At 49.0% G+C, this 141,249-nt stretch overlaps 5 protein-coding genes across 7 annotated transcripts; 1 reads left to right on the top strand and 4 right to left on the bottom strand.

Moving 5' to 3' along the window:
* Positions 1–25,015: 25,015 nt before the first annotated feature.
* Positions 25,016–30,122, bottom strand: ELF3 (E74 like ETS transcription factor 3). Of its 2 annotated transcripts, none has more exons than XM_007086457.3 (9): positions 29,972–30,122; positions 29,361–29,623; positions 28,794–29,015; positions 28,502–28,588; positions 28,184–28,303; positions 27,902–27,991; positions 27,616–27,732; positions 26,516–26,711; positions 25,016–25,828 (listed from the first exon to the last, which is right to left on the bottom strand). In XM_007086457.3, exons 2-9 carry the CDS (start codon positions 29,521–29,523, stop codon positions 25,714–25,716), a joined length of 1,110 nt encoding a protein of 369 aa, XP_007086519.2. In that variant the 5' UTR covers positions 29,524–29,623; positions 29,972–30,122; the 3' UTR covers positions 25,016–25,713. The 2 variants fall into 2 exon arrangements, with proteins under 2 accessions (XP_007086519.2, XP_015394895.2); XM_015539409.2 differs by having other exon boundaries at positions 29,361–29,527.
* A 3,435-nt stretch (positions 30,123–33,557) lies between these two features.
* LOC102952170 (arginyl aminopeptidase) lies at positions 33,558–52,477 on the bottom strand. The gene is made up of 11 exons (XM_042975748.1): positions 51,973–52,477; positions 47,490–47,630; positions 47,025–47,173; positions 42,419–42,535; positions 41,488–41,723; positions 38,777–38,890; positions 37,773–37,885; positions 37,481–37,589; positions 36,092–36,316; positions 35,141–35,283; positions 33,558–34,145 (listed from the first exon to the last, which is right to left on the bottom strand). Exons 1-11 carry the CDS (start codon positions 52,417–52,419, stop codon positions 33,987–33,989), a joined length of 1,953 nt encoding a protein of 650 aa, XP_042831682.1. The 5' UTR covers positions 52,420–52,477; the 3' UTR covers positions 33,558–33,986.
* Positions 52,478–66,615: 14,138 nt separating this feature from the next.
* Positions 66,616–80,913, bottom strand: TIMM17A (translocase of inner mitochondrial membrane 17A; the record flags this gene model as incomplete). The annotated part of the gene is given in 6 exon segments (NM_001290588.1): positions 66,616–67,090; positions 69,903–70,013; positions 70,804–70,932; positions 75,917–75,980; positions 76,099–76,198; positions 80,888–80,913. Coding segments are annotated over 6 exon segments (516 nt in total).
* A 261-nt stretch (positions 80,914–81,174) lies between these two features.
* On the top strand, positions 81,175–131,288 carry LMOD1 (leiomodin 1). 2 transcript variants are annotated; one of them, XM_042975734.1, is made up of 4 exons: positions 81,175–81,835; positions 82,316–82,586; positions 128,068–129,531; positions 130,514–131,288. In XM_042975734.1, exons 2-4 carry the CDS (start codon positions 82,554–82,556, stop codon positions 130,538–130,540), a joined length of 1,524 nt encoding a protein of 507 aa, XP_042831668.1. In that variant the 5' UTR covers positions 81,175–81,835; positions 82,316–82,553; the 3' UTR covers positions 130,541–131,288. The 2 variants fall into 2 exon arrangements, with proteins under 2 accessions (XP_042831668.1, XP_007086517.2); XM_007086455.3 differs by lacking the exons at positions 81,175–81,835; positions 82,316–82,586 and adding an exon at positions 89,029–89,511.
* A 4,838-nt stretch (positions 131,289–136,126) lies between these two features.
* SHISA4 (shisa family member 4) lies at positions 136,127–139,405 on the bottom strand. The gene is made up of 5 exons (XM_042976079.1): positions 139,242–139,405; positions 138,782–138,950; positions 137,839–137,972; positions 136,849–137,013; positions 136,127–136,624 (listed from the first exon to the last, which is right to left on the bottom strand). The coding sequence occupies exons 1-5, from the start codon at positions 139,312–139,314 to the stop codon at positions 136,578–136,580; spliced, it is 588 nt and encodes a 195-aa protein (XP_042832013.1). The 5' UTR covers positions 139,315–139,405; the 3' UTR covers positions 136,127–136,577.
* Positions 139,406–141,249: the final 1,844 nt, after the last annotated feature.

Below are 141,249 nucleotides of genomic sequence, written 5' to 3'. Positions count from 1 at the left end.
GTCGGTACGTATTTGGTGACTGAGTGTTCGGTCATCGCCACCCAGAGACAGAAGAGACCATGGGGAAAACACATCTTACATGAACTTGGTCAGCTAATCATTCCCTGTGAGGAGGAAACTTCTCCCCACTGAGTCACCCCCACCCAAGGCCCTGGCCTTACCTAGACCTGGAGGATATAAACCCGGGGGCTGGCCATCCATTGTCTCTCTTCCTTTGGGACAGAGGTTCCACCTCCTAAGTCTCCACCAGATGGGCCTCACCTGACACCTTTGGTCCTCCCCCTACACCCCTTCCCCAAGCCTGCCTTCTCCCCTCGCTCCTTCCACAGGTGTGAACTCCAGGTTCACCCTCACGGGCTCAACTGACCTGACAAAGCCCAGAGAGGAGCAGAGCCTCCCCTGGTTCCAAGGCAGGACTGAGACCAGCCCCAGTGCAGCCACCTCACCCAGGGCACAGAAGCGGGGCGGGGTGGGGGGTGGGGGTCTCTCACCAAGTTGTGGAGTGGCCCAAGCAGGGATCTTATTGCCAACTCTACTCTCTCCCTCCCTCGACCTCAGTTTCCCTCTAGGAAATGCCCACTGAGTTGTTGGTCCTCCGGCCTCTGGGGACTTGGCCGTAACTTCCTGGTACTCCCTGGGCAAAGGGAGCCCCCCTGGAGGCATCTCATCCCTTGGAGTTGGTGAAGAATCTCTGGCCCAAGGCGGCAAGAGCCTGACACCACGGAAAGGAGCAGAGCTTGCTCCCCAAGGGCCTGAGTCACCTGCCAGCACTGCTGTCTGCTCTCCACCCCCAGAGCTCTGCCCAACCTGTCCTACAGGTGTGTCTGGCTCAGAGCCAGTGAGGCCCAGTGCCTAACTCATTTACGGGAAGGAAGGATGTAAACAGAGGACAAGGGGCGGGTAGAGGACAAAGGCAACCCGGGTCTTTTGTTTGAGTCTCTCTCAGCCCAGAGGCTGCTCACAGCACACCCCAGGGGGGCCTGGCACCAGAGACCTGGGGCCCTGCCCACCAAGGGGCAGCACACAGTGCCAGGAGCTGTCCTCACTCACCCTCCCCCTGCCCCTCTCCTGGGGCTGCCCTTGGCCCACCGGTCCTCGGTCCTCCCGTGGTCTCAGCCTCAGCCTCAGCCGAGGCCCTACCGCACAGCCTATGGCCAGGACACGGCTAGACAGGCGCTGAGTCACTGGTTTGCCACGTGGCCTGCCCCGAGGCAAGAAGGCCCTTTTGATTTCAGTTCCCCACTCCAAGGAGTTGAGAGGAGGAGGAAGACAGAAGGCTGAGGACCTCCTGAAGGGCCTCAGCAATAATCAGCCAGGAGCCCAGACAGAGAGAGGTTAATAGTGCTACCTACCTCCCAAGGTGAATCCATCTCAGATGCTTGTGAGCACTGGGGCCGTAGGAAATTCAGAAAAATTCCATGCATTCAACAGACATTGATTGACTACGTGCCATGGTCAGGCTCTCTTCTAGGTGCCAGGATACATCAGCGGACAGAACACAGACCCTACCTGTCCACGTTCGTCTCCACTCTCATGGGACGATAGACATCAAAGAGGAACACATCAATATATTGTACATTCGAAAATCGTAAGCGCTGTGGAGAGCGACGTAGCAGAGAGGTGTGGGGACAGGGTGCCAGGGCGGCCTCCCGAAGAGGTTGAGTAAAGACTTGAAGACAGTGAGGGAACCATCCTGGTGAATCCTGCGGGGACAGCACGGGGACATAGCAAAGAGGGTACACAAGGCCTCAAAGGGTGAGCTTGCGTGGCAATATGTTAGTATAATAATAACATGCATATTATTATTAAATGTTAGCCATTTAAAATTTTTTCAAATTGCACAATATACGTAGCATACAATTTACCATTTTATTTTTTTAATGTGTATTTATTTATTTTTGAAAGGGGCAGAGAAAGGGAGACAGAGGATCCCAAGCAGGCTCCACGCTGTCAACCCGGAGCCTGACGTGGGGCTCGAACTCATGAACCATGAGGCGATGACCTGAGCCGAGATCAGGAGTGGGACACTTAACTGACTGAGCCACCCAGGCACACACCCCCGCCCCCATTTTAACCATTTTAAAACACACAGTTCAAGGGCATTAAGTACATTTGCACTGTCATGCAGCCATTGCCACCATCCGTCTGCAGAACCCTCCCATCTTCCTGAACTGAAACTCTGTGTCCGTTAAACACTAACACCCCACTCTCCCGCCCCCGGGCCCCAGGAACGACCTTTCTACTTTCTCTCTCTCCTGATTTGACTACTCCGGGTAACTGATGTGCATGGAATCATCGAGTACTTGTCCTGCATCTGGCTTATTTCACTTAGCTGTTGGGTTTTTATTCTTTCATGATAAAGTGGGGATAATGACAGTTGCTTTGACTACCTGAGAACTGTCGCGTGAAGACCTAGGTAGGTGATGAACATGAAGCTGTTTCGTAAATGGTAAAACCCAACTCCGATGCTAGGATTTGTTGTTCTTGTTCTTCCCTAGGCAGGTCTGCCCAGCTGGAGGTGAGCTAGGACATGGTGTACTGGAAAGATCTCTGAGCTTCCTTCCAGATGTTGAAGGGATACTGAGGGCTCACCCTGCACTGGGAAAATGGGAAACTGCTATCTCTGAGCCAACAGTCTGGGGCTTGTTGGAAAGGCCCTCGGGTTGCGGTTTGCCAGGTCCTCTCTCTCTGCTGCCCTTGGCTGGGGGTGGGGGCCTGCTGTGCTGACCCCAATGAGTGACCGGAAGTGAACTTCTCCTACAGCCCCCGATGCTAAAGATCCCTCACCTGTTGGATCTGTGTTGCTCACTGTACGTACACACCTGCCACCCTGCACTAGTGACAGAGACACCCATTGCACATTTCCCCAAGGCCACTGGTCACCCTAGTGTCACCCCAGTGTAGACATCCCTCTGAGCAACCATACCAATAACTTCCCCCTAACTGCTACTGGATACCGATGTTATGATGGAGACATTCCCAAAGAATTTAGGGAGCACAGGGGTGCCTGGGTGGCTCCGTCGGTTAAGCGGCCGACTTCGGCTCGGGTCACGATCTCGCGGTCCGTGAGTTCGAGCCCCGCGTCGGGCTCTGTGTTGACAGCTCGGAGCCTGGAGCCTGTTTCAGATTCTGTGTCTCCCTCTCTCTCTGACCCTCCCCCGTTCATGCTCTGTCTCTGTCTCAAAAATAAATAAACGTTAAAAAAAAAAAAGATTTAAAAAAAGAGTTTAGGGAGCACAGAGGAGTACCTAACCCAGTCAGGGCCGTCCGTGGTGGAGGGTGTCAGTGAAGGTTTCCTGTAAAAGGTGACCAAATATTGTTCCTTCTTCTGTTCAGTTATAACAGTAGTAGAAGCTTAGGAGAGATGCCCCGTCCTGCACTGCCTGCTTTACCTGTATTACATCAGCGAATCTTCTCACTGATCGCACGAGGTACGAACTCTTAGCCTCCCCATTTGACAGGTAAGGAAATTAAGGCTCAGAGAAGTTCAGCCACTTGCTCAAGACTACATACATAGCTCATCCATGGCAATGTCAGAAGGGGATCCAAGGGTCTGCAAGACCTCCACAGTGAGCACTGTCTTGTACCCCAGGTTGCCTTCCGAAAGGCAAGATATCCCGAGGTGTGGGCAAGCATACTGCTGCTGATTCACTGTCATTCGCAAGGTCACCCTGGGTGGTACAAGGACAAGCATTTCTAAAAATTCAGTAGATGTGAACTCATTTTACGGTATGCTAGGAAAATGGTAACTAGCCCGTCAAGCCTTTGATGAGACACAGAAGTGTAACATTTCCTTCTGAATTAGATTCATTTAGATAAAAGTGGGAGCCTGTTTTCAAGGTCTCAATCCACCCCCCTTTCTAAAAAATGTTATTTTTGAGACACAGAGCATGAGTTGGAGAGGGGCAGAGAGAGAGGGAGGCACAGAATCCGAAGCAGGCTCCAGGCTCTGAGCTGTCAGCACAGAGCCCTACACGGGGCTCGAACTCACGAACCGCGAGATCATGACTTGAGCTGACGTGGGATGCCTAACAGACTGAGACATCTAGGTGCCCTTCAATCCCCTTTTAATTAAACTCTTCCAGGTATCACATAAAAGTGTTATGTCTATCAACTGGGTTTTTTTTCTTAATTTTGGTAAGATATACAAACAAAATTGACCATTCTACCAGTTTCAAGTGTAGAGTTCAGTGGTATTAAGTACATTCACATAATTTTGTAACCATCAAACTGTCCCTCTGTAGAACTTCTTCAACCCAACTGAAACTCTGTCCCCATTAAACAGTGACTCCCATCCTCCCTCCCCTCAGCCCCTGGTTACTATCATTCTACCTTCTGTCTCTATACATTTGACTATTCTAGGTACCTCATATCATGGAGTCATTCAGTACTTTTCCTTTTCTGTCTGGCTTCTTTCAATTATATTGTCAAGGGGAGCTTATTTAAAGTAGAGGAAAATATCAGAATAAATCATACATAGTTTAGTTGGTCTGCAGATGTGGCAATGGCATGGGGGTGAGTCAGTTGGGAAATTGTCAGGCTGGGAGGGTAGAGGACTTCTCACTCCTCCTGTCTTCTGGGAAGAAGCCAGAACTACATCTGCTATGCCCAGATGTGCAGGAAACATGTCGGGGACATGAGGAAGAGGAGGCAGTGAAGGAAGCAGAAAAGGAGTCAAGTGTAAACTCCTCATCCAAAGAATCAGCCAGGTATCACTTGGATATTCTGGGGGACTTTTTAATCCCATGGCCTTGGGATTGGCTGTCCACTCTGAATGTCTGCCGGGCAGCTGCTAGATGGCCCCGTCTACAGGTTACATCTGGCTCCACTCTAGGCTTTCTGGTACCATTTTTTTCCCACCTATCTAACTGGGCAGGACCCAAGCAACGGCACCCAAGAGACCTCGAACTGCTGCTAACCCACGAATGTCCAAGAAACCAAGTGGAAACCAACGACTGGATGACACATATCTCAAGGATCTGAGTTAGTAGAGGAGAGAATACTTAGGGCAGAACCCGAGCAGAAAGAAGACAGGCTGGGAAATTCCCAGGCACTAGACTTCTGAGATTAAAACAAATGAAAGCATTTTCAGAATGGAGAGAGAGGCTAATTCTTCCCTGAGGATTGGGGTCCCAGCAGAGTCCAGACCCAAGGTCAGAGTGGGCAAACTCCTAGCACCATGGCCCGATGAACCAGAAACCTCAGGGAGTGTGATTTCTTTCGGAAAAACACATCCACCGCCTGGAATTTTCTGAATAAATTATAATGTGTATGCTATAAGGTGTTTTGTGCTGAGTAGGTATGTGCACTCACATCTATGGGAGGTACGACTGCTTCGTCTGTGGTTTGGGTACCTCTGTGCAAGCTGATTAGTTTCTGACTCACATTAGCTCTAACTAGCAGCCAGGCCTCGCCCAGCTGTGCGGTTTATAGGATATTATTCCTTATTCCACAGGCTATAAACCCTTGAGAGAAGGGATAACCTCTGTTCTCTTCCTTCATTGTACCCTCTGTCTAGCACAGGACTCAATATATATAGATAGATAGATAATGGTAGCTCATTAAACACCTGCGGGATACATGATCATCAGCTCTGATATCTTTTATTGAATTTCCGTCTTTCTCCAGTGTTCTTTAAAAGATATATCCTATATTGACATATATTATCTATAAAGATATAAAAGTATGTATGCAACACATATGTGTGTATATATGTAAAGTGTGTATGTTTGTGTAAACATATAACTTGTTAGCTTTATATATCTGGCTTTGTAAGCATCCAGAACCTTGTGATATTTCTTGAGGAAAAAAATTAGCTTTCTAAAATATAATTTGCGTCTACATTGCCAGAGGACCACGTACCGATTCCTACAGTCAGTACATCCACCTCTGAAAACAGAGGCCACTTAACAACCACAGGATAGTTTCTTTTTAAAATTTACAAGAATCCTAAGAAATCTTCTTTTGAAAAAGGACACAATTCAAATGCGAATGGAGTCATCACGGTGGGGGGCGGGGGGAGGAGAGGGGGGTGGAGATCCTGCCAAATGCCAAATTCCTTTCTATGCAACCTTCCTCTTGTGGGAATGGTATTTCTTCATGAAAGAAATTGCATTTTTCCCCCCCAGTCAAGAACTTTCTGCTCCAGGTTGCTAATCCTATTTCAATATTTTATTTCAATGCCTGGGTCTACTTGTGGGGTGGGAGTATTTTTGGTGTCATGGAAAATCTAAAGAATGACAAGCCGAAGACGGTGTTGAGATCTTAGGTGGTAAAAAGTATTTTTTAAATGATATATCCTACACGGAGTAGATGCAGATATATACTGTTTGAACAATGCTAGATGTATAAAAAGCTACCTCAGCTTAGGCAAAACGTAAAGTGTGGTTTGCCATCAGGAAACCTTCCGTATCATATGTATATTTATAGGTACCGTGGTCAAATGTTTATAATACTCAGAAGCAGCCATGCAGTTAATAAAGCAGGGCTGTCACATACCCAGCTCTGGCCGAGGGGTCTCCTCTGTCCCCTGTCCTATGGACGTGCCGCCCAGGCCAGTCTTTCAGGCTGTGCGTGTCCTGGCCGCTGGCCCTCTGTTTCCAACTGACTCTGGTTAACAATTTGCTCTGCTCCGGATGAGGTAATCCGAGCTCACTCAGGAGAGCTGAGTACCTGCCCGCAGACCAGCCCAGCCTGCATGACAGGGCTGATGTCACCCTGACCCTTACTGAGGCCGCTGCCCTGGCCAGGATTCTAGTGGGTGGGGAACAAGGGGCGCTTTCTTGAACTAAGGGCACATTCCAGACTCAAGTCACCCCTTCCCCCCACCCCGGCTGTCTCGTGAAACCCCCTCCCGTAAACCCAGCCCCAGGTCTGGGTGCAGCAAGAGGAACCGTGGACTAAGGGAAAGAGAATCTAGAAGAGCCCTCCCACCTACTGTGAGGGGTCTCGGTGGTGGGGGGCAGGCTGGGTGGCAGGGCAAGAGACTTTACAGCTGGAGACAACACAGGAAATGTGGAGAAAGGCCTGCATTCGGAGTCTGCAGATGCTTAGTCCCGGCTCCCCCATACCACACCCCATGCCCCACTGGATAACTCCATATCCTTGTTCCCCAGTGAGGACAGACCCTAAATTCCTCCGCCTCCTGTCTCTGCTTGTAAGTCCCTGGCATGTGCCAGGTGATTTACACTGATGATCCTATTTAATCTTCAGAACAACCCCAGGAGGTGGGTATGAGTCTTAGCCATATTTTTAAGGCCAGAAAGTTGAGACATGGAGCCAGCAGCACGGACACCAGGACCGCACAGCAACAAGACTGACTGAGGACTCCGACACAGCCAGGCTGGCTCTAGGGCTCTGAATCCCGCTGCCATCTTGCCTGGTACCCCCAGTGGTCCTCCCCCTCTGTCTGCTCCCCTAGCCTGGCTTCCATGCCCTCCCCTCCCACTCCCTCTGCCTTTTCATACTTTGCTGATCCCTGGCAAACCCCAACCCCTGTCAGTTCCGAGAGGAAGGCCTGTGATGAGCTGATTCACACGGTTTCCCCATCCCTCCCGAGGGCGCAACAAAAGTCCATCAACAGCAAAGACGCCAACCTTCTGCTCACTGGTTAAAGCTAAAGGTCCTCAGCCTTGCCAGAGGTCACCAGTAAGGGGGAAAGGTCAAAGGTGATAACTAATGTTCATTAATTTCTTTATGAAGTATGAAGTGGGTCCATTCATTTATTCAATGAATTATCTATTGGATGTCTTCTATGTGATGGGCATTGTGACGCCACACCCAAACATACAAGTTCACTGGGGAGCATGCAAGTTCACTGGGGAAGGACAATTAACAAAAATAAATAAATAAACACATTGGTGAGTCTCGTCATGATTAATACAATGGAGAAAAATAAAGCAAGGAGAGCGGATGAGGAGTGCTGGCAAGGCTGAAGTAGGGAAGGGGTTGCAATTTTAATTTGGGAGATGGGGGGACTTCACAGAGGAGGTAATATTTAAACAAAGACAGGATGGGAGAGATGAAAGCATTTAGCTACGGAAAGGACTCTAGGCAGAAAGAAGTGGTAGTTCAAAAGCTCTGAGGGTGCAGGATGTTCCAGAGTAGTGAGGTCGGTGTCTCGAGCGGAGCAGAAAGCAGTAAGTACAGCCAGAGAGGGGAGGGAACAGAGGGAGTCAGGCCTGACGTACCACTGGGAAGACCTCAGCTTCTCCTCTGAATGGGAGGGAAGCTTTAGACACCTCTGAGCAAAGGACTGACGTGATCCCAAGGGCAGAAGAACAATTAGGAGACTTGTGTTAAGATAAGAGACCTGGGGGCACCTGGGTGGCTCAGTCGGTTAAGCCTCCGACTTCAGCTCAGGTCATGATCTCGCGGTCCGTGAGTTCGAGCCCCGCGTCGGGCTCTGTGCTGACTGCTCAGAGCCTGGAGCCTGTTTCAGATTCTGTGTCTCCCTCTCTCTGACCCTCCCCCGTTCATGCTCTGTCTCTCTCTGTCTCAAAAATAAATAAACGTTAAAAAAAATTAAAAAAAAAAATAAGAGACCTGGTTGGTAGCAGAGGAGATGGGTGGCATGGGGGTATTCTCGGTATATGTTGAATGTAAAGACAACAGGATTGAGTCCAGATAGGATAGGAAGCATGAGAGAAAGAGAGGAGTCAAAGATAACTGCAAGGTATTTGGCTTGAACAACTAGAAGAAACAAGTTTCCATTTATTATGGGAGGGAGAAGGGTGTAGAGGGAGGTTGGGAGTTGGGTTGGAGCATATCTTGTTGGAGTTGCAATTAGAGACATCATGGAGGCAGTTGGAACTGCGAGTCTGGAGGCCAGGGGAGCCATCAGTGCATGGACGGCAATGTGATGCTATGGAGCTAAGGAAGATCATTGGACAGGAAGTGAAGATAGAAAAGAGCAAGCACTGAGCTCTGGGCACTCCAGCACTGAGGTCAGGGAGATAAGGAAGCACTGGGAAAGGAGTCTGAGAAGGGTGGTCCCTGAGGTGGCGTCCAAGTGAAGACAGTGTCTCGAGGAGGACATGATCAGGGACATCACGTCCACTACTAGATCGAAGGAATCAGGATTGAGACTTGGATTTAATATGACGAAGGTCACTGCTAACATTGGTAAGAGCATTGTCAGTGGGTGTTCCCAAAGCCTGAGTTGAGACCACAAATGTAGATAGCTCTTTGCCGTGAAGGGGAGCAAGGAAATAGGCAGTAGCTGGATGAGAATGTGGGTCAAGAGAGAATGTTGTGTCGTTGTTGTTGTTGTTTTATGATGGAAGAAATTCAAGCACATTTATATGCCAGTGGGGATAATCAAGTAACAAGGAAATTTTGAGGAGGGTAGAGGGATTTGCTGGAGCATGTCTTTGAGTAGGTGAGATGAGAGGGGATTGAGTGCACGAGTGGAGGGATTGTCCTCAACCAGGAGCCCAGACAGTTCATCTGACGTAACGGGAGAGAAGGCAGAGGGTGTAGGCATGGATGGTGGTTCGTGGTGGATGTGGTGAGAGGTGGAAGGGCAGGGGGTTCTCTTCTGATTGTTTTCCTTCTCTCGCTGACACAGGAGACAGGGTCCTCAGATGAGAGTGAGGAGTGGGAAAGGAGGTGGAGGTTTGACGTGACTGAAGGTGTGAGCTGAACCTCTAAGAGAACAGGAGGATGAGCCAACTCAGGAAAGGCAGTATGATTGTCCGGTAACCCCAAGGCCCACTTGAGATGCATGATCAGGAATTGAGGCTAGAGTTTCTACGTCAGCATTATTGACATTTTAGGCTTGCTAAGTTGGCTGTGGGAAGCAGTCTTGGATATTACTGGATAGGGTACTTAGCATACTTGGCTTCTACCCATTAGATGCCAGCACACCTCTCTCCAGTTGTGACAATCAGTATGTCTCCAGACATTGCCAAATGACCCCAGGGTGGGAGTGGGGGTGGGGGAAGTAAAATTGGCTCCGATGAAGAACCACAGACAGAGACTGAGAACAGTGAGGGTGTTAATCAGCATAAATGCTGACTTGGAGTGGCTGAGAGCTGAATTAAATGAAGATTGTGTTTTTGCCAAGTAAGGAGAATAAATAAGTAAAAGGAGGGGAGAGAGTCAAGGGTCTCTGAAGGAGAGTGATGTTAATGACCGATCGTGGAATTTCATCTGGGTAAAGAGGGGAGAGAGAACAGAGAGGACCATTGGGCTACTACTAACAGTGTCTTTACCACCTTTTAGATGCTCATTAAGAGTCTCCTCACTATTCTTGGGGCACCTGGGTGAATCACTCGGTTAGGTGACTGTCTCTTGATTTAGGCTCAGGTCATGATATCGCGGTTTATAGAGTTGAGCCCCATGTCGGGCTCTTCGCTGACAGCATGGAGCCTGCTTGGAATTCTCTCTCCCTCTCTCTCTCACTGCCCCGCCCTCTCTCTCTTTTTCTCTCTCAAAAAAGTCTCCTCAGTGTTCTTTTAGCTTCGACCCACAACCTGGTCCTAGAGCCAATGGCTTGTGGTTTAAGGCTGTTGTTTTTACAATAGCTCCATACCTCCAATTCTGTTCTGGTTATCTGATAACCACCACCCCAACTTAGTGACTTAAAACAACAACAACCACTTTATTATTAGTACCTTTCATCGTTCTTGGGGTTGACTGAACTCAGCCAGGTGGTTCTCACTTAGCGTTTCTCATACAGTTGCAATTACATGGTGGCTGTGGCCGGAGCCATCTTGAACTCTTCCCTTACTCATATGTCTGGCCTTTGATGTCAGTTGTTGTCTGGGACCTCAGATGGGGCTTTTGGACAGAACACCTACTTGTGGCCACCCCATGTGACTTGGGCTTTCTCACAGCATGGTGGCTGGGTCCTAGGAGCAAGTGTCCAAGCAAATGAACCAGCCCGGAACTCTATTGCCTTTTATGATCCAGCTTCAGAAGACACAGAGTCTCTTCCACTGCATTCTCTTCAGTAGAATTACTAAGATCTGATTGTTACCGGAACAACACATGTTTTCGAACAATTGCACCCAGCCTCTCACTTAGCTGAGAAACAAGCCATCAAAAGAGAAGGCCCTCCAATTCCTCCATCTGTACCCTCCCCTCCTGCCTCAGTCAGTGAGGGGGTGCCTGAGTCCTGCCCCACAGCTACACCTCCATCAGTCCTCTAACTCCATACTCTTTCCTTCTCATACAGTCCTGATCTATCAGCCATTCTTTACCCTCTCTATCCCCTGAAAGACCAAGGCGCCATGACATTAATGCTTAGGAGCTAAGACTCAGGTTTCTGGAGTTCAGGATACTTGGGTCCAGAGCCTGGTCCTGTCACCTACTTGGCTCTGGATACCAGGCAGTTAACCTACCTAGGCTTCATTTTCCCATTTGTAAAATGTGGATGATGGTAATCCCAGCTTCATAGGGTTGTAGAGGTTTAAATCAGATTATCCATGAGTAGAGTACCTGGACTTAAGGGGAATACCTATTCCCTATCCCTGCTGTTTCTTTTGGAGGGTAACATTCTTGACCTTTCTGTGCCTCTCATTCACTTTTCCTGGCAGGATGGAGTGTTTGGTAAATTGGGGAGCATGAACAGAATACACGTAGCCCAGACCCTTCCTCCCTCTTTCCCTCTGGAGTGAGAGAGTACAAGCCTTGTTTTGCTTTTATATGTCTAATTTTTATGGGGCAAGGCCTCAACATGGTTGGGGTGTGGAGGAGAGAGTGTCTGCTGCCTCCAGGATTGCATGCATGGGTCTGTCTAATTGTGAGCTCAGTATTTCTGCCTACAGAAAAAATGCATATTCTCCAATGTCAGACTTATCAGGAATACATATGATATTTTGCCCTTCCATCTGCCTTGCTCTTGTAAAATGTGAATTTTATTTCTCAGAATTTGGTTGGGAAAACCCAATCTCTCATACATATGGAAATGCTCCATATTATTATCCTCTGAGTTTTTCTTTTTAATCTATAGACATGTCCAATGTCCCTATCTTAAAAATTAAAACCTATCTATATTCTCATGCATAGTGACATTCAACTTCTCTAAGAGCAGTCCATGTTCTTGTTTTTATGCTTAAAAAAATTCCAGTATAATTAACGTACAGTGTCATATGAGTTTCAGGTGTATAAGGTAGTGATTGAACAATTCTAGACATTACTCAGTGTTCATCACCATAAGTGTACTAGAGAAGTCCACATCCTTGAAGAGCTTGAAGAAACAGACTGTGCACTGTATGAGTACAGTAGCCTTCTTCTCTGTCTTGTTCACAGCCTACATATTCCCAGTACCCAGAACAGTGTCCAACTCCTAGAAGATGCCCAATAAACCTTCGTTGAATGAACAAACACTCCCCGATTTCATTTCCTCATGTTGTTTCCTTCTTAACTACTGTAATCGCAACAGCTCCAATGAAACCACTCTTCACCCATATTTCCAAACCAGAAGCACTTTTCTGATAAAATGTTACTTAAGCTTCCTTTGACATTTGATACAGTTGACCATTTCTACCTTGACGTTTCTACTCCTGGGGCTCCTGTGACACTATCCTCTCCTGGTTTTTTTTCTTCCTACCTTGCTGATCGCACCTCTTCAGTCAAGCAGCCCTTCTTCCTCCATCTGGTCTTTTCTTTTTTTTTTTTTTTTAATGTTTATTTATTTTTGAAAGAGAGAGAGAGTGCACACTCGTGTGCAGGAGGGGCAGAGAGAGAGAGGGAGACAGGATCCTAAGTGGGCTCTGTGCTGACAGCAGTGAGCCCAATGTGGGGCTTGAACTCACAAACTGTAAAATCATGACCTGAGCCGAAGTCAGACACTTAACTGAATGACCCAGGTGCCTCTCCTCCATTTCCATCTGGACTTTAAGTATCCAGAAACTCTATCCTTGGACTTTTTTCTTCTCTATTTTCTACACATTTTCCCTGAGTGATACCCAAACCCTTAGCTTTAACTATCATGTGTATGTTTGATGACCCTAAAACCTGTATTCTTGGCTCAAATGTTTCGCCTGCCCATCTGCCCGTTGAACATCTCAAGTCGCTCAAACTAACAAGTGCAGGGGTCAGATCAGTGTCTTCCCCAGCCCATCGGCTCTTTGTGCTGAAGAATGGCAGCCCCATCCACCCATCCTTTAAGTCAGATCCTTTGTGTTATCTCAACTCTGCTCTCCTATATTCATCACTCATGGTCCTGCACAGTAGACGTCCATGGATCTCCTGATCCCATGCACCTGGTGTCCTTGTCTTCAATACTACCCCATCAATCTACCCCTTACACCACTCTTGCTGGGATGTTTTCATAAAGCAATTATGACTCCGTCACCCTTTACAAATCCCTCAACCCCCTCAGTAACTACCATTACCCTCAGGATCTAACAAAGGATTTCATCATCTACAAACCTCTGCACCTCATTTTTTGGCCAAGCCTGCCTGGAATACTCTGCTCCAATCCTACCTAATTTCTTACCAGTCTCTGTATAAATGGGACCATGTCGTGCACCTTTACCTTTGCACACGATGTTCTTTTAGCCTGGATGAGCCCCATGTCTGTGCCCTGGCAAATTCCCACTCTTCTTCCCACTCACACCTAGTTCCAGATTCTGTGCTCTGCTCTGTGGTTTCAATATCACTTGGTGAGTACTTTCATCACACTAGGAATCCCAATGTGTGGTAAACACCTGCTTACTCATATGACTTCGTGACGGGAGGAGAGTGCTGACCTCGTCCTTGCTTCCTTTATATCATCAATGTCTGGCACACAGCAGATTCTTCAATGAATCATCATTTTTAATGGAGGCATAGTATTTTAGATTGTAAATAGATGAGTCATACTTCAGTGAACTTATCCCGTATATTAGATGTGTTGTTTTACTTTTTTTTTTTTTAATTACTAATGTTTATTTTTCGAAATGGAAAAGGCATTTGTCTCCTATTTTATTTTTGGAGCAATGCAGGCTTATTGGAAAAGAAAATCCAACCAGTTCAGGAAAGTGTAAAAACAAAAGGAAAAGTCATGCCTAATCTAACCATCCAAAGGTAGCCTTTGTTATCAAGCAGATGTACGTACTTCCAAGCTGTTTTCTATGCAGGCATACCCTAGACTTATCTCTACATTTAAAAAACAAAATTGAGATACATTGTCCATATTATTTTATAACAAATTACTTAACAGTAAAACATGAACAAGATGAACAAAATTCCATATTATTAAATATTCATATATCAGGCTTTCGTGACTGCATAGTGCTTCATTGTATGTATATGACAATTTATTTTTTTTTTAATTTTAATGTTTATTTATCTTTGAGAGAGAGAGAGAGACAGAGACAGAGTACAAGTGGGGGAGGGGTGGGGGGGGTGGGGACACAGAATCCAAAGCAGGCTTCAGTCTCTGAGCTGTCAGCACAGAGCGCAATGCAGGGCTCGAACTCACGAACCGTGAGATCATGACCTGAGCTGGATTCGGACACTTAACCGACTGAGCCACCCAGGTGCCCCCACATATGACCATTTATTTAACAAATTCCCTGTCTATGGGCATTTTGGTTGTTATCAAGATACCATGAACCTCCTTACAGATACATCTTTGTATACTTATCTGATTATTTGTTTAAAATATATTCTTTGGGTTGCCTGGGTGGCTCAGTTGGTTTAGCATCCGATTTTGGCTCCAGTCATGATCTTGCAGTTCGTGAGTTCAAGCCCTGCATCGTGCTTTCTACTGTCAGCACAGAGCCCACTATGCATCTTCTGTCCACCGCCTCTCCTCTGCCCGCCTCTCTCTTTGCCCCTCCTGTGTGTACACTCTCTCGCTCTCTCAAAAATAAACATTAAAAAAAAATAATAAAATATATTCCTTGAAGTTGAATAGTTGGGGTGAGTCTTGTATATTTTTAGTGCTTTGGCCCAATTGTTCTTTGGGAGGATTGGACAATGTTGTACTTCAACAGCAATGTACGATACTGCCAATCTCCCCATATTCTGGCCAATATTGTGCATTATGGTAAGTTTCCTCTTTGCTAACTTGGGATGGAGGGAGCAATGTTTTTTTCTCTTTGAGAGAATATTAATCAGGCTGAAGCCAGGAACTCCCCAGATAATCACATTGTAGGTGCTTAATAAATATTTTAGGAATAAAAGAATAGGTGAGTGAATGGGGCGCCTGGGTGGCTCAGTTGGTTGAGCGGCCGACTTTGGCTCAGGTCATGATCTCACAGCTTGTGAGTTTGAGCCCCGCGTTGGGCTCTGTGCTGATGGCTCAGAGCCTGGAACCTGCTTCGGATTCTGTGTCTCCCTCTCTCTCCACCCCTAACCCACCTGCATTCTGTCTCTGTCTCTCTCTCAAAAAAAAATAAACATTAAAAAAAAATTAAAAAGGAATAGGTGAGTGAAGATAGACGCATGGAGATAACCCCATACAGGATAAGCTGTGGACTTGGGTCTGACACACTGGGTTCAAATCTTGGTTCCATTACCTAATGTTTGTACAATCAGAGACTAGTCACTTAGCTTTATTAAATCTTGGTTTACTCAATTGTGAATTGGAAATCATAATTCCTAAGTCATATGACTATTGTGAGGTTAATGAGATATTGTGCTTTAAACAAAGGGCGGCACCCGGCTGGCTCAAGTCAGAAGAGGATGTGACTCTTGATCTTGGGGTCATGAGTTCGAGCTCCATGTTGGGTGTAGAGATTACTAAAACAAAATAAACAAACAAAAACAGTGTTAAAAACATTTTAAAAGGGATACTTATATACAGTTAAATATTCAAATAGTGCAATAAGTAATATAAAAAGTCTCCTTAGGGCACCTGGGTGGCTCAGTCGGTTAAGTGTTTGACTCTTGGTTTCAGTCCAGGTAATGATATCATAGTTCATGAGTTCCAGCCCAGAGGATTGGATTCTCTCTCTCCCTCTCTCTCTCTATCCCTCCCTCTCACGCTCTCTCTCTCTCTCTCTCAAAATAAATAAATAAATATTTTAAAAAAATAAAATAAAGTCTCCTTCCCATCCACACTGACCCCCATCCCTATTCCAAAAGTAACGCAAGTTACCGGCTCATTTTGTGTCCTTCCAGAGATTCTTTCCCTCATTCTCTTTCTTCCACACACGCGTGCGTGCACACACAAGCACACACACACCCAAACGCACGATAACAAATTGTACACATGATTATCTGCTTTTATCTGCTTTTTCCACTTAATCTGTTTTGGAAATTGGTCCACATAAATGTCTGTATTCTTTTTAATTCAGTTTGATCTATCTAACCGGTACACTCCTACCAGACACCTAGATATGCTTAAGAGCTTAAGCTCTGGAATCCATTGTTGAGTTTGAGTACTGCTTTCAAAATGGCCGAGAAACCTTGAGTAATTGGCCTTAGTTCTCTGCACCTTAGTTTTCTCATCAATAAAGTGGGGATGATATAGACCCACCCCAAAAGGTGGTTGGGAAGATTTAGAGAGTTTGCACATGTAAAACACTGAGAACATCTGACATGTGATAGCCGCTCCGTAAAATGACTTATTTTTTTGTTTCCAGTATTTTATTATTTTCCCCCCAATTCTGCAGCGATTATCCTTGGATCAACATGGGAGTTTACCTGGAAGATGAGTCACTAGAAATGAAATAAAGATGTTCATGGGGGGCACCTGGCTAGCTCAGTTGGTTAAGCGTCTGACCCTTAATTTCGGCTCAGGTCCTGATCTCACGGTTTGTGAGTTCGAGCCCCACATCGGGCTCCATGCTGATAGTGTGGAGCCTGCTTGAGATTTTCTCTCTCCCTCTCTCTCTGCCCCTTTCCCACTTGCACTCTCTCTCTCTCAAACATAAATAAGTAAACATTTAAAAAACAACAGTAACAACAAAGATGCTCGGGAGTCCGTTGGGGAGGATTCACCGGTAGGCAAGACTACATGAACGTGTGCATTTTGGGGTGGGGGTGGGAAAAGGATTTTTCTTCTTAACGCTATCAAAGAAGTCTAAAACCCCCCTCAAAGAACCAATACGCACAGCATATGATACAGGGCCACCTCAATATGGATAAAGAATGAGTGGGGAGGTTGTGTTTCCATCCAGGATTTAGAAAGCTGAAAAGGGCATTGCTCCCACCCTAAAGACAAACAGATCAGCTACAAAATCAGAACTTTTCTTGAACGTACCAGAGAGCTAGGGGCACAGGGCCACCAAGTAACATAGAACCCAAGGAGGGATGGGCCCGTCCAAGGAGAGATGGGATGTGAGAACAGACTAGTCTGAGGCACAGCGAGTGGGAACACACACCAGTTCACACTGGTGGGGAAGAACATTGCTGATCTTTTTAACAAATTGTTGAGGGCCGAGTGAGGGCTGAGTGAGGGACATGATAGTGTCCCTGGGAGCTGCACATCCACAAGTGTTAGCTCTCTCTGTGGGCTCTTCACAGACCTCCCCAGGGGCTCAGGGGAGAGAGTGGGGGCAGGCAAGAGACTGGAGAGAGCCTCCCTCAGTGGTGGGAAGGAGGCCTGCCACTAAGGGAAGGCAGGAAGCCCCACCCAGACCCTTCCCCAAGAAGAAGCAGAAAAAGGAGAAGAGGAGATGGGGGAGGGAGGAAGGGAAATAAGAGGAAGTGGAAAAGAACCTTCGGCTATTGAGGAAGCGGCAGCAATTCTGTTGCCCCCAGGGCACAGGAAGGGAAGGGTAAAAGAAACAACTATTCATCTTGTGAAAAGGCATGATATTGATAAGGAACAGAATCCTGTTAAAGCAGCCATTCTGGGGGAGGGAATTTTGCCCCTTGCCCCAAGGGGACATTTGGCTATCTAGAGACAGTTTGGGTTGTCACAACTTGGGGAGAAGGGATGGGTATTTGGTAGGAAGAGGTCAGAGACACTGCTGAACTTCCTACAATGCCCAGGACAGCCCCCCAAAACAAAGAGTTATCTAGCTCACAATGTAGATAGTGTCAAGGTTAAGAAGCCCTGTATTACAGTCTCCCACCGCGGAAGGAGAGGCAGAAAATTCCTCCCCATACGAGATCTGCCACAGACACAAGGCAGAGTTTGGCTGCCACAGGAAGGAGAGACAGGATGGTTGAAAAATTCCCACCTATGAGACTCAGACACACACAGCCTGCTTAACATGGAGACTAGGCTAGGACAACAAAACCCTCCTGCCCCTTCCCGTCTCCATGCCACCAGGCTAACAGGTCTGCAGTAACAAACAATAGCAGTCTACTATTGGGGATGGTAGGAGAGTACGGAGAGAGAGCCCTCCTGGGCACAGGTGCATAGGGAAGGCTGAAAGTTGAGGGTTGGGCAGAAATATTGAGAAAACCCAGCACCCAGAACAAGGTAATGCTGGAGGAACATGAAGCCGGTGGTTCATGGAAGACAACCAACCGGAGCAACAGCAGAGCTCAAGCTAAACTAAGCCCCTGACCAGGTTGACTCAATGCCTCCATGTAGACAGACACACACACGCCAGTCGCCTAGCAGAGGAGGAGGCCTACCCACTCCCAGCGATATGGAGAGACTATTTATCTCAGTCTCTCCTGTTCTACACAGATGCCCAGCATTTAAGAAAAAATTACGAAACATACAAAAGTATCAAAGAAAAAAAATCCCACTCTCAAGAAACAATGTAACCAATAGGACCAGATTCATAGATAACCCAAATGTTAAATTAAAGGCTCTAGTAGAGAAGGTGGGCGACACGCAGGAAGAGATAGGGAATTTCATCAGAGAGAGGAAAGTTGTAAGAGTCAAAGAGGAATGGTAGAAATTAAGAAATGGACACAGCGCGGCGCCTGGGTGGCTCAGTCGGCTGGGCGTCGGACTCTTGATTTCAGTTCAGGTCATGATCTCACAGTTTGTGAGACTGAGCTTGGGATTCTCTCTCTCCCTCTCTCTGCCCCTCCCTCGCTCATACTCTCTCTCTCTCTCAAAATAAATAAATAAGCTTAAAAAAAAAAAAAGAAAGTGTCTCCTAATTCACACCTAGACCGACGGTTTATGGCAAGCTTGGGTTTCCTTACATCCTCACCAGCTCTAGACATCAGGAACGTTCTTATTATTCTTTGCCAGTTTGACATATGAAAGGGAGTATCTTCCATGTTCTTAAGCTGCTCTCATATCAAACAATGATAGAGAAGGGTATAAATGCTTCTGTCTCCATAGATTCCAGTTTCCCGAACCCCACTATTGGCCTTGCCTGGAGCATTTCATCTTGGCTAGAAATCAGCCAGGAAACCACGCTTGTGTTACAAAGACTAAATCCCAGTGTGCCTCGCAAACACCTAGCGTAAGGGAGGGATGGACCGAAGGATGCCGGGACTTTCCCCCCAGTGTCATAGCCTGGGTCACTGAGGCTGGCGCAGGTGTGGAGGTGGGCAGGTGAGGCTGAGTCATGCAGGACACTGGGCATGGTTTCCTGGATGGGCTCCAGAGTTGACACAAAGCTTCCAGTAACGGGCAGCCGAGCTGGGCTAATTGCTGTTGCCTGAGCCCGGCCCTGCACGGAGCAGGAGGAGGGTGAGGAGGAGCAGGGGGAGGAGGGCCCAAGAATGAGGATTGCAACACTCCCAAGAGGGGGCCCCATGAGGATCTCAGAAACTGAAAACTTGGGGCGCCTGGCTGGCTCAGTCGGTTAAGCGTCTGATTCTTGATTTCAGCTCAGGTGGTAACCCCATGGATCTCGGGTTTGAGCCCGTCAGGCTCTGCGCTGGGGGCGTGGAGCCTGCTTCGGATTTTCTCTCCCTCTGTCTCTGCTCCTCCCTTGCTCACACACACTCTTCTCTCTCGCTAAATAAATAAAATAAACGTTAAAAAAATGTTTTGGAAAACCTGAAAACTCACGCTCCATCCTTCCCACGGGATCAAGCAGTTCCTGAAAAGCAACCCTAACTGAATCCACACCCCACCCCACCCCCACGGCGTGTTTGTGTGTCAGTAGAGCACTTCTGGAAGTGTGCGTCTGATGGTAGGATTTCAGGCTCGGGTGAGCAGTGAGACATTTGCATCGCTCAGCACCTCTCAAAACAGAGTCACTTGTGGGATTGAGAGAAGAGGGTCAGGAAGTCAGGGTTCAAATCCTGATACCCTAAACTTACTGGCTCTGAAGACTTGACTTCTTTCTCTAGAGCCTCAGTTTCTCATCTGTGAAACGAGGGGCTCGTCCTGCCTTGCAGACTTGTTGGGAGGCTTATGTACACGACTTTGGGATTTCTGAGGCTGCAGCCCAGGCTTCCCGTTCCCTGGGTGACCTCTTCCCAGCTGGGTGTCTCAGCATGCAGCCAGGCACACAGCACTCAGTGAGCACTCACCGGGAGAATGAATGAATGTGGTATGCTAAGCACGAACGTGACCCACTGCTTGGCGCCTGGTAGGTAACTCATAAGGGGTCAGCTGTCGACCTTGATCTCAGGTTCTGCACCAGCAGGCTGTGTGGCTTTGAGCAAGCCACCTTCCTTCTTTGAGCCTCAGTTTCCTCACCTATAAGATGGGGCTTTGTCCATCTGGATCTTATGCTCTACTCTACAAATCACTGGTACATGGTTATGATGTGGGGACTGATATAGGGCATGTTCTTCCTGAATAGAGATGGAAGGAAAAGAAAAGGAAGCTTTGCCAGGTCTCCTTCTCTCTCAGCAGGGAGAAGGATACCTGGATGGGTCAAGGCTGCTGGGCAGTCCTGGCATTTGGGGGCACTCTGGATGAAGCAGCCATGCCCAGCCCAGAGGGTCAGGCGCTGATATTCCAGTGTGCACAAGTGCCCATTATATGCCATGCACTGGACTGGACTGAAAATGTTCTTGGAGGTGAGAAAATGGGATACCTCCTAGCAAGTCTCGGAGGGCTCTTGTCCCCACCCCAGGCTCTCATAGTAGGAGCTGGCTGGCTTTCCAAACTTGTGAGGATGACTACTCTCCCCGTCCACACCCACTGCCATCATCCATTTACTTACCGACATCTGCAAGAAGCCATCATTTTGCCAGGTAGAAGGGGTACAGAATGAGCTCCTAGAATGAGCTCCTAGTCTGGGACCAATAAGGGGGGGGGGGGCAGGCATAGATATTTTCTTTCTTCCTTTTTTTTTTCTTTTGAGAGAGAGAGGGCTCGAGTGAGCTAGAGGCACAGAGAGAGAGAGAGAGAGAGAGAGAGAGAGAGAGAAGCGGGGCTTACCTGAAGCAGGGCTCAAGCTTACCAAAGCGAGGCTTGAACTCCTGAACCATGAGATCATGACCTGAGCCAAAGTCAGATGCTTAACCAACTGAGCCACCCAGGCACTCTAGATATTTTCAACCAGGGGTTATAAACTCCTTGCCTCTGGGTCCACATGGGTACTTTGCGGTGGCAATAGTGGTGAACTTGAGAACATATAGGGGAAGGCATGATTTGCTTCTGCAGACTGTGGTCCAGTGGGGGAGCTGTCTTAGCTCTGCCAGATGCTCTGATCTCTTTTTTTTTTTTAACGTTTATTTATTTTTGAGATAGAGACAGAGCATGAACGGGGGAGGGTCAGAGAGAGGGAGACACAGAATCTGAAACAGGCGCCAGGCTCTGAGCTGTCAGCATAGAGCCTGACACAGGGCTCGAACTCACGGACCGCGAGATCATGACCTGAGCCGAAGTCGGCCGCTTAACCAATTGAGCCACCCAGGCGTCCCCAGATGCTCTGATCTCTTAAGAGAAGCCAGAAATCCGAGTTATTCTGTGAGAACTTTCCCGATGGCAAAAACTTGGCCACTTATTCCTGTGTTTCTGATTGCTGCACAGCTGGTAATTCAGTGGAGCGCTGAAAGACCAGTGGGGCACAGAGGCATGGGCGGGGGACCTGTGCGGTGGTTCAGAGGGCCTCGCTAGGAAAGGCCCCACGCCTGCTTCCACGCCCTGCTCTGGCTGTTTCGGGATTGGTACTAATTTTTAACAAGGGTCCAAGTTTTCATTTTGCGCTGGGCCCTGCAAATTTTGCAACTGGTCCTGACTGGTGGGAAGATCGGAGCCCACCTGGTGGGGAGAGAGGGCAGAAAGGAGGGCAGGAAATGCTCCCCAAAGGGGTTCAGTTGTCCGTGAGGGAAGAGATGAGCAGTGTAAACACAGGCCTCGGCAGGGTGAGCCTGGGGGTTTGGAGAACGTGTGTGGGGCGTGGGGTGTGAGTGTTCAGCGTATGCCAGCTTGGGCGAGTGTGTATGTGTGTGTGCGCCCGTGTTCCGTGTATGTGACAGTGTGTGCATAGGGGGAGGTGGTGGCCAGGGCAGGGAGAGGCAGGGAGAGTCACCGGGCAGTTTAACAAATATTTATCGAGCACCTTCTGTGTGCCAGGCGCTGTGCACGGTGCTGAGATGAGTAAGCCCGGTCCCTGCCCACAGGCCCTCACAACCCAGTAGGGGAGAGAGACTTAGAAACCGGTAACTGGAAGGAAAGAGCAGACTGAAATAAACCCTTCACGCAAATACAACCACTTTTTCGGCTTCACCCAGGAGGGCAGGTGAAGTCAGACTTCCCCTGAACTGGGGGAGGGGGTGGCGGTGGGGAGAATCCGAGAACTCTCCCAGGGAGGCTCAGGGCCAAGGCCCAGCACCTCCACCCCCGCCCCCAGCAGACACACCCAAACATGGGAGGGGTGACCTCCCTCCGACCTGCCCGGCAGCACACCCGATCCCACAGACGCAGATAAGAGGTGACCAGCAGCCCGGGGCAGGACCTAAACAGCCGGGCCCCACCCCAGGAGACCCAAAGCCCTGGGCAGAGACGGGGCCCATCTCTGGGGGAGGGGGTAGTCTGGAGCTGGTGAGAGTTGGGAGCGAGGGTGGTTGACCCCTGACAGAGAGGACACCAAGGAGGGGGGAACGAGAGAGGCCAGGCTTGGGGCCTATGCCTGGGCTCTGCGTGTCCTGAGGGGAAAGAAGGTGGAGAGCAATTTTGGGGCCAAGACCTCTTGAATAAGAAACATGTCCCTTGGGGCGCCTGGGTGGCTTGGTCAGTTAAGTGCCTGGCTTCCACTCAAATCATGATCTCGCAGTTCGTGGGTTCGAATCCCATGTGCTGACAGCTCAGAGCCTGGAACCTGCTTCGGATTCGGCGTCTCCCTCTCTTTGCCACTCCCCCGCTCGAGTAAATACACACACATTAAAAAAAGAAAAAGAAGAAGAAGAAGAAAGAAACATGTCCCTCATGTGGAGCAGAGGAACTCTCCCTGCCTCTCCTGGGTTCCCCAGGAGTGCTGCCTGGAGGCAGGGACCCTGGGTTCTGGTCTCTGCTCACCAGGCGGGGTGACCTTGGACCAGCTTCTAGCCTCATCAGGCACATGGGGACGCCCAGTCTCCTCAAAGGGCTGTGGCTGCGGATCAAATGAGATAATGGGGTGAGGAAAGCACCTCATAAACCGAAAACAGCAGGACAAAGGTCAGAGTGTAGTGCTGGGCCCATAGCCGCCTCCCAGCCCTTTGGCAGAGGATGAAGGGGCTTGGCCTCATAGTCCCAGCTCCATCCCAGCTCCCCTCCTCCAAACAGCCCCCCCCCCAATAGTTCCAAGCTCCCCTCCCCAACTCAGACCCACCCACGGGTGAGCACCCACCATCAGTGTTTCCTTTTTTAGAGCTGAAGAAACTGAGGATCGGGGCCGTGTGCTCTAGGTTCCTAAAGGTCATCTTCCACTCTGGGCTAGGTGGCTTTAGGCAACCAGAGTCACCTCTCTTTAGGGCGTGAGGACCCTCAAGATAACACGGGTGAAGTTAGCACGATGAGCATCGTTCTCTCCAAGAAATGAGATTATTAAGCGACATTGCCAAAGGCTCCCCGGCTGAGAAGTGGCCTGGCCAGCACGGAAGCCAGGTCGGTTTCAGGCTAATCCTTCCCCTTACTCTCTTCGACTAACTTGCTGGCACAGCAAAAGGAAAATTTTTGTCCAAAATGGCTCCAGAAGAGTCCAGCTTCTTTAAGGACCCCACTACTTTCTCCAGCCAACTTCTCCACTTTCCTTTCTACTATTCCTTGTTCCTCCAGAGCAAGCCCCACTCACACACACACATACACACGCACACACACGTCCGGTTTTCTAAGTTCCCTTCCTTACCCGCATCCTTCAGCTAATAACCGGTTATTTCGAAGGCAACTAAACAGCATTTCAAACTTACAAAATGCCTTTTTGTTGTGCTCTGTGGAATTTGAAGCCTCAGACTTAAGGAAATTTCCACTGGAAGATAATCTTTATAAGGAACCATACATACACCTATCAGTAAAACATCCTCTCTAAAACCTGCTGCAATATCACTGTGGAGACAGAGTAACACAGTTCTGGAATCTACTGAGGATTACGTCAGCAGAGCCCGAACCCTGACGATGCTCCCAAGGACAGGCTACTACTATGGCACCAAAGTACTGTCCTAGTGACCTTGGCCGAGACACTGGCCCTATTGGACCTCACCTTCTGCATCTGTAAAATGGGAATGACAAATCTCATTTGGGGCGGGGGGGGGGCAAGATTAGGTGCGATAAAGTGCTGTCTGGCTCAGTGCCTGGCATACACGAGGCTGGCAAATGTCTATTCCTTCCCCCATTCTTCCTCATCAAGGATTCATTTTGTTTTCCCAGTTTGTGGCCAACTTGCCCAGAATGCTGAAGCATCTATCCCACAAGGCTGGATATGCAATTTTAGACTTCTTAGAGAGCACCGGGGGCCAAACCCCAGATTTATAGCAAGCAAGTGAGCCCAGGGGGCTGACATGGCCAAGGTCACTGGGGGAACGAGTCACTGCAGTACGACTGGCCCAGTGTTCAGCAGGCTGAGCTCACGCCCTAGCTTGCAGAAATCCTGCGAAGCTTTCTCAGCCCTCAACGGCCTGGCCTGCTTCCCTTGCTTTCCTCCCAGCCCCCAGGCAGCTGGTCTGTAAACCCAACCCTCCCGATCTAGGAAATCCATCCCTATCTTGCAAGTCTGCTTCTGCCTTCACCTCTAGCCCTGTAGACCTTCTGTCCTGGCTCCTCTCCTTCAACCCCATGACCTTATCCAATCCAGAGGCCCAAATTTCAGTACACAGGCAGCTAAAACAAAGGTTAGAAAAAGCCCAGAAGACACTTTATTGGAGGTCTCTACCTCCATTCACAGGAAAAAGGAGCCAGGAGCCCCATCCTCAGGGGCCCGGCATCTCCCTGCCCCTCATCGGCCCGGCCAAGGGCCGAAACAGTCAGTCAGTCTGGCCACTAACACGTGGTGGGAGAGGAGCGGGGAGGGGAATGTCTTAGAAAAAATAGATCTCTATGTACATCTGACGTATTTATAGCACATAAATTAGGGAGTGCTCTGACCCCTGCCTGCAGAGTCCAAGCACGGAGGTGGAAGGCAGTCCAGAAAGCAGGTTCAGGAGGACCCCGTCCTGTCCCCTCTCACAGCACTCCTGGTGCTTCCCTTGGCCTCCTCGGCTCAGTCCGGGCATCTGGAGGAGGAAGGTGCTGTCCGTAGCCGGTGTCTGGGTTGGGTCTGAGGAGGCACCAGGTAAAAGAAGCTACACTTGCGGACAAGTCAGCAAGACGAGTCACCTCAAACCCCAGGGCTTGTAATTCCAAGAAGAGGGCAGAGAGGAGAGGCCACAAGCCCCGGATCCGAGGACGGTGGCTGACAGGATACCAGAGCCTCACAGCTTCTCTCCGCAGCACAGCCGGAGCATTGCCCAGATGCTGGGACCTGCTGGTCTTCCCAGGAGGGGCCGCAGGCCTCGAGTCCTTGCGTTTGGTCCTGGGTCTCGTTCCGACCCTCAGTTCCGACTCCCGGCAACTTCTTCCTCCTTCCAGCCGCTAGAGTTTTTGCCAAACTTGTAGACCAGCCGCCGGCCATCCACCCGCTCTAGGATTTCCCGTTTGTAGTAGTACCTGGGCGGGAAGAAGGGTGGTCAGAGGTACCCGGGTGGGGAGCCGTCTTGGACTGCGGATACCTTCCTCCACCTGGCCCAGCTATCCTCAAGTGACCTGTCCCCCTGGGCTCCAGCCCCAGCAACAGGAGTCTGATCCACTTCCTGTAGCTTTTCTTTCCTTCCCTCCTGCAAGAAGGAGCCGTTCTGCTCCATCGTGGCACTCTGGCCTAGAATGGTGTCCGAAGCACCTGGCCTTACCCTTGCTCGTTTAGGTCTTATGGCTGGGTCCCAGGGCTGATCATGGAACCACATGGTTTTAGGGCTGGAAGCGCCCTTAGTGACAATTCAGGGGGAAACCGAGGTCTAGACAGGCAACTTAAGGAGAGCCAGGTCTTGGTGTGGGCCTCAGCTCACGCTCTTTTCACCACGGAGAGCTTTTCTCAGGACAAGCTTGCAGAGAGCGCAAAGAAATGTTGTCGCAGAGAGTTTCTGGTGTTTGCTGCACCAGCCTACTTTCTCCATGCCCTCCTTTAGTCCGTGACAGCGGCGGACACTGTTCTTATCCTCATTCTACAGGACGCAAACCTGCCAGACTATGGCAGTGGTCGGAGAGCGGGCCGTGGGAGCACAGGTTAGCTGTCCCCGGCAGCCTCAGCAGGTCCCCCAGGGTCTGGCTGGGTCACGAGGACCCCGGCCACCTGCTCACCTCATGGCTCTGCTCAGCTTCTCGTAAGTCATGCTGTTGTTCCTCTTCTTCTGGCCCCAAAGCTGGGCCACGGCCTCTGATCGCAGGAACTTGAAGACACCCTCTTGCCGGTTCTCCCACTTCATGAGGCCTTCATTGAGTTCCGGGTGGAGGAGGATGTCCCGGATAAACTCCCACAGGTGGGTGCCTCTGGGGGCTACAAGGCCAGACGCATCCGTCAGTCAGCAGTCCAGGGGGTGACCCCTCTCCTCCGAGGCCGGGGGGCCCTGTCTGTCCCGGCACACAGCCTCCTGATGCCTGTGTGGTGTAAGGGCTGGTTCTCTCCCGCCTCCCCCCCCCCCCCCCCACCAGACGGGGAGCACGTCTCACACAGCACAGATGTGTTACTCGCTCAAATATTGATCAAACATCTGGCTGGGATGGGAGAGTGACTGAGACGCACTACTGCCCTCGAGGAGCCCACGGTTCAGTGGAGGCCGCCGTTAAAAAGCAAACACGCCAACAGGTGGTGAGAACTTGGTGAGGACAGGACCGGGGAGCCGGCCCCAGCCCGGGGGACAAGGGGACAGCTTCCCGGGAAAAAATAGCTCCCTGAAGACAAGAAGCAAGCCAGGCCTAGCGCATAGGGGGAGGGAGACTGCATGCGCGAAAGCACAGAGGCAAGAAGGAGCTCGGGGCCATCACCCAGTGGTGCCTGAGGTCCACGCGTCCAGCCTGCAGACGGGGCACAGTCCTCTGCTTGAGCCCCCTGGGGCCCTTTGGGCCCTCCCAACACCCACCAGCTGCCTCACACCACCAAGGGTGTCCCAGCAGGCAGGACAGAGCCAAGTGCAGAGAGAACTGGAGTGGGTGGGCAGGTGACCTGGGCTCTGGTCCTATGGGCCTTCCTCCAGGAGCCTCAGTTTCCCCCTCCTATCCAGGACCACCAACCTAGGCCCTGCCATTAGGTGCCACACAGCCCTGGGCCTGCGCACAGCCATGACGGCGGGAGGGAGGAGCAGCGTGGACGGCCAGCCATCACGGGAGAAAAAAGCACCAGCAGCGCCCCCCCACCCTGCCCCCCAGGCCTCACCACAAAGGGGGTGACCCCAGAAGCTCACCGTGCTTGCTCCTCTTGCCCTCCAGACACTCCCGAGACTCTTTGCTCAGCTTTCGGGGCCGACCCCGTTTCCGCTTCCCGTGCTTAGGATCCCCTTTCTTATAGTCAGGAAAGCCGTCTAAGAGAGGGGAGGTGGAAGGTCAGAGGGCAGGGAACTGGGGCTCTCAGGGGCAGCTCTTCTGCGGAGGAAAACCCTACAGGAGAGCAGGGAAGAGGGCAAGGACGGGCCCCGTGGGCACTGCCCATTGGGACACTCTCCCGGGGACCAGGAGGCTCCCTCCACTCACCCCTGGAGAAGAGTTTGCTGTCGGTGAGATCCAGATCCACATCACTTCCACCGGAGTCTGAGGAGTGGGGGCTCTGGGAAGTACCAGTCCCTAGGGGAGGCGGGGTCACAGTGAGTCCCCTTGCCAGCCCACGCCTGCCGGGGATGGGCCACTGAGGGTCTCAGGACACGCTACCCAGCCAGCTCCTACTTGCCCCAGAAAGCCTGGGCTCTAGTGGCGGGAACCAAGGGCTCAGGAGCGTTTGGGGGAAAGGGAGGCTGTGGCCCAGACGAGGGTGCTTACCTGCAGTGGAGACATCGGAGCTGCCGGGGGAGGGGGCCCCGGTGCCGTAGCTGCCGGGGAAGTAGGGGCTGGCCTGCCGGCCCTCCTCAAGCACCTCTTGGCTGAAGGGGCTTCCCTGGTCTGGGAAGAGGTCAGGGTTCAGACAGAGCTCGGAGGAACAGGCAGGGACACTGAGCTCCCCAGAGGTCTAATGACCTGCTGCTTTTCTAGCCAGGGGAGACAGAGGTCTGGTGACAGAGGGTCAGCTCCAGTGCTCTAGGGAGAGGCAGAGACGGGATGGGACAAGCTAGGGGAAGGAGTGAGAAAATGGCTTCTCACCGAAGGGGCCCAGCGTCTCCTGGAAGGCCATGCTGTCCTTCTCCAGCAACTCAATGATCCAGCTGAGTTCATCGGGAAAGCTGGAAGCTGATGAGGAAGGGAGGAGGGGTCAGAGCCCAGGCTGGCATCGCACGGTCCCCTCGCCCCTCAGCGGTTCTTTATCTGTGCCCGCTGGCCTGGGGCTCCGGGTCCTTCCCACAGCCATGCTGACCTCAGCCTAGGGTGTGGGCCGGTCCCTAGAGCAGCCTCCCAACCGAGAGGGAGGCAAGGGCAGGAGGAGGCCTGGACTCACTGAGGTCCCACAGCTGGGAGTAGAGTTGGTCCCCCAGAGGCCCAAAGACCAGACGCAGCTCCTCGGGGGCACAGTTGCAGAGCGTGGCCCCGTCCATGTCGCACCGTGAGAAGTCAATGGAACTGGCGTCGTATTTGTTCTTCTCCACTTGGTAGCTGATCCAGTCCAGAACCTGGGCCTTTGACCAGAACTGGGGCTGCTTCCCCGACCAGCTGGCCTTCTCTGCAAGAGGCCGGGCACAGCGTCAGGTCAGCTCGAGCCACCCGGCCCCTCACAGCCCATTTCTGGTGCCCATCTGGGTTTCTATGTGGACCCCCCCCCCCACCTCTCAGAGGAGCCTCCCAGGAGGAGGGGCGGGAGATGGGGTTCGCAGCACCCTCGCCCAGCACCTCACTTAGCCGGGCACTGCCCCTCAACCCCAACACCTCGGCCTCTTACAAGCCAGCCCATGCCCCTAGCGCTGGAATTTGCTGGGGGGACCCTCCTCCCCGCCTGAAGTCTCCATTTATCTAACAGGTTCTTAGAGGGATGGCTCTGTCTCTCCCCATCCCACCTGCTGAGACCCACCTGGGCCCTCCAGTGGCATCTGGGGGTTGCTCAGGGTCAGCACCAGGTCCTCAGCCCCAAAGGTGGCCGCAGCGGGAACAGAAGCCAGGGCGGGTTCCTCCGGGCTGTACATAGTACTGAAGTAGTTGCTGAAGACGTTGCTAATCTCACAGGTTGCAGCCATGAGGCTACCCGGGGAGAGAGGCCGAGGCTGGTGAGGACAAGGGTCCTCCCTTTCCCCTCTAGCTCTTCTGTTCTAGCCAAGCCTGGGGCAGAAGGAGCCCCTAGGGGCGCGGGGGACGTGAGGGTCAGTATCTCTTTGGACACCATCTCTTCAAGAGGGCTTCAAGATTTCATAGCACGGTGTGGGCACTGGGCCGCCTGCTGGGCAACCCCCCCACCCCCGCCTCGTCCCGGCCCACCTGGGTCCCTGAGTGGGACTGGCAGAGTCAGGGCCACTCTGTCCCTCCCAGAGACGGTGCCTCGGCGACCTTCAGGACACCCCCACTGCCCTACACTCCTGCTCAGGGGGGCTCTATAATGCGGAGCTGCAGTGGGTGGGTTTAGAACTAACCATCCACTTGACCTCTCAGGACCCAGGCTGGGGAATACGACAGGTGGGGGGGTCCTACCTGAGTGGCGGGGTGTGGGTGTGGCAGGCAGGCAGGATTAAGGGACAGCGGGCCGGCGAGAAATCCAGGAGGCTAAAAGCTGCACCAGGTAGGTCTGGCCCGCACTCCCCCACCCGCCCTAAATAGAGGCGAGTGGGAGCTCCTCCCCGAGCCGGGCCCTTATAGCTCGCCTGGCGGTAACCTGAGCTGGTGGCTCATTGGACGGAGGGGATTTCCTGGCCTTTAGACTGGGCTTCTGGCCCCAGGTGATTTGCATATTTTGTGCCACTTGGCCCGGATCCTAGCAGGCGGTGCTGGGAAATCAGGCCCGGCTGGTTTAATGATTGTCAGAGTCTGTCATGTCGCACCCTCTGGGGTTGGGCACAGGGCACTGGCCTGGGCGGGTGGCAGGAGAGTTGCTGGGGTGGGCATCTGTACTTTCGGCCATCCTCTGGCGCAGGAAATTCCTCAGGGGGGCCAGGCCAGGGATGGGCTATGAGGGGAAGGGGGAGGGGAACCTGGTAGAACTGGGTCGGAAGGCTGCTGGTCCCCCAAATGGGTGGAGAGCTGTGGACAAGGGTGCCTAGCAGGGAGAGCAAATTGTGTGGTTTAGGGAATTTTCCTACAACACACAGGATTAGGGCAGGAAGCCTCTCCAGGCCTAGGCAATATTCATGGGCTCATACCGGGTGGGGGCCGCGACTGCCAGCCCAGCCTCAGGGCCCCATTGTCCCCAAAGTTCCCGTCGGACCCACCCTACGGGCATCTCCTTTGGTGGTAAAGTCTTGGCTTGCTTTGCCTACCTGGGCCCCATGCAATCATCAGGGTCGCTGCAGCCACTTCTGGAGAGGCCTGGCTGTCCCTAAGCCCCTGCCGGAGTCAGTCCCTGGAGCCTCGGGGCTGCTGCAGGTGCTGGAATCCTCGTGGCCCTGTTTATTATTCCTCCGTCCAGTCTCCTGGGCTCCACACCCTCGGTCCAGTTGACTAGTACCTGTCTGCTACCCTCTAGTGGCCAGAGGTCTGGCTCCCTGGGTCACGGCATTCCATGAAGGGAACGCTCAGTATTTACCATTTGCGAGGCACTTGTAACATAGTCTCCACTTATTCCTCACAGAAACGCTGTAGGGAATGTATGATCGTTCCCATTTTGTGGATGAGCAAATCGTAGCTCACAGGGGTTTCATGACTTGCCCAGGCCACACAGAGCTGGTTAAGTGGTGGGGCTGAGTCAGTCACCCACCGGCTGGGGCTCTTTCCAGATACCATGTGTATCCTGGCTTCAGGGTCCTCCCGCTCAGCTGCTCGGCCAGACCCTTGCCCTCCCTACGGGCACAGTGAGTCCTTCATGTCTATGGTCCCGTCTGTGAATGCAAACCCCACTGGAGAGCCTGAGCACGGGCAGTATAGGATGGGCAGGAAGCAGGAGACTTGTGTTCAGGTGACTCCCCAGCTGTGCGACTCTGCTGGTCTCCCCACGTGTAAAGACAAGGCTTTTTGGACTTCATAATCCCTAAGATTTCTTCCAGCTCTAGTTTTTTATGCATCTAAAGTGTAGGGATAGGAGTATCTCTTTCCCCACTTCCTTTGTTAATGCCACAACCCTGGGTGGTTGGTGACCAAGCTCGGCCTCAGTGGGTGAAATGGTTACTCAAACAAATGGTGGCTCCACCTCCAGAGCTGCCCCTTCTTTGACTCTACAGCCAGAGGACTCGGAAGTCCATCTCCAGGAATCTTCTCCTCTTTGTCCGAAACTGCTGGGCACCTAGGAGAGGGGCTCAGGGTCCAGGGCCCCCTCCAGTAGGCCAGGGGTGGCAGGAAAGCCTGGGGCTCTGGTGGTAGGATTTTTCCCCCGGCCCTTCAGGGGGCCTCCCCCAAGGAGCCGGAGGCGGGCACACCCTCCACCCAGTCACTCACCCTGGAATGTGGGAGAACCGGCTTCTAGCCCCAGGACTGCTCACATGCTCCCCTGCCCTGGAGGACACCTGGCTAAGGCTCCAGAGGGTGGGATGAGAAGGATGTGGAGAGAATAAGAAAGGATATCAGCTCCTTTGCCTTCCCAGGGCTTCACAAAAGAAATGGGGCTGAGATAAGGAACCTCTATAGGCTAGCGCCTTATCTCCAAGTACGAATGCCTTCAATAGCCCAATAGCAGGTGATGTTATTGCGGATGGTAGGGGGAAAAGACTGCAGTTTGAGGTCAGTGCCTTGGAGGTGGAGTGGGAGAAGGTTCTAGGATAGTGGTCAGAGGAGCCCTGGAGTAGGAGGCAGAGGCCTTCCCTGCCAATGGCAAGAAGACCCCTCCCCGTGAGCTTGCAGGGACAATGGCACTGCCTCATCTCTCGGACACGGGATGGCCAGAGCATTGCCTCGCAGCCCTATAAAAGGACAGGCACATCCGGCAGGACCGCTGAGTGGCAAAGGTGGTGAGCAGGGCAGGCGACACAAGTCAGGATCCCCATGCTGTGCAATGTGAGGGCTCACAAAGTTAGTGGGGTCAAAGAGCAGCCATCAGAGGAAGACCTTTCCAGCCTTCTGCTTCCACGGAGACTCTTCGCCATTACTATCATGCCATACGTTCTTGTGCAAACAAGGGAAGACAGCCACTGGTCTCAGAGCTGGTAAAGCAGACTCCGAGCTGGGGGGTAAGGGGGGCATCTGGATGGCCCTAAAATCATCCTTGCCGATAGCATAGCACCAGGAACAGCCTCGAAAGAACCATGGAGACAGTCTGCCATCAAAGTGTCAGGGCCTACCAGAGCTCTGACAGTCCTGGGCCTCCAAATCCCTCTCCTCAGACCCAAAGTTCTCTCTCTGCTGGTGAAGCTCTGGGTGTGCCAGGGGACAGAGGCCTCACTGGCCCGCCACCTGGTCACCACCATTCCCTCACTCTGGTTAAGAGCAAGAACAAATCTATTTCAGTGGCTACGCTGTGTTTTCTTTCCCAACCCCTGTGCAGGGAAGGGAGGCCCGAATGGACAACCTCAAAGCCAAGGACACAGCCACAATGGTCAGGAGTGCCTTGTATTCCTGTGCCTGAAAGGCAGCTTCAATATATTTAAATATTTTTTCACGCCTCTCCCCTCATCCCACACCCCAAATCCAAGCTGCTAACTGCTTAGATCCCCATGTTGAAACCAGGAAAGCAGAACTTAGTGCCAAAGTTCTGGGCAGACTCTATTTATTACCACATCATTAAAATACTTATCCAGGATCAAAAGCAGGGGAGTCCCGGTGAAGCCCCAGGGACTGTGAGAAGGCCGGAGAAAAATCACTAAAATACACATTTTTTAAGCAATGGAATGGATGAACAGGAATGGCGCCACGGGTAGAGAATTTAGCTGCCTTAGAGAGAACTGGAATGAAGTTCATTTGCTATAGGTGTGCTTCAGCCATACAGCTGTGTATGTTTTCATCTCTGTGTGTGTGGGACCCCTACCTCTTGACCCTGGGGGTTCCCTACGGGCAGGAAAGTGCTGTCAGCTTCTGGGGGGGTCCCCAGTGACCTGCTCAGACTACTTGCCCACAGAGGGCGTGCATGGAAGCAGAAATTTCAATCACTCAGGTTGTAACTCTGACTCAAATACTTTTCACTTAAAAATATTTATTAAAATAAAGATTAAACCTGGAAAAAAAAAAAAAGAATTCCCAGAATGCAGCCCTTTGCACAGTACTTCAAGAATCAGAAAAGGAAAGGAAAGGAAAGAAAAGAAAAGGAGAGGGAAGAGAAGGGAAGAGAAAGGACCAGAAAATCCTCTCTGCTCTTCCCAAAGAGTGGGGAGGGGGAGAAAATTGCCTGCCGTCACCACAGCCAGCAGCCTGCACTAGAGAGCTGTGGAAGGTTCTCTGGTCTCAGGACTTCCCGGTCCAGAGAAGTTCCCACCAAAGCAGAGGCCCAAGAGTCGCAGCCCCCAAGCCAGAGAACAGATTTTTCCGAGGGTGTGTAAACTTCAGGAATTTGACTGGAGAATTGGAATTTGGGAACAGTATTCTGAAAGCCTGCGAAGGCTGAAGAGGCAGAGGCCATGCCCACGAGCCTCTAACTGCCCTTGGGCGCCACGATCTGCTGGACGTAGTTGACAACGTTGCTGTGGAGTTGGGGGGCGGTGGCCTTGAAGGTCTCCTTGGCAAGGGTCTGGGCCACCTCGCTGCCACCCATCATCGCGTGGTACAGCGGAAGAGTGTACTTCTGTTTTCCCTGCAAGAAACACACGCACACGCGTGGCCTAAGCAGGCTGCTCCGTGCGTGCGTCTGCACGGCCCCCGGCCCCGCTCTAGCGGCACGCCTCATCAGGTGCCAAAAGGGATGTGGGTATCAGTGTTGGAATGAGGAGTGTCCTGGCAGGCGTGCCCTTATTCTGGCATCTTCTTGGGGGCCAAAGATCCACGTGGGTAGATCTTAAGTCTTCACAGTCCATGACAGCACAGGGGCGTCTACACTCAACAGAGCAAATGAGGAGGGCAGGCACAATGGGGCTCCGAACCTAGGAGGCTGTAAGTGCTTAGCCGCCAAGCTAAGAGCCGGTAGCAAAGGCTGCAGCACGTAAAACTGAGGGCCACGTGAGGCCCAGCTGCAGTCAAGTGCAAGAAAACCCACAAGTCAAATCCACATCAACGTGAGATTGCCACATCACAAAGTTCCTCAACTCCAGAGGCTCGGAGAAGCCCTCCGAGGGCTCAGAACACCTGCAGACAGGTACAGAGCTCCCGTCGCAAACAGATGTAGGCATCAGGGCGCCACTTCCTACCGAGCCCCACCTTGCCCGGCAGGGCAGGCTCCTGCTGCCGCCTGAGCCCTCCCAGGTCACGAGCTTCCCCCCAGGAAGCAGGAACCTATGATCTCACCCTTTGCTGTCTCTCTGGTCCTTGGGCCCCTCCCCTCAAGACCGGCCCTCCAGTCCCACTTTACCTTTGTTCCCAGGTGGGGGGTAGCTCTGACTGGCTTTTACCGGGGGATCTGGAAAAGGCTCCCCAACCCTGGAGGCTTCTTCCCCAGGCAACACCTCCACCAGCCACACTCAGGAAGGAGACTGTTGATCAGGGTCCTCCCGAGGTCCTTTCCCTCCCGCCCTCCCTCCCTCCTCTGCTCCAGAGAAGGGCAGAGAATGAGGCTCTACCTGCAGGACTACTGCCAATAAGGCTGAGCGGCCCACCGCGTGCCTTGAGGGGGACAAGGAGGTGGGGCTCACCCACCTGGCTCTGCAGGAATTCCTTCACTTTCCAGAAATCCTCCTGGTGGTCATTCTTAATGACGATCTGGCCCCATCGGAGCCGGAGCTCCGCATTCCGGGAGTTGGAGATCTTTGGGTAAGTCTCTCCCAGTTTCTTCACATTCCCTGAAAAGAGGAAATGGGTTTTTAACGGCTGTTTCATCAGAGCCACGAGCCAGAGGCCAAACTCCAGTCTCAGCAGTCTGTCCATAGGCACGCCGGGGACTCCGGGAATGACGTCAAGGAGGTTCCCACCCACCCATTTTATGCTCGTTCTGGTCATCTTCTGCTCTGAAAGGGTAATGTCCTATTTCCGAATTTACCTTAATTTCTAAGGCTCTTCCATCAAATTACACACTTTCTGCCGTCCTCCGTTTGCCCTCCAGGAATAAAGCACAGGTATCCTCCTCAAATACCCTGTGTCCCATTTTTCCTCCCACCACCACCACCAGCTAAAAGTTAGTTCGGTGTTCACTTTTTCTCTTTACAACACCCCTGGATGACTGTTATTTCTGGCTGAGCAGCAATTTAGCATTAGTGGTTGACAGCTTCCAAATCCCAGCCCCAGCGTTTATGGGCCATGTGACCTAATTGTGCTCAAGTTCATTCTCCATCACCTGGGGGTTACAATCACAGCAGCTAGGCACAGAGTAGTTAGGAGGGCTCAATGACCTCAGACGTAGAGTTTAAAAGAATTACCTGCTGACCCAGAGGGCTCAGCGAATGCTAGGCTTTATTATTCTGTTCCCCAGGGCATTTGCATGTATGACTTACATCATCTGTTGACGTGTTTCTTGTGAAGTGCTTGCATCCACCTGCTAACACCTGGCAATGGCCTAGGGGCAGGCATTGCAAGGGCTTCCCTCCCAGTCTCCCTCTAGCTCCTGATATAAAGCTCTGTACACAAGGAACCTGGATTTACCCGCTTTCTTACCGGGAGGGAGAGGGGATTTCTGGAGGATCTTATCTAGGAAGTAAACCAGCTGGTAGGTCTTCCAGGTAGAAATGGCCACAGCTTCAATGGCCTTCATGTCCAGCTCCCTGGTCACCCACAGCTGGGCCAGCTCTTCAGCAGGCTTCATAAGCGAGTCCCCAGGGGAGAGGTCAGGGAGGTAGGGGGGCCAGCCAGGGGTGTTCAACCACCGATCAAACTCAAAACCTGTTTGGTAGAAGGAGAGAAGGTACTGTCGGAATGCTCTGGTAGCATCGAGGTCAATTTGCTCCAGCAACACCGAGACCTCAAGCTCCTGTCTGCCTCCATCCATCCCTAACGCTTAATATCACTACCCCACGCAACCAGCTGCTTCAGTCAGGTCCACTTATATTGAGACCTAGACTGTTACAGTCAGACTAGACTGCCCCCCTTTCTACTGTGACAGTGGTTTTTGCTCCAAATAAACACTGTGCTGTCAGAACCAGGTGGATGAATGCTTTCCTAGTGTCAATCACGTTCACGTTCTCCTTCAGATGACCTGAACGGCTTGGTGCAGAACATCCTGGGCTCTAAGACCAGGCTGCCCGGGCTCCTATCTCCGCTCTGCTCTGCCATTAACTAGCTGGAAGGCCATGGGCATGTAACTTCACCTCTCTGTGCCTTTTATCTGTAAAACAATAAAAGGCAGGGTAGGAGGCCCTTGGTTGGCAGTGGTGAGAATTAAATAAGCAAATACACATTACGAGTTTAGCATCCTGCCTGGTGCATAGTAAGCACTCAGTAATTATTAACTTTCGTTAGCCACAGAGTCTCATGACCTTGAAGTGTGGGCCTCCAAGCAGAGAGTAGGTGCTCCAGGCCTGACCAGTCCCGGCTGTCAGCAGGGAGTTGACTTTGCCAGCCCGATGACGGACAGACTCAGGGTCAGTACAGCATGAAGTGGGTTGCCTCATCTGTGACAGGCCACCGTCTACTCTCTCTTAGGAAGCAGTGCCTCCCCAGCTGAAATCAGGGCTGCCGCTGGGATTTTCCTTCACTCGGAAGGCTGAACGAGGTGACTCCACACTCACAAGGCGGGGCTGCTGCCGGGACCAATGCCCTAGGTCACAGCCTGGGCTGTGGCAGCTCTCTGGGGCAGAGTTGGGGGTTTGGTTGAGTGTGTGCAGATGTGAGGAAAATGAGGACAGAGAAGAGAGACTGAAGAGACAAAGTGGAGAAAATGAGGCCAGGAGGAGCAGAGAGAGTCATTCTCGTGGGACAAGGCTGTTTGCCACTTGCTACGTGACTCCAGTTCAACGTTTTCCTGCCCCAGCTTAGTCTTCCCAGATGTGCATTAGCCATAATTCTCTACTGTCTTCTAGAAGCCTGTAGGCCGGCTCCTCTGCTCACCTGGAATGGAATCCACTCTCTTCTTCTTCAGCTCAGGGAAGTATTCCAAGTAGAATTCTAGAAAGTCATCAGCTAAGATACTTTGGAATTTGAATTCATTAACATAGGCCTGCAGGGAGGGAGGTACTTTTCAGTCCTTCTGGATCCCCTGGGGAGCAGAGTCCCTCTGTTCCTTGGATTCTCCTCCAACCCCTTGTCCCTTCAGCCCCTGCCTCTACCCCCCCCCCTCCTCTGGCCCAGCTGGTTTCTCTGCACGTTCTCCTTTCACCCCTCCTCTCTGAGTTGACTATACCTTGAGAAAATTGTCAAACTCATCCTGATCACCCACCAAGTGGGCCAGGTATGAGACAAAGCAGAAGCCTTTCTCATAGGGGGTCTCGTTGTAGGTATCATCTGGGTCCACACCTAGCAGAGAAAGCAGACACTTGTAACCTGTCGCCTTCATTGTTCTTCTCCGGCTCCAGATTCAGAGAGTAGTTATGGAAGAGATCAGAATTCAGCTTCCCCAGGTTCAGCAAGGCCAGGAATGTTTCCAGATCCATCTCAGCCTCTCTCAAACCACTTCAAAGTTGATCTTAAAGGGTCACGGATTATGGACACAATAAGAGGACAAAGAAGCAACCTTGCAGGGGAACTGACAAATTTCCTTTTTCCTGGGATTGCTTTGCTCCACTGGGTTCCATTGAGTCTCAGGACTGAGCACAGGGCTCAGTGCCTTTTCTATTGGTCACCACCTACATGCACAACCTCCCCTCCCAGAACAACTGGTTGTTTCCATGAATGTTCTAGACCAAAATAAACTAATTACCAGTCTACAAGAAGTTCATTTTCATGGTCATTGGCATCAAGGAACGTGAGCTTAAACTGCACGAAAAAGTTTTAGATTAGTCACACAGGGGACTAAGGAAAAACGTTAGAAAAGAACACATGACCTTGGACAAGTCATTTGACTTGTTGGGTGCTCACTCATATCCTCCATAAAATAAGGCTAACACTTAATCTACAAAACCACAGGTCTGACTTGATAGAAAAAGAAGGGTATGGGCCTGCACAAATGGACGGCAATGGTATAGTCATTAAAAACTGCACAAAACTGGAAAGAACTCCCATCTGGCTGGAATGGCTTGGGTTGAGTCTGTCTAGAGGCCAGGGAACAGCTACAAAGAGCTCTGGAGGGCTCTTCCTTCCCAAGGAGAGTATTCAAGGTGTGCACTGATCAATATGAGGTTCAAAATAATTTGGGGCTCCAAGCCCAATTTAGGGGAGGGGAGAGTCAGACAGAGGAGCCTCCTGGACCTGGTTCAATCTTCACTCGGAGCTTGTTGAGTGGGTTTTCCTCGCCAGTGATGTCCATGTGCTGTCGAAGCAGAGCCCGCCCGGTTGCAGCTTCTAAGCAGGTGTAAGCAGAGCCTAGGACAAAAAGAAACCCTAGGTCTCAACAAAGTGTAACATCACGTCCAAGTATACTTTCTGGACGGAAGACCGTTGCTGCCCCCTTGTGGCCACAGAACAATGACAGATAACTGAGGCTTAGTATCTTTACCCTCCTGGGGATCCCAGGGCAAGAAGGGTCAATGACAGAGAACCTGACTCAGCTCCTAGCTCCCTGTTGCTCTGGCCTAAGAAAGCACTTGGTTAAGCTCAGGCTGTCAGTCTCACCCGCACACAAGGATGAGGGAAATCTCACGCCTTTTCCTGTTACCTTTCCTTATCAATAGATTTTTATTTTTAGAGATATTAATTTGATTTTCTATAAAAACAGATTATAGAGGGGACGCTTGGATGGCTCAGTCAGTTAAGCGTCTGACTGCCTCAGGTCATGATCTCAAGGTTCGTGGGTTCGAGTCCCGCATCAGGCTCTCTGCCATCCGCATGGAGCCCACTTTCAATCCTCTGTCCCCCTCTCTTTCTGCCCATCCCCCGCTCACACTCAAAAATAAATAAAATTTTTTAAAAAGAACAGATTATAGGGGGGTCTGAGTGGCTCAGTCAGTTAAGTGTCCAACTCTTGATACTGACTCAGGTCGAGCCCTGTGTTGGGCTCTCCACTAAGCGTGGAACTTGCTTGGGATTCTCTCTCTTTCTCTCTCCCTCTCTGCCCCCCCCCCCCGCCGCCGCTCATTCTCTCTCTCTCTCCCTCTCTCTGAAATAAACTTAAAAAAAAAGATGTGAGCCACTAAAAAAAAATAAAAATAGAAAGATTATATATTCATTTGACCGTTCCTGTCAGACAAGACAAACAGTCACCCATAATTTTTCTAAGGGTCTCTACATCTCCTCTGGTTCTAAAAAGGACTGAGAGAATGGTTGAGGGGAAGGGGACCAGGTTTTGAACCAACCACCTCTGCCACTCACAAGGTGTTCTGACTCTGGGCAAGGTATTTAATGTCTCTAAGCCTCAATTTCTTCATCTGTGTGGCGGGATGATAATATTTGGTAGCAGGATTCTTAGCGGCTGATTAAGATATTTACACATAGGCTTTTGCTCTACATACTCTGGATGAAAGTGTAGATCTGCACAAACTTTCTGGGAGGCAATGGACAATGTGTGCTAAAAAGCCTTGAAAATGTTCAGATCCAGAAATTATGTCTCTAGGAATCTATCTTTGTTGAGACCATCTGAGACATGTGTGAACATTTCGATATAAAAATATTTGTCAAAATATTCTTTCATTAGGAAAACTGAAAATATTGGAGACTGATTGAATAAATTAAGAAATGGCCATACCACGCAGCTATAGAAAATTTAATGACTTGGGAAAATGTTTAACTTTATTAAGTTAAAAAAAAAAGGCAGTTTTAAGGTCTGATGGTTCACACACACGCATAGAAAAATGTTTGAAAGGATATATTACATTCTCTCTGAACAGTGAGATTATGGATAAATGCATTGTATGTGTTTTCCCATGTACATCAAAAGAGATTTTGATGACAGAAATAATAAAAATAATAAACATTATCTTTTTTTATAGTATCTGATCTATAGCAGGTTTTCAATAATGAGACAATGTTGAGAAAAGATTTTAAAAGCCCACCTGGGCTCAATTTGGGGTTCTGTCCTCAGCTGCTAAGTGGCTTGGGCACATTTCTTATACTTTTTGAGTCACAGTGGACTCATATATAAAATGAAAATAATATCTCTTTTATCAGGCTACGGTAAAATTGTTAAGTGATGTATTTGTTTTAAATTTTTTTAATGTTTATTTATTTTTGAGAGAGAGAGAGACAGAGAGTGAGCAGGGGAGGGACAGAGAGAGAGGGAGACACAGAATCTGAAACAGGCTCCAGGCTCCGAGCTGTCAGCACAGAGCCCAACATAGGGCTCAAACCCACAAACTGCGAGATCATGACCTGAGCCAAAGTCAGACGCTTAGCCAACTGAGCCCCCCAGGCGCCCCTTAAATGATGTATTATTTTTAATAACATGCCTAGGACAAAGCTGGTATGTAAGTGTTCAATAGAAGGTATCATTATAATTGTCTTATTCTCTATTTATTTTTAATATTTTAAAGTAATCTCTACACCAAATGTGGGGCTCAAACACACAACCCCAAGATCAACAGTTGCATGCTCTACCGATTGAGGCAGCCAGACGCCCCTGATTCATTCATAAAAGTAACTAGCTATCTGGGTGAACAGCCCTGGGCAACTCTACCCAGCGGCTGCCCGGCTGTTCGGAGAACAGAGCATCAAGTGTGTCCTCAGCTTTGATGAGGGGGTCCTTTCGCTGTTAGGTCCCCTATCAGTCAACACGCAATTTGTGAGATTCCCTTCCCCTAAGTCTGCTGACTTAACGACATGGAACGAAGTAGAGATCACGTGCTTAGAAGGAACGTTTGTCTAGAGTTGGCCCTCCATGGCCTCTCACCAGAACTTTCTGCACTACTGCTCCTCCCTTCACACCCGCTTGTGTCCCGAAACTTCAAAGGAGACCACATTGGCCTCACTGGCTAAGGAACTGGGGACAGGGCCCCTAGGAGAAGGAGGGGACCTGAGGGCTGGCTTACCAAAGAGGACAGTAGAGATTCTCCTCTGGGCATACATGGTGAAACCTTCATTGAGCCAGAATTCACCCCAGTTGGCATTGGTGACCAGGTTCCCAAACCAACTGTGGGAGATCTCATGGATGATGACATCAGCCAAGGAGCGGTCCCCTGCTAGCAGGCAGGGGGTGACAAAGGTCAGGCAAGGGTTCTCCATTCCTCCAAATGGAAAGGATGGGGGCATGAAGAGCAGGTCATACCTGCCGAGAAAACGGGAGGTCACAGACAGGCCTCGGCTCCCCAGGGCTGACCCTGCCTCGCCTCCCCAGCCCCGACCCTCAGTCCTGAGAGATGCAGCCACTGAACAGGCGGTGTTCAACACCGGGTGCCGTGCTGAGATGACGCCCAGGCTCCTCAGTCCCCCGGCCAGCTCGCTGGGACTTCCCTTTCCCCAGGTTTTGCTCTCGTGGAGGCGCCTCTCTGAGACTTGCTCTCCATTCTCCTTCGCACCAGGGGATGGGCATATGGTCAGCTCTATCAACAGTTAGCTCACTGGTGGCCCACTTGGGGTCACAAAGACCTAACAGAGCCTTTTATCTGAGGAGGCTGAAGTCTGGAGATGTCAAAGGGAAAAATGAGAGTATGTGGCTGCTTTTAGCAGCCAGGAAAGTAAGTCGACAAAGGTCCCCTGACAGTGTTTCCTGATCTCCACGCTTAGCGGCTGGAAGGCACATTTTGGTCCCTTCAATAACCCTTTCTGTCAGGGTCCCCTCCTCAGCAATAATGAACAAGGCCTGGCTTATCCCTTCCTCATTCTTTCCCTCCTTTCCTTTACTTCTGGATTGGGGAACTCTGCTCTAGGAACCAGAGGGAGAAGAGGCAGCACCAGCAGTAAGAGGGGGAAACCAGGGACTCAAGTTTAACAAAAGACATCAGAGTCAATGTGATACCGCACCTTCCCCAAACGTAGGGTCCAAAAAGTTTCTCTCCTGTTGCCAGAAAATCTTCTACCACCCCGTTGTACTCCTCCTTGGCAGCCTTGATCAGGCAGGGCTCAGCCCACACCCGGCTCCTAAAGACAGAAGCACAGAAAAAGAAGAATGGTGTTTGGAGACCTATTGTGGAGACCCGATCCCGAAAGCACCTGTAGAAAACTGGCAGTCTTCTACTGGAGCCAAAGGAATGTGACAATGTGGCCACAGAGACAGGAGATGCAAGGTCAAATCACCTGCATGGGTTCAAGGGACGGATAAATGAGATCGCGACAGAGCACTGTGGAGGCAGCAGCCTCCCGTGTGCAACAGGCTCAAACTCACACTGCTACAATTTTACGTGTCCAACACTGAATGTGACCTTGCAAAAGTCACTGACTTCTCTGAGCCTGTTTCCTCATCTGGAAAACGAGTGGTAAAAATGAAATAAAGACAGCATATAAAAACCCCTTATACAATGCCTCATGTACTAAATGTTGGTTTCCTTTCCCCCACTTTCCGGAGACCCAGAGCGGGGCTTGAACTCATGAACCAGGAGATTGTGACCTGAGCCCAAGTTGGACCCTTAACTGACCGAGCCACCCATGAGGCGCCCCCATGAGAGCATTTTACACCAGTAAGTGGTATTATCGGATTGAGTCTTGACGGATCGCTCTAGCTGCAGTACCCAGAAAATTCCTTAAATTACAACAGTGAGTATCCCTAAGTGACGTATGTAGGATAATGGGTCAAAACCAGAATCTTGGGTGACACCAGCACACGTGGGGTTGGGCAGAGAAGAGCCCACAAAGGAGACCAGAAGGGGCGAACCAGGAGATCCTGGAACCAGGACAGAATTGTGTCATGGAGGCCAGAGGAGGGTCAACAGAGGCAAAAGAAAAAGAGGGGAACATCAAGACAAGCACTGAAGAGCAGCTAATGTGCGGTACATGTTGAGGCCAGTGGCCTCTCTTACTACAGGAGTTTCTGCGGTGTGACCCGGAGAGGTGTTGGATTCCAATGGGTCCAGGCAGTAAATGGGGGCAAGGGAGTGTATACACTACTGTTCTAAGCAACTTGGCTAAGAAAGGAAGCAGAAACAGTGTGCCAGAAGGGAGTGTGGAGTCCATGAGTTTGTTTTTTGCTTTGTTTTTAAACTAGGGGAAACAGGAACATGGTTAGGGGTCGGAAGGAAAGAGCCAGTGGGGGGCGGGGAGGCTACCCATTTGAAGAGTGAGGGGTGAGCAATAAAGCAAGGCCCCATGGGATTTGGGGGAGGGACTGAGTCAATGATGGCTCAGATGAAGAGATTTGGCTTTAAACAGAAGGAGGGACCCCTCTTCAGAGTCCAGGGGGAAAAAGGGGACAAATGAAGGCAGATGAAGATGATTTTTTACATGGAAAACAGGAAGTGGACATAACCATATCTGACAAATTAAATATACTCAATAAAGGAGGAGACAAGATCATTGCTTGGAGTGAGGGTAGGGTGTCCGAATAGGAAAACTGAAGAGACAAGTCTTCCTTTAAATCCTTCCATCCTCCTTCCCTCCCCCTTCGCTTCCCCCTTCGTCCGTTCCTTCCTTCCTTCCTTCCTTCTTCCTTCCTTCCTTCCTTCCTTCCTTCCTTCCTTCCTTCCAGGAGAGTGAGCCAGAAAGGTAAATCAAAGGTCTGCTGAGCAATATTGAAAGCCTATCTATAGTTGAAGACTACATCTGTTATATTTTCCTTGAAAACCACATAAATGTCTATTTCAACTTAAAAAAAAATTTTAATGTTTACTTATTTTTGAAAGAGAGAGAGAGAGAGAGACAGAACATGAACGGGGGAAGGGCAGAGAGAGGGAGACAGAATCCGAAACAGACTCAGAGCCTGCTCAGAGCCTGACACGGGGCTTGAACCCACAAACCATGAGATCATGACCTGAGCCGAAGTCAGACGCTTAACCAACTGAGCCACCCAGGTGCCCCGTCTATTTCAACTTTTAATTCCAACTTTTCACCAAAAAACCAGAAATGGGTAGCAGAATCAGTATGCACAGCTGTGTACTTCTCTCAGACACCCAGGTACAGAAGAAAGAGAAAAGGGGACGGTCGGAGCCGGGGCTAGAAGTTACAGCAGCAGGACAGTGCGCAAGGCAGCCTGGGATGTTGGTAGGAGATCATCAACCCCACACCTGGGCCACGGAGAGAAGATGGGCCAGGTCACAAGAGGCTGGTGCCCGGGAGGAAATGTATAGCTTGCAGGAAGAAAGGCCTCTGGGAGCTTGAGAAGCAGATATAGTGGGAGTGAGGCCACCACAGAGCTGGAAGGTTAGGAGGGTGGGGTCAGAGAATGAATGAGGTGAAGGTATTTAAAATTTCTGCCACAGCACAGCTCATGATAATGCCCACGGCCAGGACTTACACCGTAGTGTGCCCTTGAGTGCGGGGGCCTGAATCAGGTGGAGAAGGCTCCCCGGAGAGAGGAGCTCGAGAAACCCTGAAGCCACCCTCAACCCTGGGTGTTGGACAGGTAATCCAGATGGAGAAAAAAGTCACCAAAAATGATGTGACAGGGCACGAGGTTGAGAAAAGACAGTGACATGAGAGTCAGAAATCTGCAAGGAATTGCTTTGCGATCAGCTTGGATATCACAACTGGCAAAGTCCTTAAACCCAGGCTGCTCCCGTGTGCTGCACCTAGAAGGTGAAGGTCAGGGTAGGTAGGGGACATCCAAGATACCTCCACCAGTCCGCTGATTTCTGTCAGAAGACACTGGAGTGTTCTCGGTCAAGCTGGAATTTCATCACCAGTGGTCTGGCGCAACAAGCACCGGATGTGCAATGGAAACGCATGTGACTTTGCACAAGCAATTCCACCTGAGGCCTCGGTTTGCGTATCGGGAAGATGGAGACAATCATATCTCCCTCAGTGAGGTTATAGAAGGATCAGAAGAGATCATACATAAAAGCGATGACTGGGATATGTCCACGGTCTCTTCTGACCAGGATCTCCCTCCTCTGCTAACGGGGACTGGTCACAAAGTTTGCCAGAAGAGCCTGCTATCCTGCATACCTACACAAGAGCCTCAGATGTGGGGCAGAGACCGACTACCTGACTGGCTACCCCACTGCCTGACAGGGGAAGGAATGAGTCATCGTGACCGGTTATACAGGTTCTATCCCCTGGATTGATGTACTCCATCGTCATTTTATTACAGAGGGCTCAAAAAAAAAAAAAAAAAAAAATCATTCTCCAGTGTGTTTGGAATACATTCCCTCATTTCTCATTAGCAGCTCATAGTCGTACTAACAGAACCCTAGTAAGAGAAAATTCTCTAAAATGACATTCCCTTCCGGGGCGCCTGAGAGGTTCAGTCAATTGACATCAACTGACTCTCGATTTTGGCTCAGGACGTGATCTTGCGGTTCGTGAGATGGAGCCTTGAGTCGGGCTCTGTGTTGACAGTGCAGAGTCTGCTTGGGATTCTCTCTCCCTCTCCCTCTGTCCCTCCCCTGCTTTCTCTCTCTCTCAAAATAAGTAAATAAATAAGCATTAAAAAAATAAACATATTAAAAATAATAAAAATAAAAATAAAATGACATCACTTTACTTAACTATTTCCCTGTCAATGCAAAGCTGACATTCCTTTGGTTACCTACTACCCTATCTGTCAGAAACACAGCCCTTCATGAAAAAAGAGCACTTAACCTTTCAAGACCGGTGTTGTTTTGAGTGTGTGTCCTTGAAGCAGAGGCCAATGGCATCCCATTTATCATTCTCTCTGAAACCCAGGAACTAAGATTCACGACTGAGCCCAGCTACAAAGTCTGAGGCTGTAACCAATCCCGGCAAGGACACCAGCACCTCCAAGAACTGAGCAAGGAGCCACGGCGACAGAGGCAGGAAACGCACCACAGCTTTACCGTCCAACCTTTAACATTTTACATCAGGATTACGCTGTGCTGGCAGATTGTATGAGGGCCGGGAAAAACCTATACTCCTGGGCAAGTTTCTTTTCGCAGGAAACCTTACAAAATCCTTATTTATCTCCATGAAACCCTTCTAACTTCGTGGAGGTCTCTCTGTCACCATGGGTTCAGGTTTATGCATCTGGAGCAGACAAAAAAAAGGAGCTTCCGCTTTCTTCTCCAGAGGGAAACAATGACATCAACGTTGTATATTTCCAGGAATTAACTGCTAGAGAAAACGGGGAGATTTGGTACAAAGATTACAAAGCAAAAACAATTGCTAGCAGGGAACTCAGAACTTAAAGACACTAATAAAGATCAATCTGACACTGCTGTCTCAGCGCCAACCGTACTCCACGAGGTGGCCCAGGACAGCAGCTACCGCTAGTAGGACTGATGAGCTCATTCTAGACAGCAGGATTATAGAACTGCAGGGAGGGAGGGAAGGAGGAAGGGACGGGACAAAAAGAGTACTTCCTCCCGCTGTATTCATACCACACACTTCTCGCTGCAGAGAGGCTGTGGATTCAGAGAGGATGTGAGACTGTCCCAAAGACCATCACACTGGGGCCACTGGTCAGAGGCCTCCTCGGCTCGAGGTCAGTCCAACCTTGCCTGTGGGGGTCTTTGTCTCCTACCTGGGTCCAACTTCCGCCGAAACCAGATCTCCGATGGCCAAAGCTATCAGATAGGAGGGGATGGGCTGACACATCTGGAAGAAGAACTTATTTGGACCTCTCTTCTCCCAGGTGTTAGCACTCATCACAGCTGTGAAGCCATCTGGGACCTGACAACAGAGAAAGCTTAGGAGATTTTACCTGGACAGAGTCTCCTTTTGATTAGCTTAAAGGACAGCACGGCCGGCAACCTGCATGGTGACAGCAATGACCTGGAGCCCATCTTGGGGAACACAAAGCTTTCAAGACACTAAACTTGTGCTAAGCTGATGAGATTTAGCACAAATAAAACTTCTGTACATGAAGGAATTCTGCAGAGGGGCCACTGGACAGACGTAACAATTTACCAGCTGAAATGTGGCCAGACAGATCTGGAATTATATTTTCAACCCCAAGGGCAAGTACACTTAACCTTAGCCCTCTTACCTCAATAAGAGCTGAATATCTGCATTTCACTGCAGGAGTGTCGAAGCAAGGGAAGAAGGCCCTGTTTAGGACAGCCTGGCCCTGGGTATAGACAAAAGGCTTCTTCTTTCCTGCTGTCTGCTCAGGAGCCAGCCAGCAAACCTAAGAGAATAAAAGAACATTTCAAAACTGACACCCCCTACATGAGCTCAGTCCAGCCAGGGAAAAGGAGTTGGCTGGCATGGGAGACTTTTAGGGAATCCTTACAATCCTTATGCCAGCAATTTGGCCCTAACTGTGAAGTTCTCTTCTACTGTGAATTTAATCTACCTTGGAATCCATGCCAAGGTATGACATCCGCTTCACATGGAAGAAACACCACAAAGGGTCTATTCCTCACTGTATCCCATCAGGCATCTCAAGAATTCTAGAAATGGCCTCGGGCACCTGGGTGGCTCAGATGGTTAAGAATTCCAGACATAACCTCTGACCCTGGCATACTGTCTTCCTCCTCTGAGTCCTTCACACTGTAGTTGTTTCTCATCAAAAAGACAAAACGGGCACCTGGTGGCTCAATCGGTTAAGCGTCCGACTTCGGCTCAGATCATGGTCTCACGGTTTGTAGGTTTGAGCCCCACATCGGGCTCTATGCTGACAGCTTGGAGCCTGGAGCCTGCTTTGGATTCTGTCTGTCTGTCTCTCTCTCTGCCCCTCCCCTGCCCCTCCCCTGCTCATGCTCTTTCTCTCTCTCTCTCTCTCTCTCTCTCTCAATTAAATAAACATTACAAAAAAATAAGGAAGCAGCTGTATTTGAACTTGTGATAGAACACACAAAAAAGGAGAAGTGAAGTGGGAGGAGTCTGTGATTAACATGTGTTCTCCAGGGGTGCCTGGGTGGTTCAGTCCATTAAGCGGCCGACTCTTGGTTTCGGCTCAGGTCATGATCTCATGGTCTGTGAGTTCGAGCCCTGTGTTGGGTTCTGTGCCGACAGCACCAAGCCTACATGAGATTCTCTGTCTCCTTCTCTCTGACCCTCCCCCACTCACATTTTCTCTCTCGAAATAAACAAAAAATTTTTCTAAAAAAAAAATTCCTGAAACTAAATTCTCTATTCCTGAAACTAAAACTTACCCTTTCAGAATAAATGTATTTTACATTATAGGCATTGGCTATATATAATTCTTTAAAGAAATTTTTTTTAAGATGTTTAAGTAATCTCTACACCCAATGTGGGGCTCAAACTTACAACCCCAAGATCAAGAGTCGCACATTCCACTGACTGAGCCAGTGAGGCACCCTGGCTATATACAATTCTTAATTTGTTTTCTGTTAGCCTTTAACCAAGGGCAAATCTGAATGGTTATTACAAACCCAATTTTTGCCTATAGCAAAAAGTTTACTTACCACATAGATCTAACTGTAGGGCTGGGGGGTGGGGGAGGATATGTCAGCACTAAGTGCCATTTAGAATTTAGAAAAGGATTAGGTAAATCCAGGAAGCAAAACTTTCTGGTTTAAAGGTGAGTCGGACTGAGATGGTTGGAAAGGAGAGGAGAAGACATTCTCAAGCAGGTGGATAGAACATGAAGAAAGGCATGGATGGACGGTCTCTGGGAGCTGGTGGTAGGTTTCAGATACAGGGGTGGGCGGCATGCCTCGGCAGGTGCACTTTGAAAGGCTTTGAACACAGGTATTTGAGACCTACTTTTAAGAGGCATAAGGACGCCACATGGAGATGCTGACTTTTTCTTTGAGATTTGTGTGTTATGTGTGTGAAGATTTTAATGAGTCTCTTTCCAAAGAGTATAGTACAGATGGAAAGAAGGAGAAAGAAATACCACATGGTATTTCTGTGGACTGGAGAAAGTGGCACTACCTTAGCCAGGTGAGTGAGATCACCCCAGACAGTCAGAGATCATGTTGATATTATGGATTCTCATTATCATGTGATGAAAACAGCACTTCACTTTTGTGACATTCCACTAAATGTTGCTCTGAACCTAAAACTGCCGTAAAAAAATAAACTCTTACTTTTTTTAATTTTTAATAACCACAGTCTGATCATGGGAAAAACAGACAAATTCCAATAGAGAAGCATCCTACAACATATCTGCCCAATACTCCTCAAAACAGTCAAGGTCATCAAAAACAAGGAAAGTCTGTTGAACTGTCATAGCCAAGGGGAGCCCAAGGATACATGAAAGCTAATATACTGTGGTATTCTGGATGGGATCCTGGGACAGAAAAAGATATTAAGTAAAAACTAAGAAAATCTGAAAAAGACTCCGAACTTTAGTTATCAGTATCGGTTCGTTAATTGTAACAAAGGCATCATATTTGCAAAATGCTAAGAGGGGAAACTGTGTGTGGAGGGCTATATGGAAACTCTACTAGGGGCTCACTGGCCTTGCTAAACTTTTTTAATCCTATTAATGAAAGAAATTTAATGAGATGACAGGAAGAGCTAACATACGGTGTTCGCCAGGCACTGTATTAGGCACTTGTATAAAGACAATGCATTTAACTTCTGTCAAACTCATAGACTAGTCCCTGGCACATCTTTTTTTTTTTTTTTTTTTTTTTTTATAATTTTTTTTTTTTAACGCTTTATTTATTTTTGAGACAGAGAGAGACAGAGCATGAATGGGGGAGGGTCAGAGAGAGGGAGGCACAGAATCTGAAACAGGCTCCAGGCTCTGAGCTGTCAGCACAGAGCCCAACGCGGGGCTCGAACTCACGGACCGTGAAATCATGACCTGAGCTGAAGTCGGCGGCTTAACTGACCGAGCCACCCAGGCGCCCCCTGGCACATCTTAATAAGTACTGGTCATCCCCTCCGTCACTTCTTATTCATCATCTTTGGTTGAGGTTTTTTGTTGTTTGTTTAGAACAACACAGAAAACAGAATGAAGAAGCCTGCAGTACAAGTATTCTTGTACTTGTCTCAAGAGTCTAAAGTCAGGGAGAGGCTGCTACCTACAGTGATTAAGGTGAGTTGAGAGTCCTCACTTGGGATGGTGGCAATGAGACGGAATACATACAAGTGCCTTTAATGCAGACCTTCACGGGGCAAAGGGCAGTTCTTTGTAAAGTGTGGGTCTCTGTTGTTCTGTCTCTATGAAAGCTATTTCGTTTTGATTTTTTTTAAGTTCACTTATTTATTTTGGGGGGGAGGGGGAGAGAGGGCAAGTGCAAGCACCCAGATTGGGGAGGGACAGAGAGAGGGAGAGAATCCCAAGCAGGCTCTGCTCTCTCCTCACGGAGCAGGAAGCAGGGCTCCATTTCACCAACCCATGAGAACATGACCTGAGCAGAAATCAAGAGTCGGCTGCTCAACCGAGTCACCCGGGAACCCCTCCTTTTGTTCAATCCGAGGTGCCCCTTTCAGTAGGCAATTTCAGAGAGGGCTTAATTTTTCCAGTTATCCTGTTGAATTCCAAGTTCCTGCCCCAAACCAGAAACTAGAATATAACAACCAAACACAGCAACCAAACACATTTACAGATATTCCGTTACCCTTGGAGGGTTTTCCCTTTGCCTTGGAAGTCAATTTGCATTGCTTTGGACTTTTCCTTTTTTAAGCAAGTTCTACCCCAGGTTCATTTACTCCCTGAATAGCGGAAGCTGGAAACAGAACTGCCCTTTGAGCTGCCTCTAAGAGTGAAAGGGAACTGCTAGCTAGATAAGTAAACTGTAGCCTACCCTGAAACTTGCAAGCCACCCCACCCGACGAATGACTAGCAACCACAGCCTCAGAACTCCCTGTGAAGGAGCTTCTGACTTTCACAAATGTAAGCCACAGAACCATCCATCCTTTCATACCAATATTTGTCCTCCCATCAAGAGCGAGAGGGCCTACTACACCCTCATTCCATTTCTCGCTCGTACTCAAATTCTTCCGTTCATCAAATCTAGAACTTGGCAAAAGAAAACTTAAATAACTACGGGGGTTCAGGATTAGTTCAGCCTGGGGCACTACAAGAACGCGTAGGGCAAAGGGCTGAGTCAGCATCCAGGGCTCATGGGCCGGCATCGTCCAGGGCTGCCATAAAGGAAAAACTAGGTAGCTCGTTATCAGGGACCTAGGTCCCAAGGCCCCGTGAAACATTAAATTCGGTTTATAAATAGCTCGTTATCCAGAAAGCCGCATCGGCTAAGGTTTCCTCTGCAGGCAGAAATGGCAGCCCGCCAGCGTGATGAGGGGTTAACAACGCAGACAGGCCACCAGAGTCGCCAGGGAGGGGAGGCAGGAAGGGTGGAAAGGACGAAGGGTGCACAGCACGGAAGCTGGCCTGAAGCCAGAAGAGGGAAAGCGGGCAGCCTGGGAAGAAGGCGGGGAGCTCAGGGCGGGAGGCGTGCCCAGGGGTGCCCCGAGGCCCCTCTCCGCCAGGGCAGAAGCATCTTCTTTCTCCTGGGGGTGGGGTGGAGTGAGTGCTGGCCGGCGGCCAGCTCGGAGGGCTGGAAGGGCGGGCAGGAAGTGGCTGGGTGAGGGGGCGAACTCACCCCGGGTCCCTCCCCGACGCGGTAGGTGAGGAGAACCTGGAAGCGCTCGCCGGCCGGGAAGGGCTGCGGAAGGGCCACGCACAGGGCCTGGCCGTAGTGCGAGAACGGCTGCGTGCGGAAGTGCACGGGCTCCGCGGGCTGCTCCTTCGAGTCGGGCCGCTGCCGCCGCAGCGACGCCGCCGTCACCTCGAGGCACGGGTGCGAGTCGAGCCGCAGCTCGGTGGCGCCCTCGGGCACCAGGCAGCGCAGCTCCAGGACCGCGGTGCCGCTCAAATTCCTGCTGCCCGGGCCCGGCCCCGGAGGCCCGAACTCGGCCCGCAGGTCCAGGTGCAAGTGCAGTATCTCGAAAGCCCGGAAATTGGAGGCCGAGGCCACGTCCACGGCCTGCGCCGAGTGCAGCGGTCGCGGGGCCGCGCTACAGCCGCTCGGAGGCCCGTCGCTCGCCATGGCCTCACCGTGCCTTTGAGCAAACGCGGGGAAATCCGCCGGCTCGGTCTGCTGCGGCGGGAAGCCCCGCCTCGAGCGCCCTGCCCCGCTGCGGGCCACGCCCCTCGGGCCACGCCCCCAGGGAGACCAGGGCTGGGTCACGCCCCTCTCCGAAAACCTGAGACCTGACCACACCACCTCTCCCCTGTTCACCAAGGCTCCACTCTTCCAGCTTTATACGAGGTACCTCTGGACTTTGGAGAAAAGGTACAGTGGGATAATTTGGTCCACATTTGCCCAAATTCATCGTACCGCGATGTTACAGTAGTCCGAGTGGCGACACCTTTCTCTGCTGACGTTTCACTCTCCTAATCTCCCAGGAAGGTAGCAGGATGTAGATTGAGCCCTGGATCCAAGATCTCAAGCTCTGAGCTCGACCAATTATTAGGATTGTGTGTCACCTTGGGCAAATCACTGCCAACAAAGGTGAATCTCTGTAAGCCCCTTTCTGCACCTGTAAGATAGGAGTAATATCTATCTCACAAGTTAATCGTGAGAACTCAGTGGGGTAATTTGCCTAAACACACTTGGTAAACACAGAATTCCACACCAGATCAAGGTTCATCCCAGGAGATCCCAAGCACATCTATCTTTCCATCCTTCCGCCAAGGAATAGTGAATCAGCAACGTACAATTTAATGGCTTGGCTGTGCATAGTGTGTAGTTTTATTTCCCTGATTGTGTTGAGCCAGGGTTACTTCTACTTTATACTTTGTTTCTCTTCTGTATGAATGGGGTTGCAATAGCCCTTCTGTAAATAGCCCATCAGTGATGATATTTTCACAGATCAGGTAGGAAATGAGATTTTTAAAGACAATGGAGGGAGTTTTTCATAAAACGCATAATTTTTTTTCATAAAAAATATTGTTTCCTACTTTTACAGTGTTAAACTTTTATTTTATGAAATGTTTATGGTAGTCTTTAAAAATCCCATATTAGGTCAATGTTTTAACTTACTTGTCAGTGAAATCCAAAAACTTTGGAAAAGCACTTTTCTGTGGCTTTAAGCACAGTACTTGGTAACTATTAGATGTTCAATACATCTGCCTCCAAATTATTCATTCTCTGATGCAGTGCGTTTTTGTTGAGCGTTTACTATATACCAGCCATTAGGCTGGGTGCTAGGGATACAATTTTTTTTTAACATTTTATTTGTTTTTGAGACAGGGAGAGACAGAGCATGAACAGGGGAGGGTCAGAGAGAGGGAGACACAGAATCTGAAACAGGCTCCAGGCTCTGAGCTGTCAGCACAGAGCCCGACACGGGGCTCGAACTCATGGACTGTGAGATCATGACCTGAGCCGAAGTCGGCCACTTAACCGACTGAGCCACCCAGGTGCCCCAGGGATACAATTTTACCAAATCTGTCACAGACCTTGTCCTTGTGGTGCTCACAGTCTACCTCACATTTTAACTGACCAAAAAAAAAAGTCATGCAATTCCATGTGCTGGGCTGTTCTCTGGGAAGAAAAATATGCTATGGGAACACAAGGGAGAGACACACAGCCTGATCTTTACAGTTAAATATTGCTGGAGCAAGAGGATCTATTATCTGTGGCTGTGGGAGAAAACATTTATGGACTTATGCTTCTCCTTTTAGCGTTAAAAATTTTCTGTAAATATTCCCATCGTTCCCATTTCTGCTTCCCTGCATGGCTCCCAGGGTCTGATTTACCTCTAGATGGTACTTGTAACAACTCACAGCAGATTCAGGAAGGCCTTCTTCTCTATAGAGAGATACTAAAGATACTTTACAAAGATACGGAGTGGCTCCGTTGGTTAAGCCTCGGACTCTTGATTTCAGCTCAGGTCATGATCTCACGGTTGGTGGCATCAAGCCCTGTATCGGTAGAGCCTGCTTGGGATTCCCTCTCTTCCTGTCTCTCTGCCCCTCCCCTACTCCCTTTCTCTCTCTCTCAAAATAAATAAATAAACTTAAAAAAAAAAAAAAAAAAGACACTACAGACACAACCCACCTCTTCCCCAAATTGCTTTCGTTATTTATCTATTTACTTTTCAGTGTTTAGAATGCAACACAGCTTGCATATTTCAAAATAAAATCTTCTAGAATAGATGAAAATCATGATTCAGTAGGTTTAAAAGTCACAACAAATTCCAAACAACAAAAGAAAAATCTACATATAGGCATGTTTTAGTAAAGTTGAGCAAGTCCAAGACATAAATAAGATCTTAAGAACGGCCAAAGAAAGAAGATTACTTCTAAAAGAATGACAATTGTAAATGAGATTAGTCGCAGAGCTCTCGTTAATAATGAAAGCCAGAGATATTATCTTCAAAATACTGAGGGGAAAGAAAAGACTGTCAACTGAGAATTGTATACACTACTAAAATATTATTCAGGAGTGAAGGCAAACAAATATTTAGATAACAAAAATTGAGAGTGTTTACCTTTTTTAAAAGTTTATTTATTTTGAGATAGAGACAGAGGTTGAGTGGGGGAGGGTCAGAGAGAGGGAGACACAGAATCTGAAACAGGCTCCAGGCTCTGAGCTGTCAGCACAGAGCCCAACGCGGGGCTCGAACTCATGGACTGTGAGATCATGACCTGAGCCGAAGTCGGACGCCCAACCAACTGAGCCACCAGGTGCCCCAGGCTCAAAATATATTTGAAAAAAACAACAGAATGACAAGGGAAAATGGACAAATTCACGAACAGAATGAGAGGCCTTTCACATCTCTGTCAGTAATTAGCAGCTCAAACAGACAAAAGTTATATAGACATAAAAGATCTGTACAAAAATGTCATGATCTTGACCTGATCAACACATAGCAAACTTTGCACCTAGTAATTAGAGGAAACACTGTTTTCAAGCACACTTGAGACAATTACAAAAACTAACCACCGTAGGTGGGCCATAAACAAGTCTCAACAAATCAAAAAACCAATGGCATACAGAACATTCCTCTAACCACAATGCAATTAAATTAAAACCCACATTGGGAGTCAATGCTCCATGGATCACATGCATTTCTGTACATCTTGCAGAAGGAGGCACTGACTACCTTTTGTTCTAAGACCATCTTTTCACAAATGTTTGTATAGCAAACTTTGCAAGACAGTGACTCCCTCTAGAGCCAAGGGTAAGTTTGCTTACCGTGGTGGTTCTCAACTAGGGGCAGTTTTGCCCACTAGAAGATATTTCACAATGTTTAGAGATATATTTAGCGGTCACAACTGGGAGAGGAGGTACTACTGGCATCCAGTAGGCAGAAGCCAGGGATGGTACCAAACACTCTACACGCACAAGGCCGGTCCCCACAAGTGAGAATTGTTCAACCCCAAATGTCCACAGTGGCAAGGCTCATCAACTCTGGCTTATAACCTTGGAAGTTATAGTGTCTCCTTCTGGAACAAAGGGAATAAAGGTAACTCCTCCCTAAAAGCAAAGAGCAGGGATGCTATCGCCCACTATAACAGTTCCAGGTTTCCTGAACTCAGGGTCCCTCTTCTATAATGCAACTCCTTCTACATGCAGGCATCCATCTGGATCCACCCATGGGACTTGGGGGCAGAGGGAAACAGTACAAATGCTGATCCTCTGGATATTGCTATTACTGTAATAATCTATCCTTTGTTTGTGAGCCCCACAAATATAATGAGTGGAAGGCAAAATTGCATGAGAATGCATGTGGTTTAATAATAGCTGCAAATATAGTAAAAATACGAAGACATGTGCCTTCCACTAGGGGATGGAGGGAAGTATAAAAAATAATACAAGCACCCTTTCAAAGAGAAGACTAGGTAAACTACAATCCACAATATTTCTAACCCAGTCAGAGAACTGGGTTAGAAACAGGACAGCCTACTGGCCAAGAATCTAAGGAGAGACAGACACCAGAAGGATAAGCAGAGTAGGGTCTCCTATCTGGGGTAAATGCAACCAGACATCAGTAATTAATTCAGTTAAGTAGTTAATGAATTGGTGAAGGCCAGAAGTGGGCTAGTGAGCTACTAGAGGACCAAAGAAATTGGAGTTTGTGCCCTCTTATAGGTTTTTCTCTACGGGCTCATAGAAGAGGTCAGAAAGAGGCCCAAGAGGGGCACCTGAGTGGCTCAGTCAGTTAAGTGCCCCACTCCTTGATTTCCGCTTGGGTCGTTATCTCATGGTTTGTGAGTTTGAGCCCCACATCGGGCTCTGCACTGACAGCTTGGGGCCTGCTTGAGATTCTCTCTCTCCCCCTCTCTCTGTTCCTCCCCCACGTGTGTTCTTTCACTCTCTCTCAAGATAAATAAATAAACTTTAAAAAAAAAAAAAAAAGAAAGAAAGAAAAAAAAGCCCCAAGAAAGTGTTTGTTATGGTGCAGACCTGGGAGAGGGTACAACAGCCAGAGCTGGAAAGGCATGAATCCACTGGGATGCTTTTCCCCTGAAGAGCATAAACTTTAATCTGTAGGGGAAGGGCAGTAAAACTGGTCATCCTTAGGGTGCTGGTAAAAACTCACAGCAGTTGGGGGAAGGGAACAGGAAAAAAATCTATCACACGGGGGTGGACAGAAATTTTTGCTGGGTCCAGAATGACAAGGGAGGAGGAACAAGAAAATAAGCCTACCCTCCTTAGGTAGGGACATGATACCTACCTAGACCTGGGGCCTAACCAGAACAAGGAACACTCCACCACCCCCTTGCCAAGCTAACAAACTTCCAGAAGCAAGTAAAAGTGGAATATTGGTGGGAGAGGAACAGGAGAACAAAAGCATGCAAAGAGATGTCCTCTTGTGTGCAGTGCAAAGAGAAGTCCTAAAACTGAGGGCAGACACTGCTCTGGCAACTAACTACCGTAAAACCCAGATATCACTATAGGAATTAAAAAAATTTTTTTAATGTTTATTTTTGAGAGAGAGAGAGAGAGAGAAGCAGAGAAGGACACAGAATCCAAAGCAGGCTCCAGGCTCTGAGCCGTCAGCACAGAGCACAACGTGGGGCTCGAACTCACGAAACATGAGATCAGGACCTGAGCTGAAGTTGGATGCTTAGCTGACTGAACCACCCAGGCGTCCCTATAGGAATTTGGTGCCTGTGGTGCTCTGAAGGTGACCTTAGCAACAAACCTCAAACTCAGACCAAACCCCAATTAGACTAACTCATCACTTACCCTCATTAAAGGCCTAGGAAAGGTATTTCCATTTCCAGATATAAGTTTTATATACCTCAGTGTCTGCTGAATCCTACACTAGGTCTGGTTTAAAAAAAAAAAAATTGAATTACATGAAAACATCAGAACTAGATATAAATGTGAAAACATCAGAACTAGATATAAATATAGATGTTTGGACAGAGAACTTAAAAAATAATTAATATGTTAGGGGCGCCTGGGTGGCTCAGTCAGTTAAGCAGCTGACTTCGGCTCAGGTCATGATTTCGCGGTCCGTGAGTTCGAGCCCTGCATTGGGCTCTGTGCTGACAGCTCAGAGCCTGGAGCCTGTTTCAGATTCTGTGTCTCCCTCTCTCTGACCCTCCCCCGTTCATGCTCTGTCTCTTTCTGTCTCAAAAATAAATAAACGTTAAAAAAAAATTAAAAAAAAATATGTTAAAGAATCTGATGGAAAAGATGAATAATATGCAAGATGGGTAATCTCTGCAAAGAGATGGAAACTATTAAAAAAAAAATCAAGTGAGAGGCACCTGGGTGGCTCAGTTGGTTAGGTGTGCGACTTCGGCTCAGGTTGTGATCTCGCAGTTTGTGAGTTTAAGCCCCTCGTAGGGCTCTGTGCTGACAGCTTAGAGCCTGGAGCCTGCTTCAGATTCTGTGTCTCCTTCTCTCTCTGACCTTCCCCCGCTCTCACTCTGTCTCTCTCTCTCTAAATATATAAACATTAAAAAAATTTTTTTTTAAATCAAGTGAAAATGTCAGAAATGCAAAACACAATACCAGAGATGAGAAATGCCTTTACCAAGCTCATCGACAGACTCAACACAGCCAAAGAAGAAATTTGGGTAAGTCAGTAGAAATTACCCAACTTAAATACAAAGGAAAAACATTATGACATCCAAGAGCTGCTGGACAATATCAGTCTAACCATCCATAATTGGAATCCCAGAAAGAGAGTGGAATATGAAGAAAAAAACCCCAAGAATTTTCCAAAAGTAACAACAGACATGAAACCACAAAGAAGCTGAGAAACCACCAAGAAGGATACATGCCAGACAAATAAAGAACACTTTAGCATATCATATTTTTAAAAACACAAAGAAAAAATCTTGAAGACAGCCAGAGAATAAAAAACATACAGGGGTGGGGTGCCTGGGTGGCTCAGTCGGTTGAGCATCTGACTTCGGCTCAGGTCATGATCTCACGACTTGTGCGTTGGAGCCCCGCATCCGGCTCTGTGCTGACAGCTCAGAGCCTGGAGCCTGCTTCAGATTCTGTGTTTCCCTCTCTCTCTCTGCCCCTCTCCCCTGCTTGTGCACTCGCGCTCTCTCTCTCCCTAAAAAAAAAAATTTAAAAAAAAAAACCATTAAAAAAATAAATAAATGTTAAAAAAATGAAGAGGAAATAAAGACTTTCTTAGACAAAAACCAGAGAATTAAGTACTAGCAGACCTAATCTACAAAAAAAGCTAAAGTTCTTTTTTAATGTTTTTTACATATTTTGAGAGAGAGAGGGAGCACACGTGCCTGTGACTAGGGGAGGGACACAGAGAGGAGAAGTCCCAAGCAGGCTCTGCGCTGTCAGCCCAGAGCTCCACTCGAGGCTGGTTTGTGAGATGTCACAAACCGTGAGATCATGACCTGAGCGGAAACTGAGTCAGACGCTTAACCAACTGAGCCACCAGGCACCCCTAAGGGAAGTTCTTCAGACAGAAGGAATATGGAATCAGACGGAAACTTGGGTTCACACAAAGAGTGCTAGAAATAGAATAAATGTAGATAAGATAAAGTTAGTCTTTTTCTTATGTCTAATTGGTCTAAAAAAGAGGTTGGCAATTTGTTTTTCTCTACAAGGCAAATATTTTAGGCTTTGTGGGCCTTATGGTCTTCGTTGCAACGATGTAACTTTGCCTTAGAGTATGAAAGCAGCCATTGGCAAAACATAAAGAAATGATGGTAGCTACATGCCAATAAAACTTTATTTATGGGCATGGAAATTTTAGTTTCATTTAATTCTCATGTATCAGGAAATTTTTTTCTTTTGATATTTTCCTACCATTAAGAAATTTAAAAACCATTCCTACTTTGCAGGCCATACAAAAGAGGTGGCAGGGTACGTTTGGCCCATGGGCCTTGCTTTGCTGACCTCTGCTCCGACCAACAGCCTACTGTACAGAGCAAAAGCAGCAGCAATGTGTTGTTTGTCTACAGGATGTAGAAAAGTAAACTGTAGTAATTTATAATCTGAAACGTCCTGTATCTATTAAAGAAATTGAATCTGTAGTTTAAAAACCTTCCAACAAAGAAAACTCCAGGCCCAGATGGTTTCTATCAAATGTCTGAATTTTATCAAACATTTAAGGAAGAAATAATACTAATCCTACACAATCGCTTTCAAAAAACAAAAAAGGTAAAAACAATTCTGAACTCATTTTCAAATCAGCATTACTCTAATGCCAAAACCAGACAAAAGCATCAAAAGAAAATAGCAGACCAACATTCTTCATGAACATAGATGCAAAAATCATCACCAAAACATTAACAAATCAAATCCAGAAATATATAAAAAGCATAATACATCACAGCTTAGTGGGGTATATCTTGGTAGTGTAAGCCTGGTTCACATTTGAAAATTAATCAATGTAAGTCACTATAATGACAGACTAAAGAAAAGCCATGTGATGATCTCGGTAAATGCAGAAAAAACATTTGACAAAACCCACTCATGACCAAAACAAGCAAGCAAACAAAAGCTCTCAGCAAACTAGGAATAGAAGGGAACTTCCTTAACCTTATAGGGAGAATCTACAAAAATTGTACAGATAACATACTTTATGGTGAAGACTGAAAACTTCCCTTTCAGGATAGGGAACAAGGAAAGGATGCCCTCTCTTACTCCTATTGGATTTCCAGTGCAGTAAGGCAAGAAAAAGAGAAAAAAGCCACACAGATTGGAAATACAGAACTATTTCTACTCCAGACAACATAATTGTTTACAGAGAAAATCCCAAAGTATCTCCAAAAACCTCCTAGAACTAGTAACAGTTCATCATGCTTATAGGATACAAGATCAATACATGAAAACCACTGTATTTCTATCTCCTAGTAATGAACAATGAAGTTTGAAATTTTAAAATTCCATATTTTTCATTCCCAAAATGAGTTAGGAAAATGAATTAGGTTTAAATCTAACAAAATATATGCAAGATCTATACACTTAAAACAGTAGAACACTGATGAAACTCAATCCCTTCCAGCAGGCTTTTTGGTAGATATCAACAAGTTCATTGTAAAATTTACAGGAATATGCAAAACAACTAGAATAGCCAAAGCAATTTTGAGAAAGATGAAGAAAGTTGGACTTACACTACCCAATTTCAAAACCTAACATAAAGCTGTAGTGTGATACCAGTGAAAGGTAGACACACAGAGCAATGGAACAGAATAGAGAGCCCAGAAACAGATCCATACAACTAATTTTGGCAAATGTGCAAAAAATACAAATACAGGGTGACTGGGTGGCTTAGTCATTAAACATTTGACTTCAGCTCAGGTCATGATCTCACAGTTTGTGAGTTCAGGTCCCACATCGGATGAGCTTGAGCCCTGTTTTGGGTGAGCATGAGCCCCACTTCAGGTGAACACGAGCCCTGGGTGAGTCCCACACTTCTCTCTCTTCCCCTCACTCACTTGTGCCCTCTCTCTCTCTCAAAAAAAAAAAAAAATATATATATATATCAAAAATATATAAATATAATATATATAGAGTGAATACTATGAATGTAAATTAAAAATATATAAATATAATATATATTAAAATATATATATAAATATAATATTATAATATATATATATATATATATATATATATATATATATATATATATATATATCAGGGTACCTGGGTGGCTCAGTTGGTTAAGCAGTTAAGTGTCTGACTTTGGATCAGGTCACGATCTCACGGATCATGGGTTCGAGCCCCGTGTCGGGCTTTGTGCTGACAGCTCAGAGCCTGGAGCCTGCTTCAGATTCTGTGACTCCCTTTCTCTCTGCCCCTCCCCTGCTCACACTCTGTCTCTCCTTGTCTCAAAAATAAATAAACATTTAAAAAAATGTTTTAATACAATGTCTGACAAAGGACTTGTATCCATAATATATAACAAATTCTCAAAAACAAGAAAAATAATAGGTGAAGATTTGAGTCACTTTCCAAAAAGATACAGATTGCAAATAAGCATATGAAAAGATGCCCAACATCATTAGTCATGAGAAAACTGTAAATTAAAACCACAAGATACCACTATGTACTTTGAATTGTTAAATTTAAAAAATAAGAACAAAAATTGGCATCACCAAGTGCTGGAGACGATGCAGAACATTCAGAACTCTCATATGTTCCTGGTGGAAGTGCAAAATGGTAGTCAGTTTGGAAAACATTTTGGCAATTTCTTCCAATATTAAATATATACCTACCTTATGACCCAGTAATCCTACATATTTCCCAAGAGAAATGGAAATGAAAACATATTCACACAAAAATCAGTAAGTGAATATTCCCCCCATAATGGGGGAAAAAAAATCCTTCAGCTAGTGAATGAACGAACAATGGTACATCGGTACAATGGAATACTACTCAGTGATAAAAAGGAACAGACTATTGATTCACACATTGTGGATGAATCGATCTTAAATTTTTTTTTTTTTAACGTTTATTCATTTTTGAGAGACAGAGACAGAGCATGAGCGGGGAAGGGGCAGAGAGAGAGGGAGACACAGAATCCGAAGCAGGCTCCAGGCTCCGAGCCGTCAGCACAGAGGCTCGTACCCACGAACTGCGAGATCATGACCCGAGCCGAAGTCGGACGCTCAACCGACCGAGCCACCCAGGCACCCCAGGATGAATCGATCTTAAATGCACCTTGGTAAATGAAAGAAACCAGACTCAAGACTACATATTGTATGGTTCCATTTCTATGAAACTCTTGAAGATAAATCAGAGACAGAAAACATATCAGCAGTTACCACAAGTTGGAGGGAATGGTCAACAGCAGCATGAGAAAATTTGGGGGCTGATGTAACTGTTGTATGTCAAACTGTGGCAGTAGATACCTGTCTGTCTACCTTTGTCAAAATCCAAAGAACTGCTCATGACAAAGGGTGAATACCATGAATGTAAATTAAAACAATCCACCAGGATATGAAAGATGGAATGCATAATGCAGCTAACAAGTGTCACTGTATTACCAATGAATCACATAACCACAGTGAAGAGGGTGGGTAAGAAAGAAGTGTACATAAATAGCTCTGGAAAATGTCTTGAGTAAATATTGGACACTGAAAAGAATGGTGCACGAACACCGTACTCTAGTTGTCCAATTTGTTTCTCGCAGAGGGATGGTTTAGCAATGCTGAAATTACCTTATGTGTAACTAGCATTTAATAAGAAATTATTGTAGATAACAAGAGTCAGGTTTCTTGCTGTTAGAAGTACAGCTCAGGTCATGATCTCACATTCGTGAGCTGGAGCCTCATATAGCATGAGCTCAGGCCCCACACTGCGGGGGGGGGGGGGGGGCGGGGGGCAGTGCGGAGCCTGCTTGGGATTCTCCGTCTCCCTCTCTGCCCCTCCCCTGCATGCACTCCCTCTCTCTCTCTCTCTCCAAATAAACTTTTTAAAAAAAAGTTTCAGACGACTTTTAAATTAGGTATAGATATATCTACTTATAACTTATTCGTTCACTCTATTTATCGAATGCCTATTATAAAATATATTCTTGACCTCAAGAAATTCAGTATGGGACTCAATCTGGCTTCTCCTGTGCTGTGTTGTAGACCAGTCTTTCTTATAATTACTCTATTCTGCCATTGTAGCAAGAAAGCAGCCACAGACAGTACATGTATGAAAGGAGGTGGCCGCGTTCCAGTGAGTTATTTACAAACACAGGCTGTGTGTGTTGCTTGCTGATCTATGATTAGAAGAGAATTTGGACAGTTTTAACTAAAACTAACATACCACAGGGTGGAGCTATTACCATGCTTTTATACTTTGCAGACATTTCATATATGAAAACAGATGTACTTTCAATACTAGATGCAGCTGTACCCCCACGTCATCCAATAGTTTCTGACTCAGAAAGTATTACATGCCAATTTCACACCAAGTGTCAGATACTAAGTGAAAAAGGGAGGAGCAGGCGGGATCTTTCGGATGGGCATTTTAACCTTGAAACTGAGGAACTCACTTCATTATTCTAGGAAAAGACTAGGGAAAACGCCCTCTGTTTGTTTCTCCAATTATTGATTCTGATAATTAAAACGATTTGGTTACTTTAACTTTTATTCTGGGCTCTACTTTAGTATACCAAAATTAGTTTTAGAATATTTATTACAAACTTCAAGTCCGTATTTTAAGAAGATATTTATTAAAATCTAAACCACTTAATTTTTTATTTGCTAAACTTGAAAAAACTTAACAGAACCCAGGTGGTAGGTATATGAGTGTTCCCGGTAAAGCTCCCCTAACAATCTCTTCCTGCTATACTGGGTGTGACAACAGATAAGGAAAGGAGACCTGGCTCAGTCCAAGCACTTTCCAAGTAGGCTGCAGAGAACGCACCTGAGCTGGGTCTTTAAAAACTACCAGGAATGAGCCAGCAAAATAAGAGGCAGGCAGGCAGAGGAAATAGCACAGAAGCTCTTGGGTTGTGATAAAACAACCTGTGCCAGGAACACCACAGATGCTCTGTAGGGTTTCAAGCAGAAAAAAAAGGAATAAAGTTTGTTTTCCCCCTTTTACACTTTCTTCTTCTAGGCCTCATCTCTACAGAAGTTTGAACCACTGCCCTAAAGCTAAGCTCAACCAATAAGGGTAGAAAGCCTTTGCACAAGAGCAAAGCCTCTCCTAACTGCAAGATACAAAGAGTAAGAAGGGTATCAACCAACTAGGAGAGAGGCAGGAAGCCTGGGAAACATACTGGCAAGGTTTTATTCTATCTAGGATCCTGCATATGGTGGAATCAAATTTAAAGTTCTTCAAAAAGAATTGGATTTCCGTCTTTTTCAATTTTTTTCTCTTTTACCCCACTCCTAATTCCAGAAAATTCATTTGTAACCAAGGATTGCTTCAGATATGCTGAGTCGGAAGACACCCGTGTTAACCAATAAAATGGCAAAAACATACTAACATCCCATATACACAATCTTCAAAGAAAAAGAACTCTCAAGAAAGGAACTTACTTTCCAAACTGATAGACCATTTAAGGAATTTAGGAGACCTTGAGAATTGTACACAATTCAACATGTTCTCAGCTTTGAACTGCTCTTCTGATAGAGATGTCCTTGTACTTGTGACTTTAAGCTTAAGAGCTACAGACTTAAAAACAAATCTCCAAAAAGATACAAAGGCCAACAAGCACGTTACTACTTGTCATTAAGAGTATGTAAATCAAAACAGGATATAATTTTTTAAAAAGGAAAATAAGTGACCCCTGGGTGGATCAGTTGGTTAAGCAGCCGACTCTTGATTTTGGTTTAGGTCATGATTTCACCATTTCTGGGGTTCAAGCCCTGAATCAGGCTCTGCGCTGACAGTGCGAAGCCTGTTAGGGATTCTCTCTCTCTCTCCCTCTCTCTGCCCCTCCCCTGCTCAAGTGCACACGCTGTCTCTCAAAAAGTAAATGGATAAACTTTTTAAAAATTAAAAAATAAAGAAAAATAAATGTTGGCAAGGATGTGGAGAAATTGGAACCCTTGTGCATTGCTGGTGGGAACACAAAATGGTGTAGCTGCTGTGAAAAAGTTTGGTGGTTCCTCACAAAATTAAACCTAGAACTACCACATACCCCAGTAATCCACTCCTAGGTATATATCCTAAAGAACTTGAAGCAGGGACTAACCCATGTTCATAGCAGTATTCACAGTCGTCAAAAGGTAGAAGCCACTCAAGTGTCCATCAATGGCGGAATAAATAAAATGTGGCATATACCTACAATGGAATATTAATCAGCCATCAAAAGAAATGAAATTTTGGTACATGCTACAACACAGACCTTTAAACACTATGCTAAATGAAATAAGATAAAGGATAAACGCTTTAGGATTCCACTTATAAGAGCTACCTGGTAGGCAAATTCAGAGACAGGAAGTAGAATTGTGGTTATCAGGGCCTAGGGGTGGGTTTGGGGAGGGGAAATGGGAAGTTATTGTTCAACGGATACAAAGTTTGTGTTGGTGATCATGAAAAAGCTTTGGATATACATAATTGTGATGATTACACCAATACTGGACTGTATTTAAATGCCCGTGAACTCTACACTTACAAATGGTTAAACTGATACACAATATTTTATGTATATCTTACCAAACATAAAAAAGATCAAACTATAATTAGCAATTAAATGCTTACTATGCGTATGGCACTGGGCTAAAAGATAAATGTGTGTTCACTCCATCCGCACGGATTTGTTCCCCATTTCACACAGATGAACAGCCTCATGCCTTCTGTAAGGCCACATGTCATTTCCAATACAAGCAGTAAAATGGCCTATTCTGAAATGCTAACCCATTTTCCAGACCCAATCAGACCCCAAGATATACCTTTATGAAGACTGGCTTCAGGGGACTTGAGACACATTAAAATCAGCATATATTTTATTTTCAAGCACATAATAAACACTTTTCCAGTGCTACTATAGCCCCCATGGATTCTTTTCATATAGAATTGGAAGGAAGTTGTTTCTGGTGAGGTTGCTGATGATCAAAAATCAAGACACAGGAGCCTCAAAGGTAAAAAGAGTTTTACATCTGACATCCTCAAAACCAAGAAATAACATTTTCACTTTAAAAGTAGGGGATATTTTACCTCAGCCTTCAAAGCAGAAAGTATTTACTGTGAGATGATCCATGTTAACTCTGTGTAATTCTTCTCATACATCATTTGCTTCAAGTGACATGAGAGCCTCACTATAAAACATGCAATTTTCAATGTACTTTTCAATATTTGAAGTATTCGAGGATGGAAAGTAGAACTCTACGTCTTAAAAGAGCGAGCAAGTTCCAGCAGTTTTTTTATTGTTTGACTGACAAAACACACAAAACCAGGCAGAGAGGTCCCCAAGGAAATGATGGTCATGCTTCATTGTTGTTTGCCCTTTGGTCCTTCATCTTCTAAGCATTTGTTATATTTTCTTTTAAAGATATTAGACATTTATTTTTATCACAAATGCAATCCAAGTGTGAATAAATAAATGTATTATCTTTTCACATCTGCCCCCCCCCCATGTTCCTTTAAATAGAAAAAAGAGCTAAGTGTCTCTTCAAAGCCTATTTGGCCATAGCTGTCCCACCTATGGTTTTAAAAGCAGACCGTAACTTATCTTCTGAAATTCCTTCTTGAACTACAGCTCATTCTGGTAAAGAAATCCTGGGAAAGAAGTCCTATTGATATTGTCGATAGTCTCCAAAAGGTGAGGATGATAACTGGGCTGAAGGCAACTGAGAGGGGTCTTCAGCAAACTGAGGACCTGCGATTAAGAAAGAAAAGAATCTTAAAAACCACCTGAATGTTACACAATTAAAAAGAACAAGTGTTTGTAGAGAGTAAATCGCTCAACTCAATAAAAATAAGGTGCTACCTTAGAGCGGTCATCTGAATTTCTGCTGCCTAATTCTCATGAGAGTGCCTCCAAATTTGGTATAACATGACAGACTGGCTTCCCTTATGTTCCAGAATGAACAGCTCCCAACTGCTATGCCAGGAAAGCCAGATGGATTAATTATAGCAAGAAGTGAATTCAAGTTTTTTTTTTAGTCTTTATTTATTTTTGAGAGAGACAGAGCATGAGTGGGGGAGGGGCAGAGAGAGAGGGAGACACAGAATCCGAAGCAGGCTCCAGGCTCTGAACTGCCAGCACAGAGCCCGATGTGGGGCTCAAATCCACGGACTGCGAGATCATGACCTGAGCCTAAGTTGGACGCTCAACCAACTGAGCTACCCAGGCGCCCCAAAAGGTAAATTCAAGTTTTTACAGCAATTGCTGTAACAAGATGCTATAAAGATTGGAAGAATTTCACACCTCTTGACATACTTTTCAGTAGCTATTTAAAATTATTTTCACTAATTTAAGTATCTTCGTCATGTTTTAAGAGAACTCAGTGATCCAATTTATATACCCAATGAAACAGAGAATGAGTTCTGGAATGGGAAGACATTCCCTAGCTTGTTGTAGATCAAAGTTTTGTAATATTTTATTTTTGACAGAGAGAGAGAGAGAGAGAGAGAGAGAGAGAGAGCGCAAGCGAGCAAGGGAGAGGCAGAGACAGAGGGAGATACAGAATCCGAAGCAGGCTCCAGGCTCTGTCAGCACAGAGCCCAACGCAGAGCTTGAACCCGCAAACCGAGATATCATGACCTGAGCCGAAGTCATACAATTAGTCGACTGAGCCACCCAGGTGCTCCAGGTCTCGTAATATTTTAGTTTTCAAAGGATGGGAGGGGACCTATGAACTAAGAAAAAAATGTGGTTCTTAAAAATTAAAAAAAAAGACTTTTATGGGAATAATTACAATTACTTTTTTCAGGGAAACTGAGACCAAAAAGTAACTATAAAGAAGAGAGAAAGAGGGCAGTGGTAAAATTCCCTGACGCTTTTCAATGCTTCAATCTAATGATATATATTTATTTTTCACTATAAAGGCATTCTCTGTTCATTTCAGAGAACTAGAGAAGATACTGGGTGAAACAGGTAAACCAAAGGTAACCATTATTAGAGTTTTATCTAATTTTGGTCACTGTTTTAAAAACTTGTTCATGTAAGTTAATTGGAAAAATATGCTTAACTCTTCCTTTAGAGATTCCTCTCCCCAACACAGCTTTTCAGAAACACATCTCCTGTCTCAAGTAAAATGCACTTCTTTTGAAGATCTCTTCTGAGGAAAAAAGCCTGAAGCAAAGTAACCAAGATTAATTCCTATAAGACAATGTAACATGGGACACCTGGCTGGCTCAGTCGGTAGAGTATGTGACTCGTGATCTCGGGGTCATGAATTCAAGCCCCGTGTTGGGTGAAGAACCTACTTAAAAAAAAAAAAAAAAAAGGCAGTGTAACTAATGTTTTTGTTATATCAGTCTCTGAATTTCTGAAAAAATGAAAATTTTCTGATGTTTTATGTGAAGCCGTTCACACTAACGTAGGTAAAAACAAACTACGAAGCAAAATTAGAAAGTGCTTATCCTAACAGAGTACTAACTCAGAAGTAATGATGAAAAACCAGAAACAGAAGGTGACAGGATCCAGGAGGTCCCCAGATCATCCTTGGCATCTACGGAGCAGTGTGCTTGACACTTGTGCCAAAAAGACACTGAATCTCTTGCTAGGCGCCTGAGGGAAATCAAATCAAACTGGGAGCTATGATCTATTCCTAACTCTATGCTGAATCTTTTCCAAGCTCCAAAAATAATTTTCAACATGTGTTGCTCTTCTGCATATTTCCTTCCCCAAATGCCAGGTCAAATTTTTCCGACTAAAATCCTCACAATTATCTCTCTGCTTCCTTCCAATGTCAAGGAATATTGCCCCTTTACAGACAAAGGGAATGCTGGCCCTTTACAGACAAATGAAGTTTTCTGCAGTTGTAAGAAAGTGCACAATTTAACAGCTAAGCAGATATTCCGTGACCGCGTAACGATCACTTAACCCATAATTTAACTTTTCCCCATACACCATGTAAGAACAACAATTAGCAACAAATTATTTTACCAACTTTTCAAAAAAAAATTTCCCTGCCAACCCTCAAGTGGCCCTCCCAAACACAGCCACTTTCTACCACTATATTTCATTCTCTTCACAGCAAGCAACACAATCAAATCTCATTTATCTGTTAATGTGTTAGTGTGTCTTCTCCCACCAGAATGTAAGTCCTTGTTCATCACTATATCCCAGCATCTAGAACAGGGCATGGCACATACACATACAGTAAGAGGTTGTCGACTATCATTATTGTTAATACATCTGCAAGGACCTTTCTTCAAGCATAAAACGACTTGGCAATTTCTTAGAATAAGCACACGAACACTGACAAAAACTGAGAACTGTAAGAAAAATCAACAGCAAACCATCTCAGTAAAGCATTTTGGTGACTGTGGTTAAACACAATAACTATATCCACATCTACCTTTTCAAATGGAACCAGGGCCTAGTATCGTAATCTTCATGAACCATGGCAAATGTAGAAATCACAAACTAACACATTTTAGCAGACAAGATAGGTTCTCTCTCAACATCAGGAGACCATTCCAGTGTGTGAGCTATGGTAGTAAGCAGAAAGAAGACTCACCATTGGGAAATTGTGCAGAGGCAAATCTTGTCAATAAGATACCAGCTCCTTCAATTAAAGCTAGGAGAATGCCACCCATCGCGGCTGACCCAACCATGGCCACTGGTCCATCTGAATATATTAATAACAGAGATTGCTTTAATAGAAATCTACTTTAATATAAGATATAGTAAAGGAAAGAGCTGTCCAAATGGCTACATGCTACCCTCCCTCCCCACCCTTTTTCTCGCTAACACCAAATGTCAACAAACTAAGGCCCACAGGTCAAATCCAGCTCACTGCCTGTTTATATAAAGTTGTATTGGTACAGTCATGCTCATTCATTTACATATAGTCTATGGTCGCTTTCATGTTACAACCACAGAGCTGAGTATCCGTTGACAAAGACCTAAAATATTTACCATCTGGCCCTTTACAGAAAAAGTCTGCTGATCCCTGGCCTAAACTACTAACCCCCCATAAATTCTGAGTTGCTTTCTGTTCCAAAGATCCAAAGATGGTTCTAAACTCATTATTCCTAACAATGCTATGTGGCAGGTATGATTATTAACTCTAGAGTCCCGATGAGGAAACTATGGCACAAAAAGTTTGGCAAACTGCCTAGTCACACAGTAGTAAATAGCAGAATTGGAACTTGAAATGCTCTTAACCACTGTATAGGTCAGAACTCCACACTCTCTCATTCTCAAATATTCCAAATAAATAGATATTCCTATTCCCAACCCCCCTCCCCAAGTCACCATATACATTCATGCTTTATAAACTACTCGATGCTTGGTTTTATGTATTACCAATGCCATTAAATTAAGATAGATAAGGTTTTCCAAAAAGTCTTGCTTCTACTAGTGTGTCTATAATGATTGGTTACTTTTTCCCCTCTTTTTTAATAATGATTGCTTACTTCTTGCTGCCAGTATGGCTCCTGTTAAGGCACCACTTGTGATGGAGTTCCAGGGATCTTCTTTTCCTCTGACTTGAACCATACTGCAGTCAATCATGGAAAATAAACCACCCCAAACTGCAAAACTACCTATTTTATTAAAAAAAACAAAAATTTCATTTTTCATCTTATATTTAAAATATTACAGCCAAAAATAACTTTAACAATACTATATTCTTAAAACTCTCACACTCTAAACTAATACATGCAAACACAAGTTTGGATGAGCACTGAACAAAACGCAGAATACTTATCTTTTTAATAAAGCTTGGGTTGTATTTTATCTGCTGGAAAATTAGCAATGGCCCAAAGCCTAAAAGAAATAAGCAGGCCTAGAAGAGTCAGGCTAAACACATTCAAATCTCTCTGTATCTCTGTTCAAAAGGCAATAAACACAACAAAGCCACACTGTTTCTTCCTTTTTTTATTTTTATACCTCTACATTACCTCTATTTTTTCTTTCATTAAGTGTCACTGAGCATATATACACTCTATGAAATCGCCAATGGGGATACTAAAGAAATCCAGCTATCCTGGAATGTATTATAGGTGTAAGCCAATACATGTAAAGTGGCTCATGACTGAAACAAATAGTTAGAATTGTGGAACATCAAGGGGAGAGAAATTATCTTTCCCCTCTCCTTCTATTCCTCAACCATGAAACTAAAACCAACACTAAATCAAGTTACTTCGCACTTAAACTCTCCTAAACTCAATAACCATTTTGTCAAATAGAAAACAAACAGCCACACATACACATACACAAGCACACACAAAATGTAGAAAGACAACACTAAAATTTTAACTGTCGGCATCTCTGGGTGACATAGCACATGACTTAGTTTCTTTGTGCTTGCTTTACTATCCAAATCTTCTAAAATGAGCACACATGACTTATATGTATTAAGAGTTGTTATGTTTATCATGATTAAAGAAGAAAAACTGCCCCAAAGAGCACCAGTCACTTTATTCTTTATCCTCTGAAATCTCAAAGTAGTAGGGGTGTGTTAGTAAGGGCAATACACTGGGTTCCATCAAATGTCAGACCCAAATCATCACCAAAATCCTTTCCCAGTTTTCACATTATCTATCCACTAAATCTAGTAGATACAACCAGTTGAAGCATAGCATAAGCTCTCATTCTGGGTCCAATACTAGATATCATATACTATATAAAAATAAACTAGTTCTGTTTTCTAACTCAGTAATTCTGTGCCCTGGGAGAGATCTGATGCCTAGGTATATTAGAACTGCTTCACTAAATTCCTCAAACAAGGCTCTCCCACTCCCTCAAGAGTGTGAAACTTGCCCATCCTCCAAGAATAACTGCCAGAGTAAGCTATGGTTACTGATGAGAATGGAAACATTGAGTCCAAGCAGGGCAAGGAGAATGTCCGCACAGATGGGTGGCCGAGGGTGAGGAGGCTGTCTGAACAGAGGGGTGGCCCAGTGTGAAGAGCCAGAGCCAAAGCAGTGTAAGCAAGGGTCCTCAAGGAAGGACAGCCAGGCATGGAGTTGAGTGTATCCTTGTGGAAGGGTGGCCTGATGTGGGGTGCCACAGCCCAAGCAGGACAAGGAGGGAGGTATTCATATAAAAAGAGAGAAGGTAAGAATAAATCCAGTGGAGCTGGATTGGAATTGAAGTATAAGTGTCATCTCATGACTTTCAACATGTATGTACAGATATAAATTTGGGTTTATATATTTATATCATGGTTAGTGTGTATTCACATACACACACATACATCCCCAAGCTCTATTATAAAGAGGGCCTGGGAACAGCAACACCCCAATAGCGATGATACACTTTGTGTCCAGATTTTGGCTTCTAAATACCATTCTCAATTAAACAGAACCAGAGCTGTGTGGAGAAATGGCTGACTTCATGGATAGAGCAGGGTAAGTATACGATGAGCCTGGAGTATCTTATTCCAAAATGCAAAAGATGCTTTAAGAATAATAGGGATGTGTTAAAAGTCCCCCATGAAATTTCCCCTATGAAAATATAAGACTCTTCAGGATACAACTGTGATTTTCCATGTTGCCTGTCCCTTGGATTTTGACTGGAAAAGCTCAGCAAATGCTCAATGAATTAAATTGAAAATGTTATCCCAGTAGTAAAAAAAAAAATTTTTTTTTAATATTTATTCATTTTTGAGAGAGAAAGAGAGCGCGAGTGGGGGAGGGGCAGAGAGAGAGAGAGAGAGAGAGAGAGAGAGAGACAGACAGACAGACAGACAGAAAGACACAGAATCTGAAGCAGGCTCCAGGCTTTGAGCTATCAGCACAGAGTCCAATGTGGAGCTTGAACTCACAAACCCTGAGATCATGACCTGAGCCCGAGTCAGTGGCTTAACTGACTGAGCAACCTAGGCACCCCTCATCCCAGTATTGTTAATTTAAAAAAAAAAATTTTTTTTTAATGTTTATTTATTTTGAGAGACAGACACAGAGTGTGAGAGGGAGTGGGGCAGAGAGAGAGGGATACACAGAATTGGAAGCAGGCTCCAGGCTCCGAGCTATCAGCACAGAGCCCGACGCGGGGCTTAAACTCACAAACCGCGAGATCATGACCTGAGCTGAAGTCGGCCACTTAATGGACTGAGCCACCCAGGCACCCCTTAATTTTTTTTTAACCATTTATTCATTTTTGAGAGACAGAGCACGAGCAGGGAGGGGCAGAGAGAGAGGGAGACACAGAATCCGAAGCAGACTCTAGGTTCTGAGCTGTCAGCACAGAGCCTGACATGGGGCCGGAACCCACAAACTGTGAGATCATCATGATCTGAGCCAAAGTCAGATGCTTAACCAACTGAGCCACCCAGGCACCCCTCATGCCAGTATTTTTTAAAAAGCAAGGCACCATAAAGATTTTTCAATAGCTTTCTTAAAAAACCAATCCCAAGGATTGAAATAAACAATCCCAATTCACTCATACCACAACTTACTCTTCCTCTATTTTACCCTGATTGTTTAATTTTAGAACACTTTTAAAGTCACAGAAAAGTTGTGAAGATATAGAGTTCCCATATATCCCACATCCAGTTTCCCCAATTTTTTAAATATTATTTATTTATTTATTATTATTATTTTTTTTAACATTTATTCATTTTTGAGACAGAGAGAGACAAAGCATGAACGGGGGAGGGTCAGAGAGAGGGAGATACAGAATCTGAAACAGGCTCCAGGCTCTGAGCTGTCAGCACAGAGCCCGACGCGGGGCTTGAACTCACGGACCGAGAGATCATGACCTGAGCCGAAGTCGGCCGCTTAACCGACTGAGCCACCCAGGTGCCCCTATTTTTTTTTTAAGAGAGAGAGAGAGCTAGTGAGGGAGAGGGGCAGAGGGGGAGGTGGGGGGAGAGAGAGGACTATTTCTTCTGATGCACAAAATTACTAAGGAATGACTAAAGAGGGAGAGGGAGAGGGAGAGGGAGAGGGAGAGGGAGAGGGAGAGGGAGAGGGAGAGGGAGAGGGAGAGGGAGAGGGAGAGGGAGAGGGAGAGGGAGAGGGAGAGGGAGAGGGAGAGGGAGAGGGAGAGGGAGAGGGAGAGGGAGAGGGAGAGGGAGAGGGAGAGGGAGAGGGAGAGGGAGAGGGAGAGGGAGAGGGAGAGGGAGAGGGAGAGGGAGAGGGAGAGGGAGAGGGAGAGGGAGAGGGAGAGGGAGAGGGAGAGGGAGAGGGAGAGGGAGAGGGAGAGGGAGAGGGAGAGAATTTTAAGCAGTCTTGAGCCTGACACAGAGCTTGATCCCACGACCCTGGGATCATGACCTGAGCCAAAATCAAGAGTTGGACACTCAACCGACTGAGCCACCCAGGCCCCCCAGTTTCCCTAACTTCTAACATCTTACATTTCCATGGTGCATTTGCACAATTAATGACCCAATATCAATATATTATTAAAGTCCACACTTAATTCAGATTTCTTTAGTTTCTATGTCTTTTTTCTGTTCCAGGATACCAAATTACATTTAATGGTCATGTCTCTTTAAGCTCCTCTTGGCTGTAACATTACCTGATTGTTTTTTCATTCACTGAAAAGCATAATATGACAGAAGCAGCTCTTAAAACATATATAAAAACCTATATGACTTCTGCATATACTGGGAATTCAGGATCTGGTGTGTGCTTTAATACAACTTATCATTCTTGAACAACATGGTAACCATTAAAGGAAAGGAAAATGAGTAACTATTTACCTTCCAGAGAATATAATTATTTCATAGGAAAGAAAAAGATATACCATCACTTCAGCTCTCAGAGCTCTGATTCCCTCATCTGGAAAATGGGGATAATAATACTGACCTCATGTTATTGTGACGATTAAAATAATGCTGTGGAACCCTTAGCAGAGTGCTTGGCACACAGCAAGCACTCCATAAGTGGCAGCTCTTAGCTAGTCTTCCAAAGAAAAATTTGCTAAAAACAAAGACAGGACTATTTCTTCTGATGCACAAAATTACTAAGGAATGACTAAAAGTATTTAATTTTTTTCTTGTGTTCTATATGGTCTCTCCAAACCAACTGTATCTTCGTATATGAATATAGTCTCTAAGTTTTTTTTATCTCTCTTCTCCCAACTTCTGAATAACCAAGTTTAAAAAGCGTAATGAATTCTTTTCAAATTTTGCAATGACCTCTGTGCAACATCCAAAGCCGAACCTTGGAGAGAAGCCTGATCGGCATCATCAGTTTGTCTCTCACGAAATCTCAATCCTTCAGATCACTTTCTCTTCAGTTTTATATTACCCCAGAAGCTATCGCTCTTGACGCTCACAAACTGAAGCTTTAAACACACTGTCTTCCTTTTAGGTAAGAAGAAAAAAACAAAACCAAAATACCACTGAGCATTTGAAGGACAGAGACAAAATTTTCAAATGAATGGATACAGCAATTCCAGTTAACTTTCTGAATAAATCATAAATCAAGAAGAACTTATAGTAACTTCTAACAAGCTGTTACACTGAACGAAACTCACTAACTGGTATAAGCTAAAGACGAAGAAAAAAACCAAAGCTGCGTCTTCAAATGAACAAGGAAAGCTAGTACGAAGTACAAATGGAAAAATTCTGCTTACCTCCCAACTGTGGAGCCCTGGTTTTAATAGCTGTCAAACTCCCTCGTAGTCTGTGGTTTACTCCCTATAAAGAAGCAACCAAAAATACATCAGAAATACATTTCCAACCCACTGATAGGGCCACCGGCGATATTAGAGAACCCAGATTTCAAATGACAAAATAAGACCATTCACCCACTTACCACTGGAGAATTGCGAAAACCTTTGATTGCTTGAAAGATACCACCACCTATGGTACCCATCGTAAAGGCCCCACCACAATCATCCACAATTCGCCAAGGGCTAAGAATGGGAAAAAAAACAAAAATAAAAAGATGACTGTATTTCTCATTCATAAACCATAAAACTTTCTTTGCTAACATACCAAGGGATACAACAGATTCCAATACAGGGCTTACTTCAACCAATAAAATAAACATGTAGACAAAGATAAAGGATTCTGAACATATTGGTATCTATTCAGCTCCAAGCCATAAGGAATGGAACTGGCCTTAACTCCCTAGTGTTAACAGCACTTAATTTTCACTTAATAATTACTGCATCTACGTTGGGCACTGTGCAAAAGTGAATGAGCAAATATTTAGGAAATTACATTATAATCAATGTTGATCCAATCTCCAAGGAACCAAAGTAAGCTCTCCAGCTGCAGTAAAATTTAAAGTTGAGACCCCCCAAAGTGAAGATTCAATAGGGGCAGAGGGAGACAAATTTAAACATTTAAAAAAAAATTTTTTTTTAACATTTATTTATTTTTGAGACAGAGAGAGACAGAGCATGAATGGGGGAGGGTCAGAGAGAGGGAGACACAGAATCTGAAACAGGCTCCAGGCTCTGAGCTTTCAGCACAGAGCCTGATGCGGGGCTCGAACCCACGGACCGTGAGATCATGACCTGAGCCGAAGTCGGCCGCTTAACCGACTGAGCCACCCAGGCGCCCCTTAAACATTTTTTAAAGTATGAAATTCTTTCCAGGTTTACTGAGTCCCAGTTAGCACCTGGAACTTTACTTTGTATCAGGTCCATTTACACACTGGAATACTCTAATCTCCAATAATTAGAGTTTAAATTTGTAAACTTAGCTTCCAAATGTAGCAACCTAACTTATACAACACAATGAAATCTGAATAATGTCATCAGTAGAACAAGAACTACTATTCTAGGAATTTGGCTTATAAAAAAAGTCTGTGAATGAGTAAATTCATTATATATTTTTAAAGTTTATTTATTTATTCTGTGAGAGAGACAAAATCCCAAGCAGGCTCCACAGTGTCAGTGCGGAGCCCGACACGGGGCTCAAACCAACAAATCACAAGATCATGACCTGAGCTGAAATCAAGAGTTGGACGCTTATCATAAAAAACGTTGAAAAAAGAGTTGGACGCTTATCGGACTGAGCCACCCAGGTGCCCCTCACGCGGCACATATTCCAATTGTCACAAGCAGGATGCTTGGGGGCCTTGCTACCCAAGGTTTGTTTTTGTGATCCTAAAAGCAAATTCAGCAACACCTGGAGTTTGTTAGACCTGCAGGCTCTCAACACCGTACCCAGTATCTACTGATTCAGTCTATGGTTCAACACAATGCCAAGGTGATCTGATTTCACTTTTTTTTTTTAATTTTTTTTTTAACGTTTATTCATTTGTGAGACAGAGAGAGACAGAGCATGAACGGGGGAGGGTCAGAAAGAGAGGGAGACATAGAATCTGGAACAGGCTTCAGGCTCTGAGCAGTCAGCACAGGGCCCGACGCGGGGCCCGAACCCACATACCGCAAAATCGTGACCTGAGCCGAAGTCGGACACCCAACCGACTGAGCCACCCAGGTGCCCCAATCTGATTTCACTTTAACAGTTTAAGCAGTGGTTTGAAACTAAAAAGGACTGAGAAAATTTCTTTGCTAGAAACACTAAGAGGAAGTACAGAGAAAAGATAAAGGAGAATGAATCAGTGGCTCCCTCTGAATGGTGGGCCAGTAACTTTAAAAGATTTAGTCCAGGGGCGCCTGGATGGCCCAGTTGGTTGAGCATCTGACTTTGGCTCAGGTCATGATCCCACGGTTCATGGGTTCTGTGCTGACACATGGGAGCCTGCTTCAGATTCTGTGTCTCCCTCTGTCTCTGGCCCTCCCCGCTCATGTTCGTTCTCTCTCTCAAAAATAAATAAAAATTAAAAAAAAAAAAAAAAAAGATCTAGTCCAAATGATTTTATTAGTTGAGGATTAAAATAATCAGTAAAGAACAGCAGGATTCAGATCAGAGAGCAGAGTATTCCAAGAGAGGATGTCCAAAACAAAGGCAAGATGGAAATGGTTTCCGGCTAAATCTGGCTAAATCTGGTTAAATTCTGGCTAAATCAAAATGTTCCTGCAGAGAAGTGACAGACTATACAAAAGGAAGATTGAAGCTAGACTCTAAAAGAATACAAATACTAGGGGCGCCTGGGTGGCTCAGTTGATTAGCATCGGACTTTGGATTTTGGCTCAGGTCATGATCTCATGGTTCTTGAGTTTGAGCCCCAACTAGCTGCACACTCACAGCACAGAACCAGTTTAGGATTCTCTATGTCCCTGCTCCCAACCCACCCTGTTGCTCACTCTCTCTGTCTCTGTCTCTCTCTCTCAAAAATAAATAAACTTTTTAAAAAATAATAAAAGAATGTAAATACAAATACAGGGAACAAATAACAACACAATTAAGTTTTCATTTGTTAAGTATTAACTATGTTGTAGGTGCCTTCAATGCAAATAAGACCTATGATTTTCAAAAAAGTTAGGTTATTTTCCTGTAGAATCTCTAATCTTAACTTTGCAGAAAAAGTATTCCTGTCTCCTCTTCATTTTACAGGTGAACAGTCTCAGATAGAGATTAAGTAAATTTCCCAATGTCATATACATAACTAGTACAATTTAAATACAAAAATCTAGAACTTCAAAACTCTAAATCGTTTCCATTATATCGTACAGACTATGGGTTTTTGAAAAGAAACCTATGATAAAAGAAGTACTTAGGATGATTAAGCCCATATGATGTATTAAAGTGGGCTGGAGGTAAGGAGAGCAATTAGGAAGGTATTGTAAAAGGCATAAGGATGCCGGTAAGATCGTGACAACAGGAATGGAAAGGCAGATTATGAAAGAATTCAGACTGCTTACGGTATGCCTGTTTGGAGGCTGGGTGGTGTGGAGGGAGGAAAAAGATGCTTATAGTTTGAGGGTGAATGACTTGAGAAAATGCTCTTATCAAACAGGGCAGTACAGAAGATCAGAGTAACTTTTCTTTAATGTTTATTTATTTTTGAGAGAGAGACAGAGCACGGACACGGGAGGGGCAGAGAGAGAAGACGACACAGAATCTGAAACAGGCTCCAGGCTCTGAGCTGTCATCAGAGTCGGACGCAGGGCTTAAACTCGTGAACTGCAAGATCATGACCTGAGTCAAAGTAGGATGCTTAACTGACTGAGCTATCTAGATGCCCCAGATCAAAGTAGTTTTCACTACAAAACTAACCAGACAACTGACTCTATTGCTTCAGGACATATGTACTAAGAGAAAACAAAGGGACCACCTAATTGATTAGATAAAAATTCATTGTAACGTCTTTAACTCAACAAAGTTAAAAAATATATCCAACAGCTGCTGATAACAGCAGTCTACAATGTGCTGAATTCAGCACATGTAAGCATGACTTAGGAAGAAGGATAATTACGTTTAGTAATTTTAAATTTTTTTGAGTTTACCTATTTATTTTGAGAGGGCGAGAGCATGCAGGAGGGGCAGAAAGAGAGAGCGGGAGAGAGAGGGAGGGACGGAGAATCCCACACAGGCTCCACAATGTCAGCCTGAGCGGGACACCGGGCTCAATCTCACCAACTGAAAGACCATGACCTGAGCCTAAGTCAAGAGTCAGATGCTTAACCAACTGAGGCACCCAGGCACCCCTTGGTAATTTTAAAGAGCCAGGAGGTACTGAAACATATGCCCTGTATCCTAGTTGAGGGATTAAAAAAAAAAAAAAAAAAAAGAAAAGAAAAGGTACAAAGCAGGTAACATGGCTACTGCTGGCAAGATAATAATATAAAGTCCTGGACACCTTCACAAATTGAGGACACCTTGCCTTTTGCTCTCACACAATTAAACAGTTGATTAACCCAAATAACCAAGATTTGATTTCTCACTTAAGAACCACCCCCCCCCCAAGCTTTAAAGTTAGGCAACCTGAGACTTCTTACAGCAATTCTGCCGTTTTATGTGCCTGACTTACTCATGCTTTTACTCTTTTGAATCTATAAAGTGGTGAGCACAGAGACCTCATTCAAATACTGAATGAATACGTGAGTTTCTGTTCATGGCTTCTTAAAGAACACATGCTACTATCTCTATTTTCCAGATAATTCTTGTCCCCCTTGTCTACCAAGGGAGAATTCCAAGCACGAATACGAGGCCCCTGCCTAGAGGAGTTTATTCAGACCCTTTGGGTAAAATCTCTGTTCCACACATTTGAAATGCTTAGCCCTGCGGACATATCCCCCGATACAAATAATGCCTCCAGAATGGCACTCCCTCAGAGCCCTACTGTCCCTTCTTCAACACAGGAACTGATCAAAGCGTGGCACGGGGACGCGTCCAAGGTCACCTCAGCGTACAGGGGGGATTATTACTAACCCCGCACAAGGCGACCGCGTCCTGGGCTGGGAGCAGGTTCCGAGGCTCCCACTAGCCCAAGTCTGGACCTCCTCATCCAACGCAAGGTCACCAGAGTGCCAGGTTGGAGGCGGCGAGGCTGTCATGCCGCCCAGGGAGCACAGGACTGAGAAGCCGACTGGCTGCTCAAGACGGTGCTGCCTACGGTGAACAAACCCACGCCGACAAGCCTGCGACTGAGTCCGGCCTGCACCTCAGGGGACTGGGCAGGGGAGAACGAGGACCGTGAGCAGAGCGGCAGGACTAAAAGCAAGGACAGTGGTAAATCTCACCAAGGCTCTCTCGCATACTCCTCCATCTTGACTCCACCGGCGCGAGTGATGCCGGGCAAGCTGGGCGGAGCCTGACCCTAGCGGCGGAAGTGATCGCGAGAGCAAGGGCGTTAAAGACTATGTGGATTGGTTCACCGTTTCCTCCCGCAACCAATGGGAGCCTGGACTTCAGGGCAGCGTGAGGGCGGGGCAGCGGCGCGACGCGGCAGAGCTGGCCCTGCCCGGGTCCCCGAAAGCTGCTAGTCTTGGCTACGTAGACTGGCAGCAACACAGTGGCGAGGAGTTCGAATTACCTGGTCACTGAAGGTTCCGAGGACTGAGCTGACCTGGCATTATTCCTTTAGGGTTCACCAAACTTCCTAAATATGTTTCTTTTTTCCTTTTTTCCTTTTTTTTTTTTTTTTTTCAGTACTTTGGCTGCCAACTTGGGAATCGATGCTGGCTAATTCGCCATGGTGTGTGAAGCTTTTACAAACTACACGTAGCAGGAGCAGGATTCGGGCAGACAGTGTCACAGTCCCTTATAGTCACAGTGCTTGGAATGTGATAGATGTTCGATAAATGTTTTTGAAGTGAACTTATCTGGGCCATCGTGAACTCTCCGACCGATTTGGGGCCCTCGATTTGAAGGGATAACGACAACAGAGCCTCTTCCGGGCCACCTTCCAAAAGATCACCAGAAGATGAGGGGTGTTTAGCCCAGAAAAGAGGAGCCCAAAAGCATGGGGACCCATCGACCTCTTTTAGCTTACAGTTAACAAAACCTCAGTCATAGGATGTCTGTTAAAGGAGCTCTTCTCCATTCCCGACTTTTTTTGGAATGTGTGACTGTAATTAAGAACCTTTAAATCTAATTAATTGTGCAGACTGAAGAGAGAATGTAGGAGATGGACAACAAGAGGAAGACAGAGAGCAAGAATTTAACATTTAGTACCTCAGACCTGATGGGTATGAATATTTCAGTAACTAAAGATGTGCAATCTCATGGGGCAAAGATTTTTTTTTCCCCTGATCTCACCAAGACCCAAGTGAAATATTCCTTAGTTCTAGTTACCTCCCTTTGTTCTTATTCCATATTCCTTATGCAGTCTTCTGAGTGTTATTTGGTTTCTGAATAGATTTTCCTTTAAGAGAGAATCCCCTGGCCTGTGCTCAAAACTGTTCTCGTCCACTTGATAGTTATATTGGTTTATGCATCTGTCTCTTGTGAGCTGGGTTCTTTTGAATCAAATCAATCAGCAGGAATGGTGATGATACTGAGTGTGTGAGTTTACAAGCCGAGGGCCAGACTTGAGGCTGTGGTTACCCAGTTCACTTCATTCCAACAGTCCCTACCCGAAAGTCCCTTACTGTTCTGGGAGGCACCGCTCGGATGGACAGTGTGTGTTGTTAGACTTCTCACTCTTTTCTTTCTTTTCACTTCAACAGATAACAGGGTGTAAGAGGACAGTTTTGGCTGGGCAAGGCCTTGGACTTAGCCTTGGCTAGAGGGGGAAGATGTCACCCCTCCCTCAAAAATACCCATTTCCATCTGAGTGAAGAAACGTCCTGGAAGAGAACTAGGTATCCTAATCTCCTCCTAGTGAGTCTGAAAGAAGTCTGAAGACCTGCCGTGGCCCTCACTGAAAGGATGGCCAAAGACATTGAGGAATGATAGAAGAAAGGAATGGGGGTCCTTGAGAGCAAAGTCACAATAAAGGTGAGGGGCGTTTGAGTTGGTGATCCGACACAGCAGGGTGTATTGGTGACAGTTAGTGCTCTGGGCCCCGCCAGAGACTGTTGCTGAAACCCCTGTGATCCAGGTCCTCTGGGTATTGCTTTGGGGAAAACAGCTCCGTGTATGAACTAAAAGAACTGTGACTCAGGGGCCTGTTTTGCCGTGAGATTTCCCCACAAGGGGCAAGGAAGGGGAGACCAAGGTGAGGAACAAGGTGAAGAAAGGGAGATCATCCCTCGTGCCTCAGGGAGCCACCTGGATAGGTGAGCTCTATCAAGTAGCCACGTCTGGCAGTGACACGGCTCTGAAGTAATTATCCACCCCTGCCGCCTCCCACAATTCGCTTTTATTCATCTTCCACTCTTGTACAATTAGACCATTCTTGGGGGGAGGGGTCACTGAGAGAGCTAAGATTGGGGAAAGATGAGCATTGAATAGATATCAAGGGTGCATAGGCAATGCTGAACCAAGAGAGAAACTAGAGGGATGATAACCCCAGTCAACTATAAGACCCTTACTCGGTGCTCAGGATTGTCCTTAGTGTTAGGATTAGGGTAGAGCGAGTACATAAAATATTGATATGGTTGCTACTCTCAGGGTCCTCAAAATGTATGTGGGAAGAAAGAACACACTCTTGAGAAATAGCTGGGTCAAAATGATAAAATGCCAAAATGTGTGACATAGAATATGGTAAGTGCTAGAGGAAGTGAGAGGAGAGAGGGAGCCCTGGAGGCCTGAAGGTGATCACAAAATGTGCTTGACAAACTGGCATGTAAGCTACAGCCTGAAGTATGGTCAGATCTTGATCAGTGGAGAGGAGAAAGCCAGGCAGAGGGAAGGACAGCAACAAAGGTGTGGGCAGGAAGGAACATGATGGCGTCACTGAATGGGTTGCTGGTCCCATGGGGGCGTAGAGAAACTAAAGCAGGGGGCACCTGGGTGGTTCAGTCGGTTAAACGGCCAACCTTGGCTCAGGTCATGATCTCATGGTTCGTGAGTTCAAGCTCTGCATTGGGCTCTGCTGTCAGCAAAGAGCCTGCTTCAGATCCTCTGTACCTCTCTCTACCCCCCTCCCCTGCTCATGCTTTTCTCTCTCTCTCTCTCTCTCTCTCAAAAATAAACATTAAAAAAAAAGACTAAAGCAGCAAGAGCAAAGCTATATCAAATGATAAAGTTCTAGGGTAGTAGATGTGGACAATGACTTGAGAAGCAAGACTGGAGAAGTAAGCTGTGTCAGGAGACGGTTATCTATATAGAAACTCTCATGTGTCTCCACATCCAAGTATTAAGAACTAAATTCTTTCAGGATGCCAGGGTGGCTCAGTCAGTTAAGCGTCCGACTTTGGCTCAGGTCATGATCTCACTGCTCGTGGATTTGAGCCCCACATCGGCCTCTGTGCTGACAGCTCAGAGCCTGCAGTCTGCTTCAGATTCTGTGTCTTCTCTGAGGCCCCTTCCCCACTTACGCGCTCTCTCTCTCTCTCTCAAAAATTAATGAACATTAAAAATTTTTTTTTAAAAAGAACTAAATTCTTCCAGATTCTCTTTTCATGTTTGTAGAAGTCAATGTCCTTAGAAAGTTAGAGACAGGACTTTCTCTGGAGTAGATTTAATTATGGGAAAGCAAAGGCAGAGATGTCTCCCTTCCCTCCTTGGACCAGATTTGTTTCCCTTCCAGGGTAAAAAAAAAAAAAAAAAAGACTTATTAAAGTTTTATCTCCTGGGGCACCTGGGTGGTCAATTGGTTGAGTGTCTGACTTTGGCTCAGGTCAGGATCTTGAGGTTCGTGAGTTCAGGCCCTGCGACGGGCTCTGTGCTGACACCTCAGAGCCAGGGGCCTACTTCAGATTCTGTGCCTTCCTTTTTCTCTGCCCTTCTCCCACTCACACTCTGTCTCTCTCTCTCTCTCTCTCAGAAATCAATAAACATTGAAAAAAAATTTTTTTTAAGTTTTATCTCCTTTATTAATATAGCTAAAGGAGTTCATTCTAGAAGGATACAATGAGGTCATAGGGTAAGCAGCAGGCCTGAAATAGCTTCTGTGGGGAGTGCACAAGAGAATAAACCACAAATGAGTAAAGGAACCAAGAATGCTTGTTTCCACACAGACCCAACTTAGGGAGGAAGGGGGATAGACATTTTCAGACTCTTCCCGTCCCAGCCACTCAGTACCTTCAAGGTTCCTGGACCTACATAGGTCGAGCTCCATTGAGCCAGAGGCTGTGGGAGTCCTAAAGAGTTTGGTCTGCCCAGGGGAGACAGGCCATGTCTCCAAACCCCCTAGCCCTGCCCGATCCAGTCACTGGGAAACTCAAATCGGCATGGACAAGTGAGGCTTGCACCACAGCTGACTCTCGGGTTTGGGGTTGCTGTCTGTGACTGGCTCCTCTTTGGTGGGCAGAGAAGTTTTAGTCAGGGTGAGGGTGGGGGAGGCAGTCTTTTTCCCTTTCTGCCCCTTTTGCTCCCCCTTGCTCTCCTTCCAGGAAGACATTAGTCTGGCCTGTGCGGTCTCAGAGCTCCCCTCTACCCACTACCACTCACCTCAGGAGTGCCGGGACAGGCCAGTGGCCTGCTTCTAGAGACAAAATCTGCTGCTTTAGAGAAACTTCCAGCTTCCCCCCACCAGAGAAGAGAACCAATGTGATTATATATTGACTAACAATATATTGAGTGCGGACAATGTGTCTGATGCTATGTTATGCCCTTAGAGTACATTATCTTCTAAAAAAAATTTTTTTTTATTTTATATTTGAGAGAGAGAGAGATGGAGACAGAATCCGAAGCAGGCTCCAGGCAGTCAGCACAGAGCCCAACGTAGGGTTCAAACCTACAAGCAGTGAGATCATGACCTGAGCCGAAGTCAGATGCCCAACCAACTGAGCCACCCAGGTGCCCCATGCGTTATCTTATTTAATCTATTTAATAATTCCATAACCCTCTGCAGTAGCTACTTTCTTTTCTTTAGGTGGGTACTTTTAATGTCCTCATTTTCCATCTAAGGCTGAGAGAGGTTAAAAACTTACTCAAGGTCACTCATCTTAGATCTGAGCCCAGGTCATTTGACTCCAGAGCCTGTGGTCTTATCTGCTATACTATACTGCCTGTCATTCTATGTTCCTGAAAATGTGACTTTAGTGGGGTCATCCAGTCTAGTTAAAGAACCACCCTAAGCATTAGTTAAATTGGTTCTGGTTCCCTATTCCCACCACCACCACATGTTTGGCTAGAGCTTGAGGTCTCTCTTTCTTCCTTTCTCTCCCCCTGGTTCCAGCATAACAGAAAATGTTTCTCTGGGGAGTAGGCTGTGTCAGAATCCCATGACACTCAAGGTGTGTTTGTTTCAGGTAGAAGTGGATTCTGAGCTTGGATAATTCTTGCCCCCTACAGAGTAAGTGGGCAGTGGTCCTTCACTGCAGGCACTGGAGGAGACTGGACTCCTGGGCTCTGGGTTCCCAAGTCTTCCAGATCCCTCTGTGATACTTTTCAAGGGAAGCTTTTCAGAGTCTGCGAGCCCACAGTCCCTGGGACTCTAGGGAGCAAAAAATCTCAGACTGGATCACATCAGAAGAGCCAGCTGTTTGGAATTGTGGGACCCGAGGCAGAGAAGGTGCAGGGGTTTATGTGCAGAAACTTTGGTTAGGAGGCCATGAGTCCTGACTTAAATCTTGGAAGCTGTGGATCTGTTTTTTGAGTGTGTTCCTCAAGCAGAGACCACTGGATCCAGAGGGAGGGTCACCGAAACCAGATGGTACAAAGGGTACCCCTGGGGCTGAAGGTGGTTTTTGATTCAGGCCCTGGCTGCTCTTTGGGAGAAGTGAACATTATTGGCCAAAAGCCTAAGAAAGAAGAATCGTTGGGGGCTGGAAAGAGAGCTGCTTTTAGTGGACTGGGGCCTGGGAGACTAGAGGTTGGCCAAGGTGGCTCCAGAGCCAGGGATCCCAGAAGACGATGCCTCTTCCAGAAAGCCCCTGCTGGGCAAGAGTGAGAGTAAAGACTGAGTGACCCAAGGCGAGACAGGAGTAGGGGTGGGTTGGGCTAGGGACTCGCTGGCAGGTGCAGGAAGTGTCCTTTCCATGAGCATATCAAAGGAAAACCCACCTCAGGCTAGCTCAAGTCCTTTGTAATGCCCTCTGGGATGCCCCCCTGACTTCTCCCTGCAAAATTGCTGCAGCTTCTGTTGGGTTCTTAACAATCGCTTCCACCTGTCTTGCTTCACTTTGCCTTACAGTATAATTGGTTTTTGCCCTATAAATCATACATTTTAAAGAGAATAACCATGTTGTAATTATTTTTGTATCTCTTACCCTGTAGTGCCTGACATGCTATCTATACATAGCAGTATCTGAATAATGCTTGAATGAATGAATGAATGAATGAGTGAGGACCAGATGAGAAGGGGTGTGTGTGTGTGTGTTTTAAATTTTTTTTAACGTTTTATTTATTTTTGAGACAGGGAGAGACAAAGCATGAACAGGGGAGGGTCAGAGAGAGGGAGACACAGAATCTGAAACAGGCTCCAGGCTCTGAGCTGTCAGCACAGAGCCCGACGCGGGGCTCGAACTCACAGACCGTGAGATCATGACCTGAGCCGAAGTCGGCCGCTTAACCGACTGAGCCACCCAGGCGCCCCTGTTGTCCTTATTTTACAGATGACGAAGCTGACCCTCAGTCACTTGACCAGTAAGTAGCAACTCCAGGACCTAACATGCATGGTCCTTTGGCCGGGAGAGCCCAAGCTTGAACGATGAAGCCATCCTGCTCTGCAGCCTCCCCTGTGGCATTTCCTTATGGCCCCTGTACTTCTCTTTTGAGGCATTTTGTAGGCTTTTAATTGTTTAATGAATTACTTGAAATTATTTCGTTATTAATTCTCTTCACTGATAGAAAGTAAGCTATAAGAAGGCAGGGCCCACACTGAGTTTCTTTTTTATTTTCTTTCTTCTTCCTTTTTTTTTTTTTAAAGTTAGGCTCCACACCCAACATGGGCCTTGAACTCACAACCCTGAGACCAAGAGTCAGATGCTCCACCCACTGAGCCAGCCAGGCGTCCCTGATTTTCTATCTTTAGTTACATGCCTTGCCCTTAGAACCATGCCTGACACATAGTAAGCACTCGATAAATACATGCTTACTGGCTCACCGACAGACTGACTACTGCCTCCTAAAAATGACAACCCCCAGGATTCTCTAAGCCTTTCTTCCACGCTTCCTCTCAGGTCTCCCTGCCTCACCTCTGCACTCCAGTCCCGCCAGTCAGCGCCATCCCCTGCCCAGCCTTAACCTAAAGCCGGACTAGTGGACGTTAAATGCCAGGGCCAAGTTGTTGTCCCAGACGATCCCTGGACTCAGCAGATGCTGATCAGGTGACGGTCTCTCTCTGGCTTAGGATGGAAAGACGCCAGGAAAGATCGAAGCATCTACCCTGATGGGTTACACCAGGGCTTCTAGAAGGGATTTTGTGGCAGGAGGGAGGGGGGCAGGAGATTGAGTGTCTCTGTGACTTGTGCAGGCAGCATGATGGATGAGCAGTGGAAAGCCCTTTTACGAAACATGCCAGACTTGCTGCCATAGTATCCCTCCCAACAGCCCAGAATTATATTTCCCCGAAGACACACTCGGTCGTGCTCTGGATTTATACGTGGGGTGGCAACCTGCCGGTGCTCCCAAAGGAGATCTGTCTACAGATGCCCCAGCAGCGGAGGAAGCAGATGAGAAGGGAGGGAGGTCTGAACCCTCTCCTTAAGAGCCACGGCACTTCATGGAAATTGACGGTCCTTCAAGAGTTTCCTGACTTCCGCGGGTCCCACTCTCTTCCCCAAACAGCCTGCAAGTTTTCAGTTTGGGTACACAGTGAAGATTTATTCTCTCTCCCTCTCTCTCTGTCTCTCAAGAAGTGGCTGGGGCTTCTGATGCTCAGCACTAGGGTTCTCCTTCCCAGAGAGAACGGGTAGGCAGGTAGTTCAGATGATCTGGAATCACGTATCTTTCCTGGGGCTGTAAACTACTGGAAGTCCCCCAGCACATTACCAAATACAGTAGAAAGGAGTCAGTGGACCACGTACCAACAAGGGCAACACCCACCCCGGGTGGAGAAGTCAGATATGTGCTTGCACAGGACGTGCCTGGGGCTGGCCTGTTCCTGAACCCCCATGGCCCCATCCCTGCTTTTCTGGCCCTCCCGTGGCTCTGATCAGCTTCTGCCAGGCTCTGCATTTTTGTATCTTTTTCTCATTGCGTGGCCCCCTTGTCTTTAAAAGGCTAAATGCTCTGTACTAAATTTGGTCACACAGAGCTCCAAGATTCCCTGGAATGTCCTCAAGTTTCAAACAGCTCTGACAGCGAGGCAGGCCCGCCCCCCCTGTGTGGGGATTGGCTTCCCCTTTCGGGGCCAGGCCGTTGTCAAGTCTCATTGGCCGCTGGTTAGACCAGCCAGGGTCCACTAGCCCTGGGCTCGGAGCTAGCTTGCAGTTAACGCTTCGGCACCTGTGGCACCGCAGGGCAGGGCAGAGGAGCCACCGCGTCCTCGACCAGCTGGGAGTCTGCTCTCAAGCCCACTCTGCTCCGTCTAGGTCAGCTCCGCGCCTCCCCCTCGTCGCCCACCAGGACTCCAGCAGCCCCTGCAACAGTCCCGGCGCACCTTGCCAGGATGTCTAAGGTAGCCAAGTATCGCCGGCAGGTGAGTGAAGACCCCGACATCGACAGCCTGCTGTCCACCCTGTCTCCCGAGGAGATGGAGGAGCTGGAGAAGGAGCTGGACGTGGCGGACCCGGACGGGAGCACCCCCGTGGGGCTGCGGCAGAGAAACCAGACGGAGAAGCGGTCCACGGGCATGTACAACCGGGAGGCCATGCTCAGCTTCTGTGAAAAGGAGACCAAGAAACTTATTCAGAGGGAGATGTCCGTGGATGTGAGTGAACCATATGCTAGAGGAAAGGGGGGAGGGCGGGGAGGGGAGGGGGGGGGAGACCCTAACTCGCGCCTCGGATGCTTCTCTCCTTAGAGCAGAAGGTCTTGTTGGCAAAAGATGTGATGCTTCGGAACCAATTACCATCCGCTGAACTGGCAGCCGTGAACCTCTTACCCCTCGTTTCGGTTTAAAGCACAAATTGGCCATGTTAGCAGAACTCACCATCCCACAACAGCAGATAGGGCCACTAGGAGAATGGGAGCTGGAGAACGTCCTTGAAGCGTTCATTGTCGAGATGACACCCTCTTTGTCCCCGAGCAGTTTTTTTTTCCTTCACATTCATTTCCTCCGTTGTGAGGATGGGCAGAGGATAGACTGATGCTCGCGGTCTCTTGGCAGCCACCCCAGGAAAGCAAGTCAGGCCCTCCTTGCAGAACTGCTCGTTTTTAAGCCCTCTGGGCGACTCGTGGCACGTGGACCATTTGAGGAGGCAGGGGCAGATGGGCCTCCCACGGCGATGGGAGACAGGGGTGGGGGGTGGGGTCTGTGAGGTGGGAAATACATCTTAACCTGATGGCTTCCGTTTCGCTCCCAGGGGAGTTGGGGTTTGCACTTCCTAGAGGGGCATCTTGGAGGAGGAGGGGGGGGGTCCCCTCCTTTTGGTAGTAAGCCCTTTTACAACCAGCCAGGCCCCTTTGGGGGAGGACAAGGATATTTCCCAGCAGGGTTTTGCCATGAGGAGGGGACAGAGGGGAAGCATCTGCCCACACCCAGGACGGGCTTAAGCAAAACCTGCTTCCTCTTTTCCTGGGTTGGCGTGGAGAGTTCTTTTTTCACCATGTGTTCATATGTGAGTTTTCTTGGGACAAACTAGACTGGCCTCCACCTGAGCGTGGCTCTGTAGACCCCCCGGCCGCGGCAGAGAGTGTCTGGTGGGGAACCGGTCCTGTCTCTGCGCCCATTCTCTTCTACTCGGTACCTACTGGCCACGTCTCTGGTACCTTGTCTGTGACTTGCGGATTCTCGCATGAAAAAGTTCAATCTCAATTCTCGTTCGCTGTTTTACGTCTGTGGAAACCAAGGCCCAGAGCCTCAAACGCCGTGTTCATTCTCGCAAAGGAAACGAGAAAGGCAGTATTATCTCCTGGAACTTCTGTAACATGTCTGGCTGGGTAGGAGATTGTGCTGGATGCTAGTCGCAGAGCACGTTTGTGGGCACAGCCCTGGCTCCTTGAGTGAAGGGATGGGGGTGGGAGGGATGAGGGAGAGTGAGGTAGGGGAGCTGGACCTCTGCCTCTATCTTTACCACCCCGGGCCCATGTGTAAGCCTTCACCAAGAAGTTGGGAGTGAGGGAGTCAGAAGGCTCAGAAATTCACTACTCCGTGGGCAAGGTGATAGCCTAGGATACCACTTGGTTGATGATGAACAGACACTAGAATGCTTATGGAAAACAAGGAAAGGATAGAGGGGACTCCCCGTGAGGGCCTGGTACCTCAAGACGCCTATCAGGACATGTAGGGAAAGCCAGGCAGTGCACCCCAGGCTTTGGCACCTCTGTAAATCCCCCACGTGGACCCCCAACTCTTCTCTCCTCTCCCCCTGCTCCTAGTCGCCAGGCTCTGTGCCCAGTGGCTTCTGGGATGCAGAAAGATACTCCTGAGGCTGAAGTCAAATGCAGAACATTCTTAATCCCAAAGCAAGATGCTTAGGCTAGGGAGAGTGCGAGGGACTCTTATACTCTGGGAAATTTCATTCTCAAAAGCCTTTTTCCTCAGCCAACTGAAACCATGGTACGCTTCTCTTCCCCAGCCCTACCTCCCTCACCCCTGCCAGGGGCACACTTGTTTCTGCAGGCAGAGCCCCAGTCAGGAAACAGAGGGTGGCGTTCGTGCGTGTGTGTGGTGTGCAGACACACTCACACAGGTGTACGTGAGACGGTATGAGCTGACTTCAGGGTCATTTTTCCCTTGTAGGGATAGGCTGTCCTCACTCTTCCTCATCCAGTCCAAGGGCATATGTTGGCAGAGTGGCTGGCTGGAGTTCAGGGTACATCCTGAGCCATGGGCATAAGTCATCTCTGTAAATCTGGATGAAAAAGTGGCTTCTTTTAGGGGCACCTGGGTGGCTCAGTCGGTTAAGCATCCAACTCTTGATTTCAGCTCAGGTCATAATCTCATGGTTTGTGAGATCGAGGCCCGTGTCAGGCTCTGTGCTGACGAGACTACTTGGGATTCTCTGTCTCCCTCTCTCTGCCCCTCTCCCCCACTCGTGCTCTCTCTCCCTCTCAAAATAAGTAAATAAGCTTTAAAAAAGTGGCTTCTTGGGGCGCCTGGGTGGCTCGGTCGGTTGAGCGTCCGACTTTGGATCAGGTCATGATCTCATGGTCCGTGAGTTCGAGCCCCGCGTCGGGCTCTGTGCTGACAGCTCAGAGCCTGGAGCCTGTTTCAGATTCTGTGTCTCCCTCTCTCTCTGCCCCTCCCCTGTTCATGCTCTGTCTCTCTCTGTCTAAAAAATAAATAAACGTTAAAAAAAATAAATAAATAAAAAATAAAAAAAATTAAAAAAAATTAAAAAGTGGCTTCTTTGGCACCATTAGGAAGCTAGTGAGTGTGTGATTAAGAACTTGGATTTAAGTGCCAGAAAAGCCTGGTTTGAGTAGCAGCCTCTCTTCCTGTCTGTATAACTAAGTAACTTACAAGTGACAGAACCTGTCTCACTTCCCTCAGCTACAAAATATCCAGCCCATAGGACTGTTGTGAAAACGGAAAGGATAGTAATGTAAAGCACTTAGCACAGAGCTTGGCGTGTAATAAATGCTGAATAAATGGCGCTATGAAGTTATTAATTCATTAATTTCTACCCCTGCCCAGCTCCTCCCTCCTTTAGTTCCTGGAGGGCTGAGCAAGCCAAGTGTGTCTGTTTAACTAGTGGCCAGAGTAGACAATAAACAAACATACCTTGGATGCTCAGGCTGGGGGGCCTTTGATATCACAAACACAGGGCAGCTCCAGGTGGGGCTCCCGGCTGCTGGACTGGCTGTGGCTCTCACTGAGAGTGGCCTTTGCTCCCCATAAGGCACTAGAAGTTAGTTAAAACAAAAGAGTAACTGTGAGCCTGTTTCGCTTGACTGAAGAAAGCACAGCAAAATGAGCCTTTACTGAGAAACTTCTACATGCTAAGCATATTCACCCTTTCTTTTATTTAAACTTCCCACTTCTTGGGAGATGGGTCTTTTTATTCCCATTATACAGAGCAGAAAAATTGAGGCTCAGAGAGGTTGAATAACCGCCTTGCGTTCACATAAGCAACAAGCAGCCTGCCCAGCTTTAAGGACTATGCTTCTTCCTCCCTGCCACACCAGGGTACGGAAAAAGGCAGTCATGCCAGCCCCTGTCCTGAAGAATTTATAATCTAATTAGGATCACAAGACACACACATACAGAAGCACCACAGAGGTGTTACAGAGCACCGGCCACATATTCATACGTTGTCGTAGAAGCACTGGGCTATCACCTAGTCTAGTCTGGCAGAATGTTCATCCCTGCCCCCAAGACCAGGAACATAAATATTAACACCAAGTGTGGATTCGGGATTCAAACTGTTAGAACCAAGTGTGGATTAGGGAAGTTAATCCTGCCCAGATATTGGATGGCATTAGGAATTTTTTGTTACCTCCTTTTAGGTGGGATAATGGCATTGTGGATGCACTTTTTAAAGAACCCTTGCCTTTTAGACATGGATACTGAAATATTTATGGGAAAAACTGATAAAATATGAGGGAATTGGCTTTAAAATAACGTGGGCAAGGGGAGTGGGTCGGGGAATAGATGAAATGAGATCATCCACCAGTTGATAATTGTTGAAGCTGGGTGATGTGAAGCTGAGAGTGGAAGGCAGGCCCAGTTTGGGTCTTCAGCTCTGGTTTCTCTGGGGGAGGAGCTCCAAGATTCATACTCTGGCTATCGTGCTGGAGGGGTATAGACTGTGGAAGGGGCCTCAGATGGCTTCTCCCTCATGGGATGGAATACTCCGGGGCTGTCCTGGATTGGCTTACTCCCTCCTTTTTTTTTTTTTTTTTTAAATTTTTTTTTTTTTTTAACGTTTATTTATTTTTGAGACAGAGACAGAGCATGAACAGGGGAGGGGCAGAGAGAGGGAGACACAGAATCTGAAACAGGCTCCAGGCTCTGAGCTGTCAGCACAGAGCCCGACGCGGGGCTCGAACTCACGGACCGCAAGATCGTGACCTGGGCCGAAGTCGGCCGCTTTAACCCACTGAGCCACCCAGGCGCCCCTGGCTTACTCCCTCCTTCATGAATACTCCTCTCCCCAGGCCACCCCAGTGACCCCTTCGGGTCTCAGGTACCACTTCCTCCAGGTAGCCTTCCCTGACTGCCAGGCAAATTTAGGCACCATGTCTGATCTGAGCACTCCAGTACCGCTCTGTACCGGCCCCATCCTGTTTTCTTATATCTCTTCCTCGCCAGCTTGTGTGATTCTGGAGGACGAGCGCTAACACAGGGCCAGGCACAAGGTGGGCCCTCAACCTCTGTCTGTTGAATGAAGGTTCGGAGCAGGAGGTGGGGCTTGGCAGAGCTGACCCCTGGCTTCCCTCCTTCCCTTTAAAGGGGCAGACCTCTCAGCCCATGTGTTCTGCCCCAGTCCTCCAGGGACTCTCCTTCTGCCCAGGTGGAAGACAAAGCCCCTGGGCAGGTGTGTAGCCAACAGTTCAGTGAAACCCTTGTGCTTGGCTCAGGTTTCAGGAACCTGATCCCAGCAGGTCAACTCATGTGTTCTCTTTCCTTCCCAAGTGGGAAAGAAAATCTCCAGCCTGTCTCCCCTGTCCTTCTCCCTGGCGTTACCAGGGGCTGGGGATTAGCACCTGCACCCAGCCAGGAGCAGGGGCAGCTGACTTGGGTGGGGGGTGAAGGAAGCTCTTTTAGGTTCTCCCTTGAGAAGCTAACCAGAAGCACCCCACTAGCCAGTCGCTGCTGGGCCTGAGCCTCCTGACCTCCCCCTTGGGTTTCTGGCTCACACAGCCTCACTGTTCCCCTCCCCTACCAGTCCCAGTTCACGACCCAGTGTCCATGGCTTCTCTACAGGGATGGGGATGCCCGAGGCCGGTGGCACTAACCCTCAGATTGCCCTTTGCAGAGGCCTGGGCCCTATCAGGAGTGCACTGGGCAGCACGGCTCCACGATTAAGGAGATTAACCCCGACTGGTACACACCCAAAATAGCCCTGGAGGCTGGGGTGGAGAGGGCAGAAGAGGTGAGGGGGGCCTGTTGACCTGGGGAGGCAAAAGCAGGCACCCAGGGAGGGTTGGACAAGTTTAAAAAAATCTCTCCCTGGAGTTTGAAAGGGGCCTCCGTCTAGAGTTTGAAAAAGTAGTTGATCAAACAACAAAGTGTTTGTTTGAATTGTTCTTACTCATATTTTATAAACTGGCTTCTGTACGCAGAGACTATCTGACGAATTTTAAGCAGTGAAACACCAGTGCCTGCTCCCACCTTTAGCACTGCCCCCCAGTGCTCACCTTTTCTCAGAGGACGGTGGGGAGAAGGGCTCAGGTGGGTGGGATGCGTGGCAGGAGGGAGGCAGAACAGATAGGAGCAAGGAAGAGATGTAAAAGTGAAACAGCTCAACAGTGAGTGGGAGATGGTCAGGGGAGAGGCAGTCAGTGGATGGTCAGGGGAGGAGTATGAGTCCCACTGACCGAGGGGAGGTTGCCGCTGGCATCTGGCAGGCTGGGGGCTTCAGGGTCCCCATGGTGAGGCAGGAGGAGGCACATCTGAGCAGACACCCAGAGTGAGGACAAGGTCTTCATCTAACCTGGCTGCCCTCCCTCAGCCTCTTTCTCCCCAAGAGACTCTGGAGTATCCGTATCAGACAATGTCAGTATAGCACAGCTGGGCCCACGGTGCACAACGCCTGAATGAAGTGCACTGGGAGAGCCGCAGAACACAGAGGGGTCAAGGGCACTGTCCTTGGAGATCTAAAGTCTACATGCATAAAGTCCATACACACACACACACACACACACACACACACACACGGCAGTTACAGCAACAAAGCACAATGAATGGGGAGGGGGGGCCAGGGGAAGAGAAGCTGATATCCATATGCCTGCCAAGTTGGATAAACAAGAATATCCTGGGCAATAATACAGAGGCCTTTCCAGATCGGGCTGTGCTTTCTTGTTTGTTAGACCTCCTTTGGAATAAGCAGCAAAGAAAGAAGGGGTCTAGATTCTGAGTATCAGTTCCCCTAAAGGGCTCGCTTCGCCCCCGGGGCAGTGTGGGGAATAGAAAGCCCAGGGGTGTCTGGAACCGGACAGGATCAGGTCTGATTCCACTTCTGCCCCCATCATCTGAGCGCGTTACCTGAAGACGGGGATGAACTTTAGAGTGCCTTCTGGACCCAGTGGCATTATTAATACCATCGCATTAACATAGCTTCTGGAGGCCCCATTGCTCTACTGACAAGTGGGAAGATGACATCAATCTTGAAGGGTTACTGTGCGGATTCAATTGGCTAAGGTACTGAAATTGTCTGGCACAGCACGAGAGACTTCTCCCCACCCTAAATTCTTCAGACTTTATACTTGTGTAGATGCCAAATCAACCTTTTTTTTTTTTTTTTAAAAGCTTAAGGAAGAAGGCGGGCTTATTTAGTTACTTCCTGCCTGGCCCCCTTCCCTTGATTTCTTTGAGCCTAATTTATTTAACGCCCCAGGCCCCAGGGCTCGCACTGGGTGGCTGGGTTAGAAATATTGCAGAATCAAGGGAGATGGAGTGGGGGAGGGTTCGGGACTGGTGAATTCTCCTTGTCTGCAACTTCCGTGAGCTCAGAAAGGCCTAGGCCACTTTGGACAAATTTGGCTCCACCTGTCTCTGGGGCCCGCTGCAGAAATGACCAGCGGGGTTGGCGGGGCGCTGCTGATGACAGCAAGGCCGTGAGCCTGCACACACCCCCACACTCTCACCTGCCTTCCCTCAGGGAGGACCCACGGGCTCCGCAGGGGGTCACTTCCTCAGCCCTTCCTTCCAGATCAGGCCAGCAGGGCCAGCATTACCATTTCCACCCCGCACCCCTACCAGAGGTGGACCGCCCTGGGGGCAGAACTTCTAGTGGAGCTCTGGCTACAGAATGTATTGAGTCTGGTGCTTAGAATAGTGTTGTCAAAAGCCAGCTAGACCTGGATTCAAATCCTGCCCTGCTGGTTGCTGCCTACGTGACCCGAACAAATTACTTTACCGGAGTTTCCCCATCTTTAAAATGGAAATAACACCTAGTCGTAGGATAGCTGTGAGGTTGAAGCAAATAATACATACAAAGCAGGCAGCAGAGTGCTGGGTTGGAATCCTGGTAGTGAGGGTCCCCAAACTTGAGTTTCCACCCTTCCTTCCCTCACTGCTGTTCCCTCCACCCATTTCCATTCTCTGCATTCTTTTTCTAGTCAGGACTTATAAGGAGGGAGGAGGACTCGATTAGACCATTAATTCTGCAACTATTTAGTAAGTTTCTATTATATTAGGTGCTTCCCAGGCGCTGGGATAGAGTAGAAAAGAAGACAGATGAGGTCCTTGCCCTCACGGAGCTTCTGTTCTAATGGGTGAGACAGAGAATACATGTACCTGAGTATATACATGACATATAACATATACACATCACATATAACATATGTGTTACATACATGTAAGGAAGAATGCACTTTCAGGAAAGGGTATATGACAATCTCCTATAAGGTAATCAGGGACGATACTGTCCAAGAGGTGGCATAGAAGCAGGGCCTGGAATGGACTGAAGGAGCCAGTCATTAGGAAGGTCTGGAGAAAGCTTTCCAAGCAGAGGGAAGAGCAAACAAAAAGGTCTGGGTAGGGAAGCAGGTTTAGTATGTCAGAGGAAGAGTCAGGCCAGTGTAACTAGAGCAGGGTGAGCAAGGGGCGGGCGGGGGAGGTTGGAGGAGATAAGGCCCAAGAAGTAAGCAGGGTTCAGATAATGGAGGGCCTTACAGCGCAGCAGAGGGAATTTGAATTTTTCTTCCAAGTGCCATGAGACGTCATTGGAGGGTTTTGAGCAGGGGAGAGTGTGATCTGATCTAAGTTTTTAAAAGGATCTATCACTCTGCCAGCTTTGTGATGAATAGACAGTATGAGGGCAAGACTGGGGGAGAAGGGAGACCAGCTGGAAGGGTGTTGCAGTAGCTCAGGCAGGAGGCCAATGATGGTTTGGGGAGAAGTGGTCAGATTTAGGAAACACCTCAAAGGCAGCACAGACAGGACTGGCTGACTTACTGGGGGAAAAGAGAAGCGTGGTGGGCCTGGTCCTGCCTGAGCTATTGGGTAAATTTGGTGCCATTTACTGAAGTAGGAAACAACAGGAGTGGCTTGAGGAGATCAAGAATTCTGATCTGAACAACTTAAGTTTTGGTAGATGTCAAAGAGGAAGCGTTGGATTGACTGGGCATGTACAAGTCTGGAGCTGAGCGGGGCAGTGGGGCTAGAGATTACATTTGGGACCCATCAGTATATAGACAATACTTAAAACCATGAGCCTGGAAGAGATCACATAGGGAGGCAGTGTGAATGAAGAGCAGAGGACCAATGACCACGCCCTCCATTGCCCCAACATTTAGGCATTGGAAGAGGAGAAGGAGCCAATGAAGGAGACAGAGAGGTGGGAGGAAACTCAGAGTGGTTTCCAGAAAGCAAATGGACAGGGGGCTTACAGGAGGAGAGAGCATCCACCGTATCCTTTCTTGGTAAGAGGTTTAATAAGATGAGAACAGAGAATTGACCACGGTAACAGGAAAGATGGAAGCCACTGGGACCTTGACAAGACTGGGTTCACTGCAGTGATGAGTGGACTCGAAAGAGAATGGTCAGTAAGCGCTGGAGATAGAGAATACAGACAAGTGTCTCTTTGATTTTTTTCTAAGTTTTGTTCTAATGGGAAGCAAAAGTAGGGTGACAGCTGGAAGTAAATGTGGAATCAAAGGGGGGTTTTTTTAGAAAGGTGGAAGATGATAGCATGTTTATATACTAATGGGGATCGTTCAGTAGAGAAGGAAGCTTCAATGGCCCTGGAAAAGGAGACAAAACAGGATGGATTGCACTGGAGTAGAGGGGTTGGCCCTAGTGGCAGGTGGTCACCTCTTATATCTGGAGGGAAGGTAGTGGAGACAGGTCCAGATGCAGGCAGGTTGATTGATGGGGTCGGGGGAGAGGAGGTTGGTCTGTTATGTGTTGACACATGCAAGTGCTCCTCCAGGAGGACCACCCTGGCAGCCGTACATTGGCTGGATTGTAGTGGGGAGACAGGAGGCTGTGGCAGCAGTCAGAGGTTGAACTTCAGGTCACAAGAAAAATGCCCCGTGCTCCCTGGGTGAGGTAGAGAAAACACGAAAACACTTCCGGATATGAAATCTGGCGTGTGAACAGTCAACAGACAACAGCCAGCTGCCAGAGCTGCTTGAAAATCCAGTAGATTTTCACCTCCAGTGCATCGATCTTCCATCCCCAAGGCCACCCTAGGAGGAGGGAGCACACAGGTCCCTTCCTAGCACACAGCTGATGTGATGGGACAAGCCCTGGGTTTGCGAGGCAAGCCTGGGGGCCTGGGGCTCACTCCCGGCTTGACTATCGGCTGTGTGGCCTCGGACAAGCATTTAACATTTGTCAGCTTGCTTTTATCTGTATTCTTTAATGCTTTGTCTGTGTCTCATTTTGTACTTGACAATAATGGATTTTTTTTTCCTATATTGTTTTTATTGAAATATAAAATACACAGGGGCACCTGTGTGGCTCAGTCAGTTAAGCATCTGACTTCTGCTCAGGTCATGATCTCATGGTTTGTGAGTTCGAGCCCCACACCGGGCTCTCAGCTATCCGTGCAGAGCCCACTTTGGATCCTCTGTCCGCGTCTCTCTCTGCCCCTCCCCAACTCTCTCTCTCTCTCTTTCTTTCTCTCAAAAATGAATAAACACTAAAAAAAAAAAAGGGAAAGAAAGAAAGAAAGAAAGAAAGAAAGAAAGAAAGAAAGAAAAAGAAAGAAGGAAAGAAAGAAAGAAAGAAAGAAAGAAAGAAAGAAAGAAAAAGAAAAAAAGGAAAATAAGTACAATACAGACAGAAAACCATCTAGGGGCACCTGGGTGGCTCAGTCGGTTGAGCGTCCAACTTTGGCTCAAGTCATGATCTTGCTGTCGTGAGTTCGAGCCCTGCGTCAGGCTCTGTGCGGACAGCTCAGAGCCTGGAGCCTGCTTCCAATTCTGTGTCTCCCTCTCTCTCTGCCCCTACCCCACTCATGCTCTGTCTCTCTCTCTCTTTCTCTCCAAAAATAAATAAACTTAAAAAAAAAAAGAAAAATTAAAAAAAAAAAAGAAAGAAAACCATCTAAAACACAAACGTAGAGCTTCATGAGTTCTCACCAAGTGACCAAGAAGGAGACCAGTGCCATCACTGTGATACCCCTACCCACCCTCTGCTTCCTCTCCAGCTCTACCCCCTTCCTCCCTGTCACAGGAACCCCTGCCCTGACTTCCAACTCCATAGGTTAGTCTTGCCTGTTTAAAAATTATATATATACATATAAATAATTCATATTATTTGTATATATACACAAATATTTTACATATTGTTTGTATTATATATAATATATATAATCATGTAGTAGGTGTTCTTTTGTATTCAACTTCTTTCACTCAGCTTTATGTTGGTGACATTCAGCCATGTTGTCTGCAGCATTTTTTCCCACTGTCACTGCTATAGAGTATTCCGTTGTACGAATATGCCATAATCTATTTATTATTTCACTATTAATGGACATTTGGGTTGTTTTACCATTTGGGACTATACAAACAATGCTGCTGTGAACATTTTAATACATTTTGGGGGGTACGTTTTTGACTTCATTTGAATCTGGTATGTCCTAGGAGTGGAATCATTGGGTCATAGAAAATGCACAGTGGACTTTTAATTTCTTCACCTGTAAATAGTGGTGATCCTACCTCATTTGAAGAGTACAAACGTTTGGAGAAGCTCGTGACATAATGACTTGCAAACAGTAGGCATTTAATAAAGTGGGGGCCACCATCATTTCTAACGGTGTCCATCTTTGGGAGCAACTAGAATGCTGTCAAGGCCTTTTACCACGCCCTGCCTGCTGTCCTCCTGACCCACACTATTAAGATTTGCGCTTCACTAACACCCAGGTCAGATTCCTCCACCCCAGGGCTCTGACTTTCCCCAAGACCGTGGCTTAAAGTTGGATCCCGCTTCATGGCCTCTTCCTATCCTTAGCCTCACTGACTCCCACTGTGGACAACTTCTCAATTTTCAGACCCTTCCTGCTTTACTTAGTTTTCTGTTTAGCTTATATCTTACTTGGGTCATTCTCCATATTCAGCTCAGTTCTCATGCCTACACCTCTAACCTTTTATCACCCCCAGCCTGGATGAGCGTGACCATTTGGCTTCTCTACTCTGATTCTCACACTGCTGATTAGACCTGGAGAAAACAACACAGCCATACATACTGATGCTCCTATGCCAGGGGCACCTGAGTGGCTCAGTCAGTTAAGCATCTGACTTCTGCTCAGGTCATGATCTCACAGTTTGTGAGTTTGAGCCCTGCATCGGGTTCTGTGCTGACAGTGCAGAGCCTGCTTGGGATTCTCTCTCCCTTTCTCTCTCTCTCAAAATAAATTTTAAAAAATATATAAAAAAAAATAAACCCTATGCCAGGCCCTCAAGGCTGCGCAGAAAACCTCTACATGCACCTCTTTTTCTCTAAAAGTTAGCCTTATCTTTATAAACTCTTCTTGTCCCACCAGCTCTCTCACCCTATGATGCAGACCTAGCATCATATTTCACTGAGAAACTTGAAGCCATCAAGTGAGAATGCCTTCAGATTCCTCTTCTGCTACTTCAAAATGTATAAGCGTTCATATATTCAAGCTTTCCCCCTTCTCTCCCATCCTTTGGAAAAGCCATCCCTCTTCCTGTCCCAGGCCAGTGCCCCCACCCACTTTTCTCTTCTGTCTCCTCAGGGACCTTTGCTCCCTTAAACATCTGTTTTCTCTGACTGACTCTCTCTCTCTCTCTCTCTCTCTCTCTCTCTCTGTCTCTCCCCTCCCCTTCAACATTCCTTCCTACTGGCTCTTTCTCTTCAGTTCCCACCTTCTCTCCTTTCCTTCGTGGCCAAGCTGTAGGAAATAGTATCTACACTAACTCTCACACCACCCGCCCCTGCACTGACATCAGCCTTGGTAAGGTCTCCGAGGGCCTCTTTGTTGCTTACCCGAGGGACACTTTTTTAGTCCTTACCCTGTTTGTTTACTTTGTAATATCTGACCACTCTCTCCTTCTTAAAATACTCACTTCCCTTGGTGCCAAGACACCACACTCACCTACCTGGCTTTCTCTCTCTCTCTAGCTGTTCCTTGTGTCCTCTGAGAGCAGCCCTTCCTCTGATGCCTCCATATGGTTTCTCAGGGCCGTGCCCTCCCTGTGGCATCTTCGTGGCTCCCCTCACCCAACCCCACGGATTCAGCTACCACCCATATGCTCTATCTCGATCTGTGGCCTAGATCTCTGTTTTGAGTTCTAGATCATTCACTTGCCTCTTGGACTCCTCAAATGTCTCAGATTCAACTCGTCTAAAAATAAATTAATCATAGTCACCTCACCCCACCCCTAAGGCTGCTTTCCCTCCTGTATTCTATACTTGGGTAAATAGAAGTACACCTAGGTCGTAACTCTGGGGATTCTCCTGCCCTAACCCTTCTCAGTGTTTCCAAACTCTCCTTGGTGACAGAATCCTATTGATTCTACGTGTTCGACCTCTCTTGACTCCACCCCTCCTCTCTGTTGCGCTTCTGCTGTCACCCGTATCACTTATCAGCTATAAGAATGCCGTGACCTCCCAGTCTCTCTTCTCGCCCCATTGCAATCCATCCTTCCCACAGCTGCCAGTGTCTTATTATAAAATGAAATCATGATCTTGACACTCCCCTGCGTAAAAGCCTTCAGTTGCTCAACATAGCTTCCATGATCAAATTCACACTCCGTAGTATGGCTTAGAAGGCCCTTGGCAACCCACTGCCTCCCTATCTCTGTAGCTACTAATACTCTTCTCCTTGACTTCTACCCTTTGCTACAGTTACACTGGACCATTGGTTCTCCAAGGGTGCCATGCTTTATCTTGCTTCTTCCATGCCCTTGCACATACGATCAGCTCCATCTGGGAGGCTGGTCCCACCTTGGGCCTAGCTAATCTGGATTCCGCTTTCAAGCCTCGGCTCAGGTGACAGCTTCCTACTTCCCCAATCCCTCCAGTCTGGGTTGTGTGCTCTACCTCTGCGTTCACAAAGCACCGTCTGTCTGCAGCTTCTGTCACTTTCTATACCATACACGCTTAACACATTGTTTAGGCATTGTTTCTGTGCTTTCCCCAATTTCTTAAGAGCAAGCCCTGACTCTTTTTTATTTTAAAGTTTATTTATTTTGAGAGAGAGAGAGAGAGAGAGAGAGTAGGATAGGGGCAGAGAGAGACAGGGTGAGAGAGAATCCCAAGCAGGCTCCACACCTCCAGCACAGAGCCGACTTGGGCCTCAATGCCATGAACCATGAGCCATGAGATCATGACCTGAGCTGAAATCAAGAGTTGGTTGGTCAACCGACTGAGCCACCCAGGTGCCTCTAGGCCTGACTCTTAAGGCCTGACTCTTAAGGCCTGACTCTTAGTCATTTCCATACCCCAGCAGCGAGCACAGTGCCTGGCTCAACAAACGTTGAGGAAACAAGGGACAAATAGTTTGCAAATACCATTCTTGTGATACTCGATTGAATCTACAGAAATTATGAATTCAGCTACACTCTCCTGAGACAATTTGAAAATATGATTTTGGGGGTGCCTGGCTGGCTCAGTTGGTAGAGTATGTGTCTCTTGGTCTCAGGGTCATGAATTCAAGCCCGACACTGGGCATAGAGCTTACTTAAAAAAATAATAATCATAACTAAGTAAAAAAAGAAAATATGGCTTTATGTCCAAATCCTCAAATGAAAGGCAATTTGGCAGTGATTCTTTTCCCCCAGTTTCTGTAAACAACCAATTAACTCAGTCCAAAAGTTTACACTCTGGGATCTGAATTGTTGGGATGAGTCATTGCCATAGCTCCCTTTCAGTTTGTTCTGGACAGAATGAGCCTCAAGGACTCATTTTTAACTTTGTCCATTTTTTTCTTCCTTTTCTTGTTCTTCTCTTTCCCAGCTCCCCAGGGATCTGAGATTATAGGCTGACATTTTTAGCTTGACCCAATCAAGTTCACCCATGATCTCAGGGGCCACAGATATACCCTAAAGAGGATAGTAATAATTTGTTCTATATACAGCCAGCTGAGGCTTGTAGCTCCCATTATTTGAATTCTTCCCTAGAATGTCTGGAGAAGGGGTGCCTGGGTGGCTCAGTCGGTTAAGTGTCCAACTTCAGCTCAGGTCATTATCTCACAGTCCATGAGTTTGAGCCCCACGTCGGGCTCTGTGCTGACAGCTCAGAGCCTGGAGCCTGCTTCAGATTCTGTGTCTCCCCCTCTCTCTGCCCCTCCTCCACTCGTGCCCTCTCCGTCTCTCTGTCTCTCTCTGAAAAATAATAAAAAAATTTAAAAAAAAGAATGTCTGTAGAAGTTCAGCCCCTTCGCCTCTAGATCTAGAAAAAGTAATTGGCTTCTCTTGAGAACTTGCTATAAGCACGTATCTCTTTGGATCCCACACATACAGCAGGGAGAGACATCTCGGGATCCACAGAGCCCCCCACCTCCCCCCCCGCCCCGGCTTTGGGAGGTCCGGTGTTTGGATATGTGGATACGATGACCCGGAGGGTCTGATATACCAGTTCGAAGGCCATGTAAACACAGACTTGCCCTACTGAAGCTAGAACTGTGAGGTTGGAACAGAGGTGGAGCAGCGCGAGGATTAGGTCCTTGTTGACAATCTGCTTTCTCTCAACCAGGGCTCTGCAAGAGAGTAAAGCCCTGCAGAAAATTAATGGGGTGGTTATTTCCTCAGTCCCCCCAAAGATGCTACATAGCGGGTCCCATCCCAGATATACAGGAAAGAAATCAACTCATTACATACAATGGGTGCCTTAGAGCATTAAAGGCTGAATCTTTCTCCTGGAACCCCAATTGACGAGGGGTGACATTGAGCTGCTTGCTCATCCTGCTGCTACCAAGTTTTCCCAAGATGGCTCATCTCAACTACTCCAATGGCAGCATCACTTGCCCTTCCTACTTAGTGATAAGCTGCCTGTCCCTGGTCCTTTACTGCATTGGAACACATAATGTATCCCAAATCACCAAGAATATGTTTAATAATGACCTCAGAGTACTGAAGACTTAAGTGTTCCGGTGGGTCAAGGAGATTTTTCCTTCCGGTCTCTGTAAACCTTGCCTTAAAGGCAGGAAAAGGGGTTGGTATATAAGCATCAAGGTGCTATTTCTAGATGCACTTTCTTCAAAAAATAATTTATAATCAGGGGTTTCCGCCACTATCTGAAAGTAGGGTCTGCCTATGAGATATTTTGTAAGCTGAAATGGCATAAAGCAAAAAAGCACTTACCATTAATTTACACGGAAAACGTTTTGAGCATTCCCAGACCCCCAAAATAACCTCTCTTAGGCTTTTCTGATACCTCAGGACACATCTTGCCATCGGACACACAGAATAAGTGGAGATAGAGCCCTGATGCTCACAAAGTTCAAAGCTCTTGAGGCTGGATGCTGAGATGCTGAGGGTAGTTCCTGGGGAAGGAGGCGGGGGAGGGGGGGGTGCGGGGAGCGGGATTCTGGCTGCTGGTGGAGGGGCGCTGCCTCTGTGAGTGCTCCCTGCAAAACCAAAGCCAACCGCTATTTTTGTTTGCCTCTCTTTTTTTAAAAGTGAAAATCCTCTTCAGATTTCTTTCAATTACAGAAAACAGGAACTAATGCAGAACTCGTAAAAGCAAAGTGGCATAACGAAAACTTTTGAAAAGGGAGGGATACCTGTATAATGTGATAAGGCTTATTATAGACAATATACAAAACATAGGGAAAAATACCCAACAATTCTGTTTCATGAGTTAAGGACATTAGCCACTGTCAATTTTTTGAGTGTATGCTTTTTCTAAAACAATGTTTATTATTATTTTTTTAATTTTTTTAACGTTTATTTATTTTTGAGACAGAGAGAGACAGAGCATGAACGGGGGAGGGTCAGAGAGAGGGAGACACAGAATCTGAAACAGGCTCCAGGCTCTGAGCTGTCAGCACAGAGTCTGACGCGGGGCTCGAACTCACGGACCGCGAGATCATGACCTGAGCCGAAGCCGGACGCTTAACCGACTGAGCCACCCAGGTGCCCCAACAATGTTTATTATTTATTTTGAGAGAGAGAGAGCATGCAAGCAGAGAGAGAGGGAGAGGAAGAGAGAGAATCCCAAGCAGGCTCTGCACTGTCAGTATGGAGGCAGACATGGGGCTTGAATTCAAGAACCATAAGATCATGACCTAAGCTGAAATCAACAGTCACAGATGCTTAACCAACTGAGCCACCCAGGCATCCCGAGTAGATGCTTCTATATGCACTTTTCCTGTTATAGTTGAGGTCATTGTATACATTCACACAGTCACATAAATAGCGTTGCTTACTTTTTTTTTCTTATAGTATAGTCATTTTCTCATGTCACTGAAAATTCTTCCTAAACATCATTTTCAGTGGATGTCATCATAGTCCATCATTTGGCTGGGTTGAGCCATTTGTCTATATTTGGACACTTACATGGTTTCTGATAAATATATTTTCCAAGCCTCCAAACAGATTCCCAGAGCACAGGCCCCTTCCCTTGGCCTTTGGAGCCCATCCCCAAAGAGGCGGAGCCAGCCCCCCAGGATGATAAATGGAACTATTTGCTAGCACACTGTGCCCCGGCCAAGACTCACGGCCAGCTGGGGGAAACAAAACTCCGAAAGGAGACGAGAGACTCACTGGATGCTGGAAAGGAAGGGACCGATGATCACTCACAGGACCAGACAGACATGAAGCTACACACGTTATTTCCTGTGGATCAAGTTCCTGATGTTGGGACATCGGCCAAACAGGGCAAACCTCCACCCCCTCACCCCCGCTGTGGCTCCAGGAATACAGCAGTTCGAGAGCACACCCTGAATGGAACACGTGTGCCCGGCTTCCCCTTGTCTTGGGAGGAAGGAATGGTTACCACTTAAAAAAAGAGAATCACAGCTCCAGCCCGGAAAGATTCCAGATGTAGGGAGGATGTCAAACAGGGGAGTTTAATTAGTCCATCCTTCAGCTTCCAGAGGGCCTTGCCCCAAAGCCAGTCAAAAGTACCATAGACAACACATAATACCTGGTTATGAGGCAATCTTTTTCCTTCCCAAGAGAAGTGCAGCATCTTAAAACCAGTAGCCTGGAGGTAGGCACTTGGTTGCTTCCATCTACGCAGTCTCACTCAATCCCCCCACCAGCCTTCCTAAAGCACCGGCTTGACAGAAGAAGAAACAGAGGCTTAGAGAGGTTACCCCCAGCTGGTGACCGAGGAAGGTCTTGAACTTTCTTCTGAGACTTCAGGTTACCACAAACTGTAACTTAGGAGGGAAAAAAAATCTGTCTCTCAGGCCTTTCTTTTGGACCTCCACTTGAATGGGAGATGCGTTTGTTCATTCAGCATTGATGAAACATCCCGTGCACACATTTCCAGGATAGGTGCTGTTCAGTCCTGGCGGCCATCGTGGCGGCAGCTCTCTTGTCACCGGGCTGCATCCTGCAAACCCTCTGTGATCAGAGGTGGGCATGGCCTCCCTGCCCTCAGAGAGACCCCAGGGAATGGCTGTCAGGAAGCACCCCTGGCTATTCTGGGGTGGTTCCTTCTTCCATCCTGCAGGACCCTTGTGCTCTGGCTCCCTTCACCCTTCTCCCTAATGCAGACCCCAGAGACCCGCTCACCTGGCTTCTCTCTTCTCTTCAACATCGCCACCCCCTTTCTCCCTCAGGTTCTTCTCCCCAAGCCTGGCTGTGAAAGACACTGTGGTCTTTCCAGCTTACCTCTTCCTAATGACACCAGAGCCAGTCACACAAACCCTTTATTACTTAGGGTTTTTGTCGTTGTTGTTGCTCATCACGCAGGGAAATAAAGAGAGGAAAACACAACTGGCCCAAATGGGAAGTGACCATCATTCTAGATCAGAACTGTCCAATATAGTACCATGTGGCTATCAAGCATTTGAAATATGGCCAGTCTGAATTGGGATGTGCTGTAAGTGTGAAATGCACATCAGATTTTAGAGTTGGCTGTAAAGAAAGAATGTAAAATCTTATTAATCATTTTATAATGATTTTACATTGATTATATATGGAAATAATATTTTGTATGTTTTCAAAACATTACGTTAATTTCACTTGTTTCTTTTTTACTTTAGGACATTTAAAACTTTAAGTTTTTACTTATTTATTTTGAGAAAGAGAGGGAGGGAGAGAGACAGAGCACAAGCAGGGGAGGGGCAGAGAGAGAGAGAGAGAGAGAGAGGGAAAATCCCAAATCCCAAGTAGGCTCTACCCTGCCAGTGCAAAGCCAGACATGGGGCTCAATCCTGAGCCAAAATCAAGAGTTTGATGCTTAACCAACTGAGCCTCCCAGGTGCCCCTACTTTAGAACATTTAAAATTACATATATAGCTCACATTATATTTCCACTGGGTAATGCTTGTCTACAATATAGTATTTCCAACCATGGTCTCTGGCATATAGGTTTTGGGGTTTTTAGTTTGTTTTTCTTTTTATACCTTCAGTTCTATATTTAATCGTTATCCTTTAGAAAGTAAAGCAAGAGAAGATAAGCAGTGTGCAAAATAAGATTTTGTTTAGTATGACCCTTCAGTCATTGTGTAATTAAGACTAAAATTTCTCGTTATCTTAAAATTGTTTTTATTTTTTTATTATTATTTTTTTAATTTGACGTTTATTTATTTTTGAGACATAGAGAGACAGAGCATGAACGGGGGAGGGTCAGAGAGGGAGGGAGACACAGAATCTGAAACAGACTCCAAGCTGTCAGCACAGAGCCTGATGCGGGGCTCGAACTCACGGACTGTGAGATCATGACCTGAGCTGAAGTCGGTCGCCCAACCGACTGAGCCACCCAGGCGCCCCTAAAATTGTTTTTATTAAGATAAAATTCACATGCCACAAAACTCACCCTTTTATTTAAAAAAAATTTTTTTAATGTTTATTTTTGAGAGAGAGAGAGAAAGAGAGAGAGAGAGTGGGGGAGGGGCAGGGAGAGAGGGAGACAAATAATCTGAAGCAGGCTCCAGGCTGCGAGCTGTGAGCACAGAGGCCGATGCGGGGCTCGAACCTACGAACCATGAGATCACGACCTCAGCCGAAGTTGGGCGCTTAACGAATGAGCCACCCAGGTGCCCCTAAAATTCTTCTTTTTAAAGTGTGCAATTCAGGGGCTCCTGGCTGGCTCAGTGGTGGAGCATATGACTCTTGATCTCAGGGTTGTGAGTTCAAGCCCCACGTTGGGTGTAGAGATTACTTAAAATGAAATCTTAAAATAATAGTAATAATATTAATAATAAAATGTGTGATTCAGTAGTTTTTTAGTATATTCACAAAGTTGCACAATCAACACCGCTACCTAGTTCCAAAACATTTTAATCACCCTCAAAAGAAACCCCATTCCCTTTAGCAATTACTCCCCAGTTCCTCTCCCCCTGCCCCAGACCCCGCAACCACTGATCTACTTTCTGGCTCCATGGGTTGCCTATTCTGGACATTTAATAGCAACGAAATCCTATAATATGTAGGATTATAACATGTAGGATATAATATGTAGGTCTGACTTCTTTCACTCATGATATCTTTCAAGGCTCATCCATGTTGTAGCGTTCTTGTTTATGGCTAAATACCATTCCTTTGTATGGACCACAGTTTGGTTAACCACTCAGCAGTTGATGGATGTTTGGGTTCTGGCTCACGGTACAGTTCTGGTTCCATCTCTTACCATCATTTCCTCAGCCTCTCTCCAGTTACAAAGAACTTCCTAACCATCGCTGGATGTCTCGTGCTCCATTAAATCATATGTTTTGCTTGTTTTGGTCCCTCTGCTAAGAAGGTCCCTCCCTTGTCTCCTGTGCCCAGCTGACCTCCTCCTAAGCTTTACTCCCACCTCCTCTAGGTTCTCACCTCCCATTGTGTATTCACTGGGTCCGGTACTTTGTAGAAGCCACTTGACATCCTTGACATCCTTCCTTGCTGCCTCTCTTCCCCCAACATCTTGACTTCCCTTTCTTTCCCCAGTGGAATGACCAGCCCCACCTCCCAATTCTCCTGGAGTTTAAGGATTCAGCTTAGTGCTCAGGCTATTCCCTAACTCTCACTGATTCCCCAGTGTGCTTTGTCTCTCAGTCAACAAAGGGAACACCCCCTCTGTGGCCTTGGCACATCAAGAACCTGTGCCTCCTCAGGCCTTGGCTGTTGGAAGGAAGCTGCATTGGGAGTTGTGATGACCCTGCAGCATGAAAGGAAGAACTTTCCAGAACAACTAACCTGGGAAAGGGTAGCTCAAAGTGTATCATTTTACTAGGGTAAGAATCCCCAGGAAAAGTCAGCAGTGGGTGGAACCAACAGTTCCCTCTTCTTTCCTGTCCCCTCCAGAGACTTCAGGATACTCTGGGGAAGGCCCCTCATAATAGTTTAGTGGCCAGGATGGACAGAGGTCGACTGGAAGGTTGCATGTGAGTGGTGGCTCCCTAGAGGTTTCTGGCAAGATGCCAGAGAGGTGTATCCTCTACTCTGCCCTGTCCAGTGGGCATAAAGATCTAGAACGCATACCTCCCATATTTGCAAATTATCTGAACCTGAGAGAGACAGTGAGCTTTTAAGCAGCAGAACCAAGATCACCCAGAAAGTTCTAGTCAGGCCAGAATGATGGGCTCGGTCTAACAAATGAACTCTTTTAGCCTGGAGAGGGGTGGCCTTGCTGTGTGTGACCCCAGGGATATCACCAGAACCAGAAGGACTTTCTGAGTCAGCTTTAAGAAAGAAGGCTTGGCTTTTTCAGGAAGAACTGAGCTCCCTGTTCCAGGAAGTATTCAAGTACAACCTCTTTGGGGACACTGTAGGTAGGGTTGAAATACTTTTTCTTTTCATCCAGCAAATATTTTTTAAGTACAAAGCACTCGGCCAGCCCAGGTGCTGGGGACAGAAAGAAAGGACTGGTCCTGGCCCTCAAGCTGCTCACCATCTAGTCCAGTGACAGGTGAGTAAACTGTGCAGAGATAGCCGGTGGGGGGTGGGGGGGTGTAGGTTTGCCAGCATAGATGGGGAGCTCCTCACCCAGGGCCTGGATGAGGGCCGGTGAGAGGGCCCTCATGCTGAGTGTTAATGGGCCATGAAGATGAATTACTATTCTTAGTTTTTTAGGTAAGAGAATGTATTGTAGCTATTAAAAAACTTTTCGGTCTTTTAAAGACACACACAGGGGTGCTTCGGTGGCTCAGTTGTTTGAGCGTCCGACTTCAGCTCAGGTCATGACCTCGCAGTCCGTGGGTTCAAGCCCCGAGTCAGGCTCCATGCTGACAGCTCAGAGCCTGGAGCCTGCTTCAAATTCTGTGTCTCCCTCTCCCCAACTCATGCTCTGTCTCTCTCTCTCAAAAATAAATATTTTTTAAGAATTAAAAAACATTTAAAGGGACACATGGAAACATTTATGAATGAAACAATATACCTGGGATTTGCTTCAGAATCATCTGAGGATGGGAGAAACGTGGGCGGGCGGGCATAGAGATAAAGCAAGATTAGCCAGATGTCGGTAACTATGGAAGGTGGGCAATGGGTACCCTGAGGCCCATTATGCTGTTCTGTCTAGTTTATATACCATTGAACTTCCCCATAATAAGAAGTTAAAAATAAGATGGCGGAGAAGGCAAGGAGGAGGCAGAGAAGAAGAACGAAAAGGGCGAGGCAGGCGAAGGAGGGCAGTGGCCGTTCTGGGGGCAGGAAGCACGGACATGAGCACAGAGAGACCAGAGCGGTGCACTTCACTATGACCCTGGTGCAGGCGCAGAGGAGGAGGGAGGCAGAGGCAGGCATGGGCCAGATCATGAAGGGCCTTGCGTGCCAAGTTAAGAAGTCTGGACTTCCTCCTGAAAGCCTGGGAGCCACCGATCAGGTTTCCGTTTTAGAGAGATCTCTCTGACTACAGCACGCAGATGTCTTGACGAGAGAAGGAAGATACGAGGCAGGGAGACTAGAGAGGACGGTGGCCTGGCACAGCAGTGGAGGAGGGGTGGGGAGAGGCTTGCCTGAGATTTACTGGGAAGGTGGGATGAAGGGAGCAGGAAGAATCAAGGCCGGAGTCACAGCGTCTGGGGAGTTGGGGCTGCCTTTCCCGACCACGGTGAAAGCAGGAAGGCAGGGATCCGCTCTACCCCTGACATCCTCCGCTTCTGTTTCTCTACGAGGCCCAGGACTGGCTACAGAATTCTCAGGACCTGGTGTAAAATCAAAACATGGAGCTCCTTGTTCAATAACGACTAAGACTGGGGCGCCTGGGTGACTCAGTCGGTTAAGCGGCTGACCCCTGATTTTGGCTCAGGCCACGATCTCACGGTTCGTGAGTTCGAGCACCATGTCCAGCTCTGTGCTGACAGCATGGAGCCTGCTTGGGATCCTCTCTCTCCCTCTCTCTGCCCTTCCCTACACTCTCTCTCTCTCAAAATAAACAAAATAAATGTTAAAAATTTTTAAAAAAATAATAATAATTACTAAGACTTTCAGGACGGTGACAGTAGAGCGTTAAACCAGGCATATGGCCCTTTTGAGCACCGGGCCCTGTACAGCTGCAGAGGCCATATGCTCATGAAACCAGTCCTGATGAGGCCACTGTATGTAGCCTCCTCTGTTTAGAACAGGCCAGAGGGTGGCTGTGTGAGAGCCAGGCCTCCTGCTCTTGGCCCCAGGCGGCAAGAGGACAGCATGTTCCTCCTGCTACCCCCTGGGACCTAAGTGGGACCCAGCACTCTGGGACAAACAGCTTACATTTAAGCAACTCTTTACAATGTTTTCCAGCCTCGCTTGGGTTTTTGTCTGTGCTGGGATGAAGTGAAGAAGCAGAGAGTAGGCATTTCAGAGCGCAGAGCGCTAAAGGGACTTGTTTGTTTCCACAAAGAGATTTCCCAGCTTCTCCAAAAATGGGGTTTGCTACAAGCTTCCCAGTATGAGTCACCAGACCAGTTGGCAAAACACTTAGGTCTGCAGAGAGCACTGGAGCTGATCCTTCATCACAGAGAAGATCCACAACAAGACTCTTCAGCCCCTGGAGATGCATTCTTTATGTCTTCCAAACAGAAACCCAAACGGTGCTGCCTGGGAAGGTCTGGCCAGCACAAGCCATAAAGCGACACCCTCACCTTGAACCCTGCTCCCCACCCGCCTTCCCATTTTTCCCCCTGGCAGTAAAATGCCCACACCTTTGGCGGGAGGAGTAAGGGTCTTGGGGAAAAGTAGACACTTTCCACCCTCCCTTGCTTGCTGGTGCCTCTTGGTGGCTCTTCTTGGGCTCCTTGGAGGGGAGCAAGAACCATAGAGCCACTCCTCACTGTCCCAACTTCTCTTTTTTTTTTTTTAATTTTTTAGTGTTTATTTATTCTTGAGAGAGCGAGAGAGAGAGAGAGACAGAGTGCGAGCGGGAGAGAGGCACACAGAGAAGGAGACCCAGAATCCGAAGCAGGCTCCAGGCTCTGAGCTGTCAGCACCAGAGCCCAACGTGGGGCTGGAACTCATGAACCATGAGTTCATGACCTGAGCCGAAGTCGGGCGCATAACTGACTGAGCCACCCAGGTGCCCCCCATCTTCTCCTCTTTAATATCCTTTTCACAAGAAAACTTCACCCTTAAAGACTTAGAGCAGACAAGAATCACCATAGTCTCTGGCAGAATTCGGTGAAACATTCAGTGCAAAAGCCCAACCACCCAAGTTTGCACATCCCTATTTTTTCCAGAATATTCCTTCCTTCCCATTCGCTTATAAAGGCAATGCAGAAACTGCAGTGGATGGCATTTGCTCCCCATGGGAAGCCTTGGTCTTGAGCTGGACTGCATCAGAAGATGTCATTTCCTGGGTTCACAAACACAGTATCCCCTTTCTTAGCCACCACTCCACCCCAGTGGAGATCGTCCTGGGAGGTAAAAATGAACTGTGGAGTTTATGTTTACACTGGAGTTGGAGGCGGTGCCTGAGACTCTTCTGGCCCTTCTGCTTGGCACTAATATTCATCACCGGGCTGACTTCGAAACCATTGGAACAGAACCAGGCAAGGGTCAGGCTACATGGCAGGTCCTGGCACAGCCTTGCTGGGCTGCATGGTGGGGTATCACCCCCCACCTTTCTGTCCCCTCCCATCTCTTCCATCCCTTCTCCCTGCTGCTGGCCTGAGGGGTCATGGTTTTTCTTTTTTTGCTATGAAACAGAATTATTTAAAGACAATTATTTGTTTTTTTATAAAACAACTTTTCATTTTTCTGATCATAAAAGTAATCCAGATATTAGATATCTGGGTTTTTTCATTTACTATTTTGAGAGAAAGAGAGCACGAGTGGGGAGGGCAGAGAGAGAAGGAGAGAGAGAATCCCAAGTAGGCCCCACACTGCCAGAGCAGGGCCCGATGCGGAGCTCGAACTCACGTACCGTGAGATCATGACCTGAGCCGAAATCAAGAGTTGGTCACTTAACCAACTGAGCCACCCAAGCGCCCCTAGATATCTGTTTCAAAAGCAGATTACTATTCACTTCAGACTCCAAAATATAATCCAGTTGAATTAAAGATCTAAGCTAAAACATCTTTAGGTTAAGGATTAGGGTAAGAATTTACCAGAAAACTGAGGGAGGACGAGCCTTCCAAGTGGCGAGAACATCACTCCAAAGACTCCCTACAAGAACCGAGAGAATCGAGCAGGGCTGAGCGGCAGTGTGGGACGCCACGCTGAGAGAGGGCAGTCAGCAGCCAGGTGGGAATGGACCGTGGGAGTCTAGACTTTATCCCAGGGGTGCTGGAGAACCATGGAAGGTTTCAGGCAAAGAAGTGAATCGACAGATCTGTGCTTCAGCAGAGTCGCTGCGGTTGCGGTGTAAAGACTATCCTAGAGGAGGTCAGCAAGGCCAGGGTGAAGGTTGCTGCAGTAGCCCCAGTGACAGGTGACAGCCGCCTGGATGAAAGTGGCATCAGTGAGGATGAGAGGAGGGACTGATGGGAGTGGTGGTGAGGAGGTTGCATCATCTGTGTGTAGGAGATAAGGGGATAGATAAAACCATCTTTTATAAAATCGGTTGATTTCACAGCCTCTCCCCAAATCCCTTGGGATGGCGTGAGTGCAGAGGGGTCCACATCGCCTCTCCCCACATACTCCTCCCATCTTCTTGCCTTCAGGACTTCTGACTTGAGCCACCAGGTGTTTGGAAGAGCCATTCACCAAGACAGGGAGTGGAGCAGGAAAGGGCATGGCGGTGGGAAGCCGGGGGGGATCTCAGTTTTTAAGATACATGGGGACAGACATGCCAGGAGGTATAATAGACAGTTGGATACGAGGGTCTGAACCTCTGCAGTGGTGCCCAGCCCAGGAATACAGCTTCAAGAGACATCAGAACACAGAACACAACTCACGCCATCAGAATAAATGAGGTCACCCAGGGAGAGAGCCTAAAAGTGAAAACAAAGGAGGCTCAAAATCAGACCTTGAAAACACCCACATTTAAGAGGCATGCAATTCCCAAGCAATTAAACAAGATAAAGAATACAAATGTAAACCTGATTTAGCAATAAGGGGGTCAGTAATGATCTGGATGAAACTAATTTCTACGGAATCTCGGGGCTGAGGTGAGACTGTGTTGGATCCAGGAATGAGTAGGGACTTTACAAGAACATTTTGGGGAAGTTTGGGTATAAAAGGCTATTGGTACGGGGCAGCACCCAGTAGGACTGGGGGGGTCGAGGCACAGATCTGACTGACCTGGGATGTGAAGGCCACGGGAGAGAGTGTGGGAGCCAGAGCCCACGGCACGGTAAGCCTGGAACAGGAGGACAGGTGCTTCGTCCTTCCCAGGACTGGGGAAAGGATGGCAGTGAGTTGGAAGGAGAGAGATGGTGGGAAGTTGGAGAATTCCCACAGGCTGGTTTCTGTTGATTCCTGGGAAGTGAGTAGGGGAGATGATCTGCTGAGAATGGGGCGGAGTGGGATGAGAAACAAGGGAGGACAAGGAATCTGAGAGCTTCAAACAGGTGCAGATGGGAGAACCAGGAGAGAGCTGTAAATCTGGGAAACCAGATCATGACAGCTAACTTTTACTGCCAGCTTCCAGTGCCTTCGGCTCTGCTGCAAAGGCCTCGCACGGAACACTTCACCGAAGGCTCAGAACCCTATGAAGGGTTACGATCCCCACATTGGCAAACACTAGAACCCTGGCATTCTAACTCTAGTGCTGGGGCTCGGCATTGATGTCACCCAGGAGGCAAGGCTGCGGGGCGTGGAGGGCAGTAGCCCCACTGTAGGGGTGGGTTGCCTGCCCTGCCTGGCCCAGCAACCTGTGGGGGGGGCGGGGTGCGGCATAAGCATGGAGCGGTGAGGTTCAGGGAGGGGGCTCTGACCAGTGGGCATGGCCCCGGCGGAGGATATTTGCAAGAATGTGGTTAACACGTTGGATAGGATCAGAGGTGAAGCAGTCAGGTGGGTGGTACAGAGAAGTCAGAATTTGGACCACGTTCCAGCGACGCCACTTCCGGGTGGAGACCCAAAAGAACAGAAAGTCAGGACCGGAACAGATGTTCACACATCCACGTTCATAGCAGCATTACGAACAATAGCGAAAAAGATGGAAACAGTGCAAGCGCCCCTCCATGGATGAATAAACAAAATGTGGCATATAGATATAATGGAATCTTACTCAGCCTTAAAAAGGAAAAAAAAATCTGAATTTAAACTTTTTGTGGTGTCCCCACTTCGCAGGCAACATTTAGCACGTGTCAAGTCTCACGCCGGCCCAGCAGCAAGAGGGTCAGCGGTGGCCTGGATAACAACTGAGTTGTTCAGGGGACTCTAGCCTTGTCCTGAAAGATCATGTTTCCAGTAGCGGCCCAGAGAGGTCACTCAGGGAACTAGCTAATGGATGACAGCTCTGAGAGCCAGCTTCTTAGAAATCTCTGGTTTGGTAAAACAAACTTGACCTCTCCCCAGCTGTTCCATCCTTTGGGATAAAGTGGTGAAGATATTGAATAGAATGGCTGTCACTGCCTCCACTCCCACCCCTAGCCTCCCACCTCTGGCCCCATGGGGCTGGGCTTCTCCTTGTTTACTGCATTCCTTTAAGGAATGTCACTGGTGGGCAGGCTCTGGGACCTGGCCTGGCTTGTCTAGCTGCCTCTCGGCTCCTACCTCCTTCCCCTCCGGCTCTGGACATCCTCAAGGCTGCAGGCCAAGGCAGGCAGCCACAGACCCAGCAGGCCTTCTGGGTGTGGACCCTGGGATGTGTAACATACACAGGGGTGCACCCTACGGTCAAACCTGGTTTGGGGCTGGCGATCTGAAACCCAGTGCCAGGAGGGAAGGGATGGGGAGCCAGGAGAGCCACCAGCAGAGGCCGCAACTGTGCAGAGGGCACCCGTAGCTGTCTCAGGCCTGGCTTCCTCGGGAGAGGGTGTGAGTAGTCTAGAAATGCTCTACAGCTGGCCCTACTGAATGGCAGAGCCCTGGAGTGTCTTTCCAGAAGTGGGGTGGAATCACACGCATTCGTTCTCCCAGTAACCCTGGCCCCTTGTCTGACCCCGACTCGGCCTGCCCTGGGCTATGGAACATGTGCCCTGCCCGAGGAGCCCCCGCAGGAACTGGGCTGAAGGGCTGGGGATATGTAACACACCTGGACCAGGCCAAGAAGGCTGACATCCAGGGCTCTCCAACCTGTGGCCAGACCGGACGCTGAGCCCACTGGCATTTCGGCCTTGGAATTTGTCTCTGCCAGTGGTGAGTGGAGGGAGTGCACCCGTTTCACCTCCAACACCAACGTCAAATAATGTTGGTGCTTTATTTGAGCACTTATTTGTGCTCCGCTCCTTACTCTGCAAGCTTTCTTGATCTTCATTATTCCAAACTAATATCTGGCTGCATCTGGTGGCCATCATTCACTCATTCAGTCATTCATTCACTCATTCATTCATTCAGTAGTTATCAAGCAAGCACCTACAATGTGCCTGGCACTCTCTGCCGGGGATCCAGTGAATGATAAGGCATCCTTCCTGGCCAAGGTCCCATAAGGGGAGATGGACAAAGGGACAGAGTGATAGGGGCCAAGACTGGGAGTTGTGGGGGAGGGGCCCAGGGCAGGGGCTGGGGGATCCGGGGCGACTCCCTAAAGCAGGCCACGCCCGATGCTTCGTTGGTGCTGGGCGATGGGTAGAGAGAGGTTAACCCGCTGAACACGGGGTGCAGAAGTGCCTGTAAAGGAACAGAGTTGTAGGATGGGGCTTGGGAACGAGGGCAGAGGAGGTGAGGCTGCAGAGGAAAGCCTCGTGCTCAACACGCAGGGCTCCTTCCCTGCTTCCCAAACTCCTCCTCCTCCTTCGGGGTCAGCTCCTGTGTCTCCCCACTTATGGAACCTTCCTCAGTGGAACTTTCTGGCTCTGTGCTCTGTGAGGGCTTTCTCAGACCTAGTGTTCACCTCTGTCAGAAAACCCACGTGGATCTTTCTCCTGTTCAGCCAGGCCTCCTCCGTGTCCCCCACAGGCCCGGCTCCTTCCCCAGGCTTCTGGTGGTCTCCACCTTCCACGTACCCCTTGGGTTCCCTCTTCCAGGCCTGACTGGAGACAGCCATGGTTTCCCCACCTTGGCACCTTGATTTTTATTCTCTTGAGGCTACCTTCCCCTTAACCCTGCAAGAGCCATGGGCCCTTCCCTCCCAGATGGCCCCTCCTCCCAGCCTGAACACGAAATCCAAGGGGACGCCAGGTGCCTCTCCCGGCTCTGCGGAGACTCATGGCCATCCATTTCTGTCTCCCCGGAGCTGAGCCCAGCATCTGGCAGAGCTGTCACCCCTCAAGCGTATGACCGAGTGATCAGATGCCCAGGTGGCAAGCGTCGGGTCCGTGTTGTGTGCTTTGCCAGGAGTGCCTGGCAGAACCCGGCATTCCTTCCTTAGGGTCTGACGGTGGGGAATGAGCATAGCATAGTAGACAAGAGCACGATCTTTAGAACCCAAGAGATCTGAGCTTGAAATCCAGTCCTCGCCCTTACTACTGATGTGACTTGTTTAAGAATGACACCATCTGCAGGATGCCGAAAATGTTTCCACCGACCCCCAGATGCCATGACTGCCCCTGAGCACATTGTCCAGAATTCTGACTTTTCTGTGGCTTATTTCTAAGATGCCATCATAATGTGATGGTCGTTAAGACCATGATACAAGCTTATAGGGAACAGTGGGAAAAGAAGACCGTGAGACACAAGCGAAGGTCACCCTGGCCCCTACCAGCCAGCAGCACGAGGTCCCCCACCCCTGCCAGCCCTCTTCCAAGCTTCCTCCCAGGGAGGTTGGAACCTCTCCATGCTGGGCCCTCCTCTGGTGGCAGCGCAGAGGAGTGAATGAGATGGGTGGCTTGCGTGAGGCACTTAGCACGGCATCTCCCACCTTGCAAACACTAAAACATTCTTCTTTCAGGGTTGGGCGGCCAGGGGGTGGAGAGCCTATCTCTGTACCAGGCATTTAAGTCAAAGACCGGCTTGGCATGCGGCCCACTCACGCAAGACAGTGTAATAAAGAGGTAAACAGTTCGGACTCTAGAACCTGAGTCCTTGCTTCCTCATGTAATAGCTGCATGATCTGGGCTTCCGTTTCTTCTTCTGTGACACAGGGATGGTGGCAGTAACCACCCTGCAGAGCCAGCACGGGGCTGCAGGAGCTGCTAACTCCACGCGAGGCACAGCCAACGGCACCTCGATGAACCCTCATTGATTTGGCAGTTGTTTTGCTGGAGAGGAAACGTAGTAGAAAGCTGTTGTGGACTGAGGATTTGGGGAAGAAGATTGAACTTGACTTCTCCAGTGGGCTGGCAGCCAGGGCTGGGGAACGTGCCCTTTAGAAATATGGGGCTCAAAACCATGAAAGGAGCTCCTCCAGCGTTCCCGTGTAGTTTTGTCACTGGGTAAAGGGTCAGCCTGAGTTGGCCTTGCCCTTCCCTAGAAAGATTGGTGCCATTCCCAGACCTTAGGCCCAACGAACTACGAACATCCCACCACGGGGCTGGAGCCTGCCCACCACCCCAAGAGTTGATTCACATGCTCGCAGCAGGCTGGTCCTGGAGAGCACAGGGAGGCCAGAGAGACCAAACAGAGAGGGGACAGGGCAGCAAGGGGCGTCTGGGATGCTTGCAGGGACACAGCTTTTCTTAGCTCTGTGACTGCATGAGCCTTGGCTTCTCTGCTCAGAGCTTACCAGGTGCACACATTCCCCCAGGGGGTGCCCTAGATGACCCCTCTGGAGCCCTGGTAGGTTTGGAGGCTTTCTTTGGCCCACGTTCTCTTGGGGGACAAGGGGACACAAGCCTTCAACATTGCTTGTCATATTTGTTAGGTGTGGATAGGCTCTCACACTGTCAACCCACAGGACTTCCGGCTGGGAGCAGAAGGCTGGGACAGCTGCTGGTCCCTGGTTTCAAGGGGCCCTACCAGGGCTACCTGGGGTGGGGGGGGGGGTCTCTCCAAGCCTGACACCTGCCCATTTCTGAGGTTACCCATGCGAATTATTTGGGGCTGGTGTACTTTGTCGGCATGCCCAACAAGCATTTACAGAGGCACCTGCGATGTGCAGGCCCCCGTGCCGGGCCTCGTCATCCTCCCTCCCACCTCGCTCACGGGCTGGGGGCTCCAGGTACGCAGTCCTCACAGTCTCAGGAGGTGTGGTGAGGAGGCACTTTTGCAGTCCGCACACCAGATGATACAGCCCCCACCCCAAAATTAGGAATCTCATTTTGATCCCCTGTTTCTTAGGGGATCAGCTATACGCCAGTCACGGACAGGAGCTGAGTGTACCCATGGGTCTCTCTGTGTAAGCCCTTGAATGCCCTATAATGTATGTTCCCAGAAATGTGAACCCAAGGGGGCGAGGTTAAAGCCCTATTCTGCCCCCATTCCCCATTGCCTTCCTCCTTCTTGAGGCCATCCTTTGTGATCTCAGTTTCCCCATAAGTCCCTCCATAGCTACAAGGGATGAGAAGGGGGCTGCTCAGGACCCTGCAAGGGCCCGTGGAGACAACGTTTCCCCACACCAGGGGTGGGGGGGGGGCGGGCTGTGAAACAGGGGAAGCCGACCCAGGATGATCTGAAAATGGGCAGGGCTGGGATAACCAAAAAGGGGGCTTTCTGGGAGATACCAAGGCCTCGTCCCTGAGCCAAGGAGTCAAGGAACTTCAGTGTGGGAAATGGTTGAGAGACGGGCTGCCAGGCCCTTTCGGGAGGCCGCAGTGAGTCTCTGGCCGGCATGAAGGGACGCTGTCAGCTGAAACAGTAACTCTCAGGCAGCGGGGCCACCGCCTCAGCACCGTCTGCCACGTACCTTGATGTCAACTTGTCCCCCTGCCTGCCATGCCCCCTAAGCTGTGAGGGCGGGCCTGCCTTATGCAGCACTATGTCCCTAGGATGGGGTTGATATACACCTCCCGATGAATGAAGCCACAGTGGATGAATGAGTAGGGTCACAGGAGGATTTGGGGGGGAGGGTGCTGGCCCTAGAGAACAGGCATCTCTTTGCACCCCCAGGCCTGCACAGACCCCACCATTCATAGAACCCTAGCGCTGTTGGGGGGGTGGGTGATACCTGCTCCCGTCGCACTCCACCCCTGCCTCTGTCACCGTGGGACCGGGGGGAGAGGGTGACGGAGAATTCCCAAAGCAACCTGGTCCCTTCCCGGCTTCTAGCTCCCCCGGCAGCTTTCCAGGGTTTGGGACGTGGTCGTGTCATTGTTCACGGGGAAATACAAACTGCAGTTGCATCGACCGCGGGGCGAGCGCTGCATTTCACACTTCCAAATAATACTGAGATACTAAGCCAGGGGGCAGGGGCCTCAGGTGGGAGCGGGGCAAACCCTCCTGCCCGCCACTGGCCTCAGCACTTTTCTGAAGGGAGGGCTCAGCTTCGTGGCAGCTCATCTCCTGTTCAAGCCCTTCTTGGTGTCAGGACTTTGGTGTAAGACTCCTTACAACCACTTGCAACCTAACGACGAGCTCCAGGTTGGTCGGTTCCATTCTGCATATGAGACGACAGGTTCAGAGGAGGTGTGCAGCCTGCCCAAGGTCACACAGCTAGTCGAGGGCAGAACTGGGATTGGCACGAGGGCCAGCTGCCTGCAGAGCCAATGAATCGCCATGCCACCAGAGGGAGGACATTTCCAGAACAATCCCCGTTTTCCTGACAGCTCTGGAGGGAACCTATAGCTTTCTAGGGACAGTATCAGGTGTTTCAACATCTGAAGCTCTACTGTATAATGTATAGAATTGTCAAATCACTATGTGTATATCTGAAACTAATGTAACATCGTATGTCAACTATACTTCAATTACAAAAAAAAAAAAAATCAGGGGCACCTGGCTGTCTTAGTCCATAGAGCATGCAACTCTTGACCTTGGAGTCACATGTTCAAGTCCCATGTTGGGCACAGAGCCTACTTAAAAGAAGACAAAAAAATCTTAAGCTCCGTGTAACAAGCTGGGCTAAGTCTCAGTGGAGGACTCCTGCCCCACAGACCACCAAGGGAAGTTGGCCTTGCTGGCCCTCCCCATGAACGCCAGTTCTGGGAATCTACTTTCCCCAAAAGGCAGTTGGTCCTCCTGAAACTTCTTTTTTTTTTTTTTAATGTTTATTTTTGAGAGAGAGAGAGAGAGAGAGAGAGAGACAGTGTGTGAACAGGGGAGGAGCAGAGAGATAGGGAGACACAGAATCAGAAGCAGACTCCAGGCTCCAAGCTGTCAGCACAGAGCCCAAAGCAGGGCTCGAACTCACAAACTGCAAGATCATGACCTGAGCTGAAGTCGGATGCTTAACTGACTGAGCCACCCGGGCGCCCCGGTCCTCCTGAAACTTCTGATCAGGAGAATCTAGAATTCTTCTTTTTGGTGGAAAAAAGAGTTGGCATTCCATGTAGAATGAGGCATGAGGGTGTAGGGAGTGAATTTCCTTGGTCCTCACAAGCCCCGGACCCTGCTAGCAGCCCTGACCTTCACACCAGCTGTGTAAGGGTGCTGTTCCCCGGGGGGACCTTGGGCAAGCCTTCCAGCGTCCGGCTGGCTCCTTCCTGCCCTCCCTTGCAGACAGAAGACCCTGGTAGCTGTGGTGTCTGACATCGGGTCTCCAGGTGGCTGGAGAGAGTAGGGCCAGGGCTCCAGCCTTCTGCTGGGCCAGCTTCCATGGGAGAAGCGGGGGAACATGATCGTGGGCTCTGAGACATGCTGGGGGCTGGCGGAGAGCATTGGTGCAGGACCAGGAAGGAGACATGGTGAGGGGTTGGAGCACTGGGAGGACTGGGGGATGCCACAGAGTCCCCTGATGTTTTCCTACTAAATATAACCTGATCCACAAGAAACAAGAAGCAGGCTATAGTCCAGAGCCAAGCTAAAAATGCTGGCTTCTAATGAGCTTGGACCCTGAGGCTGTCAGTGCCTTCAGGACTTCAGCTAAGGCTTGGGAGACAGTCCACTGAAAGCAGAGTTGCAGAGCCTGGAGTCCCTGCCCCTAGCCTGGAGCTTGAGCTGGTGCATGTGGAGGTCTCTAGACAGAAAGTCTAATGGCTGTCTGTCTCACCAGGCAGCCCCGGGGGAACCTGGCAAAAGACCGGTCTTGAACCATCTGAGTTGACATCACCTCGGGCTTGCTTTGGGGATGGAACAAATGTACCCGAATCCATGACAGCGGATCCCACGTGAAGGGCACAGTCATTGCCAGTCACTCCTGCCCTCCTTGGCTCTGCCCCCTCCTAGGCAAGTGGCTGGAGTGAGCTTGACAGACCCACATCCTCCATGTCCTGTTACAAAAATTTTCCCCAGGTTCCATCTCATCTTAGTGCTGTCCTCTGGGGAGGTCTGCAGACTCTGTGCCTTGCATAGGCCTCTGGCGGGATTACTCTGTAGGTGACGCGTCATAGGAAGGAGAGGACCTTGGTGGTGGTCTACGTGAGGTATTAGGCAACTGTGGGCTGAGGGCTGAGGGCAGCACATACAGGGGGTTTGGCCTTCTCTCAGCAAGTTCTCATTTTCTAGGAACTTCTGGAGAGACAATTCTTCTCCTCTCCCTCTTGGGCAATGAAAAGTGGTAAAATGTTCTCTTCTCTGTTCAATCAGACAAGACTTCTAGAAGTAGTATCCAAAGGCCCACGGTAAGGGAAAAGATGCTGTGTTCTGCCATCTGAACCTATCAAAGGCATTTGGCTTCTTGGATCCTAATCCAAGTGACAGAGCAACGCCATGAGGCCATAGGTCTGGAGCAGATGGGGGAAAGGACCTGCTTCTTCCCTCTGAGCCTGATTGCTAGGTCCCTGCATCGTTTCACAGGTTGTTAGAGGTTTTCAGAGGTCATCTCCTCCATTCCTCTGCCTCCGTGATCGATTCCCAAACCACCCCTGTGGGCTTCCCCTAACCCTAAAGCTTTTCCCAAAGGGAAGAACAGCTTTTGCTGCTTAGGTCTCTCACCTAGAAGCCTGTGAACCTTTGCTTTATAGAAGTTCTTTGTTATAGCTAACCTAAACCCCTCTTGCTACAAGGGATGAATAGTGGAGTGAGGCCTAGAGACAGGAGGACAAGCAAAAATAACCTCCAGAGGTCACCAGGATGTGCCACCAGTTCTCGAAGCAAAAGAAGTTGGCTTGGACTCCCTTTCAGATAAGCAAGAAGGAGGTAGCTCTGTTATGTGCTGAGGAGTTCGCTCAACAGAAATCCCAGCCCTGGGAGGACGCTGGGCTCCTTCTCCTTTTAAGGCAACGTCTGAGCTCTCAGGGCTACAGGCAGCAACAAGCCCCAGCCCCACTCATTCCTGGCTATTTGGAGGAAACCCATGATTAATCAGCTCCCCTCCCCCGCCCTGCCTGGCTTTCGTTAGGTTCTTTTTAAAGGGCTGGAACACCTCCTCAAGAATAGACACTCGGCAGCTCCAAGCCAACCGGGGCCTCAGTGTAGGGAGAGTACCCTAGGAGGGAGTGGGGAGCAGTCCTGGATGAAGACCAAGGGGAGAGGTCAAGGGCTGCGGTGTCAGGGCAGGGAGAGGGTTAAAATGTTGGGAAAGGAGTCCTGATGGGAAAGCAGGGGAAGGTTCAGAATGGGAGCCCTGGTCTGAGTGTGGGACGGGTTTGATCGGGAGAGCAGACAGCTGTGGAGCAGGTTCTGGGGGCAGCAGGGGCGGCCAGGCGCCCGGAGGGCTGCCGGGCAGGTGGAGGGAAATGCCTTTGCCCCTAATGGACAAGGTCAGAAAAGGTTACACTGACTTGGCCGCTGCTGGTGACAGTCAGATCTGGAACCCAGTTTTTCCTGAACTTGCTGGTTAAGTTACCATCCCTCTGGCTCCCCAGTTTCCCTCTAAGTGAGGCCTGTAATCGGTGTGGGAACTATGCAGAGGGCAGCTGGGCAGCGCACCGTGGGTACTGAGAAATCCCGAAGGGTGCACATTTTGGAAGGGGAGGGCAGGATTCCCCGCCTTGGGGGCCTGACCTCTGGACTCTGCTGGAGAGGCTGTGGCACCCAGCTCTCACCTCCACGCTCAGGATGGAATTTGTGACGAAACCACTCTGAGCTGGGATGGGCTGGAATTTCCTGGCTGAGCTGTGGGCAGATGTTAGGAGTGTCCTAAAGGGGCTGATCCATTGGATTTCCTCATTTACATCCTATTTGCATACTCCCGAGAGCTTCCTCCTCCTTTGAAGTCAAGGTATGGTAAAGTCACCATCACTTCTGCTCCCCGCCCTGAAAGGGTAATCCAGGGTAATCCGAAGGGTCAGATCCAGTTCAGTGGGGGCCAGAGGAAGTGTGAGAGAGCCCTCCGCGGACCCTGCTCCACCATGAAAGCACCAGTGAGTCCCCCAGTGCTGCTGCCCCCTAGGGCAGGAGGAGGGAAGGGGCACATTCCTCAGCCCTGCCTCACCAGGCCTCGTGCCCCTTGGCTGCCTGTTGTGATTCTAGCAGAGGAGCCAAGGACTTTTGCTGCTAAATAAACCCCGGGGCTGGTCCCCGATGGCATGTGTTTGTGGTGCAGGTACAAACTGTTTCCATAGGACCAACCAGTTCTCCATTCCGTCCTGTCAGGGCAGGGTGGGGGGTGGGAGCGAGGAAGGGCTGGGTGGGAGGGAGGGAGGGAGGACCAGTGCCATCCAGGGTTGCTTTTCCTTCCTCCTCCTCCTCTTCCAACATGCCAATCAGGCACTCTTGAAAAACAGAAAACCTTTCTAATAATCAGGCCATAGTCTCTTCTTAAAAAAAACCTTTGGGGAGGTGGTGGGCACCCGGGTGGCTCAGTCGGTTGTCCATTAAGCAGCCAACTCTTGATTTCAGCTCAGGTCTTAATTTCAGTTTGTGGGATCGAGCCCCACATCGGGTTTCTGTGCTGACAGCCTGCTGGGATTCTCTCTCCTTCTCTCCCTGCCCAACAAACCCCCCCCGCCATAAATAAATAAACTTAAACAAACAAACAACCTTTAGGGAAGGACATTCCTTGAGGTCCCAGTCGCTCTGGGGTCTCTATCACAGTTGGGCAGGTAAATCTAACATCTAATCTTAGGCAATCCTGATGCTCCTTTGGCTCTTCTGATGGGGGTAGGAAGCAAGTATTTCAGAATGAGGCTCACACTTCATGGAACTTCGTGGAGGAGGAAACAGGGCCTCATGGAAGTACAGGGTGGTCCACGTTGCATGTAAAATTCAAGCCTTTAGCACATCTCAGCTGACTCCCTTCCAAGGCCTCCCTGAACAACTTCTCAGTGTCTGTGTGGTCAAAGTGGAGTCACAGAATCCTAGATCCTGAATCTGGCAGAGTCCTCCTGAGGTCAGCTCACTCAGTGGACTCTAGGGCTCCTCCCAGAGAGGTGCTGACCCTTAGCAAAGTTTCTACTAAAAAATGAGAACAATATTGTGGGCTTTTCAAAAAGCTACACATATTTGACGTAAAGGTGTGTCCTTTATTCTATTATATCTACCTTACTTCTTTTTTTTTTTTTTTTTTTTTTTTACTGTTTATTCATTTTGGAAGACAGAGAGAGAGAGAGAATGAGCCGGGGAGGGGTAGAGAGAGAGGGAGAGAGAGAATCCCAAGCAGGCTCCGAGCTGCAAGCACAGAGACTGATGCGGGGCTCGATCTCACAAACTGTGAGATCATGACCTGAGCCAAAATCAGGTCAGCCACTCAAGTGACTGAGCCACCCAGGCGCCCCTACCTTACTTCTTTACTGTGAGCTCCTTCCTATTCCAATGAGACGATGATAGTAGGTACAATTTATAGATATCCTGTTTTGAGAGAGAGAGAGCAGAGAAGAGGGGCAAAGGGAGAAAGAGAGAGAATCCCAAGCAGGCTCCACACTCGGCACAGAGCCCAACACAGGGCTCAATCCCATGACCCTGGGATCATGACCTGAGATGAAATCAAGAGTCAGATGCTCAACTGATGGAGCCACCTAGCCCCCCTCCCCCATAAATATCTTTAATTGGTAAAATAAAATGTTAGCAGCCCTATATTGGTCCCTCTAACTTTTTTTTTGTTCCTTTAGAAAGGTATTCGCTGTAAAATCCCAGTGTCTGAAGACCACTGACCTACTACCCTTTGGAAGCAGGGCGAGCACTAGGGTGAGGTGTGCAAGGCACTTGCCTAGAACACAGTGCAAGGGGGCACCAAAAAGCTCAGTCATCAAGATAACTGATATTTTTAAAAATCAAATTTAATGCCAAAAATACCTATGACAACCAAAAATGCACAACTTTAAATAAAGACAGGACCAGTATTAGTGTTTTTTCCTTTTACCTTGGGTTCCAACATGGCTCAGCAAGGCATTCCTTCTTTTTTTTTTTTTTTTTTTGTTCAATTTTTGTTGAGAGACAGAGTGTGTGCACGCACAAGTTGTGGAGGGGCAGGGGGAGGGGGAGGGAGAGAATCTGAAGCAGGCTCAACACCCAGGCAAAGCCCAACGCGGGGCTCTATCTCACCTCACCTCACCTCACCACCATGAGATCATGACCTTGAGATCATGACCTGACCCAAAATCAAGAGTCGGTCGCTTAACCGACTGAGCCGCCCAAGCACCCCTGGAAGCATTCCTTCTAAATCACCCGTGACAGCTTGAATCACCGCGACAGCTTATGGTGCTCTCAGTGGACATAGTCCTTTGGAGGCTCCAGGGCAGTTATATAAATGCTCCCCGTGCTTGTCTCCGTACTCATTCCTCTCCCTCTGTAGCCAGCTCTTCATGTTTATTTTTCTTTTCTGAATTTTTAGGAAAACAAGCAAGTGGAGCCCAAGACAGATGCCAAGAATGGAGAGGAAAGGGGCAGAGATGCCAGCAAAAAAACCCTGGGCCCCAGACAGGACTCAGACCTGGGGAAGGAGCCAAAGAGGGGTGGTTTAAAGAAAAGCTTCTCAAGAGACAAAGATGAAGCCGATGGCAAAAGTGGAGAGAAGCCCAAGGAGGAGAAGCTTATCAGGGGTATTGACAAGGGTCGGGTCAGGGCTGCGGTGGACAGAAAGGAGGCAGGGAAGGAGGGGAGGGGAGAGGAGAGGGCAGCAGCCCCAAGGAGGGAAGAAGAGAAGAAAGGCAGTGACAGGAGCACGGGGCCAAGCAGAGACAAAGACAAGAAGAAAGAGGAGAAGGAGATGAGTAAGAGAGAGGATGACGGGAAGGGAAAAGGGGAGAGGAGGACCGTGGATGCCAGGAAGGAGGACGAGAAGGTGAAAAGAGGAAGCGGGAACACGGATGCAAAAAGGGAGAATGAAAAAGTGAAAAAAGAGGAGTCCGTAAATAAAAAGGAGCCCAAAGAAGAGAACAAGACGCAAGCCCTGGAGAAACAGGCCCCCGCTAGCCCCACCAAGCCCTCGGAAGGGCCTGCCAAGGCGGAGGAGGAAGCGGCCCCCAGCATATTTGATGAGCCTCTGGAGCGAGTGAAGAACAATGACCCAGAGATGACCGAGGTGAACGTCAACAACTCAGACTGCATCACGAATGAGATCTTGGTCCGGTTCACCGAGGCTCTGGAGTTCAACACCGTGGTCAAGGTGTTTGCCCTGGCCAACACGCGCGCCGATGACCACGTGGCCTTCGCCATCGCCATCATGCTCAAGGCCAACAAGACCATCACCAGTCTGAACCTGGACTCTAACCACATCACGGGCAAAGGCATCCTGGCCATCTTCCGGGCCCTCCTCCAGAACAACACGCTGACCGAGCTCCGCTTCCACAACCAGAGGCACATCTGCGGCGGCAAGACGGAGATGGAGATCGCCAAGCTGCTCAAGGAGAACACCACCCTGCTCAAGCTGGGCTACCATTTCGAGCTGGCCGGGCCCCGCATGACGGTCACCAACCTGCTCAGCCGCAACATGGACAAACAGCGACAAAAGCGGCTCCAGGAGCAGCGGCAGGCGCAGGAGGCCAGCGGGGAGAAGAAGGATCTGCTGGAGGTGCCCAAGTCAGGGGCGCTGGCCAAGGGCTCCCCCAAACCCTCCCCCCAGCCATCTCCAAAGGCCTCGCCCAAGAACTCGCCCAAGAAAGGGGGCGCTCCAGCCGCTCCACCTCCGCCTCCACCTCCCTTGGCCCCACCCCTCATCATGGAGAACCTGAAGAACTCCTTGTCACCAGCTACCCAGAGGAAGATGGGAGACAAAGTCCTCCCCGCCCAGGAGAAGAACTCCCGCGACCAGCTACTGGCTGCTATTCGCTCCAGCAACCTCAAGCAGCTCAAGAAGTTAAGTAGTTGTGGGCAGGGGCCAGCAGGGCTGGAAGAGGCGGGGCCAGCAGGGCTGGAAGAGGCGGGGCCAGCAGGGCTGGAAGAGGCGGGGGCAGCAGGGTTGGAAGAGAGGGGGCAGGGGATGGGGCAGCAGGGTTGGAGGAGAGAGGGAAGCCAGCAGGGCTGGAGGAGAGGGGGCAGGGGGGGCAGTGGGGCTGGAGGAGAGGGCGAGCCGGCAAGGGGGGGCTGTGGGAGGAGCCATGTATACAGACTGCTTGTCCGTAGGGCGCTTCTGGCCATGCCATCCATCCCCCTGCCTCTGGGCAGGCCACACCTGATCCCCACAGGGGGAGAGGACTCTCTCCTTCCTCTAAGGGGCTTCCTTGAGCCTCTCACTCCGTGCCTCAACTTCTCCACCCTGCAGCTAAACCAGTTTCTCCCAGAAATAGAGAAAGAGCCTCTACATCGTAGTTCCATCTCTGACCCGACCATGTCTTCTCTCCCCCATTCCTAAAGCAAAAACCATCTCCCTTTTACTAATTCCCTCTCAGGACCAGCCTAGTCCTACAGATCTGTTTATCCCAAAGGTCTTTGGGAGATTCAGCCCTCAGGGGGATCTCCTGGTGACAAATCAGTGCCACAGACACATGAGCCATCCCTAGAGACCCCTCTTCTCAAACTTCTACCTCCCCCCCATCTTTGGTGACAGAGTCCATGGTCACCTGCCCGTCTCACTGGATGGTGGTGGCAGCTAACCCTACCCCCACAGCATCATTTGGGGCTGCACACCATGACATAAAAGACAAGCTCAGGCGTAATTCTCGTGGTCATTTGATGACATCCAGTTTTTAAAGAAAAGGAAAAATGCTTCCTCTGTGTCAATACCTCATTTACTCATTTCACAAACATACATTGAGGTGTACGAACGGGAGGCGCGTTGAATTGCAGAGACCCCTTTGCTGGACTCCTTTCTCTAAACTGTCTCTGCTTTGCCCTAACAGGTGGAGGTGCCCAAACTGCTTCAGTAGGACCAGACTGCCGGGGGCACTGTCTGCTAATGCCATGACTGCTCAGGCCTTGCCTCCCAGGCCCGCACAGACCCCGCCCACCCCGCCCTGGCTGACCTGCTGTGGATGTCCCCACTCTGCCGTGGGAGAGCAAGAGGCCTGGCCACGTTCAAGGAAGGATGCCTGATCTCTTCTCACTTTCCTTTTCTTGTCTCTGAGGCTCTCCAAAAATGTCTTTTATACCTGGAACTGAGGTTTCTGGACAAGAAGAGTCCTTTTAGCGTGTCATTGAGAAGATGGCATGCCTGGGGCCCAAGTAGCTGTCAAGTTGCAAAAGGCCTGTGATTCAGGAAAGATGTCCCACCAGGACCACGTAACCAGCCCAGCCCCACTGCCCTCCAGGGCCAGGATTCAGGCCTCTGAGGAGCCCTTGGGGCAAAGCTGCTGGGCCTGTGGCCCTCTGTGTGGGGCAATGGCAGAAGATTGAGAGGGCATGAGGGCCCAAGGGGAGAAGGAGGAGGGGCTAAGGACACCCTGAAACCCCTCCTGGGCTAATCAGAGGACATGGCAGGGACAGCTGGCCTGGATGGAAAGTGCCTGGTGGGGAGTGGGCTCCAGCTGGGAGGAGAGGGACGGACGACAGCTGGTCCTGAAGGTTTGATGCCAAAGCAGACGTTTCCCTCACACCCACCTGCTGTTGTATAAATAGCTGTGTATCTGTTTTTCCATAAGATTTTGATAATATATACAAGCCATTAGTTGTGAATGACTGTGCCCCACCTCTGTACCGTACTGAGGGTGCTGATGCTCACTCTGGCCCCGTGGAGGACTCTAGACACTCAGGTACCCTGCCATGCCATCTTGGGTCGACCACATAACAAGTTCATATCTGCAGAAAGCCCAGTGCAAGGGGAAAACCTCGGCCCTGAGTAGAGGGCTCCCCACTGACCTGGTGGACCAGGCCAAGGAAACTAGACCTTAGCCAGGGTCCGCTCCTGACTATTCTTGCTGCCTGGAGTCATTAGCCAGAGCCGCTTTTGGGGGTGATGGGGCAGAGTGGAGCACAGGGCCCTGGGATGGCTATATTAGGCATGTTCAGGGGATGCTCATTCCATGACTCTTCCTAACTGTGGGCTTGGGGCCAGCTCCCCACAGCAGTCACAAGCCCAGGAAGGCAGCCATCCCTGAGCAGAGAAGTGAATGACCATTTGGGGAGCAGCACCCCTACCAGTGTGCCCAGTCACCACCCCCCTGCTCTAGCTGCAGGCTCTCTCCTGACCTAACGGTGCCCCCATGCCCTCCATCAGGTGTGCATCAAAAGCATCCTTCTGATTTGAGTGGCTTAACCGTACCAGCACCCCTTGGCACCGTGGGACTGCCACCTTGGGTCTAGGTCACTGGTAGTTTTTGTCTCCAGGTTTTGCCTCAAGAGCAGGGAGCACAGCAGTTTCACCATCTTCGGGGGGAAGGAAGGGGTGTCCCTGCTAGGAAGGAGGATTGCCGTGCTAGGTCTGACCAAAAACAGAGGCAGGCTAGTCCTGGGAGCAAAAAGCTTGGATCCCAGGTTTCTCTGTGGCCCCTTCCCTCCACCCACTCGCCTGTCTGCCCCAACAACCAAAACAAGGGCTGGGCCCAGGAGAGGGGAGACAGAACCCTGCTTGACGCCTCCTGGCCCACAAAGGGTGTTAACTGCAGCTAAGTGCAGCCAGGGCTTCCATTTACCCTGTGTCTGTGGTTGCTAGGCTTTAGCAAGATGTTTCAGGTGCTCTTTCAATTCTGTGAGGTGGATGCCAATATTATCTCCATTTTGCAGATAAGTTCAGCCCAGAGAGGTTAACTTATGGGCCCATAATCACACAGCTAATAAAAACAGAGCTCAGGTCGAGTTCCCGCTCCTAGAGCTACATCTGATAACAGGTCCCCCTCATCCCCTTACTGAAATGAGACTGGTCGTGGTGCCTCAGGAAAGCACTGAAAGCCTAACCAAACCAGAACGACGGATCTCCAAATCTTAAGGTTCCAACAGAAACTGTCACCTTAGGAAGCCCTTTCTACCAAGCAAGATTTAGCCAGACTAAGCGCGCGCGCGCGCGCGCACACACACACACACACACACACACACACACACACTTTCTGTCCACACACAACAAGGGATTAGCGCCGCTCTCTGCCCTCTTCCTCTCTTCCGGAGGGGTGGGTAGAGCCGGGGCTGGTGAGGTCATTCGTCCTCTGATGCCTTAGAACCTGATGCGGGAGCGCAGCGCCACCTGCCGGCAGGCCGCGTCCCGGTTCTCCCGCGGCGCCAGGGGCGCGCCGGAGCTGCGCTGGAGGGCAGGGAAGGTGGGTAGACAGGACGCAGCGCCAGGTCAGTGGCCTGGGTCGCGCCTTCCCGCCGCCTGGGAGGGACGGGGGGAGCGCCCGGCAGCGAGCGGCCATGTGTGCTCATGGATGGGCTGAATGTGAGAAACCGGCCTCTCTGGGGGCCGCGTTTCTGCCGAGTCGCGCACCCATCCCCGCCCACTTGCCCCATTCGCCTCCGCTGGCGCCCGACTGCTAGGATTTCCCTTCATGAAACCCAGGATGCAAGAGCCGGACAGGATCTATCCTCGTCCCTCGCCCGCCTTTTACAGGGAAGATAATGAGACTCAAAGGCAGCAAATGACTTGAATAAGTTGACGCATCCGTAGTCAAGCCCACGTCTCTCGTCGCTGGGTTCGTCCTACCCACCTGAGCCGAGGGGCTTCCCTCCGCCATTTCCTCCGCGCCGCCTCATCCTACCGGCCCCATCGTTTCCCGGAGCCACATCCCGTGTCTCCCGCCAGGCAACGGAGGGCGTCTTCGCAGCGGGCTCTCCGCCCCCTGGGCCCGCCCACACCCACTGTCGCACCTTCTTCCCACCTTCCGGCCCCGCCCCCGCAGGCCTCGGACCGGGCCCTGGCGCCGGCCACTGGGCCTGGGCGGGATGGCGGGGGCTGGGGCCGCTGAGATACCCCACTTTCTATCGCAGGAGCTCCACAGGCGTATGAGCGAGGGGCTCCAGTCCCAGGCGCTGTGAGTTGGGGGCATGGCCACTCATGCAGCCTTCTTGAAGAAGCATTAGATTTGGACACGGGTCACCCACCTAGTGGGGCTTCTGGATCACCATGCTCGCCAAGCCTGGAGTGTCATGTGTTGCCTACCCCACCGCGCCCACCTGCAGCTCCCCACTCCTCCACGGACTGGCCTCAAGGCCTGAGGCCCAGCTAGGGCTTGCGCCATCTGTGGTGAGGGGGGCAGGCTGCTGGCCTGGAGTCCAGGCCTGGTGAGTCCCCCCCCCCCCACACACACACCCCCACACACATCCAGCCCCCGTCCTCGTCCCCGCCCTGTGCATCCTCCTCTTCCTTTATCACACCTACCCTTCCTCACTCCTTGCCTGAGGTGTCCCTTTTCCAGCTGCCCCCATTCTATACCTCTCCCCCCGCAGTGCTCCCCTTTCTTGCTAACCTTTCCTTCCTCAGGCCCCCATTGTATTCCCATTCCCCTCTGCCCTAGCTCTCTCCCTGCATCTGAACCCCTGCCTTCCCCCTTTGAGCGCAGCCATCCCTCTCCCCTGCGAACAGGTGGCCAAGAGGTGCCCTTGCTTGTGTGTAGAGCACTCCTCCATCTGTGCCTCCCAGACCTCCCCCCTTAGGGTCCTCAGTGTGCCCTCACAGCCCTGCAGGACCCCATTTACTCCGTTGGAGACCCCAATCATGGAGGGTCACTGCTCCTCCTGCCCTGTATCTTGCTCCCCTTGTAGGGTGCCTGCCTGGTTTCCAGGGGTGCTGGCTGCTGAACAAGGTGATAGGAGGGACAGCTACAGCTCTGTGCTCCTGCTGGCCCCATGTCCCTGGGAATGAGCAGATGAGATGGGGTCATACATGTAGAGCTTGGGGAGAGATTCCAGAGGGTTCCCTATTTACAGAACTAGAGAATGTGAGAGGGGCCTCCTCTCTGCTTGGGGCATGTGAAAGCCCCATTCTGCCATAGTTTCCCCCTTTTCCTTAGAATTCTCAGTGCTTTGCAGTTAATTGACTGGAAATGTTGGGGAGGGGAGATTCTACCCTTCTGGGAGGCAGCTATGACTGGGATAAAACTGCCTTCCATCCCAGACGACAAAGCAAGTTTTAATTGGCCCCAGATTGTGGACTTAAGGATAATTAATTCTGACTGGCAGGGCTGTGCATTCATTTACACCTCTTTTCTTAGGGAAACTCAGAAACCTTGTCCTGCCAATCTCCTCCACCTCTCAGCTTCAGGAGGAAGGGGGCGGGGAGGGGGAGAGAGGGAGAGAGGGAAAGGAGATTGGGTTCTAAACCTTGATGACCCTCTCTCCTAAAGTGTGAGTGAAGGCAGAATTTGCAGACTGGAAGCCAGGATACTCTGTAACCCCAGCTCTCACCTTTTTTCCCCATCCTCAGAGAGAGGGTAGATTTGTAGCTGTGGCCCCAGCTCTGTCCCCACCAGCATTAGCTTTCTCTTTCTGTCTCAGTCAGTTCCTGAGGCAGACTCTTGGACCCCCTGAAGATTTCACTGGGAAGGGAGGAGACTGTAAATCCACGGACAGACCTCTCTCCATAGTTGTTTCTGATGCTGACCCGGGAGCTCCCCACCTCCAGCCTGGGTGACAAGAGCCCTCCTGACAGTACTCGGGCGCCAGAGGGCATGGTTAGCACAATGGCCATAGGTAGGACCTAGCTGGAAGACAAGGCTGCAGGGCTGGAGGACCTTGGAGGGTGAGGGAAGGAGGCGTTGAGCATATGGGTGTTGGGGAAAGGAGACGCTTGGTTGGTGGTGCTGTTGCCAAGCTGAGCTGGCACTTTTCCCACTTGAATTAAAAACTATAAAATTTCCTTTCCTGGATCTGTCACCAGACAAGTCCTGCGATCACAAGGACCGGGTCGTCAGGGAACAAGGCAAGGGATAGGGTCTAGCTAGATGCACACGCATCTCCAAGGGTGGGGGCAGCTGCCTGGCTCAGTGGGGGACGTGATGTCTTAGGGTCCCCTGATGATCCAAGGCAGCTGACAGAAGCACCTTGCACCAGCCTCTTGGGTGGCCCAGCCTCTCCACTTGGCTTCTAGTGCTAGAACCTCTCTGATGAGGAAGGACAGAGGTCACAGTTTCATGTACATATTTTACCCTCATGACAGCCCTGAGGCATTATCCCCATCGTATCGCTGAGAAAACTGGGACTTAGAATCCTTCAGAGACACACCCAAGGTCAGCCAGTGGCAGGACCCACGTGTGAAGCTAAGTGTGCTGGAAAAGAGGGAGCTGCCTTTGTACAATTTGCAGTGCCCTATGTCACAGGCTCCTGACCCCTAGTGGGGAATCTCTGTAATGCAAATGGGCACCCTCTCGCCCGCTGTGGCAAGATCCATCTCACTGGCTTGGGAACCAGCTCAAGGAGCCCTTAGCCTGGGGTGGTTCTGCTTGTGCAAGGGGGGTAAGGGTGGTGCTGGGCTCCAGCCCTGGCACCTGCCCTTCCTGCTCGAAGGATGTGGTACCGGCAGCACTCAGGGCCCAGCTGAAGGCAGAGCTCCTGGAAGGTGTGCAGGGACCCAATGAGGCAACCGACATGAGTTACAGCTTTACAGCTTTAATCCAGCATGTTGGAGTCCGGGCCAGTGGGGCAGCCAGGGGCAGGGCTTCTGCCCACTGCTGATGGAGCCCACTCCCCACCCTGCCCCAGCCCACAGTGAGCAAACAGGACGGGTCCCAGCCTTCCTGGCTGGGATCTTGAGAGTAGAAGGACTCTGAGAAAGCAGGGGCTTTGACCCAGGCTTTCATGTCCTTCTCTTGCCCCAGGTAAAAAGAGTCCCCCGATTCTAAGCCCTCCCCACCCACCCCTCGTTCATGGCCAAGTTCCAGCTCAGCTCCTGGTCTACTTCCCTGGGGCTCCATCACCAGTAGGACCCAGGGTTTGGCTTTTTCTGGGGCCTGGTGAATAGAGGACCCCTGCCCGCCCCCAGGGCCAGATGCAGATACGGGAGAGGGGCATCACTGAAGGGGCAGCAGAGACACAGCTGGTTCCTCAAGCTCCTGGGTAAGAGGGCTGTGGTGGCATATAGGGGGGAGGAGCTGAAAGCCAAGGAGACAGGGTGAGGGTCAGGGGTGGCACAGGAGGATGTGAAGTGACCCCCAATCCCAGAGGCATGAAGGATCCATGCAGAAGAGGTAGCCTGGATGTTTCCAGCTGAGGTAGAAGTCTGGAAGAGGGACTCAGGGGGAGACAGGGGCAGGGGAGGTCCCAGCACAGGGGCAGGGGGCAGGCAGGAGCAAGTGGCACCAGACTGCTCACTTACCTGCAGGGTTGTAGATAGGGGGCCCAGCCGGGTAGAGTGGATACTGGGGAGGACCGCTGGGAGGGTACATGTAGCCAGGCTGTGGGGGTGCAGGGCCAGCTTTGGGGTCCTGGGGGTATGGGTACACTGGCTGCACTGGGATGCCTGTCATTGGAATCTCCTGGCCTAGGTGGGGGACAAGGATCAGCATTCAGAGCTCCACCTGCACGGGAGGAAGCCTCCTTCTCCTGCCCAAGAAACCGAGGTAGGCATCACCGGGCCCCTGCTCTCTGTGCTGGTAGGTTCCGGGCTGGCCACCTGCTGCCTTTGCCTCCCAGACCTTGCTTGGCAGAGTTGAACAGGGAGCCGTGCACCTGGTCCCAGCGGGTCAGTGTGTGTTTAGCAGGTCTGCACCCCTCGGCAGGTTCAGAGGCCTCACAAGCCAGAGAACACAGCCCGGGGAATGTCCCACTTAGGCAAGGAGGGGGGCAGCTCCCGGGGCTGGTATCTTGTAATCTAGCAGAGCTGCCACCAAGGGGGGGAGGGGTCCCTCCCCCAGCCCCTCCCCCCCACACCGATTCCCCCATGCAGGGTCACGGGTCCCGTGTCCATCGGGTTTGGGCTGATACGCAGTCATGTGCCGGCACTCAGGCACACATTCCATTGTACACTGGAGCACACCCAGTTAATGCTCACCACCACAGACCCCACCTCCTGCGCTTTCCGAGAGTCATGTGCATGCAGGTGCCCACTGCACACACACCACTGCCGGCAGACGGCATGCCGTGCACATCTCAACATTCACACGCATGCAGGTGCGTGTACTCGCAGTCCGATGTTCGCATACACGGCCCTGGAACGTTAGTTCCGGGGTTACATGCTGGCCGGTACGTGTCTGCAGAAGCACGCCCTACTGTGCAATTCACACATCCTTGAACTCTCCGGGGCCCGTCGTGGGGTTCGGCTCAGCTCGGCCTATCCCAGGTTCGTCGCGCCCAACCCTGCACATACCTTCAAATGGGCTCTGCAGATGCTGGCGCCGGCGGTACAGGTAGCAGCAGGAACAGAGGAAGCAGCAGATGGTGGTGGCAACCACAGCCACAAAGAGGATCACGGCGGAGGCGATGCCTGCTATGGTCTTGGGACTTTAGACAAAGAACAGGTCCCCTCACCTTCCAACACTCATAGGAGGGAGTCCTCATTATGGTGCCATAAAACTGTGCTCCAACTCCTGGCCAGCAGGGGGCCACAGCAAGCTGAGATTTGGGGTTCCTTGAGGGGCTCTGCCCAGTCCCTGTGGAGGAGATCTTAGGGGACCTCCATTTCCCAGAAGGCCATGCTGCCTGGCTGGCTAGTGTGAGGCATGCCGGGAGTTGTGGTGCGCACCCCACTTCCTCACTCCTGCATCTACAACTCAATTGGTTAGGCTTGGAACATGTTAGCATTGAAAGGCACCTTAGAAATAATCTAGAGCCCTTTTTTTTTTTAACCCCTCCCCTCCCCATCACAGTCTCCTTACGCCTTTTGTATATTAGCAGTCCCCTTCAAAAAGAAGTTTGAAAACCACTAATTTTGGCAACCCCCTCATTTTATGAAGAGGAAATAATGACCCATGAGAGGATGAGTCTTCCCCAAGAGCACACGCCTGAGAACTGGACCTGGGAATCAAACCCAAGACTCCTGCCTTCTTGCCAGGGCTTCTTCCACAAAGCCGCACCCCGGTCTGGGTTTTGACCCTGCACACATTCTCCACCAAGCCCGAGAGGGTTGCTAATGCGCCTTTCCTGGACCTCCCAGGCCCCAGCACTAACATCCAGCTTTGTCCCCAAGCCGAGTCCTGGGCTTGGGCTGAGGCTGTGGAGGTGGACATGGAGAGGGGCAGGAGGCAGTCGGGGGGAGCAGGGGAGGCCCAGGCGGGCCTCCTGAGAGGAGGATGGAGGGGACGCGAGCCCACCTGAAGGCCAGGCAGTGCTTCTGCTGCCTCTCGGTGATGAGCAAGGTCAGGTCTCTGCAGCAGTACCGATGGTAGCAGGTCCCGCAGCAGAAGGTGAACTCGCAGTTAAAGCCTGGATGCCAGGAGCCATTCCGGTCCAGGTACCACAGGCAGTCCTCGCCGGCCAGCGCTGCGGGCAGATCGGGGGTAGGGGGGACATGGCCACCAGGCCAGCTTTCCGTCCGCCCTTACCCCGCTCCCCGAGGCTCCCAGCCCGCCGGCTCCCGGGACGCGGGGGCTGCCCCTGGTCGCCACCCTGAGGCGCTCCGCCCCTGAGCCCCGGCGGCCTCTCTACGGAGCTGACCCCGCGCTCCGGGTCAGCGGCCCGTGGCCCAGCCTCCCGGCCGTGTCTCCTCCCGCTCCCTGCGCACCGGCAGCACCCAGGGGAGACCCGCGCCCACCCCGCGGCGCACCCCCTTACCCAGGGGCGCCCCCAGCACCAGGAGGGCTGCCGCGGCCAGCGGCGCGGCCCCGCAGAGCCCCGGGGGCCGCATGGCGGGGGTTGGGCGCGGCCGGGCCCGGCCGCCAGGAGCAGGGAGCGCAGGACGAAGCCGGCCGGCGGGAGCTGCTGCGGGGCCCAACCCGCCGCCAGGCTCGGTTTCCTCTCCCGCCTCCTGCGAGGGCGGGACTAAGGCCCGGGCCGCGGTAACCCTGCCCCCCCCACCCCCCCACCCCCCACGCTCCGCGCCCGGCCCAGGGGGCCACCCACCGGCGACGCCCACCCGGCCCGGGCACAGGAGCGGGGCGCCCCTCACCCAGCCCGGTACTGCCCTGCGCCCCGCCCCCGGCTCCAAGGTGGCTCCTCCCGCCAGAGCCACCGTGGCCACAGCCGGCCGCTGGACACTGCGGCCAGGGAGGCCTCTCCGTGCCCTGGGCCCGCCCCTCGCCTGGGCCCAATCAGTATCCCGGACCCCAGAAGCCCCGATCCTGGTGCCATCTCCGAGTACCCAGGCACATGGGCCAACCCTAGAGGGGCAGGACCTCCTCTGCCCCAGTGTCCAGCCCAGGACGTCCTGCGGGGAAGGGGGGCGGGAGAAGAGGGAAAAGAGGCTGAGAGCACCCCGCCCCCATTCCCACAACACAGGCACCCATTGAGAGGCAGCTCAGAGCCGCTTTGTCCCCGTGGTGCCCACAGACCTGGACTCTGCCAGCTGCACTGGCTCCCTGAGACGGACCCTCCCCCCTCTGAGTGGACAGCGCTGGCATGCACCAGCCCATGGCCTCATCAGTCGGGATGACAGGCCGCTGGGGCCACCTGGAGCCCATCCAGCTAGACACCCTTCACAGTGAAAACCCCTTTCTTCACAAAGCAATCCTGCAGAAACACTGCATTGGCTAGGAGAGCATAGGGAGAACAAGAGTTAATTACCGTGGGGACAGTGTTTTGGGGGGAGGGGAGCCAATCAACCCCTTTACAAATTTATATTGAGTGTCAGTGACTGTGCCCCCTGCTACCTGGGTTACACTGACCAGGAACTGCCTATCACTCCAGGGGGAAAATCAAAAGCCTACCTCAACCCCTGGCCATGGGACAGTTCTTTACAAAGCACTTTGACATTTAACCTCATTTGAGGCTCTCCACAGTTTCTGCGAGCTCGACAAAGTTGACAGGTGTTATCATCGATCCCATTTTACAGATTGAGAAACTAGGACTCACGGGAGTTGAAGGACTTGCCTGCCGGTATACGGCTGAGGCAACGTCAGAACCCAAGTCTTCTAAATCCAGGTGGATCCTCCTCTCCAATAGCAGAGGGTGTTCGGAGGTGAGAGAGAGAATGGATGGCCCAGCAGAATCTAAACAAGTTAGGGGAGGGCTGCCAGAAGCAGAGCTGCTCTGCCCTGGGCCCCTGTGGGTACTGGCACACCCAACCCAAGAGCTGGAGTAAGGAGACCAGGGCTCCTGCCCCAGCAAATTGCTGGTAGTCTGCAGGGGTGGGGTGTGGGAGGGGAGTAAGCGAATATATGCACCCATGCAGGACACAGTCATAAACCCAGGGGCAGAGGGACAAAAAGAGATGTCTCTCACTTCGCCACCCCCCAGACAGTGTCTCCATTCCCATCCATGTCTTCTTTCCTAGTGCACAAGCTCCAGGAGTGCTGGACCACGTGGCCATCGTGTTCACTGCTGTCACCCAGTCCGGGCCCTAGGTGATCATTGTTGATTGAGTGACTCTCAGAGGAAGGGTTGTCTCTCTTCCTGTCCAAGGCTAACCCTTCCATGTGTACTCTAGACCCCATCTGATCCCTCTCCCAGCATTGTCTCTTCTCTTCTGCATCCTTAGTTTCTCCTTTCTTATCAGCTTCTTTCCCCAGAGCAAAAAAAAAAAAAAAATCTCAAGTCTCTCCGAGTAAAACAAAACAAAATGAAACAAAACCAAGCAGAGCAAATCCACATTTCCCCAAATTCATCCTTTTCTGGCTACTTTCCT

This window comes from Panthera tigris, chromosome F3 (assembly GCF_018350195.1).
Source record: "Panthera tigris isolate Pti1 chromosome F3, P.tigris_Pti1_mat1.1, whole genome shotgun sequence".
In the NCBI taxonomy this organism is placed as follows: Eukaryota; Metazoa; Chordata; class Mammalia; order Carnivora; family Felidae; genus Panthera; species Panthera tigris.
Note: the sequence above shows the minus strand (reverse complement) of the source record. Positions and strands in the feature narration are given on the sequence as shown.

Coding starts and splice junctions, on each gene's coding strand:
- ELF3 (XM_007086457.3), bottom strand. CDS start 29,523: ATGGCTGCAACCTGTGAGATTAGCAACGTCTTCAGCAACTACTTCAGT. Junction 29,016..29,360: donor GATGCCACTGGAGGGCCCAG/GTGGGTCTCAGC, acceptor GGCCTCTTGCAG/AGAAGGCCAGCTGGTCGGGG. Junction 28,304..28,501: donor GGAGACGCTGGGCCCCTTCG/GTGAGAAGCCAT, acceptor ACCTCTTCCCAG/ACCAGGGAAGCCCCTTCAGC.
- LOC102952170 (XM_042975748.1), bottom strand. CDS start 52,419: ATGGCGAGCGACGGGCCTCCGAGCGGCTGTAGCGCGGCCCCGCGACCG. Junction 36,317..37,480: donor GAGAGTGGATTCCATTCCAG/GTGAGCAGAGGA, acceptor TCTACCAAACAG/GTTTTGAGTTTGATCGGTGG. Junction 35,284..36,091: donor GAAATCCCCTCTCCCTCCCG/GTAAGAAAGCGG, acceptor TCCTCTTTTCAG/GGAATGTGAAGAAACTGGGA.
- LMOD1 (XM_007086455.3), top strand. CDS start 89,251: ATGTCTAAGGTAGCCAAGTATCGCCGGCAGGTGAGTGAAGACCCCGAC. Junction 89,512..128,067: donor AGAGGGAGATGTCCGTGGAT/GTGAGTGAACCA, acceptor CTGAATTTTTAG/GAAAACAAGCAAGTGGAGCC. Junction 129,532..130,513: donor ACCTCAAGCAGCTCAAGAAG/TTAAGTAGTTGT, acceptor TTGCCCTAACAG/GTGGAGGTGCCCAAACTGCT.
- SHISA4 (XM_042976079.1), bottom strand. CDS start 139,314: ATGCGGCCCCCGGGGCTCTGCGGGGCCGCGCCGCTGGCCGCGGCAGCC. Junction 138,951..139,241: donor GGTGCTGGGGGCGCCCCTGG/GTAAGGGGGTGC, acceptor ATCTGCCCGCAG/CGCTGGCCGGCGAGGACTGC. Junction 137,014..137,838: donor TCTGCAGAGCCCATTTGAAG/GTATGTGCAGGG, acceptor TCCCCCACCTAG/GCCAGGAGATTCCAATGACA.